This window comes from Abrus precatorius, unplaced genomic scaffold (assembly GCF_003935025.1).
Source record: "Abrus precatorius isolate BTA unplaced genomic scaffold, Abrus_2018 Scaffold7, whole genome shotgun sequence".
In the NCBI taxonomy this organism is placed as follows: domain Eukaryota; kingdom Viridiplantae; phylum Streptophyta; class Magnoliopsida; order Fabales; family Fabaceae; genus Abrus; species Abrus precatorius.
The window spans coordinates 2901751-3032228 of NW_020874417.1; the positions used below are offsets into that span (position 1 = coordinate 2901751).

The 130478-nt window shown below is 31.7% G+C and overlaps 18 protein-coding genes across 41 annotated transcripts; 13 read left to right on the plus strand and 5 right to left on the minus strand.

Annotated features, from left to right (window-relative positions):
- Positions 1 to 1352: 1352 nt before the first annotated feature.
- Positions 1353 to 5687, plus strand: LOC113871142 (probable methyltransferase PMT1). 3 transcript variants are annotated; one of them, XM_027507964.1, is made up of 10 exons: positions 1353 to 1462; positions 1598 to 1663; positions 1990 to 2072; positions 2198 to 2391; positions 2511 to 2675; positions 2792 to 2974; positions 3078 to 3672; positions 4086 to 4198; positions 4683 to 4903; positions 5098 to 5686. In XM_027507964.1, coding segments are annotated over exons 3-10 (1794 nt in total). In that variant the 5' UTR covers positions 1353 to 1462; positions 1598 to 1663; positions 1990 to 2071; the 3' UTR covers positions 5420 to 5686. The 3 variants fall into 3 exon arrangements, with proteins under 3 accessions (XP_027363765.1, XP_027363768.1, XP_027363766.1); XM_027507967.1 differs by lacking the exon at positions 1598 to 1663 and having other exon boundaries at positions 1358 to 1462; XM_027507965.1 differs by having other exon boundaries at positions 1444 to 1663; positions 5098 to 5687.
- Positions 5688 to 7566: 1879 nt separating this feature from the next.
- On the minus strand, positions 7567 to 14876 carry LOC113871259 (dolichyl-diphosphooligosaccharide--protein glycosyltransferase subunit 2-like). Of its 3 annotated transcripts, none has more exons than XM_027508237.1 (19): positions 14664 to 14876; positions 14336 to 14525; positions 14128 to 14217; positions 13837 to 13899; positions 13542 to 13611; positions 13046 to 13110; positions 12708 to 12762; positions 11802 to 11929; positions 11597 to 11712; positions 11390 to 11459; positions 10642 to 10746; positions 10424 to 10513; positions 10167 to 10315; positions 9829 to 9940; positions 9665 to 9748; positions 9329 to 9409; positions 9021 to 9245; positions 8063 to 8185; positions 7567 to 7802 (listed from the first exon to the last, which is right to left on the minus strand). In XM_027508237.1, exons 1-19 carry the CDS (start codon positions 14804 to 14806, stop codon positions 7686 to 7688), a joined length of 2076 nt encoding a protein of 691 aa, XP_027364038.1. In that variant the 5' UTR covers positions 14807 to 14876; the 3' UTR covers positions 7567 to 7685. The 3 variants fall into 3 exon arrangements, with proteins under 3 accessions (XP_027364038.1, XP_027364039.1, XP_027364040.1); XM_027508238.1 differs by having other exon boundaries at positions 9701 to 9748; positions 14664 to 14867; XM_027508239.1 differs by having other exon boundaries at positions 14336 to 14520; positions 14664 to 14773.
- A 1786-nt stretch (positions 14877 to 16662) lies between these two features.
- LOC113871262 (uncharacterized protein At1g03900) lies at positions 16663 to 20428 on the plus strand. 2 transcript variants are annotated; one of them, XM_027508247.1, is made up of 3 exons: positions 16663 to 17400; positions 17933 to 18196; positions 19291 to 20428. In XM_027508247.1, exons 1-3 carry the CDS (start codon positions 16909 to 16911, stop codon positions 19351 to 19353), a joined length of 819 nt encoding a protein of 272 aa, XP_027364048.1. In that variant the 5' UTR covers positions 16663 to 16908; the 3' UTR covers positions 19354 to 20428. The 2 variants fall into 2 exon arrangements, with proteins under 2 accessions (XP_027364048.1, XP_027364047.1); XM_027508246.1 differs by lacking the exon at positions 19291 to 20428 and having other exon boundaries at positions 16838 to 17400; positions 17933 to 18818.
- LOC113871258 (protein CHROMATIN REMODELING 8) lies at positions 20285 to 27128 on the minus strand. Of its 3 annotated transcripts, none has more exons than XM_027508236.1 (8): positions 26746 to 27066; positions 26013 to 26561; positions 25421 to 25823; positions 24086 to 24950; positions 22407 to 23016; positions 21692 to 22030; positions 21563 to 21646; positions 20285 to 21259 (listed from the first exon to the last, which is right to left on the minus strand). In XM_027508236.1, the coding sequence occupies exons 1-8, from the start codon at positions 26839 to 26841 to the stop codon at positions 20579 to 20581; spliced, it is 3627 nt and encodes a 1208-aa protein (XP_027364037.1). In that variant the 5' UTR covers positions 26842 to 27066; the 3' UTR covers positions 20285 to 20578. The 3 variants fall into 3 exon arrangements, with proteins under 3 accessions (XP_027364037.1, XP_027364036.1, XP_027364034.1); XM_027508235.1 differs by having other exon boundaries at positions 20286 to 21259; positions 21563 to 22030; positions 26752 to 26897; positions 26973 to 27128; XM_027508233.1 differs by having other exon boundaries at positions 20287 to 21259; positions 21563 to 22030; positions 26752 to 27066.
- Positions 27129 to 28131: 1003 nt separating this feature from the next.
- Positions 28132 to 31531, plus strand: LOC113871261 (ABC transporter I family member 21-like). The gene is made up of 6 exons (XM_027508245.1): positions 28132 to 28382; positions 28461 to 28621; positions 29946 to 29997; positions 30200 to 30336; positions 30592 to 30678; positions 31020 to 31531. The coding sequence occupies exons 1-6, from the start codon at positions 28223 to 28225 to the stop codon at positions 31284 to 31286; spliced, it is 864 nt and encodes a 287-aa protein (XP_027364046.1). The 5' UTR covers positions 28132 to 28222; the 3' UTR covers positions 31287 to 31531.
- Positions 31532 to 37002: 5471 nt separating this feature from the next.
- Positions 37003 to 45730, plus strand: LOC113871260 (serine/threonine-protein kinase tricorner-like). 4 transcript variants are annotated; one of them, XM_027508242.1, is made up of 15 exons: positions 37003 to 37171; positions 37309 to 37365; positions 37563 to 37852; positions 38862 to 39036; positions 39732 to 39815; positions 39925 to 40166; positions 40379 to 40595; positions 40909 to 40988; positions 41268 to 41352; positions 42737 to 42868; positions 42960 to 43073; positions 43154 to 43201; positions 44118 to 44202; positions 45071 to 45127; positions 45267 to 45730. In XM_027508242.1, exons 3-15 carry the CDS (start codon positions 37626 to 37628, stop codon positions 45398 to 45400), a joined length of 1680 nt encoding a protein of 559 aa, XP_027364043.1. In that variant the 5' UTR covers positions 37003 to 37171; positions 37309 to 37365; positions 37563 to 37625; the 3' UTR covers positions 45401 to 45730. The 4 variants fall into 4 exon arrangements, with proteins under 4 accessions (XP_027364043.1, XP_027364041.1, XP_027364042.1 ...); XM_027508240.1 differs by having other exon boundaries at positions 37011 to 37171; positions 45255 to 45421; XM_027508241.1 differs by lacking the exon at positions 37309 to 37365 and having other exon boundaries at positions 37011 to 37171.
- Positions 45731 to 49038: 3308 nt separating this feature from the next.
- LOC113870724 (protein SCARECROW-like) lies at positions 49039 to 50595 on the plus strand. Its single transcript, XM_027507157.1, has 2 exons — positions 49039 to 49302; positions 49432 to 50595. The coding sequence occupies exons 1-2, from the start codon at positions 49039 to 49041 to the stop codon at positions 50593 to 50595; spliced, it is 1428 nt and encodes a 475-aa protein (XP_027362958.1).
- Positions 50596 to 53641: 3046 nt separating this feature from the next.
- LOC113873669 (casein kinase 1-like protein 6) lies at positions 53642 to 62223 on the plus strand. 6 transcript variants are annotated; one of them, XM_027511911.1, is made up of 15 exons: positions 53642 to 54206; positions 54292 to 54402; positions 54542 to 54582; positions 55257 to 55326; positions 55602 to 55750; positions 55840 to 55935; positions 58824 to 58894; positions 59299 to 59360; positions 59477 to 59540; positions 59648 to 59732; positions 60153 to 60279; positions 60378 to 60451; positions 60531 to 60594; positions 60826 to 60959; positions 61514 to 62214. In XM_027511911.1, exons 2-15 carry the CDS (start codon positions 54327 to 54329, stop codon positions 61760 to 61762), a joined length of 1362 nt encoding a protein of 453 aa, XP_027367712.1. In that variant the 5' UTR covers positions 53642 to 54206; positions 54292 to 54326; the 3' UTR covers positions 61763 to 62214. The 6 variants fall into 6 exon arrangements, with proteins under 6 accessions (XP_027367712.1, XP_027367713.1, XP_027367711.1 ...); XM_027511912.1 differs by having other exon boundaries at positions 53642 to 54201; positions 61514 to 62182; XM_027511910.1 differs by having other exon boundaries at positions 53642 to 54402; positions 61514 to 62223.
- A 3144-nt stretch (positions 62224 to 65367) lies between these two features.
- On the plus strand, positions 65368 to 71351 carry LOC113872508 (TBC1 domain family member 15). 5 transcript variants are annotated; one of them, XM_027510108.1, is made up of 12 exons: positions 65368 to 65514; positions 65824 to 66011; positions 66261 to 66356; positions 67061 to 67164; positions 67934 to 68115; positions 68781 to 68903; positions 68993 to 69081; positions 69711 to 69816; positions 70181 to 70278; positions 70434 to 70682; positions 70775 to 70858; positions 71066 to 71351. In XM_027510108.1, the coding sequence occupies exons 2-12, from the start codon at positions 65886 to 65888 to the stop codon at positions 71078 to 71080; spliced, it is 1272 nt and encodes a 423-aa protein (XP_027365909.1). In that variant the 5' UTR covers positions 65368 to 65514; positions 65824 to 65885; the 3' UTR covers positions 71081 to 71351. The 5 variants fall into 5 exon arrangements, with proteins under 5 accessions (XP_027365909.1, XP_027365914.1, XP_027365910.1 ...); XM_027510109.1 differs by having other exon boundaries at positions 65434 to 65514; positions 65821 to 66011; XM_027510110.1 differs by lacking the exons at positions 65368 to 65514; positions 65824 to 66011 and adding an exon at positions 66479 to 66538 and having other exon boundaries at positions 66255 to 66356.
- Positions 71352 to 72367: 1016 nt separating this feature from the next.
- Positions 72368 to 73705, plus strand: LOC113870727 (piriformospora indica-insensitive protein 2). The gene has a single exon (XM_027507162.1). It carries the CDS (start codon positions 72368 to 72370, stop codon positions 73703 to 73705), a length of 1338 nt encoding a protein of 445 aa, XP_027362963.1.
- Positions 73706 to 76684: 2979 nt separating this feature from the next.
- LOC113870728 (CRIB domain-containing protein RIC6-like) lies at positions 76685 to 77919 on the minus strand. The gene is given in 5 exon segments (XM_027507163.1): positions 76685 to 76732; positions 76734 to 77116; positions 77390 to 77495; positions 77650 to 77750; positions 77856 to 77919. Coding segments are annotated over 5 exon segments (699 nt in total). The 5' UTR covers positions 77917 to 77919.
- Positions 77920 to 80876: 2957 nt separating this feature from the next.
- On the minus strand, positions 80877 to 85860 carry LOC113872350 (succinate--CoA ligase [ADP-forming] subunit beta, mitochondrial). 2 transcript variants are annotated; one of them, XM_027509846.1, is made up of 12 exons: positions 85588 to 85707; positions 85211 to 85380; positions 84913 to 85024; positions 84620 to 84684; positions 83801 to 83878; positions 83532 to 83606; positions 83283 to 83435; positions 83059 to 83193; positions 82153 to 82317; positions 81797 to 81919; positions 81476 to 81547; positions 80877 to 81381 (listed from the first exon to the last, which is right to left on the minus strand). In XM_027509846.1, the coding sequence occupies exons 2-12, from the start codon at positions 85349 to 85351 to the stop codon at positions 81304 to 81306; spliced, it is 1197 nt and encodes a 398-aa protein (XP_027365647.1). In that variant the 5' UTR covers positions 85352 to 85380; positions 85588 to 85707; the 3' UTR covers positions 80877 to 81303. The 2 variants fall into 2 exon arrangements, with proteins under 2 accessions (XP_027365647.1, XP_027365645.1); XM_027509844.1 differs by having other exon boundaries at positions 80879 to 81381; positions 85211 to 85321; positions 85588 to 85860.
- Positions 85861 to 93717: 7857 nt separating this feature from the next.
- Positions 93718 to 94857, plus strand: LOC113873431. The gene has a single exon (XM_027511537.1). The coding sequence runs from the start codon at positions 94109 to 94111 to the stop codon at positions 94601 to 94603; it is 495 nt and encodes a 164-aa protein (XP_027367338.1). The 5' UTR covers positions 93718 to 94108; the 3' UTR covers positions 94604 to 94857.
- Positions 94858 to 102260: 7403 nt separating this feature from the next.
- Positions 102261 to 108887, plus strand: LOC113872160 (protein NPGR2). 4 transcript variants are annotated; one of them, XR_003505842.1, is made up of 8 exons: positions 102284 to 102548; positions 103103 to 103385; positions 103902 to 104154; positions 104909 to 106125; positions 106411 to 106564; positions 107031 to 107372; positions 107602 to 107704; positions 108633 to 108886. XR_003505842.1 is itself a non-coding variant. In XM_027509481.1 (7 exons), the coding sequence occupies exons 2-6, from the start codon at positions 103185 to 103187 to the stop codon at positions 107348 to 107350; spliced, it is 2145 nt and encodes a 714-aa protein (XP_027365282.1). In that variant the 5' UTR covers positions 102261 to 102548; positions 103103 to 103184; the 3' UTR covers positions 107351 to 107372; positions 107602 to 108887. The 4 variants fall into 4 exon arrangements, 2 of the variants coding, with proteins under 2 accessions (XP_027365282.1, XP_027365283.1); XM_027509481.1 differs by having other exon boundaries at positions 102261 to 102548; positions 107602 to 108887; XM_027509482.1 differs by having other exon boundaries at positions 102297 to 102548; positions 104909 to 106135; positions 106421 to 106564; positions 107602 to 108887.
- Positions 108888 to 111113: 2226 nt separating this feature from the next.
- Positions 111114 to 114110, plus strand: LOC113872161 (rho GDP-dissociation inhibitor 1-like). Its single transcript, XM_027509483.1, has 6 exons — positions 111114 to 111476; positions 111735 to 111798; positions 111882 to 112103; positions 112799 to 112923; positions 113899 to 113996; positions 114033 to 114110. The coding sequence occupies exons 1-5, from the start codon at positions 111270 to 111272 to the stop codon at positions 113962 to 113964; spliced, it is 684 nt and encodes a 227-aa protein (XP_027365284.1). The 5' UTR covers positions 111114 to 111269; the 3' UTR covers positions 113965 to 113996; positions 114033 to 114110.
- Positions 114111 to 115852: 1742 nt separating this feature from the next.
- On the plus strand, positions 115853 to 121581 carry LOC113870730 (exocyst complex component EXO84B-like). The gene is made up of 8 exons (XM_027507170.1): positions 115853 to 116029; positions 116441 to 116538; positions 117156 to 118200; positions 118720 to 119202; positions 119436 to 119663; positions 120531 to 120655; positions 120964 to 121423; positions 121567 to 121581. The coding sequence occupies exons 1-8, from the start codon at positions 115853 to 115855 to the stop codon at positions 121579 to 121581; spliced, it is 2631 nt and encodes an 876-aa protein (XP_027362971.1).
- A 1078-nt stretch (positions 121582 to 122659) lies between these two features.
- On the plus strand, positions 122660 to 124323 carry LOC113873421. The gene is made up of 3 exons (XM_027511527.1): positions 122660 to 122797; positions 122928 to 123022; positions 123156 to 124323. Exons 1-3 carry the CDS (start codon positions 122735 to 122737, stop codon positions 124123 to 124125), a joined length of 1128 nt encoding a protein of 375 aa, XP_027367328.1. The 5' UTR covers positions 122660 to 122734; the 3' UTR covers positions 124126 to 124323.
- A 596-nt stretch (positions 124324 to 124919) lies between these two features.
- On the minus strand, positions 124920 to 128445 carry LOC113872096 (cellulose synthase A catalytic subunit 7 [UDP-forming]-like). Its single transcript, XM_027509362.1, has 8 exons — positions 128358 to 128445; positions 127637 to 128249; positions 127379 to 127516; positions 127088 to 127213; positions 126770 to 126982; positions 126287 to 126679; positions 125786 to 126136; positions 124920 to 125498 (listed from the first exon to the last, which is right to left on the minus strand). Exons 1-8 carry the CDS (start codon positions 128384 to 128386, stop codon positions 124920 to 124922), a joined length of 2442 nt encoding a protein of 813 aa, XP_027365163.1. The 5' UTR covers positions 128387 to 128445.
- Positions 128446 to 130478: the final 2033 nt, after the last annotated feature.

The following is a 130478-nucleotide window of genomic DNA, read 5'->3' on the forward strand; positions in this document are numbered from 1 at the left end:
TTTTTTATCAAAAACTATATTGAAATGCATTAACAATTACATAAATAAATATAATTTTACATTTTAAAGAATATCTGTTAGAAATTTTTATTAAATAATTTATCATAAAAAATATCCAATTCAGTCAAAATAAGTTATATAATTTGAATGTTGAAATAAAATTGATATGTGATCATAAAATATATTTGTCAACAGGTAATTTTTTCAAATTAATCTTTTTCAGTCTTTGTTTTTTTCGCTTAATACATGTCGGTGCATTGAATACAAAATATGTAAATATTTTTTACACTTTTCATTAATTTTTCTTTTAACTAAGAACAATTTTATTGGAAATTTTATTCTAGTTTTTTCAGGTAAACAATTGTTTCTAACGGTGTACTACTAATAGAATCTATTAAACTAGCATCAATTATATCTCATGCAATATCAATAAAAAAATACAGGGTTGAGAATTGACATTGTACAACCAACAAGAACAAATTTAAAATACAAAATACCATCATTCATGGAATATAAAATATGAGAAACAAATACCAACAATTACATCCAATTCAAAAAATGTGCCATGAGTAAAAAATTAAATAGAATAACCTTTTGATTATTGAAAGTAAACTTGATTTATTTAAGCACACAATAATTAATTTGAATTTTGTTTGGATATTTACTTAAAAACTCAAATAAAAAAATGAATTTTTTATCCAGTCGAATAAAATTTACCTCGTTTTGTTAACTCTATTCCTAATACACATAACAAATACTAAGATCTCATCAACACGCTTGTTAAAGGTTCAAGTGTTAGTTTCTATCTTATTCAACAAATTCTTAATGCAGGAGAAGTATAATATTAATCTTATAAGTGAAACTCCATGTATCTAGCTACATTTCATCTGTCACAGATAAAATCACAGTTAAGTTAAAGAAAACCCATGTTTGAGCCTTATAATATGAAAGATTTCCCGAGCAATAAAGTGCTCTTTCATTAAATCTCAAATAATGGGCAAAAAAATTGTTAACAGAGGATGAAAATAAATTGTAATATGAGATATAATATGAAATGAGAAAATAATTTATTATATTGAAAATAAAATTCTGAAATTAGAAAGTTTAATTACAATTTTTATGATATAAAATACAAAGCTTGATTAAAAATTAAAAATATTTTAAAAAATAGTATTAAAAAGTGTCTTTTTAATATTTGTTTTAACTAAAATTTATTAAAGATTATAAAAATATAAATGAAATTTATTAAATTTCGATCAATAATATAAAATATATTAAAAATATTTCCGTAGCATTCATCTCATATTTTACTCTTACAATATATAATAATATATTTCATTTATGCTTTTTCCAATTTTGGATGTTGCATTGTTTGTTACTGTTCCAAATCCATTACCATTACCCACTTTTACTCACTCCCCGTCTCAAGCAACCTCCGAACTGAAGAGAACCCGCGTCCGAGGTCTCTCTCTCTCTCTCTCTCTCTTTATCATTCCATTTCTGTTTTTACCTCCTCAGATCTATTTACATGACCTTCAATTGCCACTCACATTCACAAAATGCTAACTTTTGCCTCTTTCTGCATCTGCCACCTCAGATTGTTAACATCTTCTATCACTCTATTGTTTTCATGAGATGGGTCAATGAAAGCTGCGAACTTTCGGTGATGCCTTTTGCTTCATTTGGACAATTCATATATATATGCATACCCATTACATATTTTTCCATTATTGCTGAGGTTTTATTTATTGGGGTACTCATTTGTTGATGTTTTTGTGTGTTTGCTCCATCACTCTGTTTATAGTTATTTTTAAAATAAAAAAAAAAATGGTTATTAGTATGTGTATTTTGATCCAATAGTGATGTTTATGTGTCCTTTCCTAGGGAACGTGCTTCTGGTTCCTTAAATGGATTATTCTTATTCGAACTTTCAGTCATTATGGTTTTAGTGTGTTGTTTCATTTGTTTCAATTTCAACTTTGTGTGCAGTTCTTGTTTGGTGGCTCTAAACTGCATCACCTAGGTGCTTTGCGGAACACGAGTCATTGAGTTGGGACTCCCCCCTTGAATCAGTAAGTGTGGTGAGAGAAATTTTGGGATATGATTCTTTGGCTAAATAGTTGTTTTGCCTTGTAATTATGGATTTTTTGTCTGCAAGTTGAAGCCAATGTAGTGAAATGTGATTCTTATTATGTAGTGGCAAGAATGGCAAGAGGAAGACCAGATGGGAAACCGAGAAAGCGGTTGATCACAACTGTGTTGGTTTTAGGGATTTTTGGTGCTTTATTTTACCTGTATTCTCGGAAAAGTGGTTCATCTTATATTGAGTATGGAAGCAAATATATGAAAACCGGAGGAGGAGACGATATTGTTATTCCAAAGACCATCCCAGTGAGTTATCTCAGTCTGAACTGAACAGCTTTTACACGTAACCCTTCCAACTTGCCTCAAATGTTAGTATTTCATGTGAAACATTCTAATTATTTTACTCGTTTATTCACTTTTTTAAGGTCTGCGATGATCGTCTCTCGGAGCTAATTCCCTGTCTAGACAGAAATCTCATATACCAAACAAGATTGAAGCTTGATCTGAATTTGATGGAGCACTATGAGCGACACTGTCCAATGCCTGAGAGGCGTTATAATTGTTTGATTCCCCCTCCTCCAGGGTACAAGGTGGCTCTCTTCTCTCCAGGCACTGATTCTTAGATGGAAATAAGAAAGTTCAATATATTTGGAAATTTTCTGTGCTTAAAGCTTTGAGTGTCTTATGCTGTTCTTGATAATAATAGATTCCAATCAAGTGGCCCAAAAGCAGAGATCAGGTATGGAGGGCAAATATACCTCATACCCATCTTGCAACTGAGAAATCTGACCAGAATTGGATGGTTGTAAAAGGTGAAAAGATAGTTTTCCCTGGTGGAGGAACCCACTTCCATTATGGTGCTGACAAATATATTTCATCAATTGCCAATGTAAGCTAGTTACTCCTATCTGGGCTAGCACTAAAATAATCACCAAACGTAAAACAATTGCATAGCTGGAAAAATAACTTTATATTCGTGATTGGTATTACAGATGCTCAACTTTCCAAACAATATTATCAACAATGGAGGAGCACTCCGCAATGTTCTTGATGTTGGCTGTGGCGTTGCAAGCTTTGGAGGATATCTTCTTTCTTCTAATGTAATAGCAATGTCATTAGCACCAAATGATGTTCATGAAAACCAAATACAGTTTGCTTTGGAGAGAGGAATTCCCGCATATCTTGGTGTCTTGGGGACACTAAGACTCCCTTACCCTAGTAGATCTTTTGAACTTGCTCATTGTTCTCGCTGTAGAATTGATTGGCTTCAAAGAGATGGCATACTTCTTCTTGAGCTAGATAGGTTACTCAGGCCAGGAGGCTACTTTGCCTACTCATCTCCTGAAGCCTATGCTCAGGATGAAGAGGATCGAAGAATATGGAAAGAGATGAATGCTCTTGTAGGGAGGATGTGCTGGAAAGTTGCTGCTAAGAGGAACCAAACTGTCATATGGGTCAAGCCTCTTACAAATGATTGTTACTTAAAAAGAGATCCAGATACTCAGCCTCCACTCTGCAGATCCGATGATGATCCTGATGCTGTTTGGGGTGTTAAAATGCAAGTTTGCATCACACGTTACTCTGATCGTGAGTGATATTTTTCCTATTTCATACAATGATTTAGTCTTTTTAATTTCAAGACCATGAGATAAACTGATAATAAGAATGCTCCTCGACCTTGAACTTTTCTAAAGAATCTGACTATAAATAATAAAAGATGAAACAAACAATTGCTGGGAAAAATAAAAAAGAAAAACTGCTTTGTGATTATGCATCTGCATGCAAGAGTTGACTTTGTAAATCAGATAACCTTTGCTTTTCTAGATAGATCCATGTTCTCTCTGATTACATTATATTTGACACTAGTTTTGAACTCAGTTTTTGCGTATATTAATGTAGCATGATTTTGTTCTGTTCCATCAGCAATTTCTGGTATTATTGATGACTCCTCTATTAAAAGCTGAAAAGTCAATAACCGTATATTCTGCTGGTCTATACAGAGATGCACAGAGCAAGAGGAAGTGGTTTGGCTCCTTGGCCAGCTCGATTGACTACTCCACCTCCTCGTCTTGCTGACTTCAACTATTCTACTGAAATGTTTGACAAGGATGTGGTAGTTTAAAATTTAACTTGTTTTTCACTTTTAATTTCTTCAATTATGAATGCTTATACTCATCAGAAGGAAGTAGCAATAAAGCCTCAGGTAACAGTAAAAAGAGAAGAAAAATATGGGAGAATATACAAGGGGGGTGGGAGAAGCACATGCTGGAAACCCTGACATTAATCAACTGAAACTATAAAAGAGGAAAACTGAGATCACTTTTCTTGCTTGACTAAGTTTGAAATGACCTAATTAAGAACCTCAATTGCTGTCCAAGTGTCGTTTTCTTTCCAGAATGTGCCCATAGGAAGACAACCTAAATGTGACACCATATGCATTATTCTTTTTATTGGTTGAATTTGTGGAAAACTTTGATTTTCATATTTAGCCTGGAGATGAATTGGGTGCAAAAAATAAGTAATTATTCTTGAATTTAGCCTTAAATCTAAGGCATGATAGCATCAGAGTTAGGTGTCTGATTATTCGGTTTGTGCAGGAAGTTTGGCAAAAAGAAGTTGCTAATTACTGGAAAATGCTAGGCAATAAAATCAAGCCTGATACGATTCGGAACGTGATGGACATGAAGGCAAATTTGGGTTCATTTGCAGCTGCTTTGAAGGACAAAGATGTTTGGGTTATGAATGTGGTCCCAGAAAATGGGCCAAACACTCTCAAGATCATATATGACAGAGGGCTGTTAGGAACAGTTCACAACTGGTATGGATATGACTCTACTTCTAAGCTTCACTAGGTTATATCAACAGCAATTCTTGTTTGATGTATTTCTTCATTTTTTTAATACTCTAAAATGCAAGATACCCATTGAAATCACTGAAGTGATAAAATTAAGCTACATGCTTGTTGGCATTGTACTACATTTCTTTGACCTTGCTTTGGCATCAATGAGACAGGTGTGAAGCATTTTCAACCTACCCTCGAACTTACGATTTACTCCATGCATGGACAATATTTTCTGATATCATTGAGAAGGAATGCAGTCCAGAGGATTTATTGATTGAGATGGATAGAATTCTGAGGCCAAAAGGTTTCGTCATTGTCCACGATAAGCAGTCAGCGGTGTTATCTATAAAGAAGTTTTTGCCAGCATTGCACTGGGATGCAGTGGCCATGTCTAATGTGGAGAAAGATTCGGATCAAGGTAAGGATGATGCAGTGTTGATAATTCAGAAGAAGATTTGGCTGACAAGTGAGAGCATTCGGGTTTCAGAATAATAACATACTTTGGTAATGCACTTTCTAGTTTAAAAAATCTCAGCAACACTGAATGATACACCGTCGTGGAAAATTGCTCTCTAATAACTCTTTTCATGTGCTGTTGGTGTTCTCTTACATGTTATTCCTATTCTCTAAACTACAGGTAGAAGTTACAGTGAAAGGTCATTCCAATTCATGTTAGTTGAATTTATTTGATTTTGGACACAGGTGACCCTATTACTGTGATTAAGAAAATTAGATGAATCTGAGGAAATTTCTTGCTTTCTAAATTAATTTAAACAAATTACAGGATATTCTTCCCCCCCCCCCTCCCCCCATTTTGCTTGTTTTTTGAGACTGCTGATCAAGTTGTCTAAATTTCAGTACGACGAATGTTAGTAACATTTTTTTTTAAGAAAAAACATTTAAAAAAGTGTTCAGTTTACAAGATAAATGTTTTGACTTTTTAAAAAATAATTACAAATAATGTTAAAAAATGTGTTTAAAAGAGTATGTTATTAGTGTTTTTCGTTTTAAGTAAAGGATTTTGCTTCACTTCCCCCCGTCTCTAACCCAGATGGGGAAATCGTAGATGGGGGGTGAACTAACAAACAGAAAATAAACAATTGCATTTACTGCGATGTGCTTTTGAGACTTGTAACTTGGTGTGGTTTAAAATGAATATAAACTCTTCAGTTACTTGAGAATAACGCTTTGCACGAACAGGAGCACAGAAACTATTCTACGCAGCCATTACATTCTTTTAGCTAGCAAAGTATACTTCATCTTTCTTTTAGTCTGAAACATAGTGCTTCATGAACGTTCAAATTTTGTTTGGATGCTCACGCACCAACTTAAGCCGGAACAAAATGGCTTTGTTTATGAAAACTTAGCTAAAATTTGTTTAATGACTACAAATGATATACAATTATTGTGAGTGTTTATTTAAAAAATAAAAGTGAAAATGAGAAGCAAATCAAAATTTGTTTAATGACTACAAATGATATACAATTAGTAAGTGTTTATTTAAAAAGTAAAAGTAAAAAAGAGAAGCAAATCATTAGTAGCTAACTTCCGAAAGTTAGAAGCTACTTCGAGCATCTTTCTAAAAACTTGTTTTCAAAAGATACAGACTTTATTTATTGTGTTTATCAAACACACTTAATATGGGATATCTTGACCTGGTTAATATTTTGAATTGAGACTTACATTATAACTAAAATTAAGATTGGATCAGGACTTCGTCAAAATCTACAACTTCAAACATTAATAACTGATTAAAATTTTACAAGTATAAACTAAAATAAAGGATGCTTTAACAATATATTTTTTATAATAAAATATATTAACACAAATACTATTGACAAAAATGTATCCTGTCGAGAAATGTAGTAATTAACCCCTAATTTTTTTAAACAAATAAATATTATCCAACCTTAAGCCAAGTTAGGCCAACCCAAAGCAAGCCTAAATCCAATTCCAAAACTCATTAGGTTTAAATTTTATGACCCGAACCCAACTCAATTAACTTCGGGCCGAAGCAAGCTGTTAAATCAAAGCATACAATAAACACGTTACACGGTCGGATAAAATCCCTTGAAGGTAGAATAAGGTTTCGGTACACAACTTTAAGTTTAACAAATTGAACTGTATGAGTAAAACCTAAGTGGATCACCTTTCATCAAAAGGTGAAAACAAAGCAAAATATAACGAGATACGTGTTAATTATCTAATTAGCAGTTTGTCTGACCTTTATTTGAGGCTGAAACCCTACTCAGACATTTGTGAAATAAATTTGCCATAAAGTGCATAAGTACATATCCACCCTGACTTAATGACAAGCATACCGTGATCTTAATCCGTTAAAATTTAAAATTAGGTGAAACAAAAAAATTTTAAGGAGCATTTGCCAAAATGTAATATGTAAAATGTGATACTGACTAATAGGTACAGAACAGGGTAAGTGGACAAAATACAGGATAGGGACTGTGGATGATGAAAGCATGAACCACGAAGTCTCGAAAAAGCTAGCAGCTTACCGTAACGTCAAGGGAAGAGTTAGACTGAGTAAAATAGCCGGTTAATCGGGATCAACCAAGATCGAGGTAAAGTTTTTCTCTTACGATATAACTGAGTTCTCTTTCCTAAATGATATAATTGAGCTCTCTAAATTTGTCATTAGATAATCCAACAAAGGTTCTACAAAATTGGATTGGTACCATTGCTTTAAAGGAAAAACTAGAATTCTCATCGGCTCTTTATAAATAAAAATTATTTGTTCCGCTCATGCAGATTTTAACTTGGCTGATGTCAAAGCAATATGGGAAAGAATTCTGTGTCCCACAAACATCAAAAAAGCTCCCAAAAGACCAAGTGTTTTGAGTGTAGTGAACAGGTCCAGCTGCATATGAACAAAAATGAGATACGTTTCAGAGGAAAAAGTTAGAAGAAACGGACAGTATTGAATATTGCCCCACCAGAAAATATGTGGAACGAAAAAAAACAGTTCCAATGAAAACCTCAATTTATCAACATCATGGGATCTGATTAATAATAAATTACTCTACTCTATATTCATCAATAAATACCACCACAGAAGAAGTGGACTTCACGTTCAATTGGATCATTTAATAATGTAATTTGAATGAAGAGTGGACATACCTTCAACCAGAAAAGTACATAAAGAAACAAAACTGCAGCAATACCAAGATGGAAAAGGATTCCAAATGTAGCAGGTACTGCTGAACCAGGGAAATTCTTTAGGTTCACCCCTAAACGCAATAACTGCAAATGATATAAAAGAGAATCAAAAGAGTTAACCACCATACAGGAACATAGACCTAATCAAAGGAAAATGAAGCAGCTTAACAACATTTTTGTAACAACATTGAATGCAAGTACCGAAAAAATCCTTTTCACTTTGCCTCATCTACCTTTCTATGCATACGAAGCAAAGTAAACCTACCTATAATATTATTAACATATATAATCCAAGCTTTTGGACTGACAATAACTTGTCCTAAAGCCATTAGACAAGGCCGCTATAGAGACCTAACTTCGTACAGATAACTACGGAAGTCTTGAAAGTTTTGAACAGCATCTTTCATATATATATATATATATATATATATATATATTACATGCTAATTTTTTACAAATACTATCCACATAAATCATGACTCAATACTGTTCTAAATTTGAAATACTTTTAAAAGTGTTCTAACTTCTAAGCAGGTAAGACCTCTTCCATTCATAAACCATATTCATTTCCCAAACAGAGACATAGCTCAATTGGAAAGGGAGTTCAAAAGGTAATACAAGAGAGAGACCACTCAATTTTGGTCTCCATTATCAACTCAGATCCACCAACAGATTTTTGTCCTAATTATTCAGTTGATATCACAAAATTTCCAAAAGCAGACATTGTTTCCTTATTTAAGTGCTTGTTGACTAAACTAATACAGATTAAAGTCATAAGAGTATGTTTATCATAAAAATAAACATCACACTTTCTGTTTCCATTTCTTATTTTTCCCATTCTTATCTCCAATGCCTTTGCTCTTAAATAGGAACAAATACATTCATGCCACTCTCTAGTGGGAATTATAATGAGACTTACCCCAACCAAAAAACCAATGAATGGCAAAAGGGTCAAACCCAAGAAAGCAAGAGAGAGGTTCTGGGGTGGACGCTTTTCAGGAGCCCTGAACAAATGGATAATCTCTGCTTTGGGCCCATATCTTGAGTAAGGGTCAACAGGTGGCAGCGGAGGACGGGCTGCTTTCTCAGGTGCCTCTGGAAGATCTAATTCCACATGGCCAAGAAGCCTTAAGAAAGAGTTCTCCTGAAATAATAAATTTTCACTCAGATTCACAAGTAGACTTGTGGGTGGGGGGGAATTAAAAATGTGGAAGTAGTGCAAGATACCATGACAGCATCGCCAATAGTTAGCTCAATGTCATATCTGCCTGAGAGATAAAAAAGTTTCTCCACCAAGCCAAGAAAATCCTACAGCCCAAAGTAACAAAATAAGGGAAAAAAGTGATTAAAGTTGCAATATATTATAATCAGTATATAACCTTTTCCATTTGATGATTCTTGTTTCTTGATTTTTATATTAGATGATATATATATGCCATAGAGACGAATCATTCGAATCCAGCTGTGTAGAAGTTTAATTTAACAAAACTGAACTATTACTCATGGAGTGATGGAGAGACCTCTAAACCTAGACAATGAAATATGAAATAAGAGATACTTAACAAGAATTATCTCAAATTTCTTGCCGGTATTTCCAACCACAAAGACGTGTTCAACCTTTGTCTCATGTCTCAACTTGAGAAGTGCCTGCAGAACAACAAAATCCTCAATAAACAAAGCATTGCAATGACATTCATTCAAAAGGTCTTATAAGGGCAACTGCAAACCTGATGAGGCTTAAAAACTTGACCACGAGGAGTTGCCAATTGGAAAGAAAACCTCAACTTTTGCAGATGGTTAGCTGAGAGCGATAAAGCATCGTTTCCACCCAAATCTAGCCTGGATAGGTAAAGCATAAGTGAAAGTTAAAAGTCAATAAATCAAAACCATACGGAAGAGTTACAAGTTATAGCACTGAAATATGAATTCATATGCAACAAGTTCAGACATCAAAGAACGTGATAGAATGACAATCATCAGACATACTAATTAGAAATCAAAAGTTTCATAAAGGACACCACAGATAACTGACAAATAGGACACTAAAGCAAAAATAGAAACATACATTTTCTGGGTTTCAGCACTTCCAAGATCACTGTCCAGAACTACAATTTCTGCATTGCTAACTTCAATAATTCCAGTGACATATATTGGTACATGAATTTGGCCTCCAGTTGCATAAACTTTTTCACTGTCCGCATGATGAAGCACAATCTACAATATAAGGTAAAATATTATAATTGATAGGTACATACAATACAAATACACCTTGACGTAACTAAAATGAAAAATAATAACTAAATTAAACAAGCAGGGGAATACCTCAAAAACAAACACATATGTCCCCACATCCACATTCTTCAGGAAAGCATCCAAGACATGAAATCCACTTTTTTGGTCATACTGGAGTTCCTGTGTCATGTGAAATAGAATGCATCAGAGATAAGAAAGAATCCCAGGAAACTAAATGATTATACAAGAGCAGGGAAAAATATTCTCAAGCTTCACCCCTCGGAAGAAGCCATTGACTCATCACTCACCTTGCTGTCAATAATAGCTGAATCTTTTGCAGCAGTACTAAAAGCACGGACAATCTTAACTGTTAGAGGTGGTGCAGCTGAACCAAGCACTGTATTCACCCTAACCTAATATCGTAACAGACATTTGTCATATATTCCCAATGGTATTGAGAAGTGGAATAAAAATGATTGCACAATAAAAAATCTAATACTGCAAAGAGACCACAACAGAAAGTGAAATTGTTTGGTTGAGTGAAGCAGACTCTGCTGCAGATATTTCAGAAAATGGGTGAGATATTAATGTAGAACTGCATGCAGAAGAATCAACAAGCAAGACATTGGGGATAATGCAACCAGAATCCACTCCTTGATCTTTTAATAGAAAAACTACTGAATATAAATGGGCTAATGATAACAAGTACTGCCCTAATTTCTATAGAAAGAAAGAAAGCCTAATCAGAAATGTGAACTGCTTCAGTAAGCTTTTCAGAGTTTAGACTCATCAACACCAGGATCATGACAAGAAATGGAATGCAAAATTATAAATTTATGGGAGGGCTGAGACTCAATGGACAAAAGCCAAGTAGCTATTGAGTTACCAACCATTCCCTACTTTCTTTTTGAAAGACAAAAATGCCAATTGTCATGATACAGCATTGGGTTTACCCCCATCAACTATTCATTACATCCCAATTTCTTAGAAAAACTAATTATAAATTTATAATACTAGCAAAATAAGTATTCTAAACACATTAACTTAGTTGCATACCTTAAGTTGGCCTTTTTTGGTCAATGAATAAACTGTTTCAGGGATTGACAATATCAATGGGATGGAAATCCTACACCACAAGAAGAAATCCAAGTTATATATTATTGCTGGAAAGCATGAGTAGGTCAATACATCAGCAAAGAAACAGAAGAAAAAGGAAATGTCCTCCATAAACCTGCAATAGATTGTTCTTAGAAAAGCACTTGCCTGTTGTTCTCTAGAAAAGCTAATGCTTCAACTTGATTGAAGAAGTCCTTAGCATCTCCTGGGACTCCAATGCCCAAGAAAAATTTTGCCAAACCCAATATTTTATCCCCTGGAAGCTGGAAAATGCAAAGCCAAAACATTAACATTAAATTCTAACCAATTGCAAAATTAAACAAAAATTTCTTACACTTCACAGTTCACACACATTTATTTTTCCTGAAGTTAAAGCAGCAAATGCAGTAACCCCTCGAACAACTGAAGAAGTTGTGGAAAGAGAATCTTGATGCTCAAGTCCACCAACAAATTTCTCATCAAAATAAAAGTTTCCATCATCTGAAAAATGACAATATGTTCATCTAAGTCCAGTATGACAGTGTAAAGCATAATCAATGGCATTGCCATTCAAGTGAAATACCAAAAAAAAAAAAAAAAAAAAAAAAAAGAGGAGGGATGGGGGAAAAAGGTGGACATCAAGCAAAATTATGTGACATTAAAAAACACAGTACAGAAATGCACTGAAGCAAACATGCAGCAATCTCACCCTACATACAACAACAACAAGTCTTATCCCACTAGCTGAGATCGGCTAATCTCAACCCTACATAGATGTGTAGAATTTGATTGTCACAAAAAACAGGTCTTCAAGATTCAATCATTTTGAAGAGATGTATCTACTCTCTTCCGGTTACTTAAGTCATAAAAGTAGGTCACTGAGTTTAATGATAATAATAATAACGTCCTATCACAAGCAACTGACAAAAGCTGTTAATTACTTATCAACAGAAACCCTCAATTCTAGTAGTTTCCTCTAGGGAAGCTTACACCCACACTGTCAGCAAAATAATGACAATTAGTTCTTAGCATGTAGGCAGTTGCAACTTGATACATTGTTAAGCCCAAAATCAAAGCAGCAAAAAGAGAAAATAAGAAACAAGATGTGATGAAACATTAAAAACACTAACATAAGGATAAATTTAAAACTACCACTTACTAAAGAACAAATGTTATGAACAGGCACTATGGCTGCTATCCATTGTAGGGAATTCTTAATTTACAAAATAATCATTAACAGTTATCACTTTGAATGAGGTAAAAGCAAAGCTACGCATACCATATTTCTCAATTCTGTCAAAAAGCTTCACTATGTCATTTTTCACTATATTGACCTGCCAATATGGAGAAAATATAAGATGCTGATAGAAGTACCAAGACAAATTATGCTAGCAATATGGATCAATAGCCAGAAAAGCATGAATAAGAAAGGAAAAATAGATATTAAGAAAAATACAGGCTTCAACATTCATTAGTCTAACTTTAGCTTCATTATATGCCCCAAAGCATACTATTTATAATGCAAATAATATCATATGCATATCTTTATGTACAATGTATTACAATTATTACTAGCTTTGAAATATTGGCAACCAATATAAAGATCCAGAACTTTACCTTAGACTGATCAATTTTAGAAGATGCTAGTGAGATCACTCCAGCAAGTGCTTCAAGTGCCAATCCTGTTAAAGATATGATAAGATTTTGTCAGCATAGATAAACTGCAGCTATTACAATATTCCCAAGGATCTTGTGATGCCTTGCTTCAGTAAAGAAAATATTGGGCATATAAGACAGAAATTAAATATCAATATTGAATTTAGAGGGATATTTAGAATAGAGAAGAGAATATTTTAGAGAGAAACTAGAAAGTGAAAATGGTTTCTTATTTCAGTAGTTCCATTATGCAAAACAATTCCATATATATAGACACTCTATCAACTTAGTGGGTACTATTTCAAAGGCTAAGAGTGCAACTTCCTGAATACTAATTACTAAGAAATATGAATACTAAATACATTTTAACTAACATGTGATACATGAACTCATTTATGATACATGAACTATAAATAATTCTAAATTATAACAAATAAATTTCCATGCAAATTATTACCAGCAGCATAGGTACTAGACTCTGGATTATCAGAACTATAGCGCCATCTTCCGTCGCTTTGACTTAGTGCCTGCCAACAATGGAGGACATGAAATAAGTGTTGCAAAACATATTTGAATTGCAAATGCAACAATATTAATTGACATAGCGTATGGAGGAAAACTAATAAGTGGGGAGCTGTTCTTGTATTCAATCCCCTATTCCCCTATCATCCACATTAGATGTGTCCATAATATTAGTTACCAAGAAGAAAACCTAGTTCCCATCTTATTTAATAGATATCAACAAAACGGACCTTGATTGATTGAAAAATCCCATCAGCATCAGCAAGAAGCACATCAACCTTAGAATCCTGATCCTGTGTGCAAAGAAGGGGCGTTCAAAAGCAGGTAAGAATCATAACACGATATAATATCTCATTCGCAATCCACAAGTCACAATAAGAAAAAAAAAAAGAGTATTATGTCTACTACTTAAAAATAATATAATATAAGAAGATTTGGCATACCAATCATTCAAACAGCACGAATAGTATTCCCAAAGGATTCTAAATTTCTAATAAAAAACCAAAATAACAAAGAATTACCTTTATAAGAACCAAACCTCCTATTGAGTAATATATGTCAAGCAAAGTACTTGCATCATGAACAGTGGCTTTAAGTCCCGAAGCAATATCCTTTACAATATTAAAAAATATATACATTAGCATAAATTTTCAACACTTGATAAGAAATGGCACTCGAGCCGCAACCAAATGATGATTAAAAAAACCACAGGAAATAAATAAATAGTACCTTCAAAACTTCCCCATTAACGTTGCATTTTAACATGCCATTTACTTTCAAGGCATAGAACAAATCCTTAAGCGGGGAAGACGAGCGTAGATTTTCCAACACTTTCTGACAAGTCTCTGCGCTGGCAAGAGGCTTCTTTTCGATTCCGAGAATTTCAAAAACTCTAAGCGCCTCGTACGCATCTTCTAAACTGATAACAGATCAAAGAACAGCAAAACCGTTGACTTTAGTTATATAGAGTCGTTTAGAATCTGAAGAAAACGACATGAACCAAATGATCCTTTCATAAGGAATGCAATTGAGTTTAATTAGGGTTTTGTGTTTTGACCTTGGGAAGAGTCCGTGAGTCGGAGCGAAGAGATCGATGGCGGCGGAAGAGTGAGAATGAGAAATCGATTGGGAGAAGGAGAAAGGGAGAAGAAGCAGTAACAGCATAAATGTTTCTGCTCGGAATGCAACTTTCGTAGCCATTTGTGGAGCAACGATGAATCAGAATCAGAATCAGAATCACAGTGCTCTCACTCTCTCGATCCACTGTGGTGGGGGTTGCGGGAGTGAACATAATTTGTTTGTTTTAAAGATATAAAATTAAATTTTTAATATAAATAAAAATTTTAATTAAAAATTGTAATTTACAACAATTTAATTATATGCTCTAATTATGTTTAATGCTTTTAAAATTAATTTCAATTAAATTAATATTATCTAATTTAAACGAAAAAGCGAGTAGCAATTATTAGATGAATTAATATTTTCTGTTTTTGTTTATTTTGTACATAAAAAACTGGTTAACTTTCTTTACTTTTAATTAAGCAGGATTATTAATTACTGTCCAAATTAAACTCAGTTTCAGTTGCGTTGCTTAACATTCCATTTGCTTTGAATTAAATTTATTGTTTTTTTTTCATGTTTATGTTAAATGTATAACGTCTTAATTTTTTTTATAAATAAATAGTTTTTTTGTCAATGTTAATTTATTAAAATGTGTGAGAACTCACCTAAAGAAAATTACGAAAAAGGATTTTTATGTCGTATCACTTGTAAATGCATTTTAATACTAAGTTATATAATATTTCTCAGTAGAGTAATATTATAAAAGTAAGACATTGAACGTACTATAGAGTAATTATAACGTGAAATAGATTTTAATTGTTAAATATTTATAAAATTTAACAGAAGGAATGAGATAATGACTTAGATTATTTACTCTTGAGCGTAAAAGATATTATAAAATATATATTAAGTGACTTATTAAACGACTCTTCGACTTGATCAAAAGTTTTGGCAATTAAAACTCTATTAGCCTGAAATGTAAAGGATTAAACCTAACTATGCAAGCCTATATTATATAGCAAATATGAACTTGATAAAATTTTCAATCATTGCTTTTCAACTTAATAGTTGTAATCATGTTTTGTCCTTTAAACTTTAAAGTGCTTTTTTTTTTTCTCTTTAAAACAACCAATTGAAAAAACACATTTTATGATATTTCTAAATTCTTTTGACAATAAAGCTTGTATTGTGTAAAATACACGATTATCTATAACAAACTACTTTGTGAAATAAGTTAAGAGTGATTATTGTCACTTGTTAATTTCTCACACACAATTAACATAACCTTAAGTGTTTAACTTTTGTTTTGGTTAAAGTAAATATTGTTACATTGTGTGTGAAATTTCATATAAATAGACAAGATGGACAAGAAAAAAAAAAGTAAGAAAAATAAATCATGAAAAGTATAATGCATGTATAATGGGTTGAGCAATCTATATTATAATAAAATTGTGCAAATCAATTATAACGTATTAAATTTTGGTGCCATTCTCTGGTTCAAATGGTTGATTTAATAGCTTTGTGGTAACTTGCCGTAATTAATGTGTATTTTTGTTTGAAAGTCGTTTGTTGAGTGCAAACTATAAAATCTATGAAGGAACTATACTTTTAACTTATTTATACTTTATATCATTGTAGCCTAACAATGTATTATCATTTTGTTTTGGATAAAAAATATTATAATTTATATTTTTCTCACGCATTTCTAAATATAAAATTGAGTTTTGATTACCTTTCTCATGATTTTCCAACCCTGTGTGGTCCTTGTCCTTCTTGGTAGCCGGCACTTTTTGTGAGTGCAACTAAGCATATCATATCGTCACTGGGATTTCACATTTTATTCAATCCATCAACACACCCACAAAAAATTTACCACATCACATGAAAACTACTAATTAAAAGAATAAAAATGATTAATTTTGTTAAATATTAAAACAGTGCCTACCACCTACGCCTAAGTGTAGTGTATAGGCAAAAACCCTAATGAAATGTGAAAAAACAGAAAATTTAGTGGTAAAATGAGGATTGAAGAAGATAAAGGAAAAGGGATGAAATTGTGAATAGGATGGTGCATCTCCCGAAACAGTTGACCCTGTGAGAGTTGGAGACACAGACACCCCACCCACACAAAAACCTCTTCAAATTGCAAAGTGCAAACCACCAAAGGAGAACGCATCTCTCAAATTCAGATTAAATTCAGCTGAAACTCGAACTCAAATAAAATTTCCTCCCCCAAAACGATGTCGTTCGAGGAGGAGGAGGAAGCCTTCGAGCACACGCTCCTGGTGGTGCGTGAGGTATCCGTCTACAAGATCCCGCCGCGCACCACCTCCGGCGGCTATAAGTGCGGCGAGTGGCTCCAGTCCGATAAGATCTGGTCGGGTCGGATCCGGGTCGTGTCTCGCCGGGACCGTTGCGAGATCCGCCTCGAGGATCCTAACTCCGGCGAGCTCTTCGCCGCGTGTTTCGTGTACCCCGGCCAGCGCGATAACTCAGTTGAACCAGTCCTTGACTCGTCGCGCTACTTCGTCCTCAAGATCGAGGATGGTCGTGGCAAGCACGCCTTCATCGGGCTAGGGTTCAACGAGAGGAACGAGGCGTTTGATTTCAACGTTGCGCTCTCCGATCACGAAAAGTACGTCCGGCGGGAGCACGAGAAGGAGGCTGGCGACTCCGCCTCCACGGAGGAGTCTCAGATCGACATTCACCCCGCCGTTAATCACCGGCTCAAGGTCTTAACCCTAATTTTTGTATTCTACTTGTTCTAATTCAGTTATAATTCACGATCTGGATTATTGTTATGAAATATGGATGATACCATGAATTGCTTTGGATTGACTTGTTTTGAGTTGAAAATAGAAATAAATAAATAAATAAGCAGTTTTAAGCTTGTTATTTTTGTGTAACTTTGATGTGTCTACTTGTGGTGCTTGAGTGAATGAAGCGTGATTCAGTGCTGTGATTTGTGGATCACTGAGATTGTGCTTATATTCTCTCGGTAACTGCATATGCTATTCTTATTATTATCATGATGATGAATTGGTTTCTTTTGGCTAAATCTGGTATTTAGAGCGGTTTGTAGATGTGTTTTTTTGTTTCACAAACATGGTTTCCCTTTTGGGTTTTCTTCCTCCCAAACTTGTTCTTTCCTTCTGCTAAATTTTGATGAATTTACTTTCTCTTGTCTTAACAGTTTTTTTTTTACCCTGTGGATCATGGCTTTTCTCGTAGTTGAAATGGGTTTGTTTGTGATTTGGTCTCTAGGAAGGGGAAACCATCAGGATTAATGTTAAGCACAAAGCATCTAGTGGAACTGGCATGCTTTCAGCTGCAGGACTAACGGGTGCGCATTCTGGAACACCAAAGCCAAAAACCTTGAGCATTGCTCCCCCTCCAAGTGGGGCAGGGAAAATTAGGTCTCCTCTTCCGCCCCCACCAAACGATCCTGTTGCTGCTCGGATTGCTTCCACTGGTTACGATAGTGTGAAACACTCTACTGACTCTTTATCAGATCTTTCTCAACTACAGGTATGCTGGTCCAACTCATTCTTCTGGCTATTTCCTTTTTGCATGTTATTTGTTCTTGAAATTGAAAATTTTAGAGCTTAACAATTATTGCATGAATTGATAGTAAGGTCATGTCTTTTAGATTCTTTAAGATTATTCAGATGGAATCTAATTGTGGAGATTTCATGCTTTACCTATCCAATTATAATACATAGGATTAATTAGCTTTACTTTTTCAAGGTTGCGATCTTGATGTTGTAACCTAAATGTAAAGTTATTGTTTCTTTGTTTACAAGGCATAACTGCGTAAAGGTACTTCTTGCTTTGGGCTGACTCAAGTTATTCAATCCAGACATAACAATAAGAATACTAACTGCCTTTTGTCTTTACTTGTGTATATAAATGTATCTATTTTGGTTGATTTGTTGATTGAGTTGTAGTTTTAGATCCCGCTCACCAATTGATTCCTACATACACTAGTAGCTTGAAAATGAATCAAGTCGAGTTGAGCACTTATTCTAGTTTGACTTGCAAAAATAATTATGGTGCCAAAGCTATGCTTGTTTAGATAAATTATAGCATGATTATTTTTTATTCATCAAATATGATCTTGAAGTATTTTTAAGTCTTTTATGTTAAAAGTATGAAAAAAAGAAAAGAAAGAGAATAAAGAAATATTTAAACATAAAAATAATGTAATAATATTTTTATAGATAAATTACAATTCACAAAGTCTATCCCTTTTTACTCTAAATATAAGATTGACATTTTTTTATCATTATATACACACACGCACACAAGCTATTTATGAAAATTTTTAATATTAAGGCTATAAAGCTCAGCTTCGTCGTTTATATATATCACCGAGGTTATTGTCAAGTTTAGGCATGTTTTGTTCACTAAAATAGACAAACTTAAATGGGTTTTTAATGAATCGAGTTCAAATAATTTATGAATAGTTTAGTTCATTTATGATCTGTAAAATCAACCCATTTTCTTCGTTATATATTCATCAAGTACTTTCTGGAGCATCCCAGTTTAATTTACCTGTATGTGTTAGAATACCGGCGTCTGAAATCATTTGTAACATTTATATTTCTTGTTTGCATTTACAGAAGAATCTTCCTTCATCAACCAACTCGGGATCGACCACTGCTTCAGGATGGGCAGCCTTCTGATTATATATATATATGAGCATTTTAACCATGAGGCTTTTACTATTCTCTGATTTTTTTGGTTCATTTGAGAAAAGAAACAGTGGAAGAAATTGAAGAAAAGAAGTGTCATTAGTAAAGCTAGCACAAGGTACCAGTAATTCGATGTCTTGAGGAATATGCTGGAAATATTTATGTTTTTCTTTGTTTGTAATAACAGATTTCTACATCCATATAAAAAGATTTACTCACCTTTCCCCTGCCCCCGAAAAAAATTCTCTCTTTCTTGACTGAGGTGTTCTTATAATTTTATGTTCAAGGAGTGTTCAGGATGTCATGTATCATTCATCAACCGATTGCCAATTGCTTGACATAGGTATATATAAGGTTATTATTACGCTACTCATAATAATTATGGAGTGACGAAAGTCCATTTAGCAGCCGGTATATCCGTTACACCGGTGCAACAGCTGTGTGCTTATGTGGCTCTACTTGGACGATTGTATTGAATCTATGAAAAAGGTTATACCAATGTAAGATTCCACTAACTTGCGCTTTGGTTTATTCATACATGGGATTCAGGAATCAAAGCAGTAAACAGCCATTATTAAGTCATATTGAAATGTAGGATTTCATGCAGATATTAGGTCACTAGGCATAAATCTTTTAGAGAACAAAGTTTACAGTTTAGAGAGAGGGGATATTGATTTAGAGATGAGGCAGTTACCATCTGAAAAAACCAAATAAGCTACATTAACCAATATCTTCCAGACGACTATAGGCTTGAAGCAACTCGGTGCTCAAAAACAGTAGCATTGTCAATAAATAACACAGTAAGCGTAACACGCTCCCTGTACAAGTTCACATTTATATTCCCTCTTAAAACTCGTGAAACTGTAACTCTACACTAGCGACTTTTGTCCACTTCGAGAATCAAACAAAAGAAACCAAATTAAGCGGCTATATAAAACTATTATTTAAATATTCACTGCACAGCAAAAAGCCGTCTGTTTACCTATTTGTCCCTTTTCAGTATACAAAATTGTGTTAGGAACCTAACAATGAATGCTACAGGTACATTCTTCTTCTTACCTGTATCCCAAAAAAACTAAAGATCAATACAAAAAATTTAACTGCCACAGCGCAAGAAGGTAAGCTTCAGAGTTTATTAAGACTGTATAACGAATATTCCATCAACTCAATTGATCAGCACCGTGCAGTAGGCATTGAAATATTGACAAATGGCTTACTACACTAGATAATCTGGCTTCAGAACCCAATGAGATCCATTTGATCCTTTATGCAGAGTTGCTATTTCCTTTAACAGATTCTTGAACAGGGCAAGATCTTTTGAGGGAATTCGGTCCTTGAAATACTGAACTATACTGGCTGAATTGGAACTACCACCTTGCTGTTGCAGAAAGGTACAGATTTGCCGAATCAATACTTCAGGTTGTAATCCAGATGAATTTTCAGTAGCCCTAAAAGATCTAACATCTACAGATCTTGATTGATTAGTGGAACTTGACAACATACCAAACTGATGTTCAAGCCCAGCACCAATGGCTTTTTCTTGGTTACCTCGAATTTGAGCCAAGAGTTCAGCAGAAGATAATGCTTTACCAGAAGATGCACCAGCAGGGAATCCATTAAATTTGTTAGTTCCATTGCTGGGTAAATCAGATGCTTTGGTATTATTTACCAACTGGGAATTCACAGTTGAACCAAACTTCCGCCGAACAGTTGATGGTGCACCAGCAGTTCCTGACCTTCCTGTCCATGTTGGAACAGAGATGCTATCATGGCTTCGTAGCATCCGTGACTGACGTAAAGCTTCTGCTGCTCTTTGTGCAACCTGGGATGCTTGCTCCTCAAGTCTCAACTTCTCCCCATCATGGGCATTCATGATCAAATCATGGTTCATGGCACTCTATCATCATAAAGTTTATCACAAAGGAACAGACAGTACATGGAAAAAGGAAATACTAATTAGAAGCATCACTCTAGAACTAGAAACAGACCAATATCACAATCTAATGGAGCCTGATCATGGTAAAGACACATTGTAATCCATGTAAAATCAACATATGCAGTATGCTTGCTTGTTACATAATTACTTTAATTCTTGAATAATTACTCATGGAACATGGTGTGGTTTTCAGATAATTAGACAAACAAACATAGTGATGCATGATAAATTGGATGTAAGCTGAAACCCACAGAAGAAACTTACATGTATCCCATTGGCATCAATAAGGCTTTTCAATATATTGGTTTCCTCATCAACCCCGTCACTATGTTCAACATTATCTTTCTCCTTTCCCCTGGAATATCTTCTCTGTGATTTGTCATCATTACCAACTGCAACATCTTCAGCATCCGGTTCAACAGTCTGGCTGTGTTTACGCTTATCCTTATTCTCTCTGTGTGTCCCAACAATATTTACTTCTTCAGATATTTGACTGAAAATACTTGAAGTTTCAGTTGAACCAGTTTCTCCATCCACATTAAGTGTAAAAAGATCTTTCATATCCCGGGCTTTAAAGAACCTTTTCTGTTGTGGGTTCTTCAATATCTTATTGGTAAGAAAATGTTTGTAAATCTGGCGATGATACACTTTCTCCTCAATAGTTCCACGTGTGATCAACCTATACACTGTCACATCTCGTTTCTGACCAATTCGCCAAGCACGCTCTCTGGCCTGTTAGAAGAAACAATGATCTCCTAAATGACATTTTGGAATTTAAATTTGTAATAACAATATTATTCTCCATGAGAATGAAAATTGAAACAAGTTCACAAACATAAATATATTAGAAATATAAACAATAAAAAAAATTAATCCAAAAGTTTTCAGAGGCAGTAAACTTCAGAGTTTGCATCCTGTTCCATACCCCTCTATTCATATCATTTTTCTTCCCCATATTTCATTCCACTCACCATAAAACATCTAAATGCAACTCTTGTTGATTCTGTTTAATACATAACAAATTGGCTAAGTGAACATGGTGAGAGGAAGTTCATCATTCACATTTCAACAATTTATGAACAAAAGGATGTAATCAGGACAAACTCACCTGCATGTCAGTTGAAGGATTCCAGTCAGGGTCAAAGATGATCACCCTATCTGCGCCTGTAAGATTCGTCCCCAAACCCCCAACTTTGGTTGTTAAAATGAAAATAAATATTTCACTTGAGGCATTAAATTCATCTATTAAAGCCATCCTCTGTTTTATAGGAGTGAGACCATCCATTCTCCGATAAATAAGACCAGAAGTTGTTAAAAAATTCTCAAAAATGTCAAGCATTTGTTGGGTTTGAGTAAAAAGAAGAACACGGTGACCCTGTTCCTTCCATACATTAAGAACTTGAGCTACAACTTTCATTTTCCCACTACGTTCTGGATTTCCATAATCTGGATCCCGGAAGGCATGTTCCCTTTCGAGTAGATCAGGGTGGTTACAGATCTTGCGCATCACATCAATTCCGTAAAGAGAATTCCTGTGTCCATCTAATATATCCTCCACTTCAGTGCTTGCTAAAAATGCTCTATAAGCAGATACTTGCTCTGATGCAAGGCTGCAAAACAGAACATGTTCAGTTTTCTTTGGAAGTTGGGCATTCACATCAGCCTTCATTCGTCGGAGAAGATAAGGCATGATTAAATCGCGCAGCACCACCGCACACCTGTAAAATGACAAAATTATATTCATATAATTTCGTGATGGAGGCTGACCTTCATAACTAACTCAATATCCCTAGATGAAATATGCCAACAATCTAATTGAAAATATTTGTCAACAACCTTCTTTTGCTCCATTTTCCCACATCTTAGGATCAGATGAGTAAATCAGTTGTTACTTATAATTAATACAATTTAATTATTTAATTAAATTTTATGTTTGAAGAATGAAAATTTACAATATCCTGGAAAAATATATCATGTTTATGAACAAAAAATATCAATGTAGTAACCATGTATTGACCAAATTAAGGTATCACATTCACATGAACAATAATTTCTAGACAAGAAATAGTTTTGATGTGAATTTTTTAACTGTATATCTCCATTTCATTAAGCATTGGTCAACTTACATGTGACAATAAAAAGGATATGAAAAGACCAACTTGATCTCATTTACCCCTCAAAACTTTCAATTGGTATATTGCAGTACACCCATAAATCTATCCGAATGTGCACTTTATCCATTCTGTTACAGTGTCATTAAAATTGGTTATCGAAATCAATAGGGAGTGGTAAATTGCACTGATTGAAAGGTTGATGGGAGCAAATTGCACATTAGGATAGATTATGGCTGAAAAATGCTACATCGAAAGTTGAGGCTAATTGCAAATGAAATAAAGTTCAAGATTTTTTTAAAGGTTAAATCAAAGAATTGGTCCCTATATCTGATTTTTTTTTTAAATTTTGGTTCCAACATTAAAAAACTCTACATTTCGGTTCCTACATTAAAAAATTTTAGAAATTGGTCCCTACTATTAACAAAAGTTATTACAGTGTTAAACATTTGTCCTACATGTCAGTAGGGACCAAACAAATTTAACACCATTCTGGCTTCAGTTAAGGGTAGAGACCATGTGTAAACTTTTTTTTATGTTTGTACAAACCAAAATGTAGAATTTTTTTATGTAAGGACCAAAATTAAAAAACAGTGTGAAGTATAGGATCTATATTTTTAATTTGAACTTTTGCAAATTTTCCCTTCGTTCAAGGAAAAAAGGAATATTGATCCACCTGTATGCTGTGGATACTTGTAAGGGTGAAGCATTTGCATATCCACCAACTGCTATAGGAACTGCAAATTCAGCTTCAAATACAGGCAAAACACCCAACTTTCCAGGAAAAACAAAGTCAAACAATGACCACAGTTCAGTCAGTTTGTTTTGAATAGGTGCACCAGTCATTATGATGCGGTGTACAGTTTGTAGCTGTTTGCAAACTAGGGTAACTTCAGCATTTGGATTCCTTATTCTATGCCCTTCATCAAGAACTGCATAACCCCATTCAATATCAAGCAACTGGTCCCCCAGAATTCTAAGCTGCTCATAAGTGGTGATAAGTAATCCGGATTCTGATCTCATGACACGATTTATCAGGGATTCCCATTTTCTTGTGTTTCTAGATGGCACACTTTTCACATAATCATTGTCACTTGAACTATTGCTTTCACTGTCCGTTTCATCGGATTTAGCTGGCTTCTTTCTTGGAGCAGAATCCTGAGCAGAATCATGTAAAAGCTCAACATGGAATTTTGGGTACCACTTTTTAGCTTCCCTTTTCCACTGTCGCAAGAGAGTAACAGGACAGACAATAATGCTGGGTTTGTACATGCCACTGAAATGCAATGAACCAAGAAATGACAAGACCTGGACAGTTTTGCCAAGACCCATCTCGTCACCAATAATTCCACCAGCTCTTTGGCAATGCAATTCCCACATCCACTGAACGCCAACCTTTTGATAGTCAAACAGAGCTTCAAATATTTTATCAGGGACTTTTAGCCCACCTTCCAATGTTACATAAGAATGATCATCAAGTTCAACATCTTGTGCTTCTGAGTTTTCACAACTGGAAGTGTCCAAGCAACCATTCACATTTGCTGCAAAATATTCAATAAATTGAATATGAAATTATGAACCTAAATAGAAAGTGTATATAATATTGCAAACAAAGAATCGTAGAGAAGTAAATAAAGAAAAAACAGTTAGTGATGGATCACATGCCAACCTTCCCTCACACGATAGGTCAATGAATAGTCAAGTATCAACATGTGAATTGCCTATTGACATACACTCTTACTCAGCAAAACATCAGATTTAAAAGCTGTCATTTTAAAACTGCATGCGACAAACACATCTAATACTAAAAGAAAAGAATCAGCACAAATGAAGACACGTCACCATTTTGATATAATCAAATGCCAAAACAAATAACAATTACTACAAAATGATATTCACATTAAATTTATAAAAGTATAACCAAATGCAACTAGTTTGAATGGTTTCATATCAACATTTCTAACAAAATTGTATCATTTTTTTCTATGAGAACACTATATGTTCAACATACCACTTTTTTCCAGATGTATATCCTCACAAGAAACACGCTTGGTCCATTTCCTATCGGGCAACGGCCGTCTCTTTTTCCTTTTAGAATCTTTATTTGGCTCCTCCTCTGTCTCTAAAGGTTTGGGAAATTTTAGTGGTTTCTTGAGCCTGAGAAAAGGAAAAGTGGGTGCATCAAGCTTCGGTGCAGCTTCAGGCTCAAGCAGCTTGGTGGTTGGACGAGATCTTGCTGCCTCAGACATTGATTTGGCAGCTCTTTCAACACTGGAAGAAGCCAGATCACCAGCAATATCTTCCTCAGCTGCATTATGACTAGTTGATGTTTCAGTTTGTTGGAAGCGGCGTTCAACGCCCTTCAACTTATGAAAAGGGGTTAAAATTCCCTTTCTCACCAGTTCATCCCTTTCCTAAAGGGTAAGCAGAAGAAAATTAGTTCTTCTATTTCTAACTCCACCAATTATATCCTTCAAATTTGGAACAAACATAGCACTTTAACATCAAAAGTAATCTTTATATATTAAACATTGTTTTAGAACAACAAATAAGTAACATACTAGCAGCTGTAATTATTAACAAGTAACTCACAAGTAACTCACCGTTTCAACAAAGCCAGCCGAGGCTGCATCCAGAGCAGCATCAAAATTAATATCATCATCATATGATACTTTCTTAATCCGCTTCCCTGAGCCCTTACTCAATTTCTCATCTTCTTTGGACTTCCTCTTAGATCTTCTTTCTTCCTTAACTAAACTAAAGATCAATTTCTCTTGCTCAACACTTTCGAAAGCATTATCCTTAGACAAATTCAAAAGCTCTTTCTCTAGTTGAGCCTTTGTCTTCTTTAGGCTCCTCAACCTATCAGCAGCAAGAACACGCTGAAGGTTTGAACCATTGGAGGAATCACCCTCCGCAACCCCTTGCTCCGAGCCGTCCTCAACAACATCACTGCATTCTCCATTATTTTCGACATTTCTCAACTGCTCAACGGTGGAGGCTACCGCATTTATTTCAAATTCTACTGCTCTCAACTTTTGATGAAGTTCAGTTTTAGCAGTAGACGATGGATCGACATTTTCAGGTAAATGACAACACTCTTCCTTGGCGCTATCTTCAGCTTCAGTAACGGTCACTGCATCATTCCTAGCCTACAAATTAACATCCTCTCAATCAAATCTTAAGGTTTTGTTTCAAGTAAACACCACTATGCTTATAAATTTCAACACCGAGTTCTAAATTAAAGTTCCACAACAATTTCAAAGGAAACAGAATCAGTGAAACATGAACAAAAAAATTAGGAAAAAAATAATAACAAACTGTGGAAGCATAAACTGATACCTTCTCTAAAACGTCGCGTTCAATGTCTTCAGGATTTGCAGACTTTACGCCCAAACGAGAGAGCAAAATTCGATCCTCCTCTTCCTCCATCGAATTATGATCACATTAACCACTTCTTCTGCTTATCGTGTGGCGTAACTTTAAACCTAGCAGACAAAACAGAAAACGTTGATATTTTTTATCATAGCTTAACGGCATTTAATCTCAGTTTGATTTCCTACTCATTTCCGATGCGAATGAAAGAAGCTTCTTCGTCTTCTTCCGATTAACATTTCGCAGAGAGGAGTGGGTATGACCGTCGTCTTGGGTTTTGTTTCGGTTTCACCCCTGTTTTGTTATTGCTGCGATGCCGCGTCTTAACTCTGGAAACAGTCGTCGTATTGCTTCTTGCGCAAGATTGTTCTCATGTCGTTTATTCGGAATAACGATCGCACGGCAACGCAAATTTAGTGTAAACCCTTTTGATCACCATTATATGATCCTCTGGTAAATGAATAAATGCACACATTTTTTTCTCACTTATTAAAGAGATACTGATTAAAGAATTTTAAGACAAATATTTTTAAAATACAGATTGAAGAAATATAATTATTAATATTGATAAAAATTTTCAATACCATTCTTGTATATAAAGAAATGAGTCTTTCAAGAAATTTAAATGCTTATCATTTCATAGCATTACCCTCATTTTTTTAATAGAATATACATATAAAAAGATTTATTTTCTATTAAGTGAAAGAATGCACAAAATAAAAGTTCGTCTATTGTTAATTTCAGTTTTAAAAAAATTATAATACGCATGCATTTTTATTTTTTACCCTACGCATCTTATTTTTTAAAAAGTTCAAATGTTAGATAAAAGTCCATCAATTGTGATAAATTTTATTAAAAATTTGTCAAAATTCTAAATAATGTAATAATCAAATGGTTGATATAAAGCATTTTTATTGAAGACTACATTTAAAAAAATAATTAATATTTTGAAACTTAATTTGTTTTGCTTGATTATACTTTTTATTTCTTTATTATAAAAATAAATTATTTTTTATTTTAATATTTTTTGTGTGAATTTAGTCTTATAATTTTCACAATCATTTTTTTCTTAAATTTTCATATCTATTTTTTTAACTCAAAGTTTAAATATTAATTATCAAAAAACAAAAATAATATATCATAATAAAGGTATAAAAAAAACTTTTTTTTAATTTTAGTTACACGGTCACTAATCTATTAATATGGTTTGAGTTTTCATATAGGCTTGACTAAACGACGTGCGTTTTGACGTTCCATTAAGCACCGCGAAAAAACGGTAGGTGGAAGTGGCGACGTGGTTTGTCGTCTATTCCCCCGTTTGGGTTGCTTTCAACTACCTCAGCACTGACGTGTAAGTTTTCTATTGGCTTGGGAAGTGGAACCAGAGAAAATATGAAGAGCGCTCTCCCTCCATTGGAGTTTGCACTTGCAGCCAAAAATGGCGGAAGAAGAACAACAAGAGAAGCAGTATTGCCGTGGAATCCAAGTCCGCGCCATGCAATTCACTTACGATGTTCAACAACCACCGCTCTTCCTCGACTTCAACCTTAACGTCGCTCCCGGATCGCGATGCCTCCTCGTCGGTGCCAATGGATCCGGTAACTGAATGGATTTTGTATTTGTTATTGTGTTTGTGACCGTTTTGTGTGTAAATTTGGTTACTCGCGTTTGTTCAGGGAAAACGACTTTGCTGAAGATTCTAGCGGGGAAGCATATGGTTGGAGGAACAGACGTCGTGCGTGTGTTGAACTGTTCTGCTTTTCATGACACTAAACTCGTTTGTAGTGGAGATCTCGCTTATTTAGGGGAATCCTGGAGCAAAAACGTTGGTTCTGCTGTAAGTTTCATTTATTTTCATGATTTATCGATGTGCTCGCATTTTAGGGTAAAATTTCCCCTGTTCACCTTTCGTAGTTGATTGATTATTGACTATTCGTCCACATTCTGAGATAATATTGTGCCATGTAAAGTGTTCTAAATTACGGTTGCTGTTGCGTCGCTATCCTCGATATTGCGGCAAATTGCAGACAAATTATGCTGCAATGCGGTCGCGATGTGGTTGCGGTAACTCAAAAGTCCTCTATATTGCGGCGGCGATTGCGGTTGTGGACCGCAATTTAAATACGATTATCGTGTGGACCGCAATTTAAATACGATTATCGTGTGGAAACTATAACTCGTATGGTCTTCAAGTTTTATGCTGAAACTTTTAATTACCTGCTGTAATTTCTTGGTGAACGTGAAGATGTGTTTCACACTTATTCTTGTCAGCGCGCTGTTTACAAAAGTTGTGCGCCGTTTGTGAATCAGTGTCTCTGGTTTTTTGCTACCGTGGATACTTTTCGATTCTGTTTCCCTCAAGCCAGTGCCGAGGTTCTTTTTCTTCGTCGTGGCAGTTTTTTTACTGATATACTAATTTAGCAAGAATCTTATGACCGAAGTTGACCTGTGGCTTTTATCTGTTGTTAATTTGAATTGATTATTTTCTCCTCACTTTTCAGTTGCATTGAAACGAGTCATTGGATTTGGGGAGTTTAATAAACTAATAAAGTTAATATTGGAAGACCAAGCTGGGGAATCTTGTTTTTCTCACAAGGCAGAGAATTTGGCTCCTCTAAAGTGAAGCTGTGCATGATGTTAGGGAATACAGTGTAATTATGACAATTGATTAGGAAATCAACAGTTGAGATTATGATTAAGGACATGCACATATATGACAAACTATGAAGTTGTTAAATTATCAACCATATCTTCACTTTATCATCTAAAGTACACCATCTTCACTTTATCCTAGTATAGCTGCTCAGCCTTTGTGTTCTCTTTTAGCTAGACCTAATAACTACAGATAGATTTCTTCAGAAATTTGGTTTCCATATTGCTGAACAGCCATGCATCGTCAGCCTGGTCCATAATGTGGGCTTTGGTCCTAACAAGAGTCCATTGTTCATGAATTACAGTGACCCACTTCAGAGCCTCAGTTCTCTAATGGTTTCCTTTTGACACAATTTTTCTTTTACTAATTTTTCTTCATATTACTGTGTTTGGGTGGTGGTTGGCATAGAAATTGAACCTAAGCCTCTGCGCTTACCTCACTACTAACCTGTATTTTACATGATTTGATTAGTTTCATTTCAAGTATTAATGTAGTTGCAAATATCCAGGGAGAAATTCCGCTCCAGGGTGACTTCTCTGCCGAACATATGATTTTTGGAGGTGGGTTTTTGAACATAGTTTTCTTTGTTGCTGAGTGCAATTGTATCTCCATTTTTTATTTCTAAATATCTGGAGAAAAGTTAATCATCATGTCATGGCTGCATTGGCTATTCTGTAGTGTTGCATTAGTGATTCAAAATCAAATCAATTGTTCTTTACTCTTGATGTATGGTGGATCTAAAGTATTCACTACCTTTGGCAGTTGAGGGCGCTGATCCTGAAAGGAGAGATAAGTTGATTGAGCTGCTTGATATAGACCTGCAGTGGCGAATGCATAAGGTATCTGATGGGCAGCGGCGTCGAGTGCAAATCTGTCTTGGTCTTTTATATCCATTTAAGGTATTGAGAAATTAAAAGCCTAGAGAATTTGTTGCGTATGTGGTTGCTGTGCTGTTGCTAGACAATTTGTTTGATGCTCTTATCTGATTGTAATTTTTATTGCATGGTATTGCACCTACTTTATCGTAAAAGAAAAAGGGAAAAAACTGATTTCTGACAATGCGCTAATGTCATGTCATTTGCTATATTTTTCATGTACCACAACAGGTAAAATTAAACCAGATATATAACTGGAACCCTTGATTGACATTTCAGGTTCTCTTGCTGGATGAGGTTACTGTTGACCTGGACGTTGTTACTCGGATGGATTTATTGGACTTCTTTAAGGAAGAATGTGAGCAGGTATTGATTGGCTCTATCTATTTGACTGCTGAAACACAATGGATGTGAGTATGGAAAACTGCGACGAGGATGGCCCCCAAATGCTACATTTGATGATAGCTGGTCCTAGTTGGAATAATGATCATATTAAAATATAATAATGAGTTCGATCTTCAATTTCTACTGGGGATGAAATATATACTGTATATTGTCCCAATATGTCTACTTAAAGCAATAATGAAAAATATAATGCCTCAACAAATTATTATCACTTAGGGTGACGATATGCGCATCTTGCAAAGGCTGGAATGTTGAGTTCAGAAACAATACCTAATTTCTCTCGTGTTTTCTATTTTTTGCAGAGAGAAGCTACAATCGTATATGCAACTCATATTTTTGATGGACTAGAGACATGGGCAACTCATTTGGCATACATACAAGACGGTGAACTGAGAAGAGCAGAAAAAATATCAGATGTTAACGAGTTGAAGTCTTCAACTAATCTGCTGTCAGTTGTTGAGTCCTGGCTTCGTGCTGAAACAAAGCTTGAGAAGAAATCCCATGTTCAAAAGACTTCCTTTGCTAGCTCTCCGTTCTTTTCATCTAGACAAATGGCATACTATCGATAGTCTCTTTTGACACAAAATTCTTGTGAAAATAATGTGAGAGAGACAAATATGAGTAATTCATTCTGTCTTGCTTGTGAAGTTAGTGGTAGTTTATACTTTGTTATTCTGTAGTAGCTATACGTTTAAACAAGCATGCAAATGAATCATAGCCTTGTAATTAGCAGGCCATCATGAAGTCATTTGAGGCTGGCTTTGGCCAATAACACGTATTCGTTTGTTTGACTTGCGGTGACTAGACACTTTTGGCAATATGTTTGCGTCATGGTTTGAGCTGTTACAGGCTCTGCGATGTACTTACTTATGCTAATTACCGTGTGGAAAGTTAACAGCGGAAGGTAATGGTTTACAAAATAAGAATATCCCTAGACTGGTAGTGGGCTTATGAACCTGAAAACAAAAGATCATGTCATGTAGCTACTCAGATACCTACTTCACTGTAATGAACTTGGCTTCCCCCTCCTCAGAATTGATATTATGGGCTTAAATGACGATTCGCTTATTTGCCGAACCGTAGTTGGAAATCAATTAAAAATTGAGGCCCAAGAAAAGGAGATTTGAAACGTGTTTCTCTTACGTGGGGACAGGGTCAAGACAATAATGATTCATATATATACATTGCAGTCCTGTAGGAAAGAAAAACAATGTGTGGCGTAGTTTTAAGGTAAGAAATATCATTCTCCTGATATAATCATCCTACTTAGAAATTGTGATGAATAAGTGGTGCACATTTGAGGAGCTGGTTGAAGTCTGTGACATGACGAGGCTGATGATTTAATTTTTGACCTAAAACAAAACATTGTGGTCTGTTCGTCTCGCGTAATAATATCTTCTGATTTTGCTTGCCAACATTCAGTTTTTTGGAATTTTGTGGCCACTAATTCTAATCTTGGTCATGACTCAATCCTATATCAAAAGGTTAACAATAAACTTCATATTAAAACGTATGTTATAGTAAGAAAAAATAATTTTAGGCTTAAAACAAACATGTCGTTAGCAACATCTTTGTCAGCTGTTATTATACTTAAACTTTTTAAATTTTATTTTACCCTTTCATAAAAAAATTGACGTGATGTTTTAACTATTCAAAAATTCATTTTTTTTTTTATATTTGTTATGTATTCTTATATATTTTAAAATCTTTTCATACATTTTTAATTTTATTTAAAGTAATTCTTTTTTTTTAATTTTAAATATTGTTAGTATTTCACTAAGATTTAGAAATACTTAACATTCAAATAGATCATGATACGTTTGTTTTTGTAAATTTTGGGTATTATTCCCTCTCATTCCCGTGATTCTACAAAAATTCTATTCATGACAAACTATCAGTTACTTATGTAAAGGGTAACTGGAAAATATAAATGCTAAATTTTAAAGAAATATCAAGAACCATACTAAATTTAAATTAAACTAAAAAAAAAGGCTCACAAAAATAAAGAATAAAGATACGAGCTTCACTAATTAGTGTCATAATATTAAAATTAAAATAAATATCATATTAAATTGTATTAAAAATACAAAAAATATTAATAATATTTTAATGAAAAAATAATAAATTTTTAAAATAAAAAATAATTAATATTTGTCAAAATATATTTAAATGTAAAACAAATTTATTGTCCCCTCAGGCAACTAATTTAGCTGTGGTTCATACATTTTGACAACAATGTGTCTCCAACATTCATTTGGCAAGACAAATTCAATGAAGCCACGCTTGTCTTCATTTGCAGTCTTCTTAGTCTGTTGATTTTAGTTCCCTCTATGGGATCATATTATCCATGTAAAACAACTGCAATTTCAATATTTTCATTTAATACATCATTAATTCTTGCCTCCAGAGGGGTTGATAAGGGTGGTCCCTGCCCCCTCACCATAATTTGTTTTAAAACTTTACATATAATTATATTTTTTTTATGTAAAATATACAATGTAATAAATTAATAATTTGATTGTGCATATTAATTACTATTTCCAGTTTTTTATAAGAAATAAATATTTTTCAATTTTCCTGTTAAGATTTTACATAGAAATCAATAAATAATTAATATTTTAAATTTCGTTAAAGATAGCACTTAACTTTTTATCGAACTGTCATCTATTAAATTTATTAATATATTTTTATTTACTGGCCTCTACTACATAAATATTAATTATTAAGATTACAATTATTAAAAAATATTAATTTTATAAAATGACAATAAAAATAAATAAAGTAAAATTATTAAAGTGTAAAAGAAAAAAACAGAGGGAGTAAATTGATCTTGATCGATAAACATATATCATAAATTTATATTTTATTTTTAAAATACTTATAATATCAGTGATTTAGGAATCACTTTGTTAATATAAACTTTACATGATAAAATATGAGTATATTAGTAACATTTATAATGAAAAAAAAATAAGTGATTTGAAGAAAATAATTGTGGTAAGATTGCAAGGCTCTTAAAATTAAAAAAGGTTAAAATGTATTTTAAAATAAATTAATTTACGAGATAGATAACTTATTAAAAAAACAAATCAATATTTAAAATATTTTTTGAAAAATGTACTTTTATCACGTTTTTATATCTAAATATGACATGCTAAACGAGAGTTAAAAGCATTAAACTTCATATCTCTCTCTATACATAATAAACCTTTTTGCCAAACATTGTTTAACTTTCTTTTAGTTCTTCAATAAAGGTTAATTTGTTCAAATTTTTTAAATATGAAAAAAATATAGATGATGAATGTAAAGCTAAATAAGAAAAAAGAAAGTACGTTTTCTTATTTAAATCGGAACAGCAATGTTTTATTTAATTTAGTACTTTAATTTCTACCAATCTTAATATTCCTATTTACCTTTGCAATTTTTAAAAACTATTTTAATTCTTTAACTTTTTTTTCTGATATTTTTTTTATCGTCTAACAAGTTTATATTTCTATTTATTTGTGTAAATAAAAAATAAACTATAAGTGATTAAAAGTTAGAAAACTAAAATAAAAAAATGAAAAAAAAAGGTTAAATAAAATTAGAAGATGATTAAGTAATTTTTACCTTATTAAATGTAACAAACATGTAAATAGATTGGGACATTGCTAACTTAAGATTATCCTAACTGTGACTACAAAAGGGGATTGGTCTTTGAGATGTCATGCTTTCCAATATAACCAGTGCTTGCCAAACCATGTGTTCACAACGAGTTAGTAAAACACATTTTTTAAATATATTTTTTATTATCATTTTATTTTATAAAGAAATTAAATAATTTATAATTTTTTTTAAAAGTAATAACATAAAAGTAAACTATGGATGTAATTTTAAAATTAATTACTGTGAAAATCGATAATTCTTAATGACACAATAATTAATAATTGAGTGATAATATACTTTTTTTACATTATCAATATATTTTAACTAAATTATAAAAATAATATGTAGTTTCGCGTATTTTTTTTTCTGGATAATTGGTGTGTAAATTTTGTTATTGATTAATCGGTAATAAATTAAAAGAAGGGCAATATAGGTAGTCATAATGTTATGAACTTACAAAATAAGATCCGAAAATTCTAATGTTTGTAACATATTTTTTAATATATTTTTTATTATTAATTTATGTATATTTTATTTTTAAATTAATATTTATCTGTTAATTTTTTTATAAATTATAGTTAATAGTTGAGAACAGTGTTAAAAGAGAGTAGAGTAAAAATTAATTTAGTTTTTTCTTTGGGTTGTTGGGAACTTGGTTTGGTTTGCTTTGAAAGATGAATGTGCGGTCCAATGAAGCAAAAGATTCCAATTTGAAGTTTTGTTTTGGGGTCCAATAAATAAACAACACACGCCAATAAATTATAGCTTTTTTAGGAATATTAATACTATTCACAAAAATTAACTTCAAATACGATCAATTTCACTTTTATTTTTTATTTTTTAATTTTACAGATTTGATTTACATTAAAATTGAGTAAAAATAATAATTTAATATAAATTTAAATGTTGTAATTTATATTTTAGGTAAGAGATTGAACTGATTTAATTAGATAGATCTATTTTGTCAGCTTTAAATGACAAAGACTTTTCTTAAAATATATTTAATTCTCATTAGTTGGTATTTTAAAATATTAGTAAAAATATATAAAATTACAAAAAATTAAGAAACATGCATATTGATAATTTTTGTTGATTTTTTTAAAAAAATTTGTCAGTGTTCCTAGTCAAACATTTGTTATACTTTTTTATGCGATTTTTTAATTGATTAGTGTTTTAAAAATTTCAAATCAAATTTAAAAATTATTGATTTATGAGGCAAATAGCTTTTTATAAAAAGGTTTGACCAGTAAGTGCATTAAATATTATATTAAAAACAATGTGTTGCTGTTATTTATTTCACTATCGTGTTTTTCTTATAAAATTGTATGTGTTTATCTGAATTTGTTTTAATTTTTTTTAATTTATCGATATCTTTTTAAAAATAAACAAATATTCTTTAAAATAAGTTTTGACAAACACGCACTGATTTTTATACTGAGAATAAAAATGTACATGTAATTTATCATGTTCTTAATTGTTTAAAAACTAAAGTGTCTATTTTTATTTGTTTTCATGTATGGCATGAAATTTAATCACCATATAATTTTGTTTACTAATTTGTATCAAAATTGGCATTACAAATAAAAAATATTTATCATTTAAAAAAGTTTCAAGCATTGTTAATTTACACATCTTTAGCCATCACCTTTCATGTCATAGTAAAATCATGGCTCAAAATATAATTTATCATTTAATGTATTACTTTTTATATATCAAACTAACTAATCAATCGATTTTGTATATTAATGTGTTTGTCATCTATAGATACGAAAGAGACTTAGTAATGAAATTCCATCTTATTTTTCTCATTTATTCATATCCATATACATTTTTTTATAGTTAGAGACTACTTTTTTACAACACATCATATAATTACTAGAACAATTTGTGTATAAGTCTCCAAGTATTTATGAAAGTTATGTAAATAATCTATGTTTTAAAAAATTGAGCATACTTATTTGTTAAAATAGATGTTTTCATTCTAATTTAAAATATTTAGAACACAATAAAAATACATTTTAAACATATTTTTTTATAGAAAAATTTCGAATCCACAATTTTATATAACTAAGACAAGAAATAACACCCGTATTTATGTTAGTTGCTTGATTCATCAAAATCCAATATGCTTGATTAAGTTAATCATTATTAACGTATTTTAATACTAAAAAGTGTTCAATTTAATATTATCAGTTATAATATTTACCTTAAATTCATATTTAATTTTTTTAAAAGTATTTTCAAATCTATATCAACTAATTTGAGCCGAAAGAATGATTTGAAATGTTTTCGTTTCAACTTTTGTTTCCTTTTTAATTATAATAACTATCGTGTACACACAATTACATGTATAATTTCATCGATTCCATACCTAAATTTTTAAAAATATAATTTTCCCAAAAAGGAGAAAAAATTATAAAATTGATTAAAGAAAATAATAATAAGGGCAACATTGAATAGGATCCGGTTTCTCGCGGGATCCAAAATAACTAATTTTTAAATGAGAAAAACCCAAAAATTGCCCTTTTAGTTTTTCTTTTCCATTTTCAATATTTTAAAAATAGTATTAATAATTTTTTTTTAAAAAAAAAGTTGGCTTGCAAATTTGGCATAAAAAGTGAACGCCATGTCATGTAACTAAACAATACACAGAGGAAGAGAGCTTGAAACACAAATCACGCGCACAAATCGTCTCTTCTGAGTTTCTCGCCGGAGCCATTGTCCATTGTCATTGCCATTACACAACCAAATTGCTTTTCCCTCTCTTGTTAGGGTTTCGTTCGATCATATAACATTCCTTTCTGACGCGGTAATCCGAATTCTCAGCTTCTTTCTACAAACGCTTTTCTTTCACATTCTGATTCCTCTCTCCCATTCTCTCCGTTCCCAAATCCCTAAAATCCTCTTGTTTCTGCCACCTCATCGATTTTATTGCTTTCTCCTTAGAAACGCTTGTAACCGAGGAATTGAGATGCCCGGAGGAAATCCTTTCGTTTTCTTCACGTGAGTTTTTAAGAGAACATGTAAATAACCGTTGTGGAAAATGGGTCATCTTCAAATTAGAAAAGTGCAGGGAAACGAGAGTAAAAGTGTTTCTTTTTTTTTTTTTTAATTAATTGGGCCTTTTTGTGTGTGTGGAAATCATATGCGTGACTTGTGTTTTGGTTAATGCATATTTCATGCAATTGTTTGTTTTTTAGGGATTTGAAGCGAACTGATTGAGAATGCATAGAAAGATTGTTGTTAACCATTGAGGTAAGGAAATGGATTCTGCAAGGAGTTGGCTTCAGAAGTTCCAGCCTCGGGATAAAACGAGGGGTGCTGCAAAGAAGAAAGAGGAGGATAGTAATGGAGGTAATTATGAATCGAATGGACCTGAGGATGAAGCATCGCTTTCAAGTGCCACGAAGCAGAAGGTGGCAGCTGCAAAGCAGTACATTGAAAACCATTATAAGGAGCAAATGAAGAATCTTCAGGAGAGGAAGGAGCGGTATCATTCCATTTATCTTTGCTTATGATAAATTGATAATTACTTTTCTTTTTAACCATTAGAAAACATCAAGTGATGACACGCTTGTCTTTAGATCAGTTACATGTAGTTTCTTGTGAGCACTTTCTGGCATTTCCCTCTGTTTCATGTGAGCACTTTGAGTGTTTTTCTTTAGCCCAGAGTTGTTTCCATGACTTATGTACCGCTGGTACTTAAATCTCCTTGGCTGACACTGTTGATTGATACTGATTTTGCAATTCTTGAAGGGTAGAGAGTTTCTTTGTTGATATTTGTTTCATATGTTTACATCGTTTTGAACTCTAGTTCTATAAATCTGCTGGTATTTTTGTTTCTAGTATTACATTCCATTGCACTTTGCCGTTACAGTGTTATGGTTCACATAGATACAAGTCTTAATGTAGGTGATGTTAAATCTTGCATATGGCTTTGCTGGTTTAGCTGGGATTTAACAAGAACCCTGGGTGGATTTCAAATTGATTTGAGTTTGAACATTGAATGTGGTTATGTCTCATTGAGTTCAGTCTAATGAGAATGTTTGTGTTTGTGATGCAAATTTGAGGGGGCATTGGTATTATTTCCCTCATGAGGTTTGGATTTTTTTTGAAGAACTATTTATAAAATGAGTGATTTATTTTTTTAACTGGCGGGTAATGTGCATGTGCATCTAGTGGGTTTTAAGATATCTCTCTATTCTGTTCTTAAGGGGAGGGAGGTTAGGTTTCATGATCCAAGGTCATTGACGTGACATATATCACAAGCTCTTAGTACTGTGGAATCTATGAAGTTCTAATAATATATAGGATTGGGTTTTGGAAATGTAATATTGTGGGAGACCAACTCCTCTCTCTTCTTGTTGTTGAGTTGCATATAAAAATAATTGGAACTGGAAATGTTATTTTTTGCTCGAATATTAATGTTCACAATGTTAGTTGCTTTGACAAACATGCGGTGAACTTTTATAACACTTCACTTCACTTGCTAATAACAGTCGAACCACCTTGGAAAAGAAGTTGGCTGATGCTGATGTCTCTGAAGAAGATCAAAACAACCTGCTTAAATTTTTAGAGAAAAAGGAAACTGAATATATGCGCCTTCAGAGGCATAAGATGGGTGTTGATGATTTTGAGTTATTGACTATGATCGGAAAAGGTGCATTTGGGGAGGTATGCATATGATTTATTGTGATATGAAAAATGTGACATGACTGTTAAATTTTTTTCTTCCAACTTTTGATTACTTTATTTGTAAATTGAAATGTAACGGTGGGTTGTTTATATTGTGTCTGTTCATCAAAACTAAGATTAAATTATTTTTCTGTGGGCTACATTGGTTTATATTAGTTTATGTTGAAAAGTCTCATATCAACTATAAATATGACTAAATAAGATTTTATAAAGGCTAAAATAATCCTCACCTTATGAGCTAACTTTTGGGGTTGAGTTAGGTTTAAAGTCCAACTTTAACATGGTATCAGAGCCGATTGTAGATCTGATATTAGGCCACCCTTGATTAAAAAAGAATTTGGCTCCATGAATTTTTCCAGTGCAATTAACCTGGTCTCTATTTCTTTGTGCAACTTACCTGATCCTGCAAAGTGCTACCTACTTGTTCCTGCAACTTATCTAGAGTGTGTGTATATATATATCAGTCCTATAATTTCTACGCTCTAAATGTCTAATCTTGGACGTAAGAGGGTGCGTTGAAAATACCTAAATCAACTATAAATATGGTTAAATAAGAGCTTATAAAGGCTCAAGCAATCCTCACCTTATGAGCTAATTTTTGGGGTTGAGTTAGGTTTAAACCTTAAAGCCCAAATTTGACAGTTTATTTTGCCTAAAATTTGAATTTGTTGCAGGTCAGAGTCTGTAGGGAGAAGACGACTGGTCATGTATATGCAATGAAAAAACTAAAGAAATCAGAGATGCTTCGCAGAGGCCAGGTTTACAGTCATTTGTCTTGCTAGATTGTGTTATTCCAGAGATTAGCAGTTTAAATGCCTAAGGTTAATGGAGTCATCGTACTTATTCCTATTTTATTAAGTTTTTCAGGTTGAACATGTCAAAGCTGAAAGGAACCTCCTTGCAGAGGTTGACAGCAATTGCATAGTCAAACTTTATTGTTCTTTCCAAGATGAAGAATATCTGTATCTTATTATGGAGTATCTACCTGGTGGGGATATGATGACTCTACTTATGAGAAAGGATATCTTGACTGAAGATGAAACCAGATTTTATGTAGGAGAAACAGTTTTGGCTATTGAATCTATACATAAACACAATTATATACATAGGTATACAAATCCGTGTTCATTTACTTTCAATCTAGTCCTGTTTCCTTAATTATGCTATATTTAACTTTTTTATGTTGGGTTAGCTTCTAATGGAGCCTGGTATAACTTTAAGTTAATTTCCAGAATATGCTGTTAGAATTATTAGTCTTGTCATGACTCTTACCAAAACCATTCCAGGATATGATGTATCATTTCAATATTTTGTGTTGCAGGGATATCAAGCCAGACAACTTATTACTAGATAGATATGGACACTTAAGGCTGTCAGATTTTGGACTTTGTAAACCATTAGATTGTAGTACACTTGAAGAAAAAGACTTTTCTGTGGGTCAGAATGCGAATGGACCTACACAGTCTGATGAGCGTGCAGCTCCAAAACGCTCACAACAGGAACAATTGCAACATTGGCAAAAGAATAGGAGGACACTCGTAAGTTTGCTTCTATTATGTTTCTATCCCTTTTTATTTATTATGATAGTAAATGTAATTATAAAACTTGTCCTAGTGTTTTCCTTATGTTTTAGTGAAATATTAAGGTCATATGCTGAAGCCGATAAATTGTAAATCCCCTCTCATCCCACCCTACTCAAAATGTGAAATAAATAAATAAATATTTAATGACTGTTTCCTATTGTTGAGGGTATCTGTGTGGAAGATACCTTTCATATCTCCATGTGTTTAAGATAGTGTTCCTTCTACATTTCTCTGTGCATTTGTAATCGTAAATGTATAAATGTTGCAGGCTTATTCCACAGTTGGTACACCGGATTATATTGCTCCAGAAGTTCTTTTGAAGAAAGGTTATGGGATGGAATGTGATTGGTAAGTTTTATGCATGTGAATGCTGACATGTTAACTAATATTGATTTTGCTCTGCTCTGTATGCTGCATGTATGTCATAGTGTCCAGCATTATTCTTTTAGTTCATTGCTGGATGCTTCTGGGACATTTTTTTTTTTTGTTTATTTATTTATTTTCCATTCAAATGTTTTGTAAACATATTGGGTTTTGCTTTGTTTATATGGAATTTGTGAATAAAAACATAATAAGATCAGAGTTAAATGATTTATTCCTGACCAACAATGGTTATAAAATTTTCAGGTGGTCACTTGGAGCTATTATGTATGAAATGTTGGTGGGATATCCACCTTTTTATTCTGATGATCCAATGTCAACATGTAGGAAGGTAATCTTTCTAATAGAAATCTTTCTTGTGACTAATGTTTGTGTGATATTCAGCTTTGTTTTTATAGCTGTACTGGACACTCACTATACATTATGGCTTTTGCTGTTGGCACTTATTTTAAAATTTCTGTTTGGCAATTTATCACCTTATGGGCTTGCTGCATGCTTTGTTATAAGTGGAGTTGCATTGAGTATGGAATTTGGGAAAGGTTGTTGCAATGACAACTATAAGTTGAAGCCAACTATGTCATTTAAGATTTTATATTCTTTGATTGATAGTCAATTTTTTTTTTCTTTTTTGTGTGTGTTAGCATGTATGCTATACTGTCTCATTTGATGTTTTCAAACATTTTTAATTTCAATTATAAACATGGATTACGATTCTCTAAAGTATACACTATCTCCGAAGTGTAGAGCAAGGTTATTAAAAACTCGAGTTTATGTAAACTTGTGAAGTGTCGTAAACTCAAATTGTAAACTTGTAAGAGTTTATCTCATGCAAAAATAATATTTAAAAAGCAACAATAATGAAATAAAGCTCAATAATAAAGTTAAAATAATACTTAAATAGTCAAATCACATGATAATAATGTGATTTTGGTGCCTTAATTGTAAATGTAGTGTTTGACAGGGTTTAATAAAAAGTGGTGCCCTAATTTCAAATGGTGTTATTTTGGTGAAATATGTGATTTTCTCTTTGTTTTATTAAAGTCATAAAATCAGGTGTAAATTCAAGAGTTTACTCAAAAATGAATTTACATGCAATTTGACACAATTTCCTTACCTAAGAATTAAGATCATAAACTTGTAACCCGAACGAGTTTACAACTTAAAATGCTCGTTTAACAATCATGGTGTAGAGTGGCATTGAGATTTATCAAAATTGGGTAAACAATGCGGTGTCCCAAATAGCAATGCACGAATTTTTTGAAAACTATTTCTTTTGATTTTCTCTTCAATGGTAATCCATCAGAGATTCCCAAATATTAACACTTAAAGATAGGTAGTGATGTTTGGAGGACTCGGGCTTAGCATAAATGAAAGGAGAGACAGAAGGGTGGCATTGAGATTTGTCAGCATTGTTTACACAATACTGTGTTGCACATTATTTTATTTTATTTTTATATTTCCATTGTGAGATCCATTGATTAACCAAATTTCTAAAAATTTAATATTTTGACCAAGGTCAATGATTATTGTCGATTTCACCTAGTGGGATAAGGTTTGATTATTGTTGTTGTTCCATTATATGTTCCTAATATAATCCATGATATAGTGTGATATGCTCCTTAGAAAAGCAAAATGCTACACATATAATTAGAGTTTTTGTAAATTTTGTAGAACATGGTAATTGTATCTTGGTTTTTCTTTTTCTTTTTTTGCAGATAGTAAACTGGAAATCTCACTTGAAATTTCCTGAAGAAGCTAGACTATCCCCTGAGGCTAAAGATCTTATTAGTAAACTTTTGTGTAATGTCAACCAGAGGTTGGGGTCAAAAGGTGCAGATGAAATAAAGGTGTTGTACGGTGTGTCCTTCTCTAAATTCTTAGATTTGTTGTATTATATATTTGGATATTAAGTTACCTTTGTGTTCTATCCATCTTTAGGCTCATCCATTCTTCAAAGGTCTTGAATGGGATAAACTTTATCACATGGAAGCTGCATTTATTCCTGAGGTCAATGATGAGTTAGATACTCAGAACTTTGAAAAGTTTGATGAGGTATGAGTCTCAAATTCTTCCTTATTTTGTGTAGCTATGCCTTGTTAAATTTTTCTCATTTTATCTTTTTGCATCTGCAGTCGGACAGCCAAAGTCAATCATCATCTAGAGCTGGTCCATGGAGGAAGGTAATCTTAGGCATTTCCTTCACTGTTGGTATTTGTCAACAAGTTGTATATATAGTTAGTTGGTTGATATGGTGATAAAGTAGTATGTTGTTCCTGTTCAATGCCTATATTTTTTTAATATAGGGAAGAGCAAAGAAAATCAATTATTTTTGTTTGTACTTTTAAACCTATCTGATAATTATAGTATTTATATCCTGTTTTTAAAATCCTACTTGAATGGCTATGTGTAAGCTGTTGATGTGCCTTTTAGATAGAGTTCATGGGTTGACTTGGTAGTCAGTAGTTGAGATGGTATAAACAATAGGCAGGGCTATGGGAGTAGGAAAAATGTCTTGTAGCAAGCAAATTTTGTTTCTATTTGTTCTCCTTTCACTTTTAAGACAAATTTTGGCTTTTGAAACCGCTTGACTTAATTTAAGACAAACTAACTCTTCTTTTCAGAATCATGATATGAATAATGTTTCGATAATACACTTATAATATCTAACTAATATTATACTCCAGCAAACAAGAATGCACTTTTCCCTGGATTCTTAGGAAGCTTAAGTTATGGCTCAACCAAGAAGGTGTATTTGTTGGGCTGGCTATAATGTTCCTGCTAGGTTAGCAATAATTTTCATGATTGAGTTGTTTATATCTGTTTTAGTCTCGAATATACTCCAGGAAAATCTTGTCAGCACTTAATAAAAAACTCACTGGTGTTTAACTTGATAGCAGTGGCTAATGGACATGTCTTTCTCAAGTTCAAGTTATCTTGTTTGTATACTGACATCTGTGATACTTTCTTTCAATATTTTCTCGTCATCATATAATTCTCAGTCTTCAAATTTTCAGGTTGTTACTTTAAGCTGTTTTCTCACCTGTATTCATTTCCCCATATCTTATTCTTCTTCTGTTGTTTGTTGGGATGTACCAGATGCTTTCGTCTAAGGACTTGAATTTTGTTGGATATACGTACAAGAACTTTGAAATTGTCAACGATTATCAAGTTCCTGGGATGGGTATATTCTTTTTCTCTTTTCACTCATGAGTATTATTTTATGTTAAAATGTTTGCTGCAAGGTTCTATTTCGGCTATGGCTGTGGCTATTATATTTGTTTGATAAAAGAGAGACATTCATAATCATTTGAGTAAATGATCATTACAGAGCTCTCCATGAAGATGTTTCCAACTTAGATACATTAACCAAAAGATTTAGTGCTTTAGTCAGTAAAAATACATTTACCAATCTTAACACCATAGTCACCACTACTCTTTTGGTTAATGTCCTCATAGGGGAGTATTTTGTTACCAAGGCTTCCTATATGACTAAATTATATCTCTCCCTTTACTTTTTCATATAAACAAAGAATCTATTTTTCAGCAATCTTAACTATAGTTCTATCAACTTCAGAGTCAGCATATAAAAAGAAGACAATAGCCCATGCTGTCTCAGGGATAAAAAATATAATAGAGAAAAGATAATAACAAGCTGGAGGATCAGGAGTTATAAAAGCAAAAGAAACAATAAAAGCATTAGTTGTTAAACCAAAATTACATGCAAATTAGGGATAAGATAATCAATCTACTGGCATAACCATTATGTGCTATACTTGGTCCATATGAAGGGATCTGGCCCGTCTTGCATTTTATTCATTCCACCCTCTGAGGTTGGAAGGCCAATATATAAAACCACATCAATGAGGTGATGTCTTGTCAGGTTGGAATGACGAAAATGGGTGGGTGGGGTTTGGTTTTGTTGAAAAGAAAAATATTTTAAATTGAGTTTGTGTTTTTGCTAATTGTTTTTACATTTTACCCTTGAAAATGTTCTGGAGGTTCATGTCAATGTTTCTTCTGAGTTGATTTTTCCATCCTTGCCCTTACAGCTGAACTTAAGAAGAAACCTTCCAAATCCAAGAGACCATCTATCAAGTCGCTTTTTGGTAGGCTTTTTCCGTGTGACCATTTGATTCATTGAAACTGTTCTGTTTAGAATGTTTTATTCTTTGCATACTCTGTTTTTGGCATGTAACCATAAATCTTTTCATCCGATCAAACTGGCTGACATAGATCTTGAATCAGAAACACCAGAGGCATCTGAGGAGGAACCACATACTCCTGTGGGTAATCAACCTGCTCAAGGAAGCTTTTTAAATCTCTTGCCGCCCCAATTAGAGGGGTCTCATAGCCAGAAGAATCATCCTCCTAGGTCCTAACTACACAATCTCATGATCTATCCGAATACTCAACGAATGGCTTTTACAAATCTTTTTTCTCAGTGGACACAACTATTGAATTGTAAATCTCTTGTTGTTCCGTGTACTTTGTCAAATACCCATGTCAGTGAATACTGGATACCATGTATATTCCTGTTGTCTTTTGCATTAATGATAGCAGAACATTTTTCTTCCTGTGACACTAGTGTAACGACTCACTGACAAGTTAATTTTGCTGAACAAGACCTGTGTGAATTATTTGTTCATTAATGTCAATAATGTGTAATTTGTGATGGTTAGTTTATTAATATAATTGCCATGGACTTTTCCTATAATTATTAGATGGTTACAGCATTTTATGCATTTTTCTGCACACTGTAAATTCTTCTATATAATCTTCAGATATATTTGCATCATATTATTTTATCATTGTCCGTTTTTGTTAGAATCAATTATTTCCTTTAAACTTCCCATTGCCTAGTCGATCAATAATTTACAGCAGAAATTATTTGTTTTCCATTTTCTAAATGAGATAGACTTAAACCATATTATATACATATTTGGGAGAAATTATTTTAAAAATAATTATTTACTTTTTATACTCTCAACAAAATTATAAAAGTAAATGATTATATATTCAAAATTACTTGAACCAACTCTTAATAGGTTGATGATAATTGCCCAAAGCAACAGATAGTGCTTGGAACACAAACAACTGGGAAGGGGGACTAAGTGCATGTTTGAATTTTAAAAAAAAAAACTATTTTCTAATAACTCTCTCGCAAAATTAGTAAAAGTAATTGATTATTTCCTTAAAATAAATTATACAAAAAATGTAGTAAATATTTTAGAAGCATATCAGTCCTATTTAAAAAATCACATGGACTTAAATTAATTGCAGGCAAATACGAGACTCTTGTGACTGACGCTGCTGCAGGACCATTCCAAGGAAGAATGATTCGAATACACTGTTGAGGCGTTGACCCAAAAAAAAAAAAAAAGAGGAATATACTGTCACAACTTGGGAGTTAGCATGGGCCTAGATACTCTTTCTTGTCCGTGGTGTTTCAACTTTTATTTTATATAATAAAAATTATTTTTCAAAATATTATCACTAAAATTAGTTGAACAATTTATGATTAATACTTGATTGTTTTTAGTAGTATGAAATGGTACATAACTATTATATTTATTAAAATATTATTTACATCATTATATATATAAACACTTTTCTTATATACTGACTCCTTTACTCTAGTTTGAACACTTGATTTCCTTACACATTACAGTGACACTGACACTTTCTATTTTATGCATTGGAACGGTCCTATGCTTCCTTTTATTTTATTTTCCCTAAATACAAAATAATGGTATTCTATACTATATCCAGTGAAGCTATTGCTTATCAACAAGCCTGAATCAGGAAAATGTCAAATATGGTGAAATATTAATATGACAATATACAGTGACATAAGAATCAGCCCACAGATATGGATACCATTTCTTTTTATGTGCCGTGTCGTTTAAAGCATATATTAGAAAAAAAGAAAAAAGAGAAAAGAACTTGACCCAAAATAGTACACAACTACACATTACAAGTCGGCAAGCTTACAAAATAAATCATGATTAACTGTATGTTATTTATTAATGAATAGAGTTGCATTCTAATAAAAATTAGATTAGACAATAAGCTTTGTATATTAAACTGTCATTGTTGCTTGGTAAATTAACTTGGACGGTCGTTCCAAGCCCCTGCAGCCACAATAAACTACCGTTTAGGCATCACTTTCATCTAAAAGGTGGTTTAATAACTGAATTGATATTTGTTATTTTCACTTAATAATTAAAGGTTTTAGCCTATTGTAGTTAAAGATGTTTTCTCAATATCTTAACTACTCGAACTTAAGCTTTGTTGTTACGCTAATTAATTAATGCTACTAAATAATACATTACATGAAAGATGTTCTAATCTAAAAAAAATTGTCTTTCTTTCTCTCTTTTGTTTTTGTTTTAAACCTCGCTCTCAAACTTATTTTTATGAGATTCAAAAAAATTAAATAGTAAAAACACATTGCTCACAAAAGACCTTAAGAATCCATGTTTCTAATCTTTATTTGATGATAAAGTAAGTAATATAAACAAGGCAAGTCGTTTATAACAATTTATTATGGTCTTATTTAATAAATTTATGAATTAAAATTTAGTATATTTTTTTTAAAATTTCTATTATTTAACTTTTTGATATAACTTGCTTTTAACTTATGAATTTTTTTATTAATTTTTTAATAAAAAATCATCTAAAAATTTTAGCATATACTCTAAATGACAAGAAATTTTACCATGTCCATGGTGTTTGTTGTAGCGTCTAAATATTTTGTGGATGTGTCTAAAATTAACGAAGAAAACTTTCTTTAATTGTTTAATTTAAGATCTTATAATATTTTCTCCAAACTACAAAAGTTTCCTTAGTGTTGCAGTTAAATTACTGGGCAAGGCATATGTAAGGAAAATAGCAAAGATCGATTCCTGTAATATATACATACATACACACACATATATATATATTCCAATTAGACAGATCGACTTAAGTTTTATAAAATTATTTTTTTAAGTTAAAGATCCAAGTGTGATATGTTTATTTGATATAAGATTTTTTTTAATATGTTAAAATATTTTTTTAATTATGTAAATAAATAACTTAGTTTTTAAATAAAGTAATAAATATACTATCTAAAAGTTTTTATTATTGATAATAATAACTTATATAATATTATTATAACATTATTTATATTTTTTTAATAACATAAAACCTAAACTTTAATTAAATAATATTTAAAAAAAATCTTAACTTGTCTAATAAATAAGCATGACATAAATTTGGTCATAAACAGCCAACAAACGACATAAAATGTTTTGAGAGCCAATCTTTAAAAAGATGAAAACAGAGACAATATCTGTCCGCACTACCGCAGCAAATATGAATGCATTATCTGAATAATTTCCATTTCACTAAGAAGCAACAATGCATTGCATAGCATAGGCATTATGCACACCAACGTAATCTATGACATGGCATTTTAATTATTGCAATTTCTCAGTGCTTCGTTGCCAAGTCAGAGACCATTAACATAAACGACTCAAAAGCAATTTTCACTACATGACATTAATCATATTATTTTATAAAGGGTAGTTGCTATTTCTCCATCGCCATAATCACGACAAATAAAAATGTCCCTTTCCCAGCTATTTACAACAACTTTGAAAAATAGCTCAAACTATTGAGCTATGTAATTAAAAGCTTGAAAATATTTAGCTTCTTAATATAATGCTAAAATCACTGCCAAATCGACGTGTAATGATTAGCTTCTAGTGACTTATCTTTTTCTAAATGGCTCTATTATGCCGGCCATTCCATGGAATTGGTAATGGCATAGACAAGCCCACAATTTTATTTTATTTTATCATCAAATTTTGCCTTTAAAAGTCACATAAACCTCTTCTTGAAAACCCCCCTCTCACAGTACCTCCTCTCTTTTCTAATTTCTACATATCTGTGTTTTGGTGCATGTTTCTTTAGGTCTCATAATTTTCTTATACATACATAAGTAGATAACAAAGCATTTGATATATCTCTCTCTATGATGAAAGTGGGATTTGAGGTGGTTCATGCAAATCCAAACATGATTCATCCTCACATGCATGGAACTTGGGACTACCCAAATATTTCTGCTAATTCCTTGCCATTACCAGCTCCAACCCCATCAAACCTATATCCAAAGCCAGCATCAGAAAATCACTGCCTAAACTTGGGTCAAAATGAGCTTTGTGATTGGGTGGAGGAGCACATTGGTGATATTACCAAACACCTTGTTGAAGACTTACCAGAAACCACACCTAATAACTTGCTGGCTAATAACCCAACAAAGGCTTCTCAAAACAACCTTGTTCCCTCACTTTCACCCAATTTCAATCCAAGAAAACCCTCATGTTGGAGAACCCAATTTGGCTCCTTCACCAATGAGCCCTCAAAAAACAACTACACCAATCTCCACATTCAAACAAACACCTCAGGTTTAGATCCTGACCACAATGTTTATGATCATGAGTTGAACCTAATAACCATTCTAATGGAGTGTGCAGTTGCAATCTCAGTTGAGAACCTTGGTGAGGCTCACAAGATGTTACTTGAACTAACACAAGTAGCCTCACCCTACAAAGCATCATGTGCTGAACGTGTTGTTGCCTATTTTGCAAAGGCCATGGCTAGCAGGGTGATTAACTCTTGGCTTGGTGTGTGTTCCCCTTTGGTTGATCACAAGAGCATTCACTCAGCATTCCAAGTCTTCAACAACGTTTCCCCTTTCATAAAGTTTGCTCATTTCACTTCCAACCAAGCAATCCTTGAGGCTGTGAGCCATTGTGAAAGCATTCACATCATTGACTTAGACATCATGCAAGGCTTGCAATGGCCAGCTTTCTTCCATATATTAGCCACAAGAATGGAGGGTCCCCCTCAGGTCACAATGACAGGTATGGGAACCTCAATGGAACTCCTTGTTGAAACTGGAAAACAACTCTCAAACTTTGCAAGAAGGCTTGGCATGTCATTGAAGTTCCACCCTCTTGCAACCAAGTTTGGAGAAGTTGATGTTTCCATGTTGCAAATAAGGCATGGTGAGACACTAGCAGTGCATTGGTTGCAACATTCTTTGTATGATGCAGCTGGACCTGATTGGAAAACATTGAGGCTTCTCGAGGAGTTGGAGCCAAGAATCATCACTTTGGTAGAGCAAGATGTTATCCATGGAGGGTCTTTCTTGGACCGTTTTGTTGCCTCCTTGCACTACTACTCCACACTTTTTGACTCTCTTGGAGCATATTTGCACTGTGATGATGCTAGTAGACATCGTGTGGAACATGGCCTTCTTTCTAAGGAGATTAACAATATATTAGCCATAGGAGGCCCTGCAAGGAGTGGTGAAGACAAGTTTAGGCAATGGAGAAGTCAGCTTTGTAGGCATTGTTTTGTGCAGGTTCCAATGAGTGTGAATTCAATGGCTCAAGCACAGTTGATATTGAACATGTTTGCACCAGCTCATGGTTATAGCCTTGCACAAATTGATGGCACATTAAGGCTTGGATGGAAGGATACCAGCTTGTACACTGCTTCTGCATGGACCAGTAGAACTTACTAGCAAATAATAAAGGTTCTTAGCTTTTTGGGCTTTGTTATGAGGTTTGAATATTGGGTCTTAAAGCAATTTTACTTCATCAACTACTTGCATGAAAATTGAGCTGTATATTGAGAAATTTTATTATAACTTTTAGGCAATAAACAATTCTGTAATTATATTCACGTTTACGCAATTTATGATTACCTTAAAATCTTGTTTGCTTTTATGCGTCATGTTGAGTGTAGACTCCAATGCATGTTCACAAATAAGTTACCCTCAACAGTAGTAGAACTTACTAATATATAACTTATAAAAGGTAATATTAATGAATTTCATGTCAACTATTAACTTATTGAATAAACATTTAAATAAGTTATATATTTAAACCTGCACGTTTTAAATAATTACATCCTAAGTAAATTAATAAAGTTAACATACTATATTAAATATTATATATATATAGTTTTACAAATAAGATTTCATTATTTTACTTAAAATAATTTATTTATTCACGAGATAATTTAGAAAAATCTGTCCAGAAAAAGAGTTACCAATTGGATGTGTTATGAGCTTTTTCTTCCATTTTTTCGGGGCCTCAGAAGGTACCTGAATCTTTCAACTTTCCATCTCCTTGTCTCATTGGATGCTTCCATATCTTGTTTTAACTACAAAAACGTTGAAATTGTAATTATATATAAACGGGAATCTTATTCACATCAACATAGTATGAGAAAAATGGGCAGAGAAAAGAGAAGTTTATTCCAAATTGAGACCCCTAATAAGTGGTAAAAGAGACACTAGTTGAATTTGTGATGTCTAACAAAGTTATATCTGATAATGTCAAAGTTTTTTGCACTTTTTTTCTTTTAACATTTCTTTTTTTTTACACACATCATTACAAGTTTATTTATATAAATTTTGAACATAAATAATAAATTAAAAGTATACTGAATTTTTACATTAAAATGAAAATGAAATCAATATTTTTCTGGCAGATAAATAATGTCATTTTATCAGGAAAAAAGAAATAGAGTAAAGGCAGAAAGTTAGTCAATTTGTGAAAGGGTAATAAGTTTGTAAAATTCAACATCAAAATGTCATATCCATACATAAAGCCCAGTGATGTTCATAATAAATCCCTATCAATTATTGCAAATAGTTTGCTACTATTCTATAATTATAAAAGCCTTCATTATTATGTTCTTGTTGGGTATTGGGCATCTCATTGATTGCTTGGGGTATGCTTGGAGTGGGCTCACTGGGATTTATAATTAATCGCACGTGCCACTCGTGTATAAATTACATAAATAATAAACCATTTATCACTCTTATCTTACCTTATTTTTTAGGGTTTTGGATTTTATGCACTCGTGAGTCGTGACATATCGATTATTATAAATTATACTCTTCTTTTTATGAATTTATCCCTTTTCACCATAACATTCAAGTATTTTAAAAGGCATAATAATATATATATTTTTTACAAATGATTGTAAAAGATGTTGAGAAGAGATTGTTTGGGTTAATAAACCTGATTTTGTGACTTTATGTATATTTTTCTTTTAAAGGAACAAGTTAAATTTTTTAATAAACTTTGTAACTTGAATAAATTCTTATTCCATAATTTTTTAAAATAAATATTTAATTAATCTGTTTATTAAAATTTAAGATTATTTTATATTTTTTAACACTTTTAAAAATTGAATCTTTTTGATACATCAAAGCCCTCTTTTATCTTTGCTCCATTCTTTACGCAATAAAAAAGTTTAGTCTTTTGTGTATAGAATTATAAGCATTAAATATCCATTAGGGAGTCTGACTCTTTTTACCCTTTTTTAAGAAAAGGTAATTTGAAGTCTTTATTCTAACTAGTTAATTTAAAGAAGGTGACAACTTTTAATAAAGGAAGGTAGAGAGAAGTGAAAAACAATACAGAAGAAATACAGCAATAAATAATTTTGAGAGTACTTTATATAATCAAAACCATAAAAGTTTTATTCACATCTATTTCTGTAAATTAGCACTAAAAGAATTTTTTTTAATAAAATTTCTAGGGCATGATATAAAATGTCAAACTGAAGAAAATGATGTTATCAATATTTCTTTTATCAAAAATAAATCTTATTAGTTTAATTTTTAAATTTAAGGCTCCCATAAAGTAAATTAATTTTATATAATTTAAAATTCAATTAATATTTTATTATTCTTTCTATTTTAACATGTAGTAAATTATTTAAAATATAAATAAATAACTATAATTAAATTACATATATAAAATTATGTAAGATTTTATATCACTATCATTATAATAATATCATAAATCAATAGTTTGAGAAAAAATATTAAAGATATTACGTTTCTAAATTTGATAGTTAATATTGTTTCATATTTATTATACATAAAAAATAATATAAAGACATTAATTATATTTCTCTAACTAAATGCTATTTTCTAAATTAACAGATAAGAAAGGAGGGATGTAACAGATTCCTCTGTTTTACAGAAAAGAGACGAAATATATGTTTTTTAAACAAATAAGACCAAAAAAGCAAAAGAGAAAGAAGAAACGCAATCCCCATTATAATAAGACAGCAATCAGCAACAGTTGCTTTGACAAATAGAAGTGAATCAAAATTGACCAAAGCACCAGCAGCAATTATACAGAAAAAGAAGATAAAAAGCTCAAAAAAAGAAAAAGACAATAATAATAATAAATAAATAAATAAATAAATAAAAGAAATTAAGAAAAACACTTTTGGCTTTTGACAGCACAAACATGGACGGCATACAGAGAAGGAATCGGATAACCCCTCGTCTCTCTTCTATTTGAAATTTTAATAAAGAAAAGAAAAAGAAATTAAACAAACACAGTTCAATTTTACACGTAAAAAAGGAATAAACGAACAATAGTAACATTTTTTTATATATAAAAAGCCATATATAATAAGTTTTTAATAAAAATTATTATATATATTTATGTTATATGATGCTGTACAAATTAAAAAAATAGTAATAACAATAAGTTAGTAGCAAATAAAAAAACATAAAAAGAAAATTACAACCAAGAAAAGAAAACAGCGAATTCTATTCCTATAATCTGATGCGTGGTTTTTTCCGTTCACAATTTTCTCTTTCTCTCTCCTCACACCAAACTGCAACAGCTTCCTCCATTCATCTCATTACTTTCTTATTTGCGGAGTTTCATTTGTGTCTTTCTCTCTGATCTTTCACGGACTCCTGTTCGTTTTGCTTTGTCAACCTATTTTGCAAAAAAGTTCTCTTTTTTTTGGCCCCTTTTTTGGTTTCTTAAACGCGTTAATCATTCTGGTTTTGTTGGGTCAATGGGGTATCAATTTCTAGAATCACGGCTTCAGATTTTGGGGTGTGGGGGTTATTGATTTGGGTTGAAGGAATGTAGCTGGAGGAGGTGGTTTTGTGCTCTGAATAAGAATTTCATCCTCATTGATGGGGATGTTGTAAATTTATTAAATTTGATTCATTTCATTTACCCTTTGTCCTGGATACGCTGAATTTGATGACTTGATTGTGAAATCTCATTGGATTTGGGTGGATAGTTGAAGAAAGTTTGGATTTTTTACTCTGGTGAATCTGTGGATAATCGGTTTGGTTTGGTCCTTCTTTTTCCCTCTCCATTTGGGATTGTTCACAATCACTTGTTGAATTGGGCACAAATCTAAGAAGAAAATATCCTTGCAGTTGCTGGCTGTAGCTGTATTGAAGGTTATTTCATTATGGAGCATGTGATTGGTGGGAAGTTTAAACTGGGAAGAAAAATTGGGAGTGGGTCTTTTGGGGAGCTCTATTTAGGTATGTTCATGTTCCTTCCCCCCACCCCCACCCCCACCTTTTTTGTTTTATTTTATTTTTGCTTCATTTCATTTTTTTTTTTGTATTGTTTTATGTTTTATTGGTTTAAAGGTGTTTGTTATATTCTTTCTTATGTTAGGTGTTAATGTACAAACTGGAGAGGAGGTGGCTGTAAAGTTGGTATGTGAAGTTCTGTACAAGCTTTTAACCCTTTTTATGTTTGGATGGGCCACAATTTTTCATTATTGAATTTTTTCATGAATTTCTTGAGATGGGTTGATCTTATTTTTTTTCCTGGTGGTTCTGAATGTATTTATTGTATATTGTCTTTAAAATGTATGTTGATAATAACAGTGTCATACTTATGCTTTCTTTACTATATAAATTAATATGCTTTTTGTGGTCTTTTGTTATTCTATGTGGTAGACATTGTCACTTTGGAAGGTGAAGCATCCTAAATTTTTTATCAATGTTACAGAAGTTCCAATGAGTAACAGTGATACCTGGAATTTGACATTAAATATGATTTTTTGGTTGAAATAAATAACAAAAGAAATAATATCCCTTTTACTCTCTACTGTTAAGGATTAACTTTTGAACTTTAAGTGGTTGGTTTTTTTCTTAAGCTTTAAAAGAAATAAACAAGTTCTTTTTATGGATTGAAGTGGCATGCGAAATGTCATGTTATGTTTTTCTTTGTAAGTTTGTTTTACAGCTGCTGGATGCTCATTTTGGCTCATATTTGACAACCCAGTTTATGTTGGATTGCTCATAATACTTTGCTGGGTTTTGAGATTAATTTTTTTCTCTGTTTCAAATTTGTAATCCTTCTCTCTTGTTTTGTCAAAATCCAGGAACCTGTAAAGACCAGGCATCCACAGCTTCACTATGAGTCAAAATTGTACATGCTTCTTCAAGGAGGAAGTAAGTCTACACCCTCCATCCTTTTAGTATTGAGGATACTAAAAGAATTCTCTAACCTAATGCTATAAGTTTTGGGCAAATTTATCTTAATTGTTATATAATATACACATTTGTCTCTGTTTTCTTGATTCTGGCATATCACATGATTGGTGCATCAGATCTTCTTTTATTAATGAAATCAGAACCATTAGTCTCTAACCATGGCCTCATATCAAAATGTTTGAAACAAAGATGTCTCCATTTGAGTAATCCAATATGATTTTTCCTTTATGAAGCGGGGATTCCCCACCTCAAATGGTTTGGAGTTGAGGGAGACTACAATGTCATGGTTATTGACCTTCTTGGACCAAGTCTAGAAGATTTATTCAATTATTGCAACCGGAAGTTCTCATTGAAGACAGTGTTAATGCTTGCTGATCAATTGGTAAGTCTGTTTGGAAACTATTTTTGAAGACAGCACTTTAACTAATGATAATAATGTTTTATTTGCTTCATATTCTTGTTTGTTTTCAGCTTAACAGAGTTGAATATATGCATTCAAGAGGTTTCCTTCACCGTGACATAAAGCCAGACAATTTTCTAATGGGCCTAGGACGAAAAGCAAATCAAGTAAGTTATTGTGGAGAATTTCTTTCAACTTTTGTTTGACTATTTTTTTAACTTTCTATTCCCTTTACTGTTCTGGAAGCAATATGCCTTTTACCAAGTTTGATGAAGAGTAGTGGAGGAACTTAAATGATCTACATATTATCTTCATAGACCTGGAAAAGGCATATGATAGAGTGCCAAAAGAAGTCTTGTGAAAGACTTTGGAGAAGAAAAGAGTGCATGTTTCATATATTCAGGCAGTCAAGAATGTCTGTATATATGACAGATGGGGTCAAAACTAGTGTTCAAACAAATGGTGTGCAGGTGTGGTCAATTTTGATCCTTTATCTTTTTGCCTTGTTATTGAGAGTTCTACTGAGCCAGGAGCAAATGGCTCTTACATGGTTTTTTCAGATGATATTGGTCCTGTTTAGGTGAACTTGTAAATAAGTCCTTATAAGAGAAGAAAAACAAAACAAAAAATGAATAAAACACCTCCCATAAGTTAAAATTATCTTATGCTTACTCTATTTTTTAGAAGTTACTCTCATTTAACTTCTTTAAAACTTAAGTTATTTTTAAATTATGAGAGAAGTTTTATTCCTTTTTCATATTATTTTTCTTCTATTACAAGGACTTATCCATAAGTTCACCCAAAGAGACCTGTAGTCTTTGTTGAAGAGTTTGAGGCTAAAGTTGTGCAGAGAAGCTTTAGAATCACATGGTTTATGATTAAATAAAAGTAAAGTGTAGTGTATGGGATGCAAGTCAAGCAAGAGGCCTTTTAGCATTTGCTTATTAGAGGTGAAAATTGGAGATTATATTAAGTTGCACAGTGATAGGAATTTATGAAACCAGTAACTAAGTCTCTGAACACCAATATATATTGACAACCAAGAACTATCTTGTCTTTATCATATAAAGTGATGAAGAGAGGGATATTAGGTGTTATTTGTGATTGAAAGGCCTATCAAGATCGAAGAAAATTTGTCTGTACAGCCCAAACACGCATTAAGCAATAAATTGCCAATAAAATGCATAAGTTAGAGAGATTGCTGTGGTATATGAGTTGACATAAAAGGTAATTTTATGAATTGTGATCTAATGTGTTGTTATTGCAGTTTAGAAGATTCTGTTTCTTTTTTTTACTGTCTTTGATATAAATGGAAGATTACACATTGAAGTGATTCTCAACTTCTCATGCATAAAAAAAAAAAATCAAAATATAAGCTTGGTTGAGTGATATTAGGAAATGGCAATTATATAATCTGATTCCCATATTTGTCCTGCATTTTCTCAAGGGTATTTGGGCTTCTTCTTGGGCCTTTCCTTTTCAATCCTGAACAAACTTCACCAGTGCATTGTTCTTATTTTGATACTGTATGCAGTTTAATTCATAAAATTATTATACACTCAACTTTAGTTTAAAAATAAAAACATTTTAAAAAAAATTAGATAACCCATCGTGGGTTATGAAATACTAGTTTCCTTTATGGGAGGATGTGTTTCTTCTTTAGTTTAGTGACTTGCACTGTTGGTATTGTTTCTATTCATATAATAGTCCTTTTTGTCCAACAAATTTGAAAAAGAAAAAAGTAATATCCTTGAGCATAAACTTTGAGTGGATCTTAGTAATTGTGCTTGGAACCAACATGTAGGAATAATGGTCCTTGAAAGTGAGATACTTTAAAGTTGGTGCAAAGTTTTAAGTTTTGACATGTGCAGCTTGTGAGTGACTAGATATTTGCATCAGTTAGTTGACATCGAGCATAACATATTATTGCTGTTCAAAAAGATTATTCTTCAGCTTTTTTTTGTCCTATCTTCCAAGGTTATTAAAACACAAGAGTTTCTGTAAACTCATAGAATATCCTAAACTCGACTTGAAAACTCGTAATCATTTACCTTGTACAAAATTAATATTTAAAAAGCCATAATAATGACATAAAGCACAATAATAAAGTTAAAATCATACTTAAATAGCCAACTCATATTATGATAATGTGATTTTGGTGTCTTAATTGTAAATGTAATGTTTTACAACTTGTGGAGAGGGAAGAAAAGTGGTGCCTTTATTTCAAACTTGTAGAATTGGGTATAAACTCACGAGCTTACCAAAAAAAACGTTTACATGTGATTTGATATGATTTTCTTACTTGGGATATAGGAATTTAAACATCAGTTTAACAATCATGCTATCATCTGGTAGTGGTACAAGAATATAACATGAATAACTTACACCAAGACTATTATCTGGACTTAGCATGAGATGCCTTAATCCTTTTAGAAGGGTTAATCCATAAAATGAAGCTACTTCAATAAACTTCTTTTATTAGCCTCCTTACTGGTCAAAGCAATTGGTTTCTCTAAAGGGAAGATTTTCTTTATCATCTGATATGCTAAGTGATTTCAAAGCATTTTGACTTGATATTCTTTTAGGAAAGAATTGAAAGTAAATATAGTTAGGGATATTTAGAACAGTTGGTTATGGACAGTTAGAGCAGCTAGTTAGAGGCTATCAATTAAATAAAAAAGGGTGGGGGAATAAGAATGGGAAAAAAAATAATTTGGAGAATTAGAAAATTTGTATGAAAAGGAAGCCCTTTGTGTTGGGGAAAACCCTTGGAGGAGAATTCTCTTAAAAAAATTAATCCTCTTTGTTTCTGTAAATTTTTCATTTCTCTTTCTTGTGTTTGTAACATTTTTTTATTCTTCTTTTGTTTTAATTTATGGATGTTATATATACATGACTTGTTTGCCATCTTTTACATCCAATCTATTCTGATGGAATCCTATTCTTTTGTCCAACTAAAATAAACAATTGATAGATTCTTTTAATGGAAATAACTTAGTTAAACATGCAGATTTCATTCTTTTAACTATACATCATACTGGGTATCTCATTTCAGGTGTACGCCATTGACTATGGCCTTGCTAAAAAATATAGGGATCTTCAGACTCATAGGCATATACCATACAGGTTGGTTTTATCCTTGGTATTTCAGGAGAGTTGCAATATTTAGATATGCAACAAAACTTAGGCAAAACAAATCTTATATTGCTTAAGTAATTGCAGAAATATTCCTTTCTTTATTTCTATGCATTTGCATCAACTTTAGATCTTATTATGCTGTTTTTCTTGTGGAAAGTCACTTAAAAGTAGGTAATATTAGTATACTGTAATAGTAATAATAATAATAATAATAATAATAATATAATGATAATGATAATGATAATATCAGACTAGCTTTGACAAATTCCCACTGGTAGAATAGTGTGTGATACTCATCCAAACTCAACTCTTTGCATCAGACACCCTGGTTTGAAATATAGCCCCTTTGATCTTGATTCTTTTCTAAAAATGATATTTATGTTCCTTCATAGGGAAAACAAGAACCTTACAGGCACAGCACGCTATGCAAGTGTCAACACTCATCTTGGCATTGGTTAGTAATATTTTGTGCTTGTTTTTTCCTTTTTCTGTACAATAATTGGAGGTAAATCATTACGTTATTAGACTTGAATGTTTTCTGTAAACTAATTGTATTTATTTGGTTGGTAGAACAAAGCAGAAGGGATGATCTGGAATCTCTTGGTTATGTGCTCATGTATTTCTTGAGAGGAAGGTATGGATAATTGACAAATGCATCTACTTTACCATCTACTGGAGGTCGGATGTTATTACAATATTTTTCTCACTATCAGCTTTCTTTTTTACATTTTCCTTCTTCAGTCTTCCTTGGCAGGGTCTGAAGGCTGGCACCAAAAAACAAAAGTATGATAAAATCAGTGAGACGAAGGTGTCAACTCCCATAGAGGTATTATGACTAGCTGGATATGTCTGGTTTTTGAAGAAGTAAACATTATATCTAGATTTGATACTTCAACTTAGGTTAGATAATCTGATGCCATAGAGGTTAACTAGACAGGCCAGGCTTGAAGCAAGCTCCATGATAGTTTGGACATGTGAATGTAAATACTTATGCAAGCGCTGTTGCTGGTTTTTCTTGTTCACTAGAACTTCAATACTAAATATTCTTCTATTTATTACCAAGATCAACTAAATGCTCTGAGGTTGATGTTCACCTTTACATTCTTAGTCGTATATTAATCCTTGCATTCAATAGTTGGCACTTGACATAACCTGTAAAATTTTGCTTCTTCTCTTCCTCTTCTGTCTCTGATGATATTTCAGTTTTATTGATCCTGTTGAAATTGTGCTTGTATAAACACTACAGGTGCTGTGCAAGTCATACCCCTCTGAGTTTGTATCATACTTCCATTATTGCCGATCATTGCGGTTTGAGGACAAGCCAGATTATTCATATTTAAAGAGACTTTTCCGAGACCTGTTTATTCGAGAAGGTATGTTCCCCAAAATATCTAATTGAGGTAATGCATTAAGTGTATTTTGCTGGAAACTATTTAGTGGTTACAAATTGGTCTGGGCATTCTTAATGCAGGCTATCAGTTTGACTATGTTTTCGACTGGACAATGTTGAAGTATCCACAGATTGGTGGCAGCTCTAGAGGGAGGGTTAGTAGTTTTGTACTTGATTGTTTAGATTAAGTTGTCTATTGTTGGTCACTTACTGTAGTAATTGTTGTAATAACAGCTTGGAGCTGGCAAGGCAGCTATGAATGCAGGTCCACCTGTACAAAAACCAGAAAAGATCTCAGGTTCATTCTCTTTCAGCTGAATATGTAAATCAAATTTGGTGTACTGCTAATTCTTAATGAGTCTGACCTTTGGTGGTCATGAATTTTGAATTAATATGTACTGTGCCAGAAAATATTTGTATGTAAGCATTCAACTATAATTATCCTTTTCTTTGCTAGCATCAATAGTCAAACTAATTTGCTTTTCTCAAATTCCTTTTTCTAAAATTTTGGTCATGCAATTTCTTTCAGTTGGGAAAGAGATTCGAGAGAAACTCTCTGGTGCGGTTGAAGCATTCTCCCGGAGGAACCCTGCAAGTCCTGGTCCTCGTGGTGATCACACCAAACATAGGACTTATGAGGATGTACCTGTACAGAAGGATTTGGTAATATTATTCAACAATAGAGAAAATAGGAATCACAGATTTAAGTTTTCATATTGGGGCTTGTTTGGTTTTACATAATGTCTTTTTCCATTTCCTGTTTTCACTAATAAAAGCTCACATTGTTTTCATTTTTCGTACCGAGTAGAGGAAATGGTGAAATCACAAAAATATTTTTTACCAATTCCTGTACAATCTTTGGATTGGAAACGTAACATTTTTGCAATTGTTAATTAAGACAGGAAATGGAAATGGTAAACGACAAACAAACGCTTATTTTCTAGATATCTGGTTTGTTGAGATGTTGCAATTCTATTTATCTTTTCTATGGGGGATTTACAGTTTTGACTTTGGAGTTCTTCGTTCATGGAAAAAAAGTCAACTTGAGAGTGGATTAGTTTACTTTTTCTCAAAATCAACAAGGATGATATTCTTTTTAATTTTATTGCATCTTTACTTTAATTATCAATTATTCAAATATGTTACTTTACCCCTTGTCCTAGTGGGATAAGGCTCTGTTGTTGCTGCTGTTACTCAACCTTGCCTTGTCTTGACAGCATTATGCCCAACATAGTTCCACTCGATATGGCAGCAGTTCAAGAAGAGCCATGATCTCATCAAACAAGCAAATTTCCTCAAGTGATTACACTGGCAGGCTAGCCTCAAGTGGTAGCCGTCCATCTGGTGCTCATAGAATTCAACCTGTGTATGACTCCAAACCAGCAACTTATACACGCAGTGGCTCTACAAGAGGCCACCGTGATGATCCTCTGCACAGCTTTGAGCTTCTCTCTATTAGGAAGTAATCAAGTAAAGGGTGTGTCATTTTGTTGTCATTTCTGAATTCTGACACACCTGAGATGCAAGATCAGCTTTTATTCAAGAGTAGTCTCAAGCATTATGGACAGAAACCGAAGAATCAAGTTCATATGGATATTAATGAATTATCTATGGAGTCATAATGGCATGATCTCCTGACATCTTTTTTGGACCAAGGTGGACTTTTTTCTGCCCTCCAAAATTCCTTCAGAAGGTTTCTCAGTCACTGTAACGTGGTTCTTAAAATGTCAAAAAAATAACTGAGGTTTTTTTTTTATATTTAGTTTCTGTACTAGATGAAACTTGAGTTATAGTAAGTTTTATGATACACTATTTGTTTGTTAAACAATGAGGTCCAACGCTACCTGTATGTTATTTAACACTTTTCCTTAAGAATGAAATTCATTGACAAGCTAGATTTGGTTACAAACTAGCTATTTCAACAATACTTGATCTTCCATTATTCTGATGTGGCTTGGATATGTTGTTTAATTTGTCTCTAAAGAATCAGAACACATGAATGCACGTAGAGTATTTTAAATGGAGCTAGACATGAATACAAATTTTGCTTGTTTTATCCTCCAAGCTGTTGAGTTGTCGCTCTTGCGATGCTTTTAGAAGAGCTTGTGAATTTTATAAAAAAAAAAGCTTATATTAATAGGGATTTTGATATAATTTATTAAATAAATTCTTTAATTTATTCTAATAAATTTTGTTATCAAATTTATACTACAAGTAATCATATAATAAACACTTAATCTGTTTATCTAAATGCACTCTTTAATGATTTGAAGTAAGAGATTACTATTTGATCATTTGAATATAACTCTCGGCAAAAGAAAACGTTCGGCGCTGAGATTTTGACATACACTTGAGTATTTGATTATCAAAAGAAACATATTTAAGAGGTTTAGTTATTTATCTATTATATTAAATATGGAATTTTAGTATGTATCAAAGATATTTCTTAGCAGACTATTTGAGATTAATATGTTTTGAGACAAAGAAATCTTAATATTTTTTCTATAAAGCTTTTTCTTACACTCCGAGTGAGGAATCCATCCTTAGTATTATGACCCAGCAATTTATGAATGGTGTTGGACCTTGGTGGTATATGATATTAATCAAAGGTATTACAACCATTAAAAATTTAGTTGTCACATTAATGAATTTTTTTAAAAGATAATAAATAAAACAAGGTCTCTGATAACAATCAAATGTGTTCGTAAATCCCAGTTGGCTTTGCATGTTTCAATGCTACAGGAAAGTGATAAATTCCTACTTCCACCAAAATCGATTTAGGCTGCCATACAAACAGGCTATAACTAGTTTGCAAAAAATTACTTCCACCTAAGACATTGTTTGTAAGCTTGATTTAGAAAAGGAGGGCTTTTTTAAAAGCTATTACTGTTTGGGAGTCATAAAAAATGGAGGGAAAGGAGTAGAAAATTTTAGAAACCCTTCAAAGCTCCTCATACATGTAATTTTTAATTTTTTCAAATTTAGTTCTTTTTTTTCTCAGAAAAATTTAATATTTAAATAAGGAAGGGATTTAGTCCCCTTCTCTTACCCTTCAAGCATCTTTTTCTTTTTACTCTAAATTCCCCAAAAAACCGTAAGATGTGCATGTATCACATGGAATAGAAAACACATCAATAATTTCAAGGAGAGTATACACATTGAACTTTTGGATTCTAGTTTACATGATGTCTAGTTTTCTTCACAACTTACATGAGAAATTCATACCTTTCTTTGTTTTTAATATCTTTCTTTAAATTATAAGAAAATAACTGTTAGAACTTAGATACCAACCGACATTTCGAGTATTCTTTGTTGTGACTATAAGTTACACAGATAAATTCATATCTTCCTTCATCTTTTAACTTCTTTGAAGCCTACTAAGGATGAAGGAAAAAAGTAATGATAAAAAAATGTTACATGATATATACCTGCTGACATTTTCAGTATTATTTGTTCTGCTTTCCCTTAGGGAGCCAGAATTAATATAAAACACAAATAATTTGAGCACAAACCATTAAAATTTAAGACAAATGATAGGAGTGCACAGATTAATGATAATTGATTCCAAAAAGAAAATGAAATTTCCATCAATTTGTTTTTTGTAATTTCAAAAGCAAATGTTACCTCCAAATCATCAAATCCTTTACTTCTAAACCATAGGTAAGCTAAGCTACAACACATCAATAATTTTTAAAGTATATAAAAGTCTTCAGAAGGAAGCATTGGCTTACAAGCCATGCCCTTTTCTATTGATTTCAATTTATTTTTTTAAGTTTGGAGGCTATGAGAGAATCCTAAGCTCTCATCTTAGTCACCCAACTATTTTCTATTATCCTTTTAATTTAAAATTTAAGTAGTTTTGCTAACAGCTTTTATGTTTCTATTATTTGTTCCTTTTTTCTGGTCTTCAACGTGTATAAAATAGTTGACTCAGTGGATAAGTACACGGTTGTTTTATAACAACTATAATCTCTCACCCATTAACATAGTTGACCAAGTCAAAGGTAGCATGTAGCATGTTGCATGTTGCATCTTTCTCTTATATACATTTATTATAAATAACATAGGATCAGCTGGCTTCTTCAACATTCAGTGCCCGCAATGCAACACTTCAATAATCTTTTATTTCATATTGACGAATAATAAATATAATTAAAGAGCATCAATTGAAAATCTTTTGTTGTATTTGATTGGTACAACAGGTGGTGTATCTTGCACGAGAAACGCATTATTCTCGTGTCTCCTAAGATAGTGATAAAAGACAGCACTTAACAAACAAAATTGACAATGTTAATGTTATAAATAAAAGTTATGTTCCATGACAAAAATATTCGTATAGATGAATGAATAAAATTTATTTAATATATTTTTTGGATAAAATATATTTTTAGTTCCCATCATAAAATTTAGTTCTTATTTTTTTATTACTTTTATTCCTCGTAAGTTTTGAAACTTGTAAAATAGTTTGTTATCACTCACTAATGAGTGACAAGAATTTAGGCATATCATGTTACTTGTAACCTCAAAATAATTAATGATATAATATGACTAAATGTATGTTATGTCATCACAAAATAATAAAAAGAATCATTTGAATATTTATGGGGACTAAACTAAAAAATATTTTTTCGGAGTACTAAAATCAAAATTAAAAATATATTTGTTTTTATTTTTTTATCATTTTAATATATTTTTATTATAAAAATGATTTTTTTTAACACAATTTTGGGAGAAGATGGTGTTGTGTGGTATATTTTTAAGATATATATTAAAAGAATAAAAAAGTGAACAATACAGATGATTATATATAATATTACATATAATACTAAATTTTTAATGTTCAAATAATAAAATTCTTTTCGTTATTTTATAAAAAATAATGAATAAGTACATAATGATAAGATATATTGTAAAAAATAATAATTAAGGGAAGGAGGATATCTGAATTTATCTGAATATAATGAGAAGATAAAAATGTCTACATAAGTGTCTACGTAATGGCCGTTAAGAGCATGCATATATATATATATATATATATAGATCCAGTGTTTCCTCTTCAATCATTTGGCGAATTATCCTATTCAACACTAATTACCTTCATTCTCTCTCACCTCATTCCCCATTTCGTGCGACACATTCCATTCCCCTTTCTTTCAATTCAATCTCTCACCATTCAACCTTCACCTCCATGAACAATTCATTTACCAAATCGCCAAAGGTACTTCCTTTTTCACAACCCCGATTTCATAATTGCTTGCCCCAAATGGGTTTTTCAGGACACGCAGGCTCGGATTAAGATCACGTTGTTCTATTCATAATTCATTGGAATTATCAAACAAGGATTTGATACGTGTCTTTGTTTTGTTTTTTCTGTTTTTCCGACAATTTGGCAACTTTAAGGAAACTAACGTAGCTGTATTCATCGAAATGTGCTGTTGGCATGAAAAATGACCCTTTTGCTTTGTTCCCTTAATTGAAGGAAAAAAATTAAATATTGTGTGACGTGTTGGGTCTCTTCAATGAGCAGCAATTAATGGAGTGATGGGTCTAAAATAACGACCTTGGAATTGAAAAGGGTTCGTTGAGTAGATGATTGGTTGTGAAGGACTGTGGAGGGTTCTTATGAAGAGTTCTGGAGCTACTGAGTTGAATACCTTTTACCCTATCAGAGAAGAATGCCAAGCCGATGTTCCAACCACTCATTTTAAACCAAGGGTGAGTTTTGTGTTTCTCAGCTAATGCTTTCTTATCACAATTCTTATTGTTTGATAATTTTATTTTGATCCAAAATGCACATAAATATATGGAATGATTGTACACTTGTACCCCAATTGAATGTGATGAGCAACTCATTGATAATTTGATGCGAGTATATGCTTATGTGACATTTTTCTAGTGATATTGTTAAATAAAAGAAAAACAAAAAGTTATGTGATTTACGCATGGCATTTTCTGTTTCCACAGGCTGGGAAAACTCTAAGTTCAAGAAGATGGCATGCCTCATTCTCCGAAGATGGTCACTTGGATATCGCAAAAGTGCTGAGACGAATTCAGCGCGGGGTAACCTTTGTTATTTACTTGAGTACTGCTTACAGTTACATTGCTGAATCTATCAATAATCATTAATAGCAATCTTTCTTTTGGTTTCCTTTCTGTGTGACTTTGTCTCCACATGTTTGCAGATTTTTAATCACTCTAAGTAAGAACTAGTGTTTAACTGCATGGTGATCCTTTTTCCTATGGTTTGTAGACTGTAGCAATATTATAAAAACCTTTTGTTAGAAATGTTAATTAAGTATAAAACCATTAATATATCTTTACTCTATATTAAACTTTTCGAGAGTTGGTTTATGGCATGGTACCAGAGCCTTTATCAATAAGTGGTCTAGAGTTCAACCCTTGTCAGTTATCCTCATTCTTTTAAATGGCATGCGTATTACCTACGCTTCAAGCCTAAAGGGCTCTTATGTGAGGGGACATATTAGGATTGTTATATAAGTGTAAAATCAATCATCTGCCTTTACCTATTTGTGTAACTTTTGGGAGAGTTGGTTGATGACACTTTTGCGTTCACCTGCCTTAAGACAATATTTTCTGTAAAAAGACACCATAGGATGGTGATTTTTAATAAACATTTCACGTGCTTTATATTTTCGGCCAATATACATAAGAAAAGTTAAATTCATTATCAAATTAGTATTATTCAAGTTTTTCTCCCTTCTGATTTGTGCTTATTGCTGAATTTATTTCTATTAATTATGAAGGGTGTCCATCCTTCAATCAAAGGGGAAGTGTGGGAGTTCTTGCTAGGTTGCTATGATCCTAATAGTACATTTGATGAACGGAATGAGCTCAAGCAGCGTCGGAGGTATATTTTCATTATTTAAATGTTATTTTGTAAAATTGGTAAATCAGATTTAGAGAATTAAAAGAACATTAACAATACTCCATGAATTTCTATGGCCTTCTGAATTCAGGTATCTGTTTATTAGGTGTGCAATTGGTGTTGGTTCTAAGATGATTGATGTTCCTGGTGTAATTTTTCACTGTCTTTGTCAACCTGTGAAGAGGGGCTAAGTTATCACTTTTTAGTTGCTAACATAGGTGGGTGTTAAAACAAAACAAATAAGTGGACCATATTTAACCATCATCCACCAATTCCACCATACTCCAGTTGCCACTGCCAGCAGTACTTTCCTGCTGGTTGCTGCTTCCACTTCCTGTGCTTTCCATCACCACCATTCCTGTGACTCTGGCCATTTCCATTGCACCACTATTGTATAAATGCTGGCGAAATATTCAGATTCTGTATTATTGTAAATTGAAATTGTGAGACCATAATTATTTCCTCTTGGATGCCACATGTCCTATTAATTTTTAGCTTGGTTCCTCATAATTTATCAAAAAGAAAATTAATTCTCTTTACTCTATCTCACAAAGAATCCAGACTATAGTAACACCAGACTGAGTTGCTTCCTATATTTCCTTCTATATTCTTGTCTAGGTTTTTCTAAAGTGCTATTAATGTTTCTAACTTTTCAGGGAACAAATCCTAAATGTTCTTTTTTTGTCCTCCCATTCTTTGTATTGAATGAAAATAAACAAAAAATTGAATCGATAGTAAATTTATTATTCAGGGGGCAGTATGATATGTGGAAAGCTGAATGTCAAAAGATTGTCCCAGTCATTGGTAGTGGAAAATTTATTACAACACCCCTCATCGGTGATGATGGCCAGCCAACAACAGATCCTTCTTTGGTAGCTGTCCAGACTTCAGATAAGAAAGTTTTGCAGTGGATGCAGTTATTACATCAGATTGGTATGCATATGCTCTGCATAAATACTGGATACTTTTTCCATTCTGTTTGGCTTCAGTTTTTTTTTTTTTTTTGACAAGTTTTGCTTTGTGGGCTTTACTAAACCAAAAGGCTAGTGCCATAAATTTGTGGATATAGGAAAAGATAACTCTTTTTGTACTTACAGATTGTCTCATAAATCAATGGCATAGAAGCAGGGTTGTGTTCTTTTGTGGGTGTAATGTCATGGTTCTCAGTCCTTTTCACTCAATTGGTTAGCAAGTGAATTTTCCCCACAAAGACAAATATCTTAAATGTATAGTTTAAACTTCAAAGATATTTAAAAAAATATTAATAAAAAGGGAAATGCTTTAAATATGTAATGGCAAATGCACCATCTTCACTTCCATACCCTAGAATTTATATTTCCACAAATTGTAACTAGTTAACAAATTTTAGAAGTCATTAAAACAGGCTTGGGACCTGAACAATGGGATCAGATCCTTGATGTTCAAGGAACAAGAAGGGCATTATATAATAGTTACATAAGTTTATGCTGTTATTTTTTCATTTTGTTTGTGGTTTATTAATGGTGTTATTTTTCCCTTAAAAATGTCTGCTTGTGGTTTATTAATAAATTTATTTTAATAAGCATCCACAGCAGCAAATTGATTATTTTGCGTTTTAGGTCTGGATGTGGTTCGAACAGACCGAGCACTTGTCTTTTATGAGACTGAAGCTAATCAAGCAAAACTTTGGGATGTTCTAGCAGTTTATGCTTGGTTGGACAATGATATTGGCTATGTACAAGGTGAATTACTATAGCTTTCAATTTTTAAATGTTAGATGTACGAGCTTCAAGAAGTTTGAGACATTCTTAAGGGATTATTTTCCTTGCAGGAATGAATGATATTTGCTCACCGTTGGTTATTCTTATTGAGAATGAAGCAGATTGCTACTGGTGCTTTGACCGTGCAATGCGAAGGATGGTAAGCCAAGCATAATCCAACTACAAATTTGCCTAAAAGTGCTAGTTCTGCATGTTTCGGGAAGGTTGGGTGATTGATCCATAGAAACTACACTACAGTCTAAGGGGTGGTGTCCTTGAGAAGGGATGTTAGAAAATATGCTTAGTTGTTCATCAAACCATTATTTCTTTTTTGTGCTTTAGTACTACTACGATTGGGCATGGCTATATTTCGTGATGTTATTCTCACAACTTATTTGGCACTTTTATTTGTATCTTATAGTTGCTGAAACTAGAGATTAGAAGAGGCATGGATAAGAAATTCTTCAACTTTTTTTTCTCTTCTATTCTTTCTATGTACACATTTTCTACACCAAAGGAAATATTGTTTCCCCAAAAGTTGTATGACTCTACAATTGAGAAAGAAGTAGTGGCTTATTTCTTATTTTCATAGTGTGGCACCCTGTCCTTTCTCAAGGGTGGAAAATCAACAGACTACTGTTGAACATTAAATTACTGTAGCTGATTCAGATGGATAAATACTTCTTATTCACTTGGATAATATTTAAGCCCATTCTAACATCCCTGGTTTGATTTCAATAAATTATTTTGCCTGGTGTATTTACATTTCTGCTGTTGTTTCCGTGACAGAGAGAGAACTTCAGGTGCAGTGCGAGTTCAATGGGGGTGCAATCTCAGTTGAGTACCCTCTCACAGATAATGAAAATAGTTGACCCCAAGCTTCATCATCACCTTGGTATGTAAAACTTGTTTGGGAAGCTTCCAATATGCCTTGGATAATAATAGTTTCTTCTATATTTATAATTTGAACCAAATTCAGAGTCAAATGCTTCCAAAAGCTTTTCAGTTTAATGCGGTGGATGTTTGTGGAAATATTTATGTGACAATCATATTCTGTGGTTGCTTGATAACAGAAAATTGTATATGTATCTTCCCCTGCGTGCTATTAAAATTCATTGTCTATAGTAGTTAGGGAACCCCTCCTTAGTAGGTAGCTGTTGCCTGAAACCTTTGCCTCAGCATACAAAAGCTTTCTTCTGTATCTATGTGCAAGAACCAAGAAAGCAAACCTTAAAACTTCCTCTCTTTTTATTTTGCAGAGGATTTAGATGGAGGAGAATATCTCTTTGCATTTCGCATGTTAATGGTTCTTTTCCGAAGGGAATTTTCTTTTGCAGATACTCTGTACCTTTGGGAGGTAAGGATGAATTCCTACAATGATACAATTTTTCTCAAGAAATGCATTTTTAGAATTAGAGGAGCTATTTTTCTCTGATTCCTCATCATTTCTTGACAAGATAGAGTATTTCAAATTAATAGCTCATTTTAAGACATAATATAGATTGTTTCCAGTTGATGTGGGGCATGGAATACAACCCAAACATTTTCACAAAATACGAGGATCCAGATGGTGCTAAAAAAGGCCCTTTACCTGCAAATGACAAACTTTTGAAGCAATATGGAAAATTTGAGAGAAAAAATGTGAAGACTGGGCATACAGAGGAAAATAGTGCATTGGCAGTTTTTCTTGTTGCAAGTGTTCTTGAGATCAAGAATAGGCGAATTTTAAGCGAGGCCAAGGGTGTAGACGATGTTGTCAAGGTCCCTCTCTCTTTCCATCCCCCTTATGGATACATATATGTTCTTGCCTATGTTTCTTTCAGCATGTATCTCACGTGAAACTATCTCTTCAGATCTTGGGTGACATAACCTCCAATCTTGATGCAAAAAAAGCATGCACTGAAGCACTGAAAATTCAGAAAAAATACCTCAGCAAGGTAAATTCCATTCTCCCAATAATCTTGATTTTGAAACTTCAATGATCTATTTTTCTTCATTCTTTTTGTCTGTTCATACATAATCATTCACTTTGCTTACTATCCTTGTTTACATTTTCACCTCAAACCTATAAACTTAAGTCAGCATTTATTTTATTATTTTGCTTCCATCCAATAAATTCTGTTGGTGGCTGTTTGTTCGTGCAGGCCAAGAAGCCATGACAGATACAACAATAGATTTTCTGTAACTATCTGATAGCAGCTGTGGTTACATGATCTTCTGAGGTTTCAATTGTTCTCCACAGCCCATTATTTTCTTTCTTTTATTTATTTTTCACTTTCTTAGTGATGGCAAGCTGTCCCCTGCTCTGCCCTTTTTGATCATTTGAAATCAAATTCTAATCTTATACTTTGAAATATACTTCAATATCAATGTCATGAAATCTAGAGAACCAGAAAATGTCAACTTTAGATGCAAAATCTATTCATTTGTTGGGGGTCTTTCATATTGTAGAATTATTTTCACGATATCTTATAGGCAAGAAAGACCTTTTTCTTCCATAACAAGGAGACATTTATATTACCAAATCAAAGCTCATAAATTGGGTACATAGAAGTCTAGATTAATATAACTTGGGTGCATGTTATTATGTCAAGAAATTCATTCCCTCCTTCCAGCAATAGCATCGCAGTTATTGCACTGTTTAAAGTATAGATATAGAGGGAAGAAAAAGATTATTGTAGAAAATGAATCTACCATTTCGCAAGCGCACTTCCATCTATAGTAATAACAAAATGATCTAGGGATCTTTCTTAAACCATAATGGGAACTACTCGTGTATATTTACAACAAAAATAGCCAATTAGATATTGTTAAATAATATTATAGAATTCATGTATTGGTAATGCTTATCATTTATTAATTTATTATGATATACTTTTTAACACACGATTAAAAAAATTTGTTTAAATATCTGAATAAAAAAATCTCTCATCATCCACTGACAACGTAGTTAGGTGCATATACACAAGAAAAATTAAGAAACTACTTCTTATGATGAGATTATTATTATGCCAAAATGTTTATTATTATTTTTCAAATAAGTTTTATATAAAATATCATTTTTGTAAGTTAATTAGATTAATAAAAGTAACAATAATCATATAAAAATGGGAAAAGACATGGCTTGAAACATCGTTGAAGTAAATAAATGGTGAGTGAATGAGGCGTCGGGGGTAAAAGTGGAACTGAGCAGATGATGCTGTTAGGTAAACGGCGTTAGATGTCGCTTTCTAGAACAAGACAGAAGAAGTCGGCGAGTGCGGCGCATCCCTGTCGCGTATTTGGGTTCCACTTTTGTGTCTCATGATCCTCTCTTCTTGTCCTTTTCTTCATCGTACCTTGGTTTGTTATTTTTGCCTCTCTTCTACCCTCCTACTAATACCAAACAAACAAGCCTCAACAACAACAAAACCAAAACATTCCTCTCTCTGCTTTCATGAATGCCAATGGCTCTCTTCTTCCTTATCATTGCCATCACAACCACGCTGTTCCCTCTCTCACACCAACAACCACCCTTGGACTCATCAGAACAACAAGCACTCTACCAAGTTCTCCACTCTCTCAACCCCTCCGTTCCCTGGCCCACCCTTTTCCCCGATGATCTTTGTCTCTCCGCCCCACACGGCGTCGTTTGCGAATACTCTACTCAACCATCCCAACCACCGCACATTGTTGAACTCAGCTTCGGCTATGTCTCTGATGAAACCCCTAACCCACCTTGCTCCCTCAATGCCACCTTCAACCCTCTTCTCTTCACCTCTTTCCCTTACCTTCGCAAACTCTTCTTCTACAAGTGCTTCAACCAAACACAAAGGTTAACACTGACACAAGCACTTCCCTTACCCTCTCTCGAAGAACTCGTCTTCATTCACAACCCTTCTTTCGTTGCTCCTCTTGGTCCTTTTCTTCAAAACCTCACTTCTCTCAGGAGACTTGTTTTGATCGGAAATGGGTTTCACGGTCAAGTTCCCAAGCAGGTTGGTGGTTTTGTTAACTTGGAAGAGGTTACTCTGTCTCGGAACAGCCTTAGTGGTGAGGTTTCGGAGAGTTTGGGGTTGTTGAAGGAACTTAAGGTTCTTGATCTGAGTCAGAACAGGTTTGAAGGGTGTGTCCCTGAATCGCTTGGTAATCTCACTCAGCTTTTGAAGCTTGACTTGAGCTTCAATGGGTTTGGTTGTAGGATCCCAGAGAGTTTGAAACACTTGCAAAGTTTGGAGCTTTTGGACCTGAGCTTCAACCGGTTTGGTAATTTTGGGGTGCCTTTGTTTTTGGGGGAGATCCCAAGGTTAAAGGAAGTGTATCTGAGTGGGAATTCGCTTTCTGGGGTGATTCCGGAAATATGGGAAAATCTTGGAGGTGTGGAAAAGGTGGGATTTTCAGAGATGGGTTTGGTTGGGCATATTCCACCCTCAATGGGGGTTTATTTGAAAAAATTGTCTTATCTTGGGCTTGATAATAACAGGCTTGATGGGCCTGTGCCTGAGGAGTTTGGGCTTCTTGAGTTTGCTGATGAGATCAACTTGGAGAACAATAATTTGAGTGGTGTAGTCTCATTCTCCACCAAAGTTGTTGGACAGAAGCTGAAGCTTGCAGGGAACACAGGATTGTGTGTGGACAGCAGAATTAGTTGTGGTAGTGGCAACTTGGATCAACTGAAGCCCTGCAAGAAAACAGATGTTCCTGATGCTGTCATTTTCAGCGGGGTTTCTATGATGCTTTTTGATCCTCTTGTGTTGGTCTTGGTCATGTTCCTGGGGTGGTTTTTTGTCTTCATCGGATTTTGAGGGTGGTTTGCTAGGTTGTCTTTGGGAAGTTAGACTAAGGCGAGAGCAAAGTTCTTTTTGACCAGTGAACAACAGAGAGCAAAGAAACATGTTTATTCTGACTAGGAAAGGATTTTTATCAAGTGTAAAGTCGAAGTGATAGTGATGGTAGTGACCAGTGAAGAAAATGTTTAGGGAGCAAGGAGAAAGCATTAATTACTTTATTTTTACTCAAAATAGAAGAATATATGTTCTTATTTTGATGCTCACTTTTACTTCTTAATTGCTCATTATTTTCTGTACGTTGAACCGTTATAGACGAGAGTTTTAATTCACCTGTTTTATTTTCCATTCTGAGGTTATAGTAATTGTTAATTTGATCTTTTATCCTTTGATGAATGAGGCACACATGTTAAAATTGCAATTTCCTCTTCCTAATTGCATCGATCGTGCTAATTATTTTGAGAACTGAAAGATAGTATTAAATAAGTGACGACACTGTGATATTAAATATAAATTAAAGTTAGTAACAAAAGATGGATAATAGACACCACTGAATGTGTTTATAAACTTGAAACCACATTCATGCAGAAGATGCTACCAATAGGGGTTATTACAAATGTAGATCCAATGTTTATTTAAAGTGATTCAAAATAAGTTATATTTACAACCTTGGCCTAGCAACCAAGTCATTTAAAACTGAGCTATATTGTTTATATAATATTTACTATGAATATTATTTTACTTTTTATCACATGAATTATCTTATTTTATATACTTTGTAATAATTTGTCTTTTAATTGGGTGTAGAAAGTGGCAGGAGCAATATCATAATATTGGTACGATGATGAGCTTTGGGATGGATGCTGGAATCCATTAATAATTGACATAGCATCATAGGCATGCATGCTCGCATGGCATGGCATTGCATAGCATAGCATATTATTCCCATCCCATTTATTGTCTGTCCCTATTCTCACTATTCCGTCCTGAAGATGCGTCAAAGCTATTCCAGTTTCTTCCATTTCAATGCCAACTATCCTTTCACTAACAAGAAAATGGAATCTCATAGCAATTCTAAATACAAAATTTTAGTAAATTTTTAAGCTGTTTTTGAGATTGTATTAATAATATTTTTATTATTTGAGATTTTAATTTTTTTTGGTAGTCTCTAATTTTATAAAGTTATTATTATTTTAGTTTTTTGAAGTGATGTGATGATAAAAAAATATTTTTTATAAATGTAATGATTAACCAAAAAAATTAAAATGTTAAAAAATAAAATATATGGTTCATTTAACCTCAAATTAATTTAAGAGTTTACTTTATAAAAATATACTTTTGTGTTAACATCAATCACTTCTAAGAAAATTTTAGATCTACCTTAATTATGATAAAAGTTACTCAGATTTTTTAAGATTTTATAGAAAAGAAAATAGATTAGAATTTGTTTTGATTTATGAGCTTTCTTTTAATGTTTTGAAGTAGAGGTGTATATCAAATCGGGTAAACTAACGAACCTAATAATTTAAACTGTTTCAAACTGAAAAATGATTCAAATAAATATTTAATGGGTTACATGATTTGGATCGAATAATGGATGACACTACGCCAATCCGATCACTCGAACATATATCCAATTAATCCAATATTATTTGATAAATTTTAATATTTTTTTAATTAATTACTATTTGTTAACTAAGTATTTATGTTATTGTAAGATAGTGAAGAATCAAGAGTGGATGAAGAAATGAAGAATAAGTATTTATATTATTGTAGTGTATAAATTATTTTAGCTTTAGAGATCTTTGACACTTATTTTGAATTTAATTTTTTTATTTTAAATTGAGACTTATTTTGAATTTGTGTATTTGTGTTAGAATATTGTATAATTATGTTAAAATTATGTGTTAAGAATTATTCGAATAAAAAAATAACATTTTTTTATTTTTTATACATTTTTTATTTTAAATTATTTAATCAGACAATTCGATAATCCAAATCAAACTAACCTGTTTGTTTTTGTGTCAAATTAGTTATTTTTTTTACAAATATGAACCAAATCAAACTAATCCATTTTAATTGATTTTTTTTTTTAAACCCAAACCAAAACAACATGTGAACACCCCTATTTTGAAGGAATAAGAATTTATAAAAAAAAAAAAAAGAAAGAAGTTAAATAGATACCTAAAGTTTAAATTATAATAATAAATATTTTTTTCATATTTTATTATAATTAGGATTTATGTAAATTACGTAGGAAATAAATTTTATCTTAAGCGAATCAAAAAAGTTAAGAGATTGTATTTAAAATTATGTTTATTTATTATTTATATGTAAAATTTCAACAATTAGAAGTATATAAAATTTTTTAGTATTGTATATAACAAAATTATTTAAACTACCAATATTTCAGAATATTATAACTTATACTACAACTTTTTATTCTAAAAAAAATTATTTAATTTTTTTTAGACAATGTTCTCACTTCTCTTTTTTATTTTTATTTTTTCATTTAATTTCCTTCATTTCTAATGATAAAAAAATATAAGTTTCTTTTTGTGATACTCTTCTCCCCTTTAGACAATATTCTTTTTTTCCTCTTTGTTGCAGGTTGTGATTAAATTAATTTATACTTTCAATAATAATGTTATATTTTTAATATTATAGATTTATGTATGTAAGTTGTTCCCACAGCTTAAATACTCTAGATCCATCACTGATTAATACATATGTGCAATCCTTATATCAAAATAAAAGTCTTGAAATCGATCCCAAACAAACTATTGAAAACTAAAAGGAACAAGTTGCACTAATTAAAATTACATGTCAACAATTGGCAGGCAATACAAGACTATGAAAAAAAAATTATCATATTAAGAAAATCACATAAATAAATATTAAAAATTAGGTGAAAAAAAATATTCTAGGTTTAAGAATTATCTATACAACACTCTAACTAATAGGATGAAAGTACACAAATATCTCAAGACATTCTATTCATTTCTCGTTCATACTGTTCATTTTCTTCGAAGGACCTTTGTTCATCCCTAGATTTGGACATAGATTCGGGTTCAGAATCCAAATTAGAATCTAATTGTTGAGCTTTAGATCTCAATTTGGATGACCCACCACCACTAGAATTCTCTTTTGATTTCTTTCTACGAGCCTTTTTAGGGATATCTGGTAAGCTTCGTGCTGGTGACCCATCTCCTAAGCATGATGAGTCTGGGGACATGAATTGTTGTGTCTCCATAGAATCCTTTGGTTGTGAATTTTTGTTTGATGATTTTTTTGATTGTCTTGTTTTCTCTGTCTTTTCTCTTGCTGGTGAATCTCCCATTGGTTGCCTTCTAGAAGCCCTAGGTAATTCAGGCAAATCCCTTCCCACTCCTTGAGAATGCACAGATCTTGAACTTTTTCTCCTTGAATCTATGTGGAAACAATTTTAGCAATCAAAATTCAATCAATATATTATTTTGTGTTTTACTTTCATGCACGTTCTTTTTATTTTACCATTAAAAACATTTTTAAATTTGATTAAACAGTTATTGTTATAAACATTTTGGCATGTGGAATTTATAAAACCTTAAATTCTTCAACTATAACAACTAGTTTTCATAGGATGTTCTCTCAAGGTTTTTATTGGAGAAGGGAGTTGAGTGAATTATCACATCGTGTATGGGGAAAATTAACAAGATGTACCTTCGGAGACCCATTTCACTGCATTATCTTGCCCTTTATTTTGAACATCCCCAGTAAGATTTATAGGTGCTGATGCAAATCCTGGAGAAGTTTTAAATTCGTTCATCTGAAAAATAGTCATAACAAGGCCCCCAAAAGCTTTAACTTGTGAAGGAAAATCAACTCAAGCATAAGTACAAGACATTATTTTAGGTAACTAGGTAATTAACATAATCTAAAAGATTGAATATTATTTAACAATTAAGAAAGTTGAGAATTACCCAGCTAGGAGAATTTACAGAGGGACCATCCCACCCTATATGAGCCACATGCTTTACATCCGTGGGATATCCAATCTGTATATCTTGTTCTTTTTCATTATCTGCCAAGTGACATATTTTAGTTAACATGAAACAAGAATCATAAGAGAAAATAATAATATTTATTAAAGCAATAATTAAATTGCATTGATGAAAGGTTTACTAACCAAATATCTGAGATATGTATCTAAACCCTTTAAGAAGGCCCTTGACCTTGCTGCCGGACATGCTCAACTCAAAAAGTGCAATGCTTTGGAATTCTCTCTTGACAATTTATGACTTTTGAGACCCAAAAGAGAAAAAAGAAAGAATTTCCTATGTTGAACATTCACCAATATGAAGAAATAGCCCAAAGAGAACCCATCAATGGAAGGGTATGTTTTTGTGTTTTTTATCAAAGGGGCCACCAGTGTAGTTGATTTTTAGCTTCTTCTGTCATTTGAAGAAAAAGAGTAATAATGGTTCAAAAACTTAAAGCAGTTTTTGACAAATATGTCACGAAGGTGACAATGGGAAGAAAAGGGATGATTCTAACTAACACGTTCTGTTTAAAGAATGACCATTTTTAATTTCATTGATTCGAGGGTAATTGTTTGTTTGTTGATTTTCCTAGTCAATCAAAACCAGAAGCTGATCGAAATTTTAGGTGTAACAATGAGAAATAATATAAAGGGAAAAGGAATCCATTTTGAATGAGTTAAATTTAGAAAGCCTTTAACAGGTCATTTATATGATGAATGGACAAAATAGGAGTTTCGATGTTGCTCATTCCTGATTTACTGGAAGAAAAGTAACTGGAATGGTTCTATTTCTATAATACAATATAAATTATCCTTAAATATGTAATCAAAAAATTATCCTTAAACACAATCCTACTCGTCGATTATGTTTTTCAATGTACATCATATCACGGATACAAATCAAAGTTAAAGAAATTTTAAAGCCAAAAATAGGATTAAGCTACTTACATCAGCCATAGTCAATTGGATAAAACTTGAATGCAGAATTATGATTGTTTTCAAATTAAAAAATGGTATGAGTCTGATATTTCACCTCCTTAATTACTATTGACTATTAATGTAATTATCAATTTCATATCTCGCCCTAATTCAAATATGTGTTACCAAGTACGTACAATATTTACTTTATCTAAATTTTATCCAAGGAATAATGATAAGATCACTCAAAGATATGTTAGAAATTTAATTAAATGTTAAAAAAATGATAAGTAAATTTTTAGGCTGTATGCATTAAAAATAATTTAAATATATTTTTTTACATTGTCATTTAATTATAAATTATCATACAAAAAAGAATTGACAATTTCTGTAATAATTAATATAAAAAATTATATTAATAATGTATTTTAATTGGTTGACAGTATAAAATCTTTACATTGATAATGCACTAAAATTAAACTATTAAAAAAGGCAAAAAAAAAAGAGTACAAAAATTGAGTTCTCTCCTCACTTGTTTTGTTAAAAAAATAAAAAATGAACTTATATTAAATTTTATTTAAACCCTTAATCATTGAGTATTTTTATCAATGCATAAAAAAAATTTCCTCCTCTCCCCATTTTCTTCCCACATATGAGGAGAAGATTTTACATGTACGCCTACAAATAGATTTTTTTTTTACTCTCCCTTTTTCAACTCTTTCAAACAAATATTTCAAAGAAATTGTGTTTTCTTCTCTTAATTTCTTTTTAGATAAATTATGCTTTGAAAATATAGTATAAATGTGTAAGTTAACTAAATGAAAAGGAACTGTATTTGTTCAAGGACAAAAATAAAAATATATCATTTTTAATCGTAATTTGTTATAGCAGATAAAATAAAAATAAATATTAGGAGAGTTTTACTCCCTTAAATGGATCTACTTAGTTCAACACAAATTAAATAAAATTTCAATTTTAACTTTGATACTAATGGTCTTGTGGAGGAAAAATAAAATAAAACATAAATGTTTTCATATAACCCAGTATAATTGAATAAAGGACAAAACTTAATTATAGTATTATAGTTATTGCTTAGAATTGAAGTTCTACCTTGATAATTTGCATAATAGAGGAATTTTACTTACATACAAGAGAGATTCTCTGTAATCAATTCCTTTTGTTTGCGATTCCATTCATGATGTTGCCAAATGTTCTAATAAGAGTATGTGTTAACAACTTAACCTTTTTAGAAAATTTCGAGCAATAGTAATTATGGATTACGCACGAAAAAAATTATATTAGGAGTAACAAATTTTGCCCGATTGTGCAATATTCAGTTTTTTTTCTTTCATTTTTTTTTTTTTAAAGATTCTGTCAACGTAAAGCTCCTTTGTATACGATTTCAATATAGTAGGATATAAAAAATCTTCAATATCTTACGATGTCACAAAATCTTCATTACGGCACTCCGTAATTAGCTGAAAAGAACGGAGGAGCTTGCCCACGGCCCCCTTAATAACATAAACACAACAACTAAAAATTAACAACGTTGAGCAAATAACGTGAAATATTTCAGCGCAGCGGAGATTAGGACGTGTGAATCAATTCGGCCTTGATTTTCGAGTGGGGTACGACTGATCAGTGATCAACCTCAAAGAATAAACAGTTCAGACTTTGACCGAGAGTCATCAAGCTTAACAGAGCCCGCGATTCTGCAAAGTCAAAAGTAACAATAAAATCGTACGATTACTCGTGATAGTTGGTTTCATTAAGCACCAGACAATTGAAGGATCGGATCGGCTAACGGTGGCCTACCAAATTTCATCCATTGATTTGATTTTAAACGGTTGAGATTTTATTTAAGAAATTAACAATCAATCGTTTGATGATTTTATTTGCAATAAAGTTCATCTTCTTCATGCACCTAGCCACCATGACCGATGCCTTGGCTGGAAAATACCTCCACCAAACCATGAATGAGACCGGGAGGTGTTGGCGAAGGTGAGAGGTTGTCAGAGTGAAACACGCTAATACCCCTGAAGCGGCTGAGGGAGACAATGTTGGGAACGCTTGTTTGGGGTAGTCCGCGGTGAAGGGTGTGGCGGTGGGGGAGGGGGGAATTCAGTGGTGTCGGATCTGTGTTTGTGACTGAGAACAGCTGTGGCAGCGGTTCTTAGTTTCGGATGATGGTAGTTATATGGTTTTGCAGTGATGGTTGGGAAGTTGGTGGTCATCGGTTGCTGCTAGGTTCAATGGTTAGTTGTTCTACAGGAAATTAGAATGTAAGATAAAAAAATTGCAACTAAAAGACCAATTAAACATTCAAAATTGAAAATTGTCAATTGAAAATCAGCAGGTTTGGCCACTTAATGAGCCACCATGTCTAACTGAAAGACAAGTATTTCCATGTTATTTGCACAAAGAGAATTCAACCAGGAAAAAATAGAAAGGAATGGACCAGTATCTTGAATTGTGTGAACGAAGCCTAATATCAACTACGTGCTTCAACCCAAATGAACTACAATTTGGAAAGCACTAACTTATTGGATACGCTTTGATGAGCACCGTGGCTTCAATAAGAAGATTTCTCGCATCAATTCCCTTCTCGTCAATAAGTTTAACACAAAAAATAATGCTGTAACTAAACTGATTTTTAAATTTGAACAGAAGTAACCGCTCATTTGTAAGCCGCTTTCACTGCTTTATGAGCGGCATCATCCAAATCTTCAGCCGTTATTAATGCCATACCACTTTCCTGTTGAACCATTGATTATAATCAACATAATAAGCATTTTAAAATATTCTTGCTTCCTTTTCTAAACGACTGTATTAATAAATCCAACATTTACCTTCAAAATTCTTTTGCCTTGATCAACATTGGTGCCTTCGAGACGAACTATAACTGGGACTTTGAGTGCAACCTTGAAAATAGAAGTTCATGTTATTATAAGTTGTGTTCAATCCCTATTCTCTTTAATTCAAAAATTTAAATAAAAAAAAAACGAGGCTGAGAAGAAAAATATCTCACTCTTTATATCTAGATTTATTTCAAAAATTGCAACTATCAATTTACATCAACATCAAACACAAAAATTGGAATCTTATAAAACATCAAATATAAAGAATTTACATTCTCTTAGACTTCATTATAGAGGCATAACTTTACTAACCTGTTTTGCAGCATTCACTATGCCACTCGCTATAACGTCACACTTCATTATACCCCCAAAAATGTTGACCAAAATTGCCTTCACTTTGTCATCAGCAGTCAATATTTTAAATGCCTCAACGACCTGATTTACATATTCGTATTAAAACATTATAAAATGGAGATCATTTAAGGTAATATCTAGCAACAACTAATCAATTTTTTAAATATCATCATTTTGGAGTGAAGTTCACGTTAATTTCACCAGCAGATTACAAATTGATCTCATAAAGGAACATAACAGCAATCATCCTTGATCATAGTAGTGTAACTAAGACCAATACCATAAAGGAAGCAATCCTGACTTTAAAACATTACCTGGCCTTCAGAGGCATTCCCACCTACATCCAGAAAATTGGCAGGAGTACCCCCATGCAATTTAATAATATCCATTGTGGCCATTGCTAACCCTGCTCCATTCACCATGCAGCCAATTTCTCCATCTAACCCAATATAATTTAAATCTGCCTTTGCAGCAGCCACCTGTTTGAAGATAAAAGGAACAAATAATGTTACACACACTCGGTGAACAGAAAGAAGATCGAGGATTGGGCATAATAATCAGGCACAAATAGATCATGTGAAATATGTCATTGCCGTATAAAATCTAATAGTCACGCCATAATTATACCATAAACATAGGCTCTACACTCATGTCAAAGCATCGAAGTGCAATGAAAGAAATGTAAATAGAGCTAGGCTGAGGAGTGTATGTGGGATAGGCTGAACTGGGTTTACTGACATGAACTCATCCAATAGTGATCAGGCCAACTTTTGGACCCGGACCCAACCCAATTAATAACTGGGACAACCTAATTTTCAGATAAAACGTACAAATTTGAATATTATGCATATTGTATAATTAAGTCTATAAAATTTTAGAAGTACAAAACTAAAACAAAGTATATCAATATAAATATATTATCAAGTTATGTAAAAGGTAAAAATTTAAGTCAACCATTCATTTTAATTATTTAATACTGATTCTCAAAAATTCCTTTCAATATTGTGTGGCATTATACCATGTCGGGCTTACCTAAAATATGTCTTGATTCTAGCCCCAAAACCACACTGCACCTAATTTTTAGAACCCAAGACAATCCAATTAGCTCTGAGCTGGGTTGAACACCCCTGGGCTCAAGTGGCAAGGATGGAGTTGGTTTAGGGCATATATGTTCCATTAACATGTCGTGTAAAATGCAAAACAAAAAATAGTAAGTAAACCTCTCGAGGATCCTCTTGCGTTGTATCACGAAGAGCAAATATCTCTTTCTGGCGATACGCAGCATTATCATCAAAATTCAACTTAGCATCAGCAGCCACCAATTGGTTATCAGCTGTCTCCGCTATGGGATTGATCTGTTCAAGATAATCAACGGTCATCATCAACATTCTTCATAAAATAAACTCATAGAAAGTGCAGAATACTAAAAGTTGCATATGCTTACTTCCAAAAGAGTGCAGTCACAATCAACAAAAAGTTTATACAAATTCTTCACTTGTTCAATTGATTTATTTCTGTCAGCCACTTTGGGAGCCAAACCATCAACAACCTTTGCAGCATCTTCATCAGTAATTCCTTCAAAAACATCAACTGGTACCTACATGAAAGAAGGACTGTGTAAGGTGTATCTTGCAAAGAAAACTGCTCAGATGAAAAATTTAAACCACCAAAAGAAATGCCAAGAACAACAAACCTTTACAATCATGTCTGGAAATTTCTCTGCAAGGTCTTCAATGCTGGTTCCTCCCTTTCTACAAGCAATAATAAGCTGCAAAAGTAAAACCATAAAAAAGAAAGGAAAGGAATTGTAATAAGCTACATAACTGTTTGTTGCTTAAATTTAAAGAAACTAAAACAAGGGGAAGAGAGAGTCAAATATTAAACATGATATAGAAGTTATAAGAATTTAATTCAGCCAGAATATAAAGCAAATCAAAGATAACGTTGAAATAGGAGACTTACTGGTCCAGCACTCTTACGATCCAGTGTTATAGCAAAGTACATCTCATTCACAAGTGACAGTTTTTGGCACAAATAAACCTGTTTAAAATAGACAATTGGACATTAAACAATCAACCCCCTTTTGTAAATAATTCTACACAATGAAATTGAATGATACCCAAAATAAAACCAAGTAGCAGCTGTCATTGCGTTTCCAGTTTTAAAAAGTAGGAGAAACTATGAGCAATTACATAAAGTATTTGCAATATCCTATTCACAGGAAAATTACTTTCATTATCAATACAAGAAGAGCTTAGAATCCTATGGAACAAGTAGTTACCAAAAGTGGTTATATAAGTTTATTACTAGAATAAAATTGATAAAAATCCTTTGAAAGAAAGAATGTCCAGTTGACCAGTCCAAAACTCAATTCACACTGGTTCATCAATTCAACTGCCAGGCTACACCAATTCGTATGTTGAACTATATCCACATAAAACCAGGTCAGCTTGGTGACCACTTTAGCAGTCCAACCAGCAGGGTCAGCACAAAAGAAAAATTAAACTTTGAAGTAACAATTGGAAGCACCAATTTATCCCCAATACATATTACACAGAAGAAACAAGACCCATGGCCATGGGGAGTCAAAAAAGGAGGGCAAATTTTGCCATAAAGAAAACAAACAATAACCACTCAAGCATAATTTATCAGTGAAGGTTGTTGATATCATTACATTTCCTCACCAAAATTTCAATTTCTATAAATGAAAATTCAAGGCATATACGTGCACACTGAAGATGCTAGCACGTTTGCAAATATAATGATTGAATAATTTCAAACCTTGCTAACAATTTTTCCCTGAGGACCAGTCTGTTTGGTAACCAGTATCTGTCCAAGCATCTTCCCTGAAATAGTAACAAAGACAATAATAAGAAAAAATTAATAATAGCACTAAGCAAAAATATCACTGAAATTTAGATTATGGTGTAATATATCCTCTACGAATTCAAATTGAATAAATCATACACATGAGCATGACATATGTTAACAGAGTCTTGTATTGAAGGCCAAGGACATAAAATGAGAACAAGGAAACTTCCAATTTGACGAACAAAGGATGGGACATGCATTACCAGCAATGTCTTCAACTTGGTCAGTGTTAACAATGTGCACTCCTCCCTTAAGGCCACTTTTAAAAGTTCCCAGGCCACGTCCACCAGCTAAAATTTGACTCTTAACCACCAACTGCACAATAATCCCAGTTACACTACATGTCATAACAGGCAAAATTCTCCACACTAAGACATTTGATAATGCGAAAATTGCAGAACTAAGGTATCAATATTTTATAAAGGAGAACAATGAAAACACGTTGCGCGTTGCAATTTTAGAATTTACATCTTAATTTTTTGGGAGGATCAAGTAGGTTACCTCATTTTCACCAGGAAATACGTCCTTGATAGCCTTTTTGGCTTCTTCAACAGAGGAAACAGCTGCACCTCTCGGAACGTTGATTCCGTATTTGCTCATCAATTGAGCTCCCTGATTTCGTGGAAATTCAAGAGTCGTCATTAGCGACGGTGGATCAATCAATCAAAGAGCTTCAACAAATAAACATCGACGGTTTCACATATTATACATTCAACAAATTCCAGATAAAACATCCACAAAAATGACTTGTCATCATTTGAAGGAGACGCGAGGAATCTAAAATGAAAAGAACAGATTCCACGAAACTTGAAATTGATTTGTTAATGGTAATTAAATCGATAACGATGAACTGCGAAGAGAGAAAGAGAGAGAGAGACCTGATACTCGTGGATGTTGAGGCGGCGGAGCTGGTGGTGCTGCCATTTGCCGGCGACGGAGAGGGAGCGAGAGACGAGCTTGTTGAGCAATCCTCTCACCATTGTTGCCGTGGATTTCACGATCGGAGACTCAAACGAACAAAATGGATTCGATTCGGTTCGGTTATACAGTGAATGCCTCTGCCTCTACGCCCCTTCAACGTTCAAACACTGCGATGCCTATGCCACACGCCAAGACCAGACCCTAGGAATTTTCTATTTAAAAAAAAAAAAAGAAAAAAAAAATTTCAGAATGGTATAACCTTGAAATTTTACGTGACTAAATTAATAGTACATGATTATTTTTTAAAAAAAACTATAATAAAGTGTTTATATTTTTTTAATAAATGATTAGTAAATGTGGATTGAGATGAAAAAAGGCAATTTTTCAAATTCAAGCTTTGTAATAGAAAAATATAATTTTTAAAATTAAAACTCAAATGCAGAAGCGATTTTTAACTTTTTAATTACAAATAACTATTAATATAACAATCATTATTGAGTAATTTTAAATAAAATTTTACTGTTTTGTTAATAGTATTAATGGAAATGTCCGATTTGATATCATATTTTTATTTGCAATCTAAACAAGTGTAATTTACTAATTTAGAATTACACAGTGAAAACACAATACAAGAGTTATTCTTGAATTTGATCTTGATCAAAGCCAACGCCCGGGCAATTCAGGTGTTGAACAAAATAACTAGAACAGAACACCCACTAGGATTTACGAAGTTGCACAGCCAAAAAATTGCAGTGATAAGTTCTTCCTGTCAAATCTGATATTAACCTCCTTAAATATTAAAAAATGATAAGTTTTATTAGAAAAATATTTAACACACTTTATTTTTAAAAAATAAATTTTATTAATTTTAGACGTTTAAACTCAATTTTAGGAGTTAAAGTTAATAAAAACACATAAACTAATTACAGTAGAGGAGAAGTACATCGTTTTTCCTGAACAATAGACAAAAACAAAACGTTAAAAGCCTTATAAATTATCATTATTCATACATCCATGAAATTGCTGTCGTCTGAACCCAACTCATATACCATTGAGAGCATGCAAAGACACAGTAGAAGGGACATTATTATGAGAAAAGAAGAGTGACAATGACAATGGTGCATGGGGTGGTACCAAGTACCAACCAAACCATGTTTCTTAAATGCCTGAAATAAGTATCACATTGTCTCTCTGTAAATCGTTTCCCTATAAAAAATTTATAAAAAAAACGATTTTTGGGAAGTCTCTATGCCAGGTCTCTATCAATATGAATGTCTATATCTTTTGCATTAGAAGATATTAATGTCTATAAATTAGCAGCCTCTAACTAGAAAATTGAACGTATCATGGTAATAAAACGTTGTATCTTAAAGCACGAGGAAAGTACAATAACAGTATATGAATGAAAAAGGACCATTTCTAAGGAAGCAATCATTCTTTGCACCACACTAACTACGCTCAATTGCTTCCTCTGGTACCTTCAAATTCAAACAATTAACAGTTGCTCAGGGGCAGAAATTAACACTTACGGTGCTTACATCAACAAAAACTCGTTTGAATATTATAATGTATTTGAATCATCTCAGAGGGGGAAAAAGGCGCAGTCGATCAGTTCCTTAGTTTCATGAGAACGCATTTACTTCGGAATAATAACAAAACCATGACGAGAGAATGTGAATTTCAGTACAGCAGAAAATCAAAGAACTAAACGGGGGTTCAACATTAACTCTTCACAAACCATGTTTCTTAAAACCATGCGTTAATCTTGAACCTGGATATTTTACATTGTAACTCGTGAGACACGATTGAGAACGCTTTCATCTACCACAGATACTCTGTACCTACTATAAATATGTGGATATTTATTATAAAAAAATTTAAAAATAACTTATATAAAAGTTATATTAAATAAAAATACTTAAATTATAAAATAATAAAATATTTTGTTACAATGATATAAATATAATATTAATTTAGAATCCTATTAAAATTACCATAAAATAATAACATGAAGAATATAATTTATTAAGTATATAAAGGATATTTTAACACCGTTGTACACATGCTTTTAAATGTATTAAATATCAAGAGTTTTGTGATTCATATAAAAATATTTATTATATATATATGTAAAAAAAGGCAAGATCTTTCCACATTGTATAAGTTTAAAAAAAATTATATTTAATTTAAGTTTTTTATTTAACTTATATCTAATGATTTATAATTTATTACTTTATTAGTAGTTAAGTGTAAGTTAAATATAAAAATTTATATACTTACATGAATGTAAGAAGATCATTTTTATATATAAATATTTTAATAATTTTATAGTTGTCATTATTAGTGTTTTTATTCATCCCATTAACAAGCAAGTAAAAAAAAATCTATTAATTAAACATGTAAATATTCACATGTACTATTTGTGATAAATTTTTATAAATATTTTTATATGAAAATTGTTAATAACACATATTTTGTTGTTCAATAAAATTTATTAAAAAATATAAATATAAACAAAATTTAAAATTAAGAGTTAAAAAAATAAGAATCGTCTAATTTTTAAAATTTCAAGTTTATTATAAAGTCCATTGTTCGTTTTGTTATTCCTAAGTCTAATCTTCTTTCGGTTCTAACTTCTACTAGTCATTTCCTATTTCCTATCTATGTTCCACGGAGACTGCCCAACGACCAAAAGAGAGAAAAAAAAGTCTTTAGGATACGTTTGAACGAAGACTTCCAATTAAAAAGTCTTCAAGACAAATTAATGCATTTAAAAATATTTATAAATTAGATAATATTAAAAAATTACATACAGCGTTTTATTGATTCTTTATTAAAAAAAGTCTTTTTAGGACATTTTATTAAAACACTAGTTAAAAATAAAATAAATAATCTTTACAATGAAAAAATATATTACTATATTTTTAATAATAAATACATTTTAATTTTTCATTTTAAATTCTAAGATATTTATTTCATTTACTTTAAAAGGTTACTAAACAACTCCGGCGACAAAAGAATAGAGAGATAGGCATGAAACTGAATAAAATTTTGCATTTCGTCACATGGCAATTTTAAGCTATTCATTGCATTAAACATTGCAAAATAATGGTCAATCACAAGGCTAAAACTTATAAAATTACACTATAAAATCAAGCATTTGATTATCCTCTTTCGGCCACATTTATCCATGTTTTATTGAAAGATAATTTTAAGTTATTCAAAAATTAAATAAAAAATACTTTGTAAAATATTATTTTTAAAGTATATAAAAATAAACAATTTTTTATGTATAAAATTTGCATAACAATTCTTCATTCAATCATTCTCATTTTTAAAAAAAATCAAATACAAAAATATTTTCTTAAAATAGATCCTATATGTTTTTTTTCTTTTAAAAAATTATATTCAAATTGAGCCATATTTTGATGTTTTCTCTTATTTTAGAACAAATATTTATGCATGTATATATAGTTCTTACAATAATGACTGTATATTATTTGTGAAAAAAAAAGTGATAGCGAGAAACACGTTGAATAAGTTAAACGTTAAAATTATGTAAAAAGAAAAAAGTTGTCTACTTACTCTTCTATCTAGCTATTTCCTTAATTTTCTTATTTGAAATCTTATTAATTTATAAATACTAACAATTTTTTGTACACAGCATAAACATTATTAAATTAAATTTTTAAAAAATAATTTAAAATATATTATAAAATTATTTTTAATTTAACATATTTTATAAATTTTAAAAATATAATTAGTAATAATTATACCAAATAAAATTTAAATTAATATTAAATTAAAATAAGTATATGATGTAAAAAAATCAATTATTATAATAAAAATTTAATTCGTAACATTTAAGAATATTTTAAAAAACATTATATTTAAAAAAATTAAATAATTTCGTTTAAAATTTAAGATTAACAAATCATACATAAACATCCATTATTAAAGTATTTTTATTAACAATGTCATGTAATATTTTAAATTTTAAATTTTTTAATAAAAATATTACTTAAAAATGATATATTATATGATCATACCTAAATCAACTAAAAATATATATATTTGCTGGTGGTCAAGGAATTGTTTCCGCATGAGCACTAAAGTCGGCGGGCCAAAACGACCGTCTTCTAATATTCAAATAATCATTACGTCAGAACTTAATTAACTTTTCTTTTCCGATGTTGAACTTACTATCTTATTATATTTTTTAAGATTAATATTTGTGATTATTTTAATATCTTAAACTTTAAAAAATATTATATTTTTTAAAATAAATTACTGTTTGTTAATGTAAGATTAATAATTATTATTATTTTATTTATGAGAGAGTATTTTATACTTCTCAGTATAAATTACCAATTAAAACTGGATTTACACTCTTTTATGTATAATTTTATGTATAATTAATTTACAAAATTAATTATTAAAATACTCTTATTCAAGATAATTATTAAAAATATTTTTATGTAAAAACGAGAACTCACTTAAAATAGATGAATTTGGATTTAAGGAACTTGTTAATATTAATCCATTCCTCAGCATCTATAAACATATATTTCTTACGATTTAAAATATAAATTAAAATATAATATTATAAAACATAAGTAAAATGTATTTAATTTTATATTATTTAGTAAAAATATTTATAAGATTTCATTTATTCAGTTTAAATTTTATTTTAAATGGTGTTTTTATTTGTAGTATATGACATCAACAAATTTATATAATTTTTAAAATAAATATAACTACTTGAACCAAGTTTTCAGATTTTTTTTTTTTAAGATTGACATCTAACCTAAAAATTTTAACCATCAACTAATTTCATTTAATGTTAATAAAAAATCAGATTATTATTTAGTAAATTATTTTCTTATGAAGTATATATCACGAAGAATATATTGGAAAATGACGTTTAATTTTTAGATAAAATTAAAAACATTTAATAAATTTAATTAATTTTTCAATAAATGTTATTTAGTGATTTTTTACTTAATATTACATTGGAAATAAGATATTAATATTAACCTTCATTGTTTAATTTAAATTGCCACATTGATTTAAGTTTAAAATATTTAAAATATGAAAACATATTTGGTCAATGCGTGGTTAAAAAACTTAAGACAAATATTTTTTTAAAGCTTATTATATATAGAGCACCACATGACATATAATTTGGGAATATTTTTATAATTATATTTATAAAAATTATTATTATTATTATTTGTCTAAACTATAAGAAATAAATAATTTTTAAAAAAAATAGTTGCAAAAAATGTATACATCCATCTGCTCTGAGATTTGTGTTATCAATGTAGTCATCCTAACCCACCTAAGTGGACACTGTTGTTCATTTAAAACATAAAACGTCAACCAATACTACAGATATTTTTAAAATAAAATATAAAAACATTATGTATATTTAATTTTTATAGGTCTCAATGAATTAAAAATTTATTTGTTATAAATAAGACTAGATACAGTAACATATAAAATACTTAAATAAATAATAAAATTAAATTTTTGTTTCATTTCTTTAGATAATATTTTTTAAAATATAATAAAAACTTGACAACAAGTCAAATTTTTAAAATGAAAATTGTAACATATTTTCTTGTGTTAAAATAATTTTATCATGTAAACATATACATACATAGAAATATGACAAAATACAAATTTATATTCAACTAATTTGTTAATTAATGTTACGCTTCAACTAATTTTGTTCAGTCTATTTTTTTAATCCTTTGTTTGTGAATTTCGTAACCATTGACGATGTGGATGCTAAGAATGCTCTGAGATATTCAAAATAAAAAAGTGTAAAGAAAAATAACAAATTAACTATTAAACGATTATGATTTTAAAACAACATTTTTTTTTGGTGATGCTATTTAAAAATATATATAATAAATTTTTTAATTAACTACGATAATCATTATTTAAATTGTATAGTCAATATTTTATACGTGGAGATGATGTTATTTTTTGGCATGATATATAAACAATAAAATATAAGAGTTGAATGAAAATATTAAATAAAACTATGATATACTTTTATTTAATATTTTAATATATATTATAATAATAAAGTTTATATATATCATCAAATATGTGATTGACTAGTAAGATTATTTTAACTTTTTTTTTTGCAAAAATATATACTTTTATTAAAATTATAAAGTAATTATTGTTTAGAAATAAATTTATTAAAATTGTTGTTATTATTTGAACCGGAAGGAATAAATTTTTTATTTTTAATTAGTTATAATTGAAGATAAAACATAATTAGTGTTTTCTTGATTTTATAAAAAAAACAGTAGATTAAAAATGTAACAAATAAAAAATAGAGTAAACATCTAAAATAAGATGGAATATAAATAATAAACTCTTTAATATATTTATATTAACACATACTTTATTTAGTTAAATTTTATAAAAAAATAAAAAATACAAGTAAAACTCTTTAATAAAAAATATAATTCACATGGTTTTATAATTCTCAATCATTTTAAATAAAAATAATAAATATAAAAAAAATGTTAAAAATATATTATTAATTTTTCTAAAAATAAATAAATTTTAATTTAGCTATTAAATTGCTATTGCCTAAAAGTTCTGACAAGACAAAAATCACTTATATTGAGAGGAATAATCTTGAAAGACAGGTGTTTATCCGCCAATTCAACTACACATAAAATTGAAAAAAAAACAATTTAAAAATTAAATTTGAAATAACTATAAGCTAAGAAAATTAAAAATTATAAAAATAAAAAAATAAATTTTATATTCTATTAAAAAATTATTTAAACATATATAATTAACATTTTATTCATACTTTTAAGATTACATGTTAATAAAAAAATATTTAACTATTTTATATTTAAATTTATATCATAATATGTTTTAGGAATATATTTCATTATTTTCATTATTATGTAAGTATATATTTTAGAATAATTTAAAATTATCTTACATATAATTTTTTATATAAATTTTATATTGTATATAAGAAAGTGTAAAAATAGTAAAATAATTTATTTTTATTTTTAAATAATTTACAAAAATAAAATTATCTAATAAAATCCAAATTACTTTTTGAATTATACTTTATTTTTAAAGCCAATCCCAATCAAATTATATTACAACCTCCGGTCAAATTAGATAATATTTTATCCAAGAAATTAGGAAAGAGGTTTATAGTTAAAGGTGAGAAGACATTAGGCAGTTCGTTAACAGTCCATGGTCTATTATTTATTAAGCATAACCCTACTTAGACCCATTTATTAAATAAATTAAGTTAATGTTTTTTGAATTCAGATAAAGTCTGATTTAACCTTGTTACTTGCTGGTAAATGTTCTACATGTTAAAAAATTAAAGGTTGAAATTTTTAAACAAATTTATAACTTAGGAAATATTTTATTAGATCATATTATTAAAAGTATTTTAATTAATTTTAAAATCTATTCACTTTTATGAAAATTAAATTTAGACTCATTAGTGATATAATAAAATAGGCTGGTAGTTTGCATGAAATGTTAGATCTAAACTCAGATGATATTATTATATTTGGAAAAATAATTTTGATCCATTAATAGCATAAAACTCATTTATGCTAGTTTATAATTACACAATACCTAATTAATAAAAAAGTTGACCATTCTTCCATCACTGGAAATTTAAATTATATATAAAAAAATTAATCGAACCACCAACATATAACTTAATGTTTAGACATTAAGATTACTTCAGAAAAATATAATATTTAAAACAATATTACACATGAAATTATCGTTGAAAAAAACACAAAATCAAATGGGTTTAAATCAAGAATTAAAAGCCTAATCTAGATTTGATGGCTAAACATGAAAACGGGCTAATGCTGAGCAAATGCAATCTGAATTGGCATTGTGATAAGCGGAAAAGAATTGAGGGTGGTTTGGTTACAAAATAAAAAGAAGGGGTAATTGAGTCATTTAGGTCACAGGATGGCATTTACGTAATAATCGTGACTTCAGAAGGGTGATTATGCAGAACGCCCACTATAAATATGGAGGCCCTTGACGCGCAGCGCATTCTCTTCTTCTCAAATTTTTCTCTTTCCATCTCTCTGTTTCCCCTATCTCTCTCTCTCTCTCTCAATTCTTTCTCTCTCTATCTGATCTTATTGGGTTTTTTTTTTTAAATCTTCGAAAATTGCCAGATTCCGGCCACATCTTCTCTCTCCTCTCTTTTATCTCTAATCACATCCTCTTCACCCTAAGGAGGCCCACTGTTATGTGAATTTACCTTTTTGCGCTTTGATTTTCTGAATTTACCTTTTTACCCTTGTCAGTTTTTTTTCCCCACCCGAGGCCCATTCCGCAAAGATAAGAAGATAATTACCGTTGGTTTTTTAGCGAAACATTTGATTTGTTGTAAGTTTTATTTTGGAGTGGTTTGGTAGTGACGTGGCATGCGGATAGAGAGCCATGAATACCAAAACGATGCGTCTCCCCCCTCGTCGTGTGCTGACACCTAGTGGCACTACCAATAAGAGAAAAGAGAGAGATGACCCGTTTGATAGGCCCAAGCCCATACCCGCAACCCCCACGAAATTACTCAAGCCGGATAAGCCGATCCCGAGGCCCGGCTCCGAGCCGATCACCGGCACAAGCAACAGCAAAGGCTCCGACTCGAAGCTGTCAAATCAGCTGCTAGCGGGCTACCTGGCCCACGAGTATCTTACCAAGGGGACCCTACTGGGCCAGCCGTGGGGCCCGGCCCGAGCAGAGGGTGGCTCCAGAGGGAAGTCGACGGAGGAAGGCGGCGGCGAGGACGGAGAAGCGGAGGCGGCGCCACCGTGCCGGAGAACGGAGGAGGAGCTGGAAAGGTACACGGAAGTGGCGGGCTTGTTGAATGGTGGTGGGGCCCACCTCCCCGGCGTTGTGAACCCCACCCAGCTCTCCCGTTTCTTACACTTGTGATCTGACAGACAAATTGGGAGAGTCCTTGGTGACACGTGGGACCATCCCATTCGCTCTCCCTCGTTTTGTTCCTCTGGAGACAAAACGAACCCGGGGAGAGAAATTTCTCCTCCTTCCATCTTTTTCATTTTTCTTTTTGATTTTGAGGCAGAAGGGAAATTTTCTGATGCATGCAACTTGTATGTCATCCCTCATGATGTATCCATTCACATGCAAAATACATGCTTTTCGCTTCGACAAGTTTTAATCCCTTTTCATTTTATTTGTTTTTCTCTCTGTTTTAATACTCTATTCTGAACAAATCTACTTGTTTATCTTGCTGCCTTTTTGTTCATTTCTGCTCGTACGTGTGCCTTTTATCCCTCATTTTGATTAGATTATTGTTATCACAAGTGGAGTTAATTAGACTCTGCGTGCTGCATTTTTAATGTCTAAATAAATTATTATCAATAATCAAAGTTTGTGTCTTTGTGTCATTTAATTGCGAAATAACATGTGAATTGATACAGGGCATGAATATGATTGTCATTTGAGGTGAATTGTGTTATTGTTGAATGAGTGAAGTGTGTGATTTATCCTTGTGTAAGCAGAATCTGATGCGAGAATTGTGAGGGCATATGTGACACGCGTTTTATTTCCCTTTTATAAAATGGTTTGAGGAGGCATAATATAAAAGACTTGTTATAATAGTCGTCAATTTTAGTTGGGTAAAGTTTAATGTAAGGTTTGCTATCCAATGATTCTTTGTTAAAGTGCTGGCTTTGCTGCATCGGGAATTTCAAAGCTTCAAATCTTTCTCTCATAGATAGGGGCTTGGAAATTGGAAAGGCTCTTGTCTAATTCCTAGTGCTTACATGTGTCTTGCTGATTCAACTGTTGTGCCACTCATCATGGTAACAAAACAATGCCTAATGTTTAGGGTATGAATTCAAAGTTTAGTTTTTATATTTCAATTAATTAAAATTTACTTTAGATGTGAATTTTAAAACAAGGAATCTAAGTATTTATAAGTGATCAAATTTTATTCAAAGTATAGGTATATAATATATTAAAAATATAATAAATACTTTATTTTTATAAAAAATCATTTTTATATGTTTAAAGAAAAAAGTAAGAGCATTGATTAATAAATCAAAAGAGGAATTTTTTTATTAAAATGTTATTAATGCATATTTATTGTCATTTTAATGTAATTTTTAATTCAAAACTTTGTTTTTAGCCTTTTAACTAGTAATTTTAGGATTAATTAGTGAGACTAGGTATAAATTTAGGTTTAAAAATGTTATTAACAAAATTATTAAAATAATTATCATCAAAATTATCGATTTTTAATTTTATGATCATAATTTGTAATGGAATTATTGTAAACAAATTTTGGAGTATGTTTCAATTAAATTCATTGAATGAATAATTAAAGGTAAAATATTTATATTTAAAAATATTAACAGTACATTTTATCATAATTTTCAATATACTATTAGTTAATTTTCTAATAAAAGGTTTATTAATTAACCGCATATTCTTGTTAATAGGTGTCTATTAAAGATTATTTAAAAAAACGATTACTATTACTGACACACATATATATATATATATTACTTTCTAATCCAATATAGTAGAGGAAAGGAGGAAAAAAAGTGCATGCATAAGAAGACACAAAATAGTAGAGTATTAAATGAAAAAAAGGTTTTAAAAAAAATAAAAAACAGCTTATGAGTTATTAGTTAATTTTCTAATACAAGGTTTATTAATTAACCGCATACTCATGTTAGTAGGTGTCTATTAAAGATGATTTTAAAAAAACGATTACTATTACTGATATACTTTTTCCATATATTTTTTTTAGTAAAAATTCAATTTATTAATTTAATTAACCGCATATTCTTAAAAAACAAATGTTAATTAGTGTCTATTAGAGATGATTAAAAGAAAATTATTATTACTATTTACTAGTATACTTCTTCGATATTTTTAGTTTATTTTTACCTGGTGAATTTTATTGGGTAAAACATACTTTTAAAATTAATTGTATTATGGTCATACAAATTTATTATATATTACATGATTTGTCTATTTTGTCTTCAATCTATTAGTTGTTGTTTTTAAGAAGAGAAAACTAAATAATATTTTTTTTAATAATTTTGAATAATGCAACGATAACTTTGATTTAAGCGAGTCCATTTCCTTAAGAAACTAAATTTGGATAAAGAAAAATAATTTATTTGGATTTAGCAATAACTTGATAAGAAAATAAAGAGTTAAATAGTGATAGGTAAGTAAACAAAAATTGTTAAAAGAAAAAGGAAAAAACTTATAGTGATGGATGAAGTCCACAAATCAATTTGATATGAACTGATAATATAAAAAAAACAAAAACACGTGGCTTTCTATCAGAGAGAGTAGATCAAGTGAACGTCACACCATTTAGAGTTATGACTCTAATTTCTTTAATCGAAATTGATAATTGCAATATGTTACATGACGAAGTAAGGTACAAATTAATAATATTTCAACTAGCTTGTTGAAATAATAAAATAATGACTTAACGGAATCAACAATGGTCTAATCTTTGAAGTCAACTTCATTAAAAACTTTCATATTTTTATTAAGTTTTTAACAATAATTTAAACATTAATATATAAGAAAATCAAAATAAATTAATTTATTTTATCATGGATAACTGTAGAATATGTATCTTTTTCAATGATTGGTTATACATAAATAATTAATGTGAATGTTATTTTCATTACAACTTTTACAAATTTATAATCTAAATTTTATAATATATAATTTGGAATAAAAATTAAGAGGTAGAGATGATAATGAGTAGGATATTGAAGTACATGTTTCCCTATTTTATGAGTAAGAACCTTGATTCTCATTTTCATACTTGCTAGAAATATAAACTTTATTATGTGTACTTGTTGTTACTTGTAGTTTATTAACTGAATATAATTTAAAATAAACTACGAACTAATAATTATAAACAAAGTTTAAATAATAAAAAAAATTAATATAAAGTCAAGTAAAATATCAAATTATAATATAAGATATGTATAAAATTGTAATAAAACTATTTATCTAAAATTTTATCTTTGTTATATAGATGGTTGTGATGTGTCTGTTTATATAGATGTATTTTTTATATATTAATGTAGGTAAAGGGATATAACTACTATAATGTTTATAACCTTGTAGGTAACTATCAAATTTAATATGTAATTATTCATAATCGAACTCAAACTTATTTTTGGGGTATCTAACGAGTATAAGGCTCATTTTTATTCCTATTAGTGCCTTTCTTTATTGCATAATGTTAAATTAAAATAATTTTATTTAAAAATATTTATTATATGACTTCTTAAATTTAATATAAAATGACAATAAAATTTTATCCCATTAAATAAAGACCAACTACATGAATCATACAGTATCATTAAATTTAATTAGAATTTAAATATTTAAATATATTATTTTCTCTTAACAAGTATTACACCAATCTCTCATTGTTATTAATCATTTTGTTACCTAATGTTTTCATGTATTTAGACAACCATGTTATCATTTTTATTTTTAATACTTTAATATTTTCCTCTTTTAGTCCTTTTAAAGTTCAACATCTACCATCATAAAGAATAGTTAATTATATTACAATATGATAACTATATTTTATTTTTTTTACTTTGATAGTTATTTTATTGCTACAAATATTTTTTTATGTATTTTTTATTTTAACTACTCATATTATGTGTATCACATATTTATTATTTTTTACCATGAAATAAAATAAATTTCAAATACTTAAATTTAAAAAATTGTAGCATTATATTGTCTTCAACTTATACTTTTTTTAATTATTTTTGTTAGATTTTTTACTAAATTTGTAATAGATGTAATCTATCTCACTCCTACTCAATTAAAAATTCTTTAATTTTAAACCTCAAGTTTGAAGTTAGTATTTTTATTTAACTGCTTGACCAAAATTATGTCAAGTGTATAAAATATGAATTTAGAGATAATCTTTTTAAATACTTAGTAAACGCATCCAATACTCAGGTAAATAAGAAAGTATTCAAAACTAAATATTAATGCAAATGTATCATAGTGAGATAGCTCTTATTCACATTTCTTAGAATTTTTATACTTAGAGTTATTTCACTATATTTTGTGTAATCTATATATATAAGAGATAGAAGCATTTTTTTTCCAGAATTTTCTATATTTTTCATGACACACAGTTATATATCTTTTAAGTCAATAAAAAAATAATTATTTTAAATATAATTTAAAAAAATAATATATATTAAAATATGATATTTAAAAAATATAAAATAAAAAATCGTCAATAGTGCGAGTGTAAAGTTTCAAAAGTAAAATAACAAAAAGATATAAAGTGCAAAAAAAATGTTAATGATGATTTATTAAAAATAATATATTAAAAATTATAAAAAGTTAAAAATTCATCAATAACGATTTTGTTAATTATTGAAAATTGTAAATAAACATAAGAAAAAAGAGTAATATTTTAAAAATATTTAAGTTCAATAATATTAAATAAAAAATAAATATTATGGAAAATAATGAATTGACACCTATTAAACGAGTATAAATTGGGTAAAATAATATACAAATACAATATAAAAATATAATTAATGAAGAGCTTAGGGTGTAGAGTGTGGCGTGACCCAATGGTGTCTCCCAGCCGCCTCACCCCGTCAACTCTCCCTCACTTTATTCCGTATACCATTTATTATTTAATATCACTCACACGTGTGAGACACCAATAATACATTTGCAAATCCATTTTTTTAATATATCTCATAGATTTTGTTCAAAATCATAATTAATATTAGATATCATAATTTTAAATAATAATAATAATAATTTTTTATTTTGTATCCAAAGACACTAAAAAAATAATGTATATGCATGAGAATGTGCTTATATAAGGTTCTATAAAATTGGTTTTAGTATTTTAATAATGGCATCTAACATGTCATCAATTGGAGTCTTTTCAACCTTTCTCCACCACATTCCAATCTTCTATCTACTCTCAACTTTTTGGTAATGCATCCATGTTACGTAACATTTAATTATCAATTCAATTTATTGAAAAATTATCATTTAATAAATAAATAGAAGAGTTAGTTATTTATATTAAAAAATATAAATATTCTTTAATTTTTAAGATATTAAATGAATCAAAATAATAAATTTAAATAATATATATAATAAAATATCCTTCAGCTCAAAAGTCAAAACCTAAACTTGTAGAAGCTATTCCTTTCCTTGTTTGTGTTCTCAACCGTACATATACTAACAGTAACTTTCACTTTGCATAAATGTGATATGATGATAAACTTTCAAGGCAATTAAGTACAATTTTGACTGTGTTTAAATTTTAATTAGTCTATATAATTACATAAAGTTGAGTTTATCAGATGGACAAAGGAAAGAGATGATTAATTAGCTGAGATTGAATATATGATCTGTAGATAAATAATAAAGTTAAATATTAATATAATTGTAGGTCCCTTGTTCCTTGTAGTAGATAACTTGTCATTTTCTAACTTAAGTGAATTAATTAAAGATTCTGATAATCTCGTTTACTTAATTATCTTTGTGGATATTCACAGTTCAGTTTGTTTTATTTTTCATTCAAAAAAGTCATTAAATTTTACATAACAATTTGAATATAAGTTAAAAATTGAATCAAATCAAATTATAAAATATTAGTTGAGTTTTTAGTCTTCATTTATTATTAAATTATTTTATTTATTATATGACTCTTAATTTGTTTTTAAATTAAAAACAAGTAGTATCTCAAAAATTAAAATGAGTTTATTGAAAAAAAATTAAAAATGATAAAATATATATATATATATATATATATATATTACAAAAAACTAAAAATTTAAAGCAAATAAAGGTGATGCATGTTTATACAATGTTGTAATAAAATTATTTTCTAAATTAAAAAAAAAGTTGTGCATTCCAACTAGAAAAATTATTCAATGCAAGATAGAGAAGACACTTTTTAATGCAAGATCATAGTTATACTCATATTTTCTTGCAAGTAAAGTCACGATTATTTATTACTCACCCTATTTCGTTTACATACCTTATTTGCTTTCTTTTATGTTAATATCTATAGTTAGTGTTATTTATGAATTATTTGAGTTTGATAAAATAAAAAACATATTTAAATAAATAGGTTAAAACTTAATTGTTAAAAAAAATTATATTTAACATTTGATAATAATTTTTTTAAATATTTTATATATATGTATTTAAACAATATTAAGTTATTTATTATATTTATTTAAAAACAACATTATATTTAAGATTTTTTATAAATTCTTATTAATTGTTTAATTTGATTATAAAAATCTGTACTTTAAACAAAAATTTTAAAATTATCATTAAGTTAGTAAAGATTTTTTTTTAATTTTAAGGAATTTTATGAATATAAAAATATATTTTATTACTAATTTACTTAATTTTAGTATAAAAATGTATGCTAAATACTAAAATATTAAACAAATATTTATTCAAAAGAAATTCAATAAAAAATAAATAAGTTATAGAGTTAATTTTAATTTTTCAACTAAGGTTTAAATTTTAATTATTGAGATAAATTTAAATAATATTTAGTGTTCAATATATTTTAACTCGCTTATATTTTGATATGTGTAATATATATTATCAAACTAATTAGAGAAGTGTCTTGTTTATATTTTAATTCCTTTTTTAATACATTTTAATTATTGATTATTTTTTATTTCTTGTGATTTTTTTACTTTTAATAAAATTTAGCTTATAATTAATAATGTGTCGTTAATATTTTTTACCTAATTATAGTGCACGTTTGTTAAATAAATTTGAAAAAAATTCAAAAAATTGGGATGGGAAAAAAAAAACTACGTAAAGAACACAATAAATGTCAGGCTATATTTTCTAGTGACAATTTGATCTAAATTTTAATAAAATTCAATTTTAAATAAAAAAATTTTACAGAAAGAATTGCTTGGTTAGCGTCTCTGACTAACGAGGGTCGATTGTTCACTCAGATCCATCATCAACGAGTTGACTTATTTTTAGTAGTTCCATTTATTTGTGGAAAGGAAACGAAAACCCAAATTGATAGAGTAACATTTTTTTATTTTGAAGTAAAAGTAAGAATTTCAAGGATTGAAATTGGCTCTGCCAGAAACACCGAATTATAATGGACTTTACATATATAGAAAGGCAACACCCCAGAATGAAAAAAGTATAAGATTATTATATTAGATAAAAATATTACTAGTTTTTTTTATAAATACCCATCAGTGTCTTTAAGGAAATTATTAAAAAATCTTATAAAAAATTCGAATGAAAAATGAAAACTCTAATATTTAGTGAAAAGTAATGCAATAAAAATGAAAAATTGCATGGACTAATAATCAAAGATGGATAAGAATAATGGAGTAGTAGATGGGAAGAGTGATGCATGAAGACGTGAGAAGGTAAGAGTAGTTGATGACGGTTTAAATGAGAGACAGCGCACAGACCCACAACATTGAAGCTTATCCCACGTGGCAACTGCTTACACTCTATTCCTGTTACCACATCCCCTGGACCCCACATAACATAACACTAACGTTAACCATTAACCATTAACCATACAACACACCTTCTGTTATTGTCATTGCTTTCAGATCTTCTCCTTTTCTTTTCTGTGCTGTTTCTCTCTTCTGTTTCTACACCAATTTTCACTTCTTGTAAATATCACCACACACAAGAGGGAAAATAAAAAAAATTAAATAAAGAAAGGTTCTCTTGTGGCTCTTTGATGCTTTGCTTTTTTACTTTCCTTGATTCAAAGGTGCCTTTGATTTGATTGCTCAAATTCAGCAATGGCTGTTGCTGTTTGCACCCTATGCTTTTCTTTGTGCAAATTCAAAGGGTGAGATTTTTTTAAATTTGTTCAACTCTTGTATATTCTACTGGTTTCTACGGTTCAAGTTCACACCTTTACCCCAGCTCAATTCACAAGCAAATTACCCGGAAAAGTCCCCCCCCCCCCCCCTCCCTTAATTATTCTAAATTTCAATTCAGTTTGTTGGTTCTGTTATCCTTTTTCTTTATTTTCATTTGACGTGCGGTTTTAAAAATTTTAGTGGGGTTTGTGTCAATGAAACAGAATGAAGATGAGGGAATCTGAGTGTGTTTGATTCGGATTTTACTTTTTTAGTGGTGGGGTTTGCGGTTGTTGCTTAAAGAGTTGTGCTTGTTGCCAATTGTGTTATAATTTTATGTGAACGTTCTTTGCTGTTCTAGGATTTCAATTCCACTGTATTAAGCTTAGTCAGTAGGTTCAATTCAATTTTTTTATGCTCTTGATTTTTAATTAATCTACATATATGAACAGATAGCATAAAGTTCCCAAACGGTTGTTTTTGTGATGTGTGAATTTTAAATTATGCGTGACGTTGCTGGTTTTACGTTTGTTCTGAGCAGAGTTTTGAGTCATGAGAATGGGAAGCAGGATTAGGCAGAGGAGGGAAGGTGAAACTAACAAGGAGGAGTTTGCAGGAAGATAATGAAGTGCCTACGCTCAGGGGACCCATTGGGAGGAGCAGATGAAGTGTTTCCTTCATCCGAATCTCTTGTAAGTGCAACCAAGGACTTTTCAGCTAGTGGACATTCTTTCCTAGCTGAACATGTTGATACGAAGCTGGACACTGGCAATATAGAAGAAGCTGAATCATCCTTACGCGAGAGTGGCGTCTTGAACTATGAGGTTGATTTCATAAAAATAACTTGTCTTTTATGTATGCTGAGACAACCGTTACTGGTTTGCTACTCTTTAGTAGATTTCCGGTTGCTTGCTTTTGGGTATATCCAAGAAGTAACTATTGCTTTCTTGCACTAAATTACTTCAGGCTTTCTTCTTGGTTGGTTATCAATAGTTGTATAAACTACTTTCAGATCTTTCAGTCTATTGCATGTGGTATTAGAATTTGAGTGCGGGCCTGATCCAAGAGGGTATGAAAGAGTGGGCTTAAGCTAAAGTGACTTGTTTGTCAAAAAAATGCACGGTCCTCTTGCTTATATAATCTTGTTGTTAACCGACCAATGTGTAACTTAGCTATCCAACATTGGTCTGTTTATGGAATTTGATCAATACAGTTTTTTGAGACCTTAGAGTTTACATCGAGTTAGTAGAGTCTGTAACTTTGTGTGTGCGTCTGTGCATTTCAATTATTGTTATTTATTAATATCATTATTTAAATAAAAGTATGTCTGTAATGTGCAGGAAGCTAGAGCTCTACTAGGAAGATATGAATATCAGAAAGGAAATATAGTAGCTGCTTTACATGTCTTTGAGGGAATAGATATAGGTGTTGTGACTCCTAAGATTAAAATTGCCCTTACTAGAAGCAAAGAGCGCCGCAAGAGACATCCCCAAGATCATGCTGAACCACAAATGTCTATACATGCTGTTGGCTTACTGTTGGAAGCCATCTTCCTAAAAGCAAAATCTTTGCTGGTTCTTGAAAGGTTTAAAGGTACCCTCACTGTTGTTTGATTCAGAGATTTGCTCCTTGTTTTTTAATTCAATGAATTAACGGTTTTCATTGCATATTTTCTTTTCAATCTCTACTATGGTAAATCCTTTACCTGTGGTCTACCTTGGTTTCCGATGGTTAATATTTGGTACATTTCTACTGCTGTGTCTCTCTTTTAACAGACAATAAGATTTCTTCTGAATGCTAATTATTTTTGTTGCCATACTTTTTTCTCTCCGCAACTGTTCTATAGTTGTGGATGTGGAGTTTTGTGAGTGAACTAAAAGATAAAATTTTCAATGCCAGAAGTTTTTTTAAATAATAATTATCATTTTGATAATGTTGGAACCTGGGTTTCAATAGTCATTCAAGCCAAAAAACAATACTATGGCATAAGCACTTGTAATAGTTACCCTTTCATTGCTAATCATCTGCAATGCAAAGTATTGCTTTAGAATTGGTATCCATCACAGTGGGACATATATTAACTTTCTAGGTAATGTCCATATATGCGCTGCCCCTTAATATATGACATCACTTGACCTGATGATAATTGTGTTATCCACCTTCTTTACTTGAATTTTATTACCTAGAGATCCTGCTAGCCATGATCTTGACATTTGAGCAGAGATTATTTGATGAGAAAGAAGATGGAATTTCTTGAATTTGTGTGGTTTTTAAAAAATATGGAAGTTCTAGGCTATATGAGAAGTTAAAGTATAATCTAATGTATCCTTTCGAATCATTCTTGCAGAGGCTGCACAATCTTGCAAAGTTATTCTGGATATAGTGGAATCTTCATTGCCTGAAGGTTTGCCTGATAACTTTGGTGCTGAATGTAAATTGCAGGAGACCGTGAGCAAGGCAGTTGAGCTGCTTCCAGAATTATGGAAACTTGCTGATTGTCCACGTGAAGCAATTTTATCTTACCGGCGAGCACTTCTTCACCAATGGAATCTTGACGTAGAGACTATAGCAAAGATTCAAAAAGAATTTGTTGTTTTTCTTCTATATAGTGGAGGAGAATCAACGCCCCCTAATCTCCGTTCCCAAATGGATGGCTCATTTGTACCTAGAAACAACATAGAAGAGGCTATACTTCTTTTAATGATTTTGTTAAGAAAAGTCTCTCTAAATAGAATTAAGTGGGATCCTTCAATTTTAGACCACCTTTCATTTGCACTGTCTGTTTCGGGGGATTTAACAGCTTTAGCCAATCAATTAGAAGAATTGCTTCCTCGGACTATCCGTCGAAGTGAAAGGTACTATGCTCTAGGTATTTGTTATTATGGAGCGGGTAAGGACAAGGTAGCATTAGATCTTTTCAGAAAATTGTTGAGCAGTAGAGAGGACAAAAACCATGTTCCTGGTTTGTTAATGGCTTCTAAGATTTGTTGTCAAAGCTCGAGTCTTGCAGAAGAAGGAACAGGGTTTGCACAGCGAGTGCTTGAGGGCTTGGATGGCAGATGTAATCAGCTAGAAAATCTTGCTACTTTCTTTCATGGTGTTTCACTTTCAGCACACTCGAAATTGGCCATTTCTGATTCTGAGAGGTTTAAGAGACAATCTGAAGCACTACATGCCCTAGAAACTGCCGGCAGAATGACCAGAATGAGAGACCCCATGATACTATACCATCTCAGTTTAGAATATGCAGATCAAAGGAAGTTGGATGCTGCACTTTATCATGCAAAGTTATTTGTAAAACTGGAAGGTGGTTCTAATGTTAAAGGGTGGTTATTGTTAGCACGGATATTATCTGCTCAAAAACGGTTTTTGGATGCTGAGTCTATTATCAATGCTGCTTTGGATCAGACTGGAAAATGGGATCAGGGTGATTTGTTGCGAACAAAAGCTAAACTTCAAATTGCACAGGGCCAGTTAAGGAGTGCCGTTGAGACATATACTCAGCTTCTTGCTGTTCTTCAAATTCAGAGTAAAGGCTTTGGTTCTGGGAAGAAGCTATATAAGGTTTATTGTTGTAATAAATTATGCTGATTGAATATTTCTGGAGTGTGGGCCTTTATTCTTGTGTATTACTGTTAGAATTCTATGGATGTAGTCCCTAAAAATGACTGCTTATAGTTGAAAATTCAAAAATTAGCTTTTGCTCCAAGATAGACATTATTGAATCTATTCTTTTTGTTCTTTCTATCCAAGTTTTTTCTTTTCCTTTTGTAACGAATTTTAATTCCACTTGTGCCATAAAATAATTTGCTTCTAGCTGCTTACCTTTTTATCCCTTCCACGTGACAGGACAACAGAGATTGTGCTCGGAACTTGGAAGTGGAAATATGGCATGATCTTGCTTATGTATATATCAGTCTCTTACAGTGGCATGATGCAGAGGTGTGTCTTTCAAAATCCAAGGCCATCAAACCATACTCAGCTTCTAGATGTCATGCAATAGGTAAATATATATATGTGATTTTTATTTTTGAGTTTAATATTTTTCCATTTAATTTTTTCCGGAGATGAAAATGACTCCAACAGGTTATAATCATTTGAAAATAACTGACATATATTGTTTGGTATAGATTATTATTTATTTAAAGGTAATTAGCAATGCAATATGTTGGCATGCTAAGGTAGGAAGGTTTCAAGAGATCAAAGACTGATACAACACACAAGGCATGGACCTTAGGGTGGCAATAAATCAACAAAATAGATCCAACATTCTCCAAATTGTTGATATTATGATGTTTCTCGATGCGCTTCAGAAATCAAAACATGTGGCATGATATTTATTTTCAGCAGATTAAGTAGTGTAAGCATGAAATGGGAAAAGGGGGGGGGGGGGGATTTTGTAGAATAAGTATGAAAATTCCCATTTTAGTTGCTTCTCAGTTGGATTGTTTTGCCTATTAATTTCACAGGTATAATGTACGAAGCAAAGGGTCTTTACAAAGAGGCACTAAAAGCTTTTAGTGATGCTTTGGACATTGATCCTGGCCATGTCCTTAGCTTAATCTCCACTGCTGTAGTTCTTAAACGATGCAGTAATCAATCGAATCCTGCAGTGAGAAGCTTTCTGATGGGTGCATTACGACATGACAGATTCTGTGCTTCTGCTTGGTATAATCTTGGCCTTCTTCACAAGGCTGAGGGTACAACATCATCATTAGTAGAAGCTACAGAATGTTTTCAGGCAGCACACATTCTTGAAGAATCTGAACCTGTTGAACCTTTCAGATGACTGATTCTATAAGCCTCAAAAGGTTGGTCTATTGCTAGAAGCAAAAGCATGTGATGCATGTTTTATCTCCTATCTTTACTTATTTAAATAACGATTTTGTGTAATCTCAGCCATTAGAGTCAGAGTTTTAAGCATCCAATAGTAAATTTTTATCATAAAAAAAAATTGTTATACTTTTGTTTTTTCAATTTAATAAAACTGCTAGTGAATCTTCTTCTCTAAGCGTGAACAATCTACATCTGATCTTACAGGAGAGATGCATTGACCATGGTGTGGAAAGATAGTTCAAAACAAATAAACAAAGGAAAAAGATGGCAAACTCTATCAGTAGTTTTTGTGATGCAATGGTTCACGGTTGGTATATTCATTTATAATTTTCACTTGTCATCTTTAGTTAAGAGGTCAATCAGAAAGTAATAAATGGAAAAAGAAAAAAATAATTTAGAGGCTTGTTTAATGATTTAATTTGAGTTTGATTAAATGGCTAAACCTGCCATTGTTACCCTCAGCTGCAAACGTGGGCTTAGATTGAGTAGATAAAAAACGTTATAATAAGAAAGTTTTAGACATAGCATATTTAGACATTGTTATTTTTTGTATACATTTTATTACATCTAAATCATAATCATCATTTGATGAAATCATGAAGTATATTCATAAGTTTAGTTTATTTAAACTTCCTATAGTACTAATCGCTGTTTAGCTACCGAAGATGAGGATTATGCGATTTCTATTCAAGAAGATGTTTGCTTTTTGATATTTTAGCTTTCTTATCAGTCGTAAGTACCATCTTGACACACTCATGGTGAGAATCAAACCATATATTTAACTGTTTGATTATCCAACAATATAATCTACATCTAAGTATCTAAAGAGGTTGTCAAAAGAAATTAAATTTTCTCATATGGTTAAGTAATATGATACTATCGCTTTAGGAAAAATAATTTCACATTTTATTGAATTTAATTAATAAATTTTGTAATCAAGAATGATGTTAGTAACACTCTGTCTCTAATATACTTTTTATTATTAGTTAAAATTTATTAAAAATTAATATATTAAAGAAAAATATTAATTTATGAGTAAAAAGAGTGAAATGTACATAATTTTTAATAAATTATAGTTAATAGTAAGAAGTATATTACATGAAGTGTGATGATAATATCATTTTTAAGATAGAATTTTATTTGAGAAAAAGTATATATTTTTCACTTTATCATGATACATTTTAATTGTAAAAGTTGCTTAAGCATTCTCAGGTACTATAGTAAAATTTTTGAAGGTGAAGCCAGGTGTCTAGATTATGATGGTTATGCACAAGGCGTGAAGAAGGTGGTGGAGTAACAATGTATTATTAAAATATGTCATAATTATCTCATTAAGTTTTATCCAATTAGGTTTAGTGTCTCTTTCTCTACTCTTCTTTCTTTCTTCAAAACTTCACTTTCAAAAGAAAATGTATTGTAATATAAAGGAAACCAAGACAAAGACAACTCACTCGAGTACGACATGCACAATTAGTCAATACATGATTTTCAGAGATCAATGTCTCGTTTAATAAAATTTATGAAATTATCATTTATATAAGTTTTTTTAACTTATGTTAATAAGTTTTATTAATTAAATCGTGTTTTATTAAATGTACGTTAATTATAATTAGAATATTGCATGGAAGGCTTCAGCTAATGACTTCAAATTTTTTTCTTTATCCTAACTAATTTACTGTAACAAATAAGTTCTAAATAACTGAAAAATGGTTATTTTCCCACCGTTTTATGTCTTTACTTTAGGGTATAAAAAAAATTGGCAGCATTTTAGGTTTGCTTAAGTTAAATGGTATTAATGGTATTTTGTTTATAAAAAATATATACAACTTTTAATAGGATATTTTAATTTCATTAATTCACTTAGAATTAAGTTATTTATTCTATGGATTAACTAAGACAAATTCATGCATATTTTTGCCTTTTAGAGCCTAAGGTTCTCAGTTTATACTTTTTTTTTTTTTAATATAAACTTTTATTAAATAATTCAATAATAAAAATACACTAAAAAAATATATTACTAATATTTCACTGCCTAAAATATCTTATCAAAGCAATTAAAATTCGACATGGATAGCGAATCAGCGATTGCGTATACACTTTGTCTTATCTATCTATCTATCTAGTAAAAAATTCTGTTTTTTATAATTTGATTATAGTCAAGAGAAATTTTTTTTATTAGATTTTGTGATAATTTTCTCTCATCATGAGCTAAGAAAATTGAAGAGTGGAAGAGACAAAAACTTATATTATAATAATAAAATAAATTTTTATATAATATGATTACTTTTAAAATATGAAAATAAAAAGATATATATATTTCATTACACAATATATTTTTCTTTCTTCTTATTTTTTTTTATTCTAAACCCAAAACCCAATGTCCACCACCATCATCACCTATGACCACTTTTTACATAATTTTTCTTTTTTCTCACTGTATTTGTGCCATGAAATTGAAAATAAGGGATGCTCCTATTTCAGAAAGGTAACTTGTATCTGAATTTCTGATATAAAGTAAATTCTTCTTTATATTCTCTCCATAACTTCCAGTGGGAAAAAAATTCCATGCAGTAAATTTTTTTAAGTATGTTCATTTAAACAGTTAATTTTTTGCTCATCCATATTGAAGCCTGTCAAGTATCACACGTTTTATTTTTTATGCCATTTCAGTTATCTCTAATGGTATTTTCTAATTAAATTACAAGTATTTCATTGTAAAAGTTGCTTAAGTATTTCTGTAGAAAAATTCTTACTATACTTGAGACTTCTTTTATTTAAAAAATTATATGAATTAAATATTTTATTATTTGTAAAAAATATGGAAGAAAATACAAAGAAAGAATGCCAATCTATTTTACAATAGAACAGAGATCAACCATAATGTATCTCACTTTATTAATGAATAAGAGTGTATTTAACAATAATAATCAAACATTCTTTCATTAGGTGTAATCTGCTACACGAATCATACAATATCGTTAAATCTAGTCAAAAATTAAATTTTTAAAATTTTTATTAATTAAAATGTCATTTTTAATAATTTTGTTTTAAATTTTTTTATCTCTTTTAATCTTTTTAAATAGAAATGCAATATATGTTGAGATACTGATGAAGTTAATGTACATTCCTTAATCACTGTGCACCATATAATATGATGGAACTGTTATACCATACGCACTTATTCAGCTACTATGACGGTTCAAAAAGACTCAAAATTAATACTATTTGTTTCGGTTTTGTTTTTATTACCTTGTTGTTTTTAAATTTAGTTATTTTTTAATCCCTAAATCATTATTTATTTATTCATTAATAATGTAATGCTTTATAATTAATTGCTAAGTCATTGTAAAATAATTTAAGAGTGTATTTAAAAATTTATAAAAGATTTATAAAAATAACATATAGCTTTTATACATTTTAAGAAAATTTATTCAAATTATAATTTTTAGTAAATTGTTTATTATTAAAAAACATCAGTACATTTAAAATTTAATTAAAATGTATTAATCTGTATAATTAATAATTTCAAGTCGTATTCTAGCTGATTAACTATAAAAATATAAACATCGATACACTATATATATAATCACTTCATTAATAAATAGTAACAAGAATTATTTAAAAAGGTTTTAAAAACAAAAAAATGAAATAGAGAAAAGAGAGAGAAATCATGTATACACTTGAGATAGAAAGAAAGAAATTGCAGGGGAAGCAGAGTATTTCCGCATACTACTCCTAAATACTCATTCGCTGCTCTTCCTTCCACACTAAGTATTTTGAAATACAATATACTGTGTGCATTGTGAGAACAAATCCACCCACACAGCAAAAAGCACCTTCTCTACTGAGTCTGAGAGAGACAAAGATCAAAGATGAAGAGAGCAGAGGAAGAAGCAGGACCATCATCTGCTTCTGGAATTGGTGCAAGTAAACAACATACCCACCATGATATTAACCACCAAGAAGAGCCTGAAGAAGAGGAAGAAGAAGAAGAACAAAACATTAACCATCTTCATAAAAATACCACCTTTGTTCCTGGTCCTCTTCTTTCTCTCAAGGACCAGATCGAACGGGACAAGGTTTCCCATTTTCTCTCCCCCCTTGCTTTTCTCAGCTCTTTTGAAATTCTGGGTTTGCAAAAAAAATTGCTTTTTTTTGGTCCCTTTTCAGTACCTTGCTTAATACTCTCTTTCTCTTCAATTCACGTGTTCTGTTGAAAACCCTTGTGTGACGGAAACCTTATGTTGATGTCTACAACACCCCAAAATTTTCTATTGCTAAATGTTCCAATCAAATCCCAAAACCTCAAATTTTTAAATGTTGGTTGTGCTGTGCAGGAAGATGCTAGCCTAAGGAGGTGGAAAGAGAAGCTATTGGGTTGCCTGGAAAGTGATTTAGATGGTTTGTTTATTATCATCCTTGTTTAAGCTTTACAACAAACACTTTTGCTTCTTATGTTGAACTTGTTTTTTTAATCAATGTAGGTCAAATAAATCCTGAAGTGAAATTCCACTTCATCGGAATAGTCTCTGAGGATTTTGGTGAAGTCATTACTCCTTTACCTGTGGATCAAAACCAGAATGGTCATATTCTATTCACTCTCAGGGAGGGATCTCATTATCAGCTTAAGCTCAAATTTAGTGTTCTGCACAACATTGTGTCTGGCCTCACATACTGCAACACTGTCTGGAAAGGAGGACTTCAAGGTAAACTTTTCACTCTCTTCTCACCTGGTTTTAAGTTGTATCTGTTCATTTGCCCACAATTTCCCAGTTGCTTAATTTTCCAGATAATCTTGGGTTTGTATTATTATTGTTAATTGACTTGTAAAAACCATAGGTTTAAAACTTTAATTTCATATATCACAAGTCACAACTCTGCAAACTTAGCTCCCTAATTTTTTGGACAGTGTAAAATAATGATCATGCAATATTCTCTTAGATAAGTTTATCTGTTAGTTTATATCTGGAACCTCAGTTCCATGATGTACAGCTTCTGGATTTAATGCTTTAGGAAACTTAACTTTTGATATGTCAGAGAAGCAGTTGAAACTGTTACTGATTATCCGGTCTTTTTGTCTTCCTTCAAGTAAGGTTGCATTTTTTGTGATCATTGAAGTCCTTTTCAATTATACTCTGTAGGAAGAATTTTTAGGTTTTATTATCACCCTAAGAGGAAATAACAATTTTTAGCATGAATTGCAATTAACAATTAGTTTTAATTACTGGATTTATTTATTGACATTTACATTTTGTCAATTTGCACTACTGCCTCTCTTCGTTGTTGTAGGTGGTATGATTGTACGGAAAACATATGTCTTTTGCTAGACATTAGGTAATTGATAATGACCTATCTTTTATGCATTGCATTGAGAATTCATTTATGTTCTTTGCCATTTTAGTTGACCAGAGTAAAGGAATGCTGGGTACCTTTGCACCTCAAAAGGAACCATATATACATGCCTTGCAAGAGGAGATCACTCCATCTGGTGCGCTTGCAAGGGGTGTCTACTCAGCCGAACTTAAGGTATGCAAAGTAAAAATACACTAGTATGTTTTACTTAATATTTGCGGTGAAATTTCTGTGTCTTAGTTTAAGTTTTTTTTAAGTGAACAACGCATTTTCTTTTTGGGTCTTGATAGGCAAATGTATGGTTACTTATCTGAATAGTTTTATTGAGTAATAATTGTTAAGCTTAATTGCATTTTATGTTCTTTTGGTATGCACTGTGTGATTTTGGTCCCTCGAGTTTTGTTTTTTTTTAAACTAATGTCTTCATTTTTAAAGTAAAGCATATTTGGTATTGCTGATGTTCTTCTGCCTAAAATCCTCATTCTCAGTTTCTACTCAAAATCTTTATAAATTGAATTAATAAAATTTTCTCTTACTCAAAACTTACCACCAAAACATTAAATTCCATGGAAAATAAACTCAAATTTTTTCTGCCTTAGACTCTGATCTCACATCTTATGAACTCTAAAGCCTTAAAATTATTTCATATCCCAAATTGATCATAAACCTCTCAATATTTGAACAAATAACTATTTGAGGGTTTTAATTGGAGGAATTCTGTATGTTTTATATGGAGTTCTAGACAGCCCGAATATAGGATCGGACCTGTGTGTTTAATGCTTGATAATCCTTAAAACTCAGACCCAATAATTTTCCTTTTTGCTATTTGTCCATTTTAGCTGCAATGTCATCACAGCGAAGAGATGTGAATGGTTAGGTATCAATATCAATAATAATCACAATTCACAAATAATTATATATTTTATCACTTACATATATTTTACAGTCACCATTTTAATTTGCTAAAGGTTATGTTTTACGAATTCAAAACACAAATACATAAAGATGTGAATGGTTCCTATGGTTGGCCTAGTTGTTTAAGTTTTTAGAACTTAGGAACAATATTTCGTGCTTTGGCATATTTTTGTATGTGTGTGATTTGTATGACTACATTCATAAACTCGGTACTCTTTGTTTACTATGTTACAGTTTGAAGACGATGACAGAAGGTGTCACATGGAGCTCCAATATTCATTACAGATAAAAAAGAGGTAGTCAAGATTTATGGCACGTTTATGTCATCATGGGTCTTTTTTTTTAAAATCCCCTCGCCTCAATGGTTGTTCCTCTAAATTCTTAGTTATATAATATTGAAACTTTTGTTAACTATGCTATTTAGTACTCAGAAGTTCTCTTTTATTGTTGAGTTGTGGTTGCTAATCATAAAAAAAATGGTCCATTAGGACTATGGCAAATGGCAATTCCACCGTTGGCAAATCATGTTTAAGGACAGTAACATTTAATACACAAACAATTAAAAAATGACACTAAATGTGATGCTGTTATACAATTGTCTTGATTTATTCATATTTACCTTTTATCTATAACACATTTTAAAAACAAATTCTAAATCTAAAGACACCTAAAAAGATGTTTTTCCAGTGATACAAAAATCATTTGAAGTGTCAGCATCTCAAATTCTCATTCAAAAACACGATTGAGGTCTCACTACGCGACAGTAAGATAGAGCGTAGGTCTCATCATAGATGGCATGAAAAAGAAAGATCACCATATCAAGTTTGAAAAAACAAAAAGCAAAATCCATAACAACTCCGACCGTTGCTGGAAAACACCATGCGTTGGTGGTGGAATGAGTGATTCAAAAGAATTCGTCAATATTTTGACCAAAGAAACAAAAAAAATATGATAGTCTTGTGGACAGTTATATATATATATAGGTAAGTTCGAAATTCCCCTTCACGCAAACAGCTTGTGTAATGAAAGATTGGATTCAAATCGATGAGTTTTTCATGCTAATTACAAAAAGAAAACTGCTCTGTAATACGAACAAAATTGTATGAAAATGACGCGATTGGGTTCTGTCAATTCCCTTATTTACTATTTTTTTTTTCTCTTTCACTCATTAAATGGTTGATTTTCTCATAGCCACGTCAATTCTTGATTAATTGTACAAAAATGAATTTTTTACGGCAATTGTACCAAAATATTATAGCAATACTGTTACATCAATTTCTTTATATATATACATGTATACACATAAAGAAGTTTATATAACGGCTATACAGATATAAAAGCCTAACTTTATGGCAAGTACGGTACCAATTGCCGATCCTAAGTCTTAAGGAATCTTTAAAAAATTGGTAACATAATGGGGTGGTTTTGTTTTAATATAAGATAATAATAACAAATTAAAAATTTTAAAATTAGTTCTTATGCAAAGTGATTTTGAGAATCTCACTTTTCAAATTTTTTTTCTTTTTTTTTATGTTTTTCCCCCTCTCTCCTTGGTTTAGACCTAAAGTGACTATTGAATAAGATATTCCTTGTAAGGATCACTCATTCTTAATTGTCAATAAACAAGTAAAGGGGTTTGAAACAAGAGGGTAAAGCTTCATCACAAACGATTATAAACCAAATTTAGGTAAGGGGTGTTGTTTTGGGTTTTTACATCCCCTATGATTAAACACCAAATATTCATAGAAAAATGGGGGCAGTTTCTTATGCTTTGTCTTTAGCCAAAGTTCAAACACATGAATCCTATCCTAACGCAGATGCAGGCAGTGGAATGCTATGTAAAAGAAGGGACAAAAAGAGAGGCTCAACTGGTTTCGCCCAAGTTAATGCAAAATGAAAGAGTTGGCGAAGATAACAACAAAGTGAGGATTGAGCATTTAAGTTTGGCTTTTACAAACACACAAAATGTAGTGCTTAACGGCGATACCAAGAACAATAACAAAGGACGAAGCCATAGTTTGTATCGGAAATTCCCAAGTCCAAAAGGACAACAAAGCATCTCATTTCATAATATTTGTCATGTATACAAACACATGTATCTCATTTTCATTTAACGACCAAGTGGATAGAGGCAACTGCCATTTGCAAATACAACTTAGGAAATTCATCCATTTTTTTTGGGTTATGCATGGAAATGGAATTTTCATCGACGCCTCCCCCTAAGTTTCGCTTCAGAGATCACTCACTGCCGGAGGAGTCTCAACACTCATCAGAGCCTAGCTCAGAGGACGTCGTTTCTGCCGTGTCACTGTCTATTAGTGATGAAGCAGATTGCGAGCTTGATGTTGAGTCCATCACCGGAAGAGTACTTTCACATTTTATCAAGAACAATTCTATTTCTATTGATGCTTTATATATATATATATTGCTAGAAGAAGAAAAGATGAAAAAGAAAGGATGATAAGAGTAGTATAAGAGGGATAGTTCATGAAGATATATAAAGAGGAAAAATAAATTATAAAAATATGTTATAAAAATATAATATTTATTTTGTTTATGGGTAATGTCCTCTTGACATCTAAGTAGGTGTATAAACTTACAAAAGAAGAAAATAAAAATGGAAAGAACATGAAGATATGACAAATGATACAAAGAGATAAAGAAAAATTAAATATTGTGAAGAGGGTATGAAAAGCAAGTGTGAAAGACGAAACTCATTTGATACTAGTTTTTTCATATGTGCTTTGGCTTAGGTGAATAGATTGTTATTTGACAGGGCATCAAGCATCTATGTGATGAACTTCGGGAGCTAAAGGAAGCAGCAAGTGATGATTTACAGAAAAACATTTTTGCTAAATATTCCTCATTTCTTAGGTAATTAAAATGCTCAACTTATTTCTTTTTATGTTTATCATCAACAACATCTACTATATGGTTTAAGCCCCATGCTGCAGAATTAATGTTAGCTTGAATTTTGCAACAAGCCAGCAACCCAACTACTTCACATAACTTTTTGATTTATATTTTTTGAAGGATTATTTTTTCTCTTTTTCACTTTAGCATTTTATCACATGCATGTGGAATACAGAGAAGGTGTATAAAAAGTGGAATGAGAATTTTTTATTTTATGAGAAATTTCTATTAAAAAATGTAAAAGAGAAAAAAAAAAAAGCATTTTCTATCTCTGAATCAAACCTATGCCTTGTCACTATATATATATGTATGTATGTATGTATGCAACTCCTCCATTGCATCTATGTCACGTGATAAAACCCTAAGTTATGTGAAAAAATAGAAAGAAAAAGGGCAAAAGAGATTCTTTTTCAGGGAGAGTAATGAGGGTGTAAAATAGTAATACAGAACAATAAGAATTGCTTATGTAAACTACTTCTTAGACCTTGCAACTTCAGAAGTAGGTTTACTCATTATTATTGTTTTGACGGTTGAATGGCATACAATATTGAGGTAGTGTTATGCTCTCATATGTGTAGAATCCTAGAGGAAGTAACAGAAGTGGAAAATGAGCTTGTTCAACTGGAAAACCATTTCCGATCTCATAAAAGGCTAGTAAAGGATCTTACAGATCGCATATATCCAAAGATATTGTCCATAGACTTAGCCTTTGAAGATCATATACATGTTGTCCAATCTCACTCCAATGAATTGGAAGCTCATATTAATGATGTTTCAGAGAAGCTAGACATTTTCATATTAGAAAACAGGATAGATGAAGCCCTTCACATTATAGAATCTGCAGATGAACATTATCGAAGCATTCAATTGCAAGACAATTCACACAGTGAGATAATGTTATTATATAACTCTGTCATTTCTGAGAAAAAGTCAATGCTAATACAACAATTGGCACAAATAGCTGAGAATGAAAGAACAGCAGGACCAGAACTACAAAGGGTACTAGTTGGTCTTTGCAGGCTTGGTGATTGTCAACTTGCTATTCATTTGTTGATTAAGCATTACCACTTGCGTATTGTGGCTGGAACAAATAATTTGCAATGGGAAAAATCATCATCAAATGAGACATATATTAAAGAACTTGCAAAGTTTGTGTTTTCTATGATTTCACAAGTGGCAAGGAGCTTTGTGAGGTTATGTGGAGAAACATCTCCTTACACATCAGAACTTATGTTGTGGGTGTATGAAGAAACAAAGTCATTTATCACTTGCTTTGACAAATATGTTAAAAGCCCCTCAGCAATAAGTGGTGGATTGTCCTCTACCATAAAAGCTGTGAAGTTTGCTGTCTTGTATTGTTCTTTGTTACAAAATCAGAAATTAGTGTTGCAGCCATACTTGGTAAAGCATCTTTGTCCTTGCATGGAAGAAGTTTTAAATACACATATAAACCATTTTAAGAAAGTGATTGCTATCTTCTCAGCAAGTGATCCTTGGATTCTAGAGAAATACCTTGTGTCTGGAGTATTCGTTGGAGTTGGATCTTCAACTCTTGCTGTTGAGGAACAACCTGACTATTGCCCACTAACTACCAGTGGCAGAAAGGTTCTGACATTATTGCAGGTTTGTTCTATATATTATTAATTTGCTTTATAAGGTAAAGTGAAAAGATGACTAGGTGAATTTTAATGTTACAAGTGCTAGAACTCCTACCTGCACAATACATTGATGGTCAATAACTTGCCTTAACTGATTAGAGTTTAGACATTTGTTCAAGATAAAATGTGTATACTAACCAAGCTGCAATTTTGATAGTTGTTTTGCTAATGCTCCAGTGGCAAAACTTGTTCATTTAGATTTGTTTAAATATAACCTAGTGGGATAAGACTTAGTTGTTGTTGTTTATTTTATCCTTTCCCATGAAAATAATAAGCACATGTGATTTTTTATGGAGTTACGTAAAAAATTGTTATAATTTTAAGATAACTTATGATTTATAACTGGTATCCAACTTCATTTTTTTTACCCAATTTTTTTTTTCTTTTTGACTTGCCCTGTAATGAGACAACCGTTGTATGAAAAAATAGGAGAGATTATCATTTTTCTTTATTAATTTGTCATTTTCTATCTACTATATATCAGGCCATCATAGAAGATATTTCTCCTTTAGTTTCCCTTCAAATGGGAAGTTTAGTTATTAGTGGAATCATGAACCTCTTCAGAGAGTATATTATCATACTTGAAAGAGCCCTTACTTATGAAACAAGTGCAACAGAAAAGGGTAGTCCAAGAATCAAGTTAGCCGAGTCGCTGCCACAACAGATTGCTATTTTGGCTAATCAATCAACGATAGTGAACTTTCTCTCAATCATGCTCAAAAGTATCTTTAGTAGCATTGGTCACATGGATTCACTAGTAATGGAAAACCATTCAATTGTTCATCGGCAACAAGAACTTGATGATTTCTTGTTGTTCATTGAAGAGGGCTCCAATAAATTGAGAAATACGTTTTGCCAGAAATTAATTCTTAGAATATTGTCTACTTACCATAGCCATGAAATATTTTCAGCAGTTCACCACAATGGTCAGTTTGATGCTAATCCAATGCCTTCTGGTGTTTTTCAGGTATTATTTTCACAAATAATTCCCTAAAGACTATATGTTACAATCAAATATGACTGAAAGAGATTAAAACAATTGATAGTATAATATTTTTTATGCTCAAATTTTATCTTACTTTTTTGAAATTTTAAAGGCCTTTTTTTATAGAAAAATATTTAAATTTGACATAGAAGCTACTGTAACTTGAAAAATGGTGCAAATAGTTGTGGACAAATAGTTGCTATTTGTTGTTGTAGCCTGAAATACTCATGATTTGGTCTTACTATTTGGTCTGTCTTGAGAAGGTTTTATTTCTAGAATTGAGGAAAATAGAGCAACTTGACGAAAAAATGTTTGATGCAAATTGGTTAATGGGATTATTGAGAGAGCTGATGGAATCTATGTTTATTTGGGTTTCCAATAACAAAGAGATCCTTGTAACTAAAGAAGAGAATATGAGCTTACAAACTGACGAAGCCAAACAGGTTTTTCTTTCCTTCGTTTTTGCTTTTTGTTCAGTCTAGATTCAAAAACTAAATGCATCATTGCAGCTGTTTGTGGGCATATTTACGTAGCTAAATCTGTCCCACTATTTGTTCGCATATTCACATGCTTGCTATTTTTATTGTCAATATTCATGCAGCGTTACAAATATATATGCTAATCAAATAATTTCCCACATTGTGTAATATAGTTATGCATAGTAGATATATGTTGCTGATGATATTTCCGTTGACTACAGAAACCTACTTGAATGGTGGGTTAGTTCTCATAAGGTTGATTATTTCTATGTTAGTTTCCTTGATTCCCTATCCTGTACCCAAAATTTACAAACTTTTTTGGAAAACACCAACTTCTTAGGTTTCAGGTGCTATTGCTTCTTTTTTTTTTATGTAAGTTTTGGGGTGGGAGCTTTAATCCAAACCTCTAATACCTTTGAGGTAATATAAATTAATATTCCAGTAATCTTTATCACAAAATTTTAAAATAATTGACCTCATATATGATATACCTTTTTAATTTTTCTGGTTTAATAGATCTAGTTTGTTTTTTAGAAAGATATGATTTGGTTGTAGTGTGTTGTCTTCCAGAGCAAGTATTTACTTACATTTGTTAAGAGGAAATAATTCCTAAAGCATTTTCTTTCATAATCTCTAGTAGGCATAATTAACAAGGGTCTGCATATTAAACCTAAGTATAAATCCTTTATAAGGATGCGTTTTTGGTTGGCAGAGGTTATTTGAAAAGCTTAAATTGTGTGAGACTATGAAGCATGGCGTATAAGGAGAGTATTGTCATGATATTAACCTATCTAAAGTGATTCTCATCCATTTTCTTCGTTCATTGACCAGTTTATTTTGGACGTGCAATTCTTGGTGGAAATTGGAATGTATGGAGGATACTTCTCCAAGGATCCTTTGCTCCTTCTCAGTCTCATGAAATCAACCTTTAATTCAGTTGGGCTTGACCCTTTCAAGTAATGCATTCTTATTTATTGTGCTTTAAAAATTTAGAGTTCTTTATTTTTCACAGTTTTGTAAACCTTAAAACAATCTAATCGCACATCTACATATTTCTTGATCAAAATGTACATAGCTAATGTGAAATTTGACAAATAAAGTTTACAAGCAATAATTTCATGGCATCCTTAAATGAAAGTATCTCCAGTCCCATCTTCTGTATAAAAATTGATGAGCAGAGTCAACTGGTTGTCGGCAATTGAAGTTCAAACATTGACTCATAAGGAGTTATTTCCTGATGATATTATTGTTGTGTTCTTTTTAGAGATGTAGATGATGATGATTGGGCCATAGATGCTGCTACTAAAACAATTCAAAAGTTGTTGGAGATTGAGAAAACAAGTTTGCATCCAAAGGAGCTTGTAGCTACCATCAAAGAGGAGTCACATGAACATGAGAATCACATCGATCAATCAGCACATGGATGTAATATTTCTGAGGAAGATGATATAAATTCCTTAGAGGATAACAAAGATACAATGGATGCAGGGAAAGATGAGGTTCCCAATGATGAATCAGAAGCTGCTACTGATGCAAAAACGGCTTCACCAAACATAGTATTTATCCATGGAGAGGGGTCACCCTTGAAGAAAGATTATGTTGATTCAGACATTTTAAATTTGACACAACCAGTTAGCATGAATTTGCAAATCCAGAATACTGATTTTGAAAAGGTTACATATTCTAAAGATGATGAATTGGCTCCAACATCTTCTATGGATGAGGTTGGACAGAATCAAGAGGAAACTAAATTAAAATTAAATGAATGATCAACATTTATTTAATTTATTCATTACATAATCTTGGTTTTATATAATTTTGTTTAAGACACTTATTTGAATGTCTTCATGTTCATGTAAATTTGTAGGTCCCACCAATTTAAGAGACATAGGACTAAATTTGGTTATGATTTTAGATAAAAATTCATAAGATAATCGTATAAATAAAATGCAATTCGATTTGAATTAGTTTAACTGTTATGTGTTTAATATTAATTTTGTTTGAGTCAATTAATCAACAATTGGGGTGGTGGCGCAGTTGGCTAGCGCGTAGGTCTCATAGCTTCTGAGCAATCCTGAGGTCGAGAGTTCGAGCCTCTCTCACCCCATTGTTCCTTTTTTAAAGTTCTTTATGCTAATGGGAGAACTCTGATAACGCAACTTTTTGTACAATCTTCCATGTCTTAATAAGCCTCTCGAAGCACATTATCTATGTTTTCACTACACACTTGGACCATTTTTCTAATTTATAACAGCTTGTTTAGTCTATAAAACTTCTGAGTTTTTCAAATTTGTTAAAGTATATTCGGTTTTCGAATTTTGTAATTTGTCATCACAATTTTCAGATTCTTTGGTATCATTAATTTAAATTTTCCAAGTTATACTTACACAAAAAAAAAAAAAACCATTGGTTTATAACCGACTAGTTTTATTATTAAAATACCCATAATGCTATTTGCAAAAAGAAATCTTAAAACCAATAAAAGCAAATAGGTATTGATCACAAAAATACCAAACTCTTAAAAACACATTCTATTAATTATTACTAAATTCGAATCTCTCATTCAATAATACTATAAAAAAAGATATTTTCTTTTGAGTAATTAGCATTTAAGCAAGTTATATTCATTTGGAAAAACGGACGCCACTACAAAGGCCTAAGATAAGAACAAGACAACTTGGTGGGGCCGGTTTCTGGAGAGATGTTAGAATTATTATCATTAAATTCACAATAAAAAAGGGAAAAGAAAGAAGAAACTGCAATTTACAGTGTGTAAAACACAGTGAGTGACGATGTTCATAACGGTCAGTTCCCACTTTTTCAAATAAAAAAGAATTTTTAAGAAAGAAAGAAAAAAAAGGGTTTTCAGGTTTGTTGACCGTTTTTGTCCCTACCCACCAACCAACCTTAAACACACGCTCTTCCTATTCTTCTTCTTCTTATTTCTCTTACACATGAAATGTACTATTTGATGCCTTTGCCACCCATCATCTCTACCATAACCATTGTCCAAACCTTCTTCCTTTGAAGTCTTAATGGGTTGCTTTCTTGGTTGTTTTGGTTCCTCCAAACACAGAAAGCACAGGCACAAGGTCCAAGTAAGACTCTTTCACTCTCTTCAATTCCATCACCCCTTTTGCTTCTTTGCCATAACAACCCACAAGATTACCAAGATTTTCTTTTCTTTCTGTTTTCCAATAAAAATTTTATTTTTCTTTCATTTTACAGCGAAATGGTAGTAGCAATATCAAGCCAGAGCAACCCAGTTTCTCTTTGGTTCAGGATCAACCCAAAACTGTTCTTAGCACGGCATCTCAACTCCAGTGAGCAATTCCCATTCATCATTTTCAAATTTCGTTCCTTACCCCCCCCCCCTCCTCTCGCTTTTTTGGGAGGTTTTGATATTATGAACTATTTTTTTTATTTAATTTTAACTTTCTTTTTTGGTTAATGCAGGGATAAAAATGAGGAGCAGAGTAGCAGAAAGAAAGTAACTTTCGATTCCAATGTGAAAGCCTACGAGCCTGTTTTGCCAGATGAAGTTGGAGATTCCCCTACAGAGAGGAAGAGTGAAGAAGGTGGAAAGGAGGAAGCTTTGGCCCAATCAAAGTCCTCCTTTTGTGAAGATAGTTCCTTGACTTCAAGTGGGTCTTACCCTTCAAACCATAGGTACCAGAATTGCAGGGACAGTGATGATGAAGAAGAAGAGATTGATTGTGGAGACAGTGATCTTAGTGATGAAGAAGAATGTACTAATGAATTGGGTGAAGACTATGAAGGAGATGTAATGGTGGCAACTACTACTGATGCTAATCATGTGTTTGTTGAAGAGGTTGATGTGAAGTCAATTGTGTCCAATCCCAATGCTAGAGACAGAAGTGTTTATGTTCATCCTGTGCTGAATCCAGTGGAAAATCTCACTCAGTGGAAAGTTGTTAAGGCTAAAAGAACACCACCTTTGAGGCCTCAGAAGGAGAACGAGTTTGTCTTTGGTGTCAAGGAACCGCCTTTCAGCTTGAATCCAGAAACTGACAACATATCAAAGAAGGTGAACCAGGAGATTCCAGTTGATGCCAGCCTGTCAAATTGGTTGGTTTCATCAGAAACTACACCAACAAACAAGGCTGGTTCAGGGGCTTTCCATGCTGGTACCCCTGATAGGAGCACCTCACAAGGTTCAAATTCTGTGATGAGTCATGAAGATAGGCCAATCTTAGGTGCATTGACAATGGAAGAGATCAAGCAATTTTCAGCTACTTCTTCTCCAAGGAAGTCCCCCAGTAGGAGTCCAGATGAGATGCCTATTATAGGCACTGTCGGGACCTACTGGAAAGTTGCAGGTTCTGCTGAGGATTCTGGCTCAGCCTCTTCCTTTAAAGGAATTCCAAACACAACAAGCAAGTACAGAGAGGTAAAGATGAGGTGAACTTTATAGGAGAAATTATTACTCATTGGTTGAGGGTGAATTCTGATTTGGGACCTGACTTGTGCAGGATAAGAGAGTGAATTGGCACTCTACCCCATTTGAGACAAGGTTAGAGAAAGCTTTGAATGGAGGCGCTGCTTCTACTTATGGTCCTCGTATATTTTAAGATAAGCTTTGAATAGTGTGGTATTGGGAAGTGAGTGTATTTTTTAATTCTTTTATCAAAGTGATAGAGTGTGATGTTTATTTTTCTCTTGTAATTTGTACTCTTGGGCCCTTGTCTGGCTTTAAAGTTCAACAAGTCATGAGTCCCTTTGAAATTCAAGTACAGCTTGTAACAATTGCAATATGTTTACTATTTTTCAAGTTTGCTTGCACTCTTGCTGTGGGATCTTGGATTGTCTTTATGCGCTGATTGGAGAGGCATGTTTCTCAACGGTCGAGTTGCATAAAAAGATAACTTGATATAGTGTATGATATCATAGAAAGCTAGCATGATACATATTATTATTAAACAAAGGATATCCTCTTATAGCGCATAAGGAATTTAAAGGATTATGCTAGTTTCATGTTACTTGTAAAGCAATCTTTAGTTTTTAACTGATGAATATTGCACAAGAAATCTATCCTTCCATCGAAAGATACATCCTGTACGTATATGCACTAGTAACACCACCAGGGTTGTTTTAGATTATATAAACTGTTTCACTTTCTCATGAAGGTAAAATATTCCAACAAAAGAACTGGGTTGAAATGAAATGGAAAGAAAGCCTCCCCTACTCATCTCCTCCACCTTAGCATCTGATCCCACATTGTTTGAGTACTGGACCTGTCTTCTTGGGCAAGAAAACATCAATTCTCACCCAAATCATAGAGAAAATTAATGCTAGAAATATTGACCAGAGCACTACTATGGTAGGGGTTCTATTTTTCCTTCCCATTAGACCTTTGAGGAAAGGATATAAGTGCACAATGACCCAGAAGGAAAAGAAAAGCTTCCCAAATAAAGGGCCCCATGAGTCATAGCCATTGTTAATGGCGTCAGAGATTCCAGCCACAATTCCCACCATATTCAAAATCACAAGACTTGTTGGTGGGATGAGAAGAGCTGTCCACTTGAAGAGATAGAGCTGTCCAAATGCAGTTTCTTCTGCTGATTTTGCTCTCACAGTGAAGTTGGTGTCCACTCCAGCAACTTTAAGGAGACCATGAAATACAGCAAAAAAGTGTGCAGAAACACCCCCAATGACCCAGAATTGCTCATTGCGCCACCAGTCCTGAATGCTAACCCCACTCCAACGAATCTCTAGCACACATGTTAAGATGGTGAAGATAAATAGAGCCATTAACCAAATGCTAGCAAGGTTTGTCAGCTGCACAGAAGAGAAATTTGGTTAAAAGATATGAATCTAACATCAATGACAATATAGCTGTTTTACCATCTTTTAACATGAATTAAAGCTTATCAAACTGAATTATTCTAGTAATCACAAGAAATTGCCATTGGTTTTAGGTCAAAAGTCCTTAGGCTTATCTTTTGAGAATGGAGCCTGACTGCAGTTATCATTTTGTGCACTGTATTATTATTAAATGAAGCAGCTAAAGTCATATTATATTCAAGTTAATCAAATTTAATGACTTTATATTATTATACACATACAGTGGGGATGATGAACTTCCCAGTCAGAAGACAGATAGCTGGCACTGTACAGTATATTAGCAGAGGGATGGAAGTGAATGGATAAACGATGGCATTAGTGTAAGCCAGCCTCTGTAGCCATTTCAGTTTTCCTCTATAGCCATACCACAAAGGGCAATAGCCACTAAAGAAAATCTCAGTGGAACCCAAAGCCCATTTCAAAACTTGGTGTAATCTGTCTGATAGATTTATAGGAGCAGATCCTTTAAAAGCTGCTCTCTTTGGCATGCAGTACACTGATTTCCATCCTCTACAATGCATGTTAAACCCAGTTAAGATGTCTTCTGTGACTGAGCCATAAAGCCACCCAATCTACAGAGAAAATCATCAAATTATAGTAACTGCTTTGATATGGGAAGTAAATGTCTAAAATAAAAACAAAATACATTCTTGTTGTTTGTCTTTTCCATTTTAAGGAATTTTATGTATAAAAATTAGTAGCTTGTTCTAGAACTGGATTACCTCTTTGCCCCATTCAGTTTTCTCTTCATAGCCACAGCTTATGACATGAATGGCTTCCTTGATCAGTAATTGTGAATTGGTGCCTTTTGGAAGTCCACCATCTTCCATCATAGCAGAAGTAATGAAAACTGGTGATTGTCCAAATCGTTTTTCTAAATTTTTTGGGGACATGAAGGGTGGTTCCTCTTGCTCATCAAAGAAGTCTTCAAGCTCTTCATCAGTCTCTTCACCCTCAAAAATGGACTGAGAATCATCAGAACAACAGCAGCAACTCCTCATCGTTGGCTTTTTCTCAGATAGTGGCTCATAGCCATATAAAGCCTGCCTGTTGAACACACATCCAGTGCCAACATACACTGGACCTTGAATTCCATCAAGGCATTTCATGTTGATCTACGATATAAAATTATAAACAAAGAAAAATCGGTTTATGATCGAAATTGCAATTTGTAGTGGAGTCTAAGTTTGAAGAACATTACTTACATCAAAGAATACAGTATTGTGATTAGCATATCTGTCATTGCAATCAATGCCATCAAACCTTCGCGGAAATTGGACATAACATAACTTCTTTCCAAGTTGAGGGTCCATTAAAAAGCACATAGCCTCCCTGAGAGCCTTGCTATTATTTATGTATTGATCACAATCCAGATTCAACACAAAAGGTGCATTACTAAGCACAGCTGAAACTCGAACCTTTTGAGGAATACAACATTGCAAGAGTTATAAACAGATTCTCTAATATACTTTTCTTATAACTAGATGGAATTAAACTGTATACTTGATGTTTAAGTTACCTACCACAGCGTTCATGGCGCCAGCTTTCATGTGGTGTTGATAGCCAGGACGTTTTTCCCGCGAAACATACACAAGTCTTGGCAGTTCCTTGCCTTCATTGTCCAGTGTACCAGCACTTCCCAGACACACCTGCAAAGGTAAATCGATTTATATTTTACTTCTTGGGTTATTGATATAATCCAAAGTAATGAAGAAAGGTATCAATTTTTTGAACTGAAATTTTCACCATAGTTCTCTTTACATCCAAGAGAACATCAAACAAGAAATGATAACCGGAGAATGCAAAAGCCTAACCTGAATCATTCCTGGGTGATCATCAGTGTTGTTCCCTGGCCATGGAGTACCATCTTGTATCATCCACCCTTCTTCTGGTTTTTTCTGAGCCTTTGCAACCAACACATTGATTTTCACCTTGAATTCTTCATACTCTCTCTACAAAAAGGCAAAGGAAAATGCCTCAAGTCTCACATGGATAACAGAAAAATATAAAAACTAAAATAATATAAAAATAAAATAAAATAAAATTCCGTAGCTTATCTATGTAGTCCTCACCTTCATGGCCCTGCGATCCTTAACAAATGTGGGGTGCACCTTATCTTTCAAGTAATCAACTTTCTGAGAGAAATAAAACTCGGGTGCCCTTGGCTCAATATTATACTTGTTACAAAAAGGAACCCATATTCTTGCAAACTCAGCAGTTTCTGACAAGGTATCAAAGAGAAGCATAGATGCACTGTCATCAGAGACATAGCAACTAACCTTCTCAACAGGATAATCAACAGACAACACTGATAGAACCGTGTTTGCTGTTATAATAGGTGGTTCCTTCAAAGGGTCTGCAGTGGTCACAAAAACATCAACTGAGGCTAAAAGGTTTGGTTCCCCTTCATGCTCAAACCTTATAGACAAACGGTCCAAGTAAGTTTCACGAGTAATAGGGAACCACTTGGGGAGTTGGTCAACTATCCAAGACAAAGCAAGCCAAATTTCACACACTACAGAGATTATCCACAAGACCAATGCATCATGCACTGGTGTTGTGATCCTCAAGTGAAAGAAGAAAACTAGGATAACCAAACGCATCACTATCACTATGCGATATGGGTTGATCAGGCTTGAAGCTATTGGAACTTTGCGCCACAATGGTTGCCTTGCCTCAGCCAAACTACAAGGTGCCAAAAAGAGAGGTGAAAAGAAGAACATAAGTTGGTTTCATATATACATAGAATATTATGATGACTTTTTCAATTGTATTTGAGAGAAAAAAGCTCACAGGTAGTCATCTTCTTGTTCATTGCTCATTAGAGCTTTCTTTTCTTTCCTTTGTTTCCGTTTCTCTACATTGCTGTAGAATGCTTTCTTCCCTTCAAAGTCCTCATTAGCAACTACATAACAACACCAACTCAGAAAAGTGTGTAATGTGTACAACCATAAATTAACACAAGATCTGAAAAAGGAAAACCATTGTGGTGGAATGGAACATAATTAACAACTTAGCCTTATAATTTGACTTTATTTCCAAAATTTAATTAATAGGAGAAAGATGTTTATTGTTTACCATTACGTTGCCACTGGTGTTGATTGTAATCTTCATTTTCCTGTAAAAGTCACTTAGTACTTGTATTATAATGTTAAGTAACAGAAAAATGATATTGAAGAAGCAAAAAGAGTAAGGTGTGAGGGGAATAAACAAAGTGAATACCTCATCCGAGAAATGGAATTCATTTCGGGAGTGAGAACCAGTGGCTAAGGGTGCAGTCATGGTGTTCGAGGCCTTAGCAACTAGCAAGCATGAAAAGAAGGGTTGTGGAGGGAGAAGGAGGAGAAGGGTATTATTATAAGAAATGGTGGGTTAAGAGTGATCATAAAGAAAGGAATAGGATAATCATGTACGTGAGTGTAACCATCAAATCAAACAGTGAGAGTTGGGAAGTCGTGGATTTGAGTTGAGAAGTACTTCATTTGCTGGATCATCACTTGCTTACTGTGTTTTGCTAGATTTGCATATGCATGCATGTCTATCTAGCCAGTGCCTACTAGGTAACCTAGTGTCCATTCAGTTTGAAGTAGAATTTATTTTGATGAAATTGATTTTCAACTGTTGAATGAAATTCAAATACGTGTATAAATGAACCATACATTTTTATTAAGATCTGTGTTTTTCATTAGAAAGTACGAGAGTTAATTTTATAATTTTAAAATAAACAAGCCTTTAATTTTTGTAAAAATTGTACTTTCTTGTTCTTGAGAAAAAATAGTTCATATTTCATAGACATCTCTTTAAGTGTATACAACCAGAGAGAGATAAGAAGAGAAGAAAGAAATATATATGTAAAAATTAATTTGATGCAATAAAAAAAGAGATAAAAAAGATTAAAAATGTTATATAGTATTCACACTATTAAATGCTTGTACATTATAATTAGTTCTAGAGAAATTGTTCAATCAATGATTAAGAAATAAGAGATTTTATTGTTGTTTATAATTTATATCTATTTAGTTATAAGCAATATTAAAAATATAATTAAATTATAAGATAATAAAAACGAGCATGGTTGAGGTAATCCACAAGGTAGCAAAAAACTATTTTGAAATGTATATCACTTCAACTGTAGCAAGAAAAATAATTTGCTCCTGTAAACACCTAAAAATTTCTCCTATTTTTAAATACAGAAGCAGGTGCATGAGTCTCCCTTTCTCTCTCTCTCTTGCATTGTCTATCATTCACAACATAATTATTCTAAAAACGAAACACAAACTTAATATCTTACATGATGATGAAATTTTGGAGTACACCACTTGTAACTTGGTTAGGGTAACACACTGAGTAAAGGTTTTTTGTGACCCCAAAGTTGTCTTTTTACATTGCAGCCAGAGACAGTTATGTTGATCTCAAGAGTACTAGATTTTTTGTGAAGTAGAAAGCTGATGTATATATTTCTACATTATTCCCTACTTTTGTATTGGCTTACTTATTTCTTGATGGAAACATTACTCTCCACTGTCTTATGCAATGGATCTGTAATATAAAGGGATAAGCATGCTTTTGTTACCAATTCTTTGCATTTGCTCAGGTTGTATAAAATTGCAGGCTTATGAATGTCAATTTTTAGTTGGCACATTGTAGTTTTGGCATCTTTATTCTTAACTTTCTATCTATGGGTTGTTAAGACAACAAAGAAAGGTGAACAAATCAAATTAATAACTTGCCTCACTTTCCAAAGAAAATTCCGTTCACTTTGTAAATTTTCTTTCAACTTTTGCACTGATAAAATTGTTAAGAGAAATTGTATTGGTATACAAAACTTATATAATAAAGAGAAAGGATAAAAATATACATGAGATAAGATAATTGATGCAATAAAAAAATAAATTGTAAAATATATTTTATGAA

Coding starts and splice junctions, on each gene's coding strand:
- LOC113871259 (XM_027508237.1), bottom strand. CDS start 14,806: ATGGCTACGAAAGTTGCATTCCGAGCAGAAACATTTATGCTGTTACTG. Junction 13,900..14,127: donor GAGGTTTGGTTCTTATAAAG/GTAATTCTTTGT, acceptor CTTTGCACACAG/GATCAGGATTCTAAGGTTGA. Junction 10,747..11,389: donor CCAAAAAAGGCCAACTTAAG/GTATGCAACTAA, acceptor TTACGATATTAG/GTTAGGGTGAATACAGTGCT.
- LOC113870727 (XM_027507162.1), top strand. CDS start 72,368: ATGGCTCTCTTCTTCCTTATCATTGCCATCACAACCACGCTGTTCCCT.
- LOC113871260 (XM_027508240.1), top strand. CDS start 37,626: ATGGATTCTGCAAGGAGTTGGCTTCAGAAGTTCCAGCCTCGGGATAAA. Junction 42,869..42,959: donor AAGGTGCAGATGAAATAAAG/GTGTTGTACGGT, acceptor ATCCATCTTTAG/GCTCATCCATTCTTCAAAGG. Junction 43,074..43,153: donor ACTTTGAAAAGTTTGATGAG/GTATGAGTCTCA, acceptor TTGCATCTGCAG/TCGGACAGCCAAAGTCAATC.
- LOC113873421 (XM_027511527.1), top strand. CDS start 122,735: ATGGGTTGCTTTCTTGGTTGTTTTGGTTCCTCCAAACACAGAAAGCAC. Junction 122,798..122,927: donor AGCACAGGCACAAGGTCCAA/GTAAGACTCTTT, acceptor TTCATTTTACAG/CGAAATGGTAGTAGCAATAT. Junction 123,023..123,155: donor AGCACGGCATCTCAACTCCA/GTGAGCAATTCC, acceptor TGGTTAATGCAG/GGATAAAAATGAGGAGCAGA.
- LOC113871258 (XM_027508235.1), bottom strand. CDS start 26,841: ATGGAGGAAGAGGAGGATCGAATTTTGCTCTCTCGTTTGGGCGTAAAG. Junction 26,562..26,751: donor AACGCGACGTTTTAGAGAAG/GTATCAGTTTAT, acceptor GTTAATTTGTAG/GCTAGGAATGATGCAGTGAC. Junction 22,031..22,406: donor ATCCTTCAACTGACATGCAG/GTGAGTTTGTCC, acceptor TTCTTCTAACAG/GCCAGAGAGCGTGCTTGGCG.
- LOC113871261 (XM_027508245.1), top strand. CDS start 28,223: ATGGCGGAAGAAGAACAACAAGAGAAGCAGTATTGCCGTGGAATCCAA. Junction 28,622..29,945: donor GCAAAAACGTTGGTTCTGCT/GTAAGTTTCATT, acceptor GCAAATATCCAG/GGAGAAATTCCGCTCCAGGG. Junction 30,679..31,019: donor TTAAGGAAGAATGTGAGCAG/GTATTGATTGGC, acceptor TATTTTTTGCAG/AGAGAAGCTACAATCGTATA.
- LOC113873669 (XM_027511908.1), top strand. CDS start 54,327: ATGGAGCATGTGATTGGTGGGAAGTTTAAACTGGGAAGAAAAATTGGG. Junction 55,936..58,823: donor TAGGACGAAAAGCAAATCAA/GTAAGTTATTGT, acceptor ATCTCATTTCAG/GTGTACGCCATTGACTATGG. Junction 60,998..61,536: donor AGAGAAAATAGGAATCACAG/ATTTAAGTTTTC, acceptor ACATAGTTCCAC/TCGATATGGCAGCAGTTCAA.
- LOC113873431 (XM_027511537.1), top strand. CDS start 94,109: ATGAATACCAAAACGATGCGTCTCCCCCCTCGTCGTGTGCTGACACCT.
- LOC113872350 (XM_027509844.1), bottom strand. CDS start 85,689: ATGGTGAGAGGATTGCTCAACAAGCTCGTCTCTCGCTCCCTCTCCGTC. Junction 85,025..85,210: donor TATTTCCTGGTGAAAATGAG/GTAACCTACTTG, acceptor ATTATTGTGCAG/TTGGTGGTTAAGAGTCAAAT. Junction 81,548..81,796: donor TAGTGAATGCTGCAAAACAG/GTTAGTAAAGTT, acceptor TCTATTTTCAAG/GTTGCACTCAAAGTCCCAGT.
- LOC113872161 (XM_027509483.1), top strand. CDS start 111,270: ATGAAGAGAGCAGAGGAAGAAGCAGGACCATCATCTGCTTCTGGAATT. Junction 111,477..111,734: donor ACCAGATCGAACGGGACAAG/GTTTCCCATTTT, acceptor TGTGCTGTGCAG/GAAGATGCTAGCCTAAGGAG. Junction 111,799..111,881: donor CCTGGAAAGTGATTTAGATG/GTTTGTTTATTA, acceptor TAATCAATGTAG/GTCAAATAAATCCTGAAGTG.
- LOC113872096 (XM_027509362.1), bottom strand. CDS start 128,386: ATGAGCAATGAACAAGAAGATGACTACCT. Junction 127,214..127,378: donor ATCACCCAGGAATGATTCAG/GTTAGGCTTTTG, acceptor TTACCTTTGCAG/GTGTGTCTGGGAAGTGCTGG. Junction 126,680..126,769: donor ACAATACTGTATTCTTTGAT/GTAAGTAATGTT, acceptor TTTATATCGTAG/ATCAACATGAAATGCCTTGA.
- LOC113872160 (XM_027509481.1), top strand. CDS start 103,185: ATGAAGTGCCTACGCTCAGGGGACCCATTGGGAGGAGCAGATGAAGTG. Junction 103,386..103,901: donor GTGGCGTCTTGAACTATGAG/GTTGATTTCATA, acceptor TGTAATGTGCAG/GAAGCTAGAGCTCTACTAGG. Junction 104,155..104,908: donor GGTTCTTGAAAGGTTTAAAG/GTACCCTCACTG, acceptor TCATTCTTGCAG/AGGCTGCACAATCTTGCAAA.
- LOC113871142 (XM_027507964.1), top strand. Junction 2,676..2,791: donor CCCCTCCTCCAGGGTACAAG/GTGGCTCTCTTC, acceptor TGATAATAATAG/ATTCCAATCAAGTGGCCCAA. Junction 2,975..3,077: donor ATATTTCATCAATTGCCAAT/GTAAGCTAGTTA, acceptor TTGGTATTACAG/ATGCTCAACTTTCCAAACAA.
- LOC113870730 (XM_027507170.1), top strand. CDS start 115,853: ATGGAAATGGAATTTTCATCGACGCCTCCCCCTAAGTTTCGCTTCAGA. Junction 116,539..117,155: donor AAATATTCCTCATTTCTTAG/GTAATTAAAATG, acceptor TCATATGTGTAG/AATCCTAGAGGAAGTAACAG. Junction 120,656..120,963: donor GTTGGGCTTGACCCTTTCAA/GTAATGCATTCT, acceptor TGTTCTTTTTAG/AGATGTAGATGATGATGATT.
- LOC113872508 (XM_027510108.1), top strand. CDS start 65,886: ATGATTGGTTGTGAAGGACTGTGGAGGGTTCTTATGAAGAGTTCTGGA. Junction 69,817..70,180: donor CAAGCTTCATCATCACCTTG/GTATGTAAAACT, acceptor TTTATTTTGCAG/AGGATTTAGATGGAGGAGAA. Junction 70,683..70,774: donor GTGTAGACGATGTTGTCAAG/GTCCCTCTCTCT, acceptor CTATCTCTTCAG/ATCTTGGGTGACATAACCTC.
- LOC113870724 (XM_027507157.1), top strand. CDS start 49,039: ATGATGAAAGTGGGATTTGAGGTGGTTCATGCAAATCCAAACATGATT. Junction 49,303..49,431: donor CAGAAACCACACCTAATAAC/TTGCTGGCTAAT, acceptor GAGCCCTCAAAA/AACAACTACACCAATCTCCA.
- LOC113871262 (XM_027508246.1), top strand. CDS start 16,909: ATGTCGTTCGAGGAGGAGGAGGAAGCCTTCGAGCACACGCTCCTGGTG. Junction 17,401..17,932: donor CCGTTAATCACCGGCTCAAG/GTCTTAACCCTA, acceptor TTTGGTCTCTAG/GAAGGGGAAACCATCAGGAT.